Source organism: Myodes glareolus, chromosome 2, assembly GCF_982192425.1.
Source record: "Myodes glareolus chromosome 2, mMyoGla1.1, whole genome shotgun sequence".
NCBI classification, from domain to species: Eukaryota; Metazoa; Chordata; class Mammalia; order Rodentia; family Cricetidae; genus Myodes; species Myodes glareolus.
The window spans coordinates 15,904,055-16,022,033 of NC_142027.1; the positions used below are offsets into that span (position 1 = coordinate 15,904,055).

Consider the following 117,979-nt stretch of genomic DNA (forward strand, 5'->3'; position numbering starts at 1 on the left):
GCTGCTTCATAAATATACAGTACAAAAAGAAAGAAGTATTGTAGGATCATTTAGAAACTGTTGGACATTTTGTCCTAATCCTAAAGTACAATTCACTGAATGACTTAAACTCGAACAGCAATTTCCAAAACCAAACATTTGAATGTGACATATCCTAAGAAATGATGGTAAAGAAAAATTAAAAGTTTTCCTGAAGTTAATCTGTTATGTCATAGGAATCTAAAGCTTTCTATGCAAAGCAAAACATTGCAATTCATAACATCTAACAGCCTTTCCTCCGAGCCCACGTGATCCAGTCTGTGAATGCTGAGGGTTCATGGACTGTACTAATAGACTCAGAGTGCTAAGATTAAAGGTATGTTGTACATTTTGAATGTCTTTAGGGTCACAGCTACTGGAGGTGAATGTTAGGGAGCTACAAAGAAATTAGTAGTCTCAGAGTACATTGAGAACAAGTCCCCCTCCCCCGCAAGTAGCTGGCTTTGGATCTCTCCCCTTGTTTTCTCTCTGGTAACACTAACTGTGGAAATAGCTTTGCCACTCTTCAGGATTTAAATGCCATATAACAAGCTACAGACATCAGGACTTTGTTGAGGAACACTTTTTAAAAAGCTATTTTCTTATAGTTAAAAAAAAAAAAAGGAAAGAAAGAAAATATACCTTTGGTCCTGGGTGAAGATGTGAAGCTCTGATCTACTTCAAGGACTTAAACATTATATACTCCTGGCTCCTTTCTTGAGAGCCAATCAAACTGGGCCCATCAATTGTCGGGCTATGTGTAGCCCACAGTAAATCAGAATCACACAAAGACACACTGTAGAAGGGCTGAACCACTTGTTACTATTGCAGAGGACCGCAGTTCCCAGCCCCTGTGTCTGGGACTCACAGCCATCCGTAATTCCTGTTCCAGAGCCTCTAACATCCTCTTCTGGCCAGGTACACAGGCACACACGCACACCCAAACACACACACACACACACACACACACATGCACACGAAATAACAAATCTTTAAAAAGCCATGCTAATGAAAAAAAATGCATCCCTATGAGGCAATCTATTTAGCCTTCCAGAGACCCCTCCTCCCCATACAGTGCTCCCAGCAGGTAATACTGTAGAGCCCATCTGCTCCTACTTCCCCCAGACACCTGTAACTTATCATTCCTTCTTCCAGATACTGACCAGAAGTGTCAGTGCTCCTTTCCAGACATTCTAGGCTTTCTCACTCATCTAAAGTTACATCCTTGTCACTCCCTGGCCATGTGACTGAGGCTTTACAGCTGCTTGCTAATCTCCGTTGCTGAGAATCTACCTGGTTTCTCAAAAGACACACTTTCTCTCCTTCCGATGGCTGCCAAGATTGACACCTGCCCTATTGTTTTTTTCTCAAACTTTGTCTCACTTTTCCTTCTGAGTCAGGCTTTGTTTGTTAGGTTTTGATTTTTGAGACAGAGTTTCCCTATGTAGCTCTGGCTATTCTGAAACTCACTGTGAAGATCAGTCTGGGCTTGAACTCACAAAGGTCCACCTTCCTCTGCCTTCAGAGTGCTGGGATTAAAGGTGTTGGGCCCCCACTCCCAGCCTGATTCTGTTCTTTAAATGATGCACAATTAATAAAAACTCAGAGAGTGAAATTGGGATCAACCTGAAGACCCAAAAAACAAAGCAGCCAGCCATTGGCTTTTACCTCGACCTCAGTCCAAAATGGTGATCCTCCCTCCAGGAATCTCAGAATGAGACTATGTCTGAGAGCTGTCTCCTCCCATTTTATAATTCTCTCTAGAGCTAGGATTAAAGGTATGTACCACCCAGGTTCTATGGCAACTAGTGTGGCTACTGGAATTAAAAGTGTGTGTTATTGCTGCCTGGTCTGTAAGGCTGGCCAGTGTGGCTGTTTTACTCTCTGAACGTCAGACAAGATGTATTTATTAAAATAAAAATGAAATGCCACCACATTAAGTTCTTTTATTAGTAAGACTAAAATGTCCCTCCCCACATGTCAAAACCGACTATTTGATTGTTCCACTTGGGACCTCCAGTTTGTTCATGCTTGATCCAGAAAGCCCCATTCCTCTCTCTCCAAGCCCTACCTTCTCAGAGAATCTCCAACAAAGCAAAGGCACCAAAAAGCTCAGTTCGGCATTCTTGGCAGCTATGGTAGTTCCTTCCCTGAAGTTGCCAACAGCCTAAGTCTCGCACACATCCAGTTTGTGGCAAACACATCATCACCCCTCACTACAGGCTATATAAGCTCCCTGCTTTAGTTCGGTGTGTGACCTCCAGCGCTGATCTCTGGTGCTGAAGACCTCACCCGGGAGTTGCTTTGCTCAAATAAACCTGTTCTTTTATTTTTTAAATTCAGCTTGATCTAGCTTACTACATAGCTGGAGAAACCTATCATTACATTACAGAAAATTTTTACTCATGACACAAAGTCAGGGTCCATTCATGTTTTTCAGTTTCTACGAGCTGAGAATTTTTAATTTGTTCCCTGGAATTTGAAGCTTTTAAGTATAATCTTTCTTCACTGATATCTAAGAACTATGAATGTAAACAGTACATGAAATACTACTAACAATTATATTTATAACAATTACAAGTGTTCAGAAATACATCTGATATGTGTAGTACTTTCCATTTGGTGATGAGAAATTAGTATTTCCATGGCAAGGGTGTTGCTCAGTGATAGAGTACTTACCTAGCACACTTGGGATCCTCCTTGGCTTTGATCCTTTCATACAAAAGACACAAAAAGAGTATTAATAACACTTTTCATGTAGTGACACAGTTTTTAATTTTTTTTAGATGTAAAATCTGTAATACCCTTGATTATTGTTCCAGGTAAATTTCTTTAGAATACTGTGCACAAAAAATTCTTTATGGAAAATTTTATATATGCAATAAAAATACTATGATTTCCTTTATTCACCCATTATGCAAGTTTTAAACCCAAGGGACTTGCCATTTTTAAAGAATAATTTATTTTCATTTTTATGAGTAGTAAAAGATGTGTTTTTTGCACATCTGTGTGAGGGTGTCAGATCCTCTGGAAATGAAGGAATTGTAAGTGGCTGGCCATGCAGGTGCTGCAAATTGAACCTGGGTCCTCTGGGAGAGCAGCCAATGTTCTTAACCATTAAGATATCTCTCCAGCCCAGGGAACTGCCATTTTTCTTTGTATCCCACTTCTTGAAGAACTGAAAACCAAACAGATAACATTTCATCTTTATCCAGTGTACATTTCTAAATGACATTTTCCTTCTCTTCCTTATAACCACAGCACTTATCACCACCCAAAATAAGTACAGACACTTCAGGACTTTCAAATATTCAGTGTTAAATTTTCCCAATTATTCAGCTTTCTATTAAACTTTATTTATAGTAATTGGTGTCCAACGGTCACATGTTATTTGTATAATTTGAAAAACTTAGACAAGTCCCACTCCACCCATAAACCCTTCTATCCCCTGTAACCTCAGAGGAATTCTAAAACACAGGCTGCAACTACACAGAGAAGACCAAGAGAGAGGACCAAGAAAGGAACTCTGTAGCACAAGCTGTGGAATCACAGAGTAGACCAAGAGAGCAAACCAAGAGAATGGACCAAGATAGCAGAACAAGAGAGATCTCAGCAGCTCCCTGAGAAACAGACAGTGATAGTACAGAGCAGACCAAAAACAGTTCCCAAAGATGCAGACAGCAACTGCAAGGATTGGACCAAGTGACAAAGACACTGCTGGCACATTTTGGAGGAAGAGATGGGTAGGTGCCAATGCAAGAGTTCATTCAACAACCTAAAAAGCAACATGGTAATGCCAGAACTCAGTGGTCATACAACAGGAAGGTCATAAAACTTGATCATCCTAACCCAGAAGAAGCATAAGAAAATGATTTTAAATGTAACTTTGTGAAGATAATGGAGACGTTTAAAGAGGAAATGAAAATTTTCCTTAAAGTAATAGAGGAAGAGACAAAAAAAATTGGAAGAAATCAATAAATCTCTTAAAGAACCCCAAGAAAACCAAGAAAAAGCAATCAAACAGGTGAAGCAAAAAGTTCAAACAGTTCAAGACTTGAAGAAGGACATAGAGGCAATAAAGATAACACAAACTGAGGGAATTTTGGAAATGAAAAATCTGGGTAAACAAATGAAAACTGATGTTGGACAATTCTGTATCCTGTCAATTATGTTTTAAATAAATGCCGATTGGCAAGTAGCCAAGGGAGGAAGTAGAGGTGGGACAACCAGACAGGAAGTAGAGGTGGGGCAATGAGAACAGGAGAATTTGGAGAAGAGGAAAGCCCATTCCTCTGTAGTTCTGCCAAGAAGGAAGATGTGACCCACCCCGCTGAAAAAGGTACCAAGCCATGTAACTAACATAGATAAGAATAATGGGTTAATATAAGTTATAAGAGTTAATAAGAAGCCTGAGCTAATGAGCCAATCAGTTTATCATTAATATAGACCTCTGTGTGATTTTTTTGGGGCCAAATGGCTGTGGGACCTGGTGGGAGAACAGAAACCCCAACAAGCAGGCCCTCATGTTACAGAGAACTACAGAGGCAAGCATAAACAACAGAATGCAAGAGATGGAAGAGGGAATCTCAGATGTTGAAGATACTATAGAGGAAATAGATTCATCAGTCAAAGAAAACATTAAATACAACAAATTCTTAACATACAACATCCAGGAAATCTTGGGACACCATAAAACGACCAAACCTAAGAATAATAGGAATTAAAAAAGGAGAAGAACACCAGTTCAGAAAGGCACAGAAAATATATTTATAGAAGAAAACTTTCCCAGCCTAAAAAAAAAAAGGATATCCCTATGACTGTACAAAAAAAGCTTTAAGGAGAAGTCCCCAGATTGTTCCCTGGACAGCAGAGGAGAGGGTGCCTGAACTGGCCTTGGCCCATAACCATACTGATAAATATTTTGCATGTCACCTTAGAACCTTCATCTGGCGATGGATGGAGATAGAGACAGAGACCCACATTGGAACGCTGGACTTAACTCCCTAGGTCCAAACGAGAAACAGAAGGAGGGAAAACGTGAGCAAGGAAGGCAGGATCAGAGGGAACCTTCACCCGACGATGGATGGAGATTGAGACAGAGACCCACATTGGAGCACTGGACTGAGCCCCCAAGGTCCAAATGAGGAGCAAAAGGAGGGAGAACATGAACAAGGAAGGCAGGACCGTGAGGAGTGCGTTCACCCACTGATACAAGGAGACTGATCTAATGAGAGCTCACCAAGGCCAGCTGGACTGGGACTGAACGAGCACGTGATCAAACCGGATTCTCTGAATGTGGCTGGCAAGGGGACTGTCTGAGAAGCCATTGATAATGGCACTGGGACTTGCTTGTTTCCTCTGCATGCACTGGATTTTGGGGATCCTAGTCTGTTTGGATGCTCACCTTCCTAGATCTGGAGGGAGGGGGGAGGAACTTGAATTTCTCACAGGGCAGGAAACCCTGACTGCTCTTAGGGCTGGAGAGGGAGTGGGGGAAGTGGGAGGGTATTGGGAGTTAAAGACCTCAATATAAATCTGACCACACTGAACCTTATAACAGAGAAAGTGGGAAGTACACTTGATCACACTGGCACAGGAGACCACTTCCTAAATATAACCCCAGTAGCACAGACACTGAGAGCAACAATAAATAAATGGGACCTCTTGAAACTGAGAAGCTTCTGTAAAAGCAAAGAACACAGTCAATATGACAAAAAGGCAGCCAACTGAATAGGAAAAAATCTTCATCAAGATTAGAATTTTCACCACATTAGACAGAGGATCTACAAAATATCTAAAGAACTCAAGAAATTAGACATCAAAATTCTAAATAATTCAACTAAAATAATGGGATACAGATCTAAATAGAGAATTTTCAACAGAAGAATCTCAAATGGTGGAAGACTCTTAAGGAAATATTTAACATCCTTAGCCATCAGAAAAATGCAAATCAAAATGACTTTGAGATACCATCTTAAACCAGTCAGAAAAGTTAAGATCAAAAACACCAATGATAGCATACGCTGGAGGGGATGTGGAGTAAGGGGAACACTCCTCCATTGCTGGTGGAATGCAAACTTGTATGACCACTCTGGAAATCAGTAGGGCAGTTTCTCAGAAAACTGGGAATCAACCTACCTTAGAAACCAGCAACATTACTCTTGGGCATATACCCAAAGGATGCTCAATCATACTACAAGGACATTTGTTCAACTATGTTCATAGCAGCATTATTTCCAGAACCTGGAAACAACCTAAATGCCCCTCAACTGACAAATGGATAAAATAATGTGGTACATCTATACAATGGAGTACTACTCAGGGGTTTAAAAAAAAAAAAAGACATCTTGAAATTTGCAGCCAAATGGATGGAACTAGAAAAAAATAACCCTGAGTGAGGTAACTCAGACCCAGAAAGATGAACATGGTATGTACTCACTCATAAGTGTCTGAATTGGTCTTGCCTTGTAGTCAAATTGATAAATATCTTAAATCTCACCATAGAACCTTCATCCAGCAACTGATGGAAACAGAGGCAGAGACCCACAGGGGAGCACTGGGCTGAACTCACAAAATCCAGTTGAAGAATGGGAGGAGTGAGAATATGAGCAAAGATGTCAAGACTATAATGGGGACTGGTGCGGGAGAATTATCTGTATTCTGTCAATCATATTTTAATAAAACGCTGATTGGCCAGGCAGTCAGTATAGTCGGGAAAGCCAGACAGGAAGTAGGGGTGGAGCAAAGAGACTGGGAGTATTCTGGAAGCAGAAGCTCTCTCTCAGCCACTCCTGCGCAGATCACTGAAGAAGCAACATGTAAGCTGCCCCCACTGGAAAAGGTACTGAGCCCATGTGGCTAACATAGATAAGGATAATGGGGTAATATATGTTATAAGAGTTAACAAGAAGCCTGACCTAATGGGCCAATCAGTTTATAACCTTATGGAGTCCTGTGTGTAATTTCTCTTTGGGATTTGCCGGCTGTTGGGGTACTGGGCGGGTCGGAAACCCCAACAAGCCGGCCCTCATGTTACATATGGCGCCCAGACGTGGATAACTGAATCCACAGAAAACCTGAGAAAGTTTGGGAAAGAATAAAGTATGTTTTCTTGGTAGCAGCAATTTTTCGGTTCTGCTCTGCTTGCTAGAGGCAAGCAAATGCTCTCATCTAAGAGAGGCTTCTTGACTCAGCCTTAGCTGCAAAACCTTGCAGCTCATTAAGAGGTCCTGCCACGAAACACTTAAATGCTGTTGGTGAAAAGCTGAACGCATGCTTTTCGGTTTTCAGTCGTAGCAGGAAAAAAGCTGTGCTGTTTTAAAATGCCGGCTTTCTGGGCTGTCCTGCCAGGACAAACTCTGACTCTTGCAGGCAGGCAGTCCGACTGAGTGTGGTCTGTGAGCAGAATGATGCAGCTTGCTTGCTAGCAAGGACCTTGAAACACGACAGAGTTGTGGCAGTGAACACAGCTGTGGCTGGTATCTCAGCTATGAGTCTGGAAAGCTAAGGAATGAGCTGGATCTAGCTGTCACAGCCACGGCTTTCCATATTGCTTTGTAAATTAAAGGCTCATGTGGTCAGAAAAAGAGAGATAAACAGTAAAGAGAGATTCAAAGATGAAGAAAACCTCTAAATGGTTTACAGTGTGTTAAAAATATATGCAGGCTAAAAGGTTAAAGTCATTAAAAATAAAGAAGAAAGAAAGGGAGATATAGGGTGTGGTGGTACACAGTTTTAATCCCAATGCCTGGGAGGCAGAGGCACATTGACCTCTGAGACTTTAAGGGGCAGAGGTAGTTGACCTCTGTGACTTCAAGGTGTGGTAGCACACACCTTTAATCCTAGCACTGGGGAAGCAGAGACACGTGGATCTCTGTGAGTTCAAGGTGTGGTAGCAAACACCTTTGAGCCCAGTACTGGGGAGGCAGAGACAGAAGGATCTCTGTGAGTTCAAGGACAGCCTGGTCTACAGTTATTCCAGGACAAAGATATATACAGAGAACCTGTCTCAAAAAGCCAAAAGATAAAAGTAATAATAAAGAAATAGACGTTAAAATAAAGATGGAAAATACAAAGAGAATCTTGATACTGTATGCCATTATGCTCTCTTTGAATTATTTGAATGCTGAGGAAGGAGCAACAGCTGCTAAAGGACTGTTGTTTATAAATGCTGCTGAACTAACCCAAGAAAGGTATTTTGAAAATACCTTGGCTTCAAAATTGAAGTCAAAATGTATGCTACTTTGGAGAAGAGATTCTGCTTTTGTTTCCACAGAAAACGAGAGGCTTTGGATTTATTCAGAGTTAAGAAAAATCACCTTTGACCAAGGGAGGCCACCTGAAAAATCTCCGACAGGAATAGATGGCCCAGATGTCTGAGTTCTTCATCCAGAACAGGTTCAAGACTGCTGCCTGAGATGATCAAGACTCACAGGATACTTCAGTCAGGACTTGATTATAACTCTAAATTTTCTTTAGGTCCCCATAAGATCATCAGCGCCCCCAACCAGCAGGAAGTAGCCTGAAATACTACGCCCACATTCCTAACAAATGGACTATGGGTATTTTCCTTTGTTTAAAAAAAAAAAAAGAGGGAAATGGTGCGGGAGAATTATCTGTATTCTGTCAATCATATTTTAATAAAACGCTGATTGGCCAGGCAGTCAGTATAGTCGGGAAAGCCAGACAGGAAGTAGGGGTGGAGCAAAGAGACTGGGAGTATTCTGGAAGCAGAAGCTCTCTCTCAGCCACTCCTGCGCAGATCACTGAAGAAGCAACATGTAAGCTGCCCCCACTGGAAAAGGTACTGAGCCCATGTGGCTAACATAGATAAGGATAATGGGGTAATATATGTTATAAGAGTTAACAAGAAGCCTGACCTAATGGGCCAATCAGTTTATAACCTTATGGAGTCCTGTGTGTAATTTCTCTTTGGGATTTGCCGGCTGTTGGGGTACCGGGCGGGTCGGAAACCCCAACAAGCCGGCCCTCATGTTACAGGGGACAGCCACTGAAATAGTTTACTTGAGCTAAAGGGAGCTCACCAACTCTGGCCAGACAGGGAAGGAACCACCATATGACCAAACTAGACCCTCTGAATGTGAATGACAGTTGCGTGGCTGGAGCAGACTGTGGGGCCACTAGCAGTACCACCAGGATTTATCCCTACTCCTTGTACTGGCTTTTTGGAATGCATTCGCTTTGGATGAATGCCTTGCTCAGCCTATTGTATGGAGGGCCTTGGATCTAACTCAAAGCAATGAGTCTTACCCTCTTTGAGGAATGGATGGGGGTATGGTCCGGGAGAGAGGTACAGGGAATAGGAGGGGAGGGAGTGGGAACTGGAATTGATATGTAAAATGAAAAAGGGTTTGTTTTCTTTTATAAAAAATAGAAAAAACCACAAAAACTTATATCTCTTATCCTACAGATTCCTTTTAATCTTTGTCATTGTCATTTTAAAGAGGTGTGTGTGTGTACCTGCAAAGTCCAGAAGAGGGCATTGGATCATCTGGAGCTAGAGTTACAGTTACAAACTGCCTGATGGATGCTGGGAACAAAACTCCAGTTCTCTCAAAAAGCAGCCCATGCTCTTAAGCACCAAGCCATCTCTGCAAATTCTATACTTGATATTTTAAAATTATCTTTCTTGTGTTATTTTTCACTTGTAATTTGCTGATTCTATCCATGTAAATGACTAATGCTCTTTGCCTTATATTTCCTATAAACTGGTCCTAAATTTGGGGATTTATCAGATCCTGGTTCTATTTTTTTTATTTTTATATTTTTTCAAGATGGTCCAGATGCATGATATCATGGGTCTTAAGATATCCTCTGGCCTGTATTTGCAATGTTGTTATGCAACAATTGATTGAAATCTTCCATCCTGTAGGAAGCTACTTAACCAGAAAGATAAACAGCCAAAAATGGCTTCAGAAAGTACCTAAAACTGGCCAGATTCACAAGGCTCCTCCCTGCCAGAGAAAGGAATAAAAGATGAGCATTCCTCTTCTATGGAAGAAAGCTGAGCTGCAAGAAAGACTATCAAGACAAGACCAGGTGCCTCGAAGGGGTTTAGGGCAACTGAGTCACTACTGTTTTATTTTCCAGCCAGGGTTTCTCTGAAGCTCTGGCTTTTCTGGGGCTCACTTTGTAGATCAGACTTGATGTGGGATAATGTTCTTGTAAACTGTAAAAATTTGTCATTTATATTACTTTAATAAAACACTGATTGGCCGGTAGCAAGGCAGGAAGTCAAAGCAGAGCAACCAGACTAAGAGAATTCTGAGAAGAGGAAAGACAAGAGACTCAGTCATCACCCAGACACAGAGGAAGCAAGATGAAAATGCCATACTGAACAAAGGTACCAAGTCACGTGGCTAAATATAGACAAGAGTTATGGGTTATTGTATGTTGTAAGAACTAGTTAATAATAATCCTGAGTTAATAGGACAGTTTATAATTACAATTCACAGAAACTGTTCTCCCCAAATTCCTGTTCTGTTTTGTGTATGTGTGTGTGTGTGGGGGTGTCCTGGAAAATCACTACTTTGATAGGTTCTAAGTAGTGAAAAGAAATACAGAGGAACACATGTATACTTGTCAGAAGTTGACTGTCAAGATTTTTAACCAACTAAAAAAATTCCAGGAATATGAATTTTTTTCAAAAGAAAACAAAAAGCAAAAAACTTTCAACATAAGAATTTATTGTATAAGTTTTATTTTTCTCATTTACTATTTTTACATTTTATGCACAAATATTTTTATCTGAGTAAAAATAGAAAATAACTGTTTTATGTAAAATTACAAAAAAACCAAAGAAATACATAATTGCTATTATGATAGTATAAGTGTCTTTATTTAAAGAGTAAAAATGTATGCAAAAATTCTCCTCCCTTCTACAAAAGACAGAATATTATTTTCTTGGGAATAAGTGAAGTATGGAAATATCAACATTTTTAGAGCCTTTAGATCGAGGACATTAAGTCAGACACAGGTTTGTTTTGTAGTTATAAATTTTAAAACATTTTGTGCTGTCTCAAGGATACACTAGGTTCTTTATAAAAGGCAGTGGCATAAATGGCAAACACAGAAAACAACAGAACTTGCCAAAAATATTTGGAGGTACACTCCTTAAAAGAAACAACCACACTCAAGTATCACCTTTTATCTGGAAGAAAATTAAATAATTTTTCCTAATTTATTTACATGGATTGACACCAAAATGAATGTAATCAATTAATTAATTGTGTGGAGATTAACCACACACAGCAATTCTGCCTAACTAGCTGGACTTTTCCAATGCCAACACAAATGTTCAGAATTCAGGCTAGCACATGTATAAAATGATCTCAATGTAAACATAACATTGAAAAATTGTTTTAAAACAAAAACAAATATTTCATTATTCTTGAACAAGGTACAAAAGATGGTCAAACCATCTTTAAAAGATGGTTCTTTTAGTTTGACTATCTTAAATCCTATGAAAAATATGTAACAAAACTGAGCAAAGAATACCACAAATTAGTATTTTCTTTCACAAGATGAATTGTTTTTAATAAAGACTAGCAAACTGTGACCTCATAAGGACAACAAATATTCTGTCTACGTGAAGCTTGAGTAAAGGAGAGATCCTCTCATTTTCAGAGTGCAAGTGCACAGAAGGAGAGAGGGGAAATGAGCATCTTACTACTGAGAACTCTGCTCAAATTATCACCAAAACAAAATCTACCAGACAAAAAAACCCGACAGAATGTAGCTTTTTTTTGTTTTGTTTTGAAAAGCATTTGAAAATGCTTAATTAGATTTTAGGGACCTAGAAATACAGATGTTCCTTTACTTAAAAACATACATTTATACAAATGAAACATTAAAGCTCGTCCTTAACATCCTGTCTCTGAAACATTTTAACTGTAAGATTCTCAGACTCTCAGTGTACTATGTAAAAAGCCTGTTTTGAAACAGTGACTTCTGGCTCCCCGGGCTTTAAAAAGATGGGAAAAGCCTTCTTTACAGCTGCTAATTTTTTATCTGAAGTAAGGGTCTTGAGAAAATTTTATACTCAAGATATTCTTAAAATGGTGGAGATCAAGTTGTGCTGATATTTGTCAGCTTACTGCTTATTAAAAACAAAAAACACAATTTAATTGTTTTAACGTACTTACTGTAGAATTAAAGGACTTAATATAAGCAAACAATACTTGCTGAAGCCTGATAGCACAGCAGTGGAAATTAAGATGTAGGAGGTAAACGATCTTTCTTTCTTGTTCCTTATACTCCAAGCCACTGCTTAGTCTCAGCAACACCATCAGGCTGCAATCACAGATGCTCTCCCTACTAGTCAACATCAAATAGGTTCTTCTAAAGTCATTTCTGGGCATGAATTGAAAGAATAAAATTTGAGAGGTGAATAAGGCAGCCTTTATACTGTTCTGAGGAACACCTTTCTGCTATGAACACCTATTTGCTAGTCTCTCATATCATGATTTATGTACAATACTTTAAAACAAAAGAAGATTTTTCTAGCATTTTCTTCTTAGTGTTAGCAAGCAGTAAGGCATCTCATATAAGATTTATTTAAAGATTTTAGAAATAATAGTATCCCTTTTGAATATCTTTATGTCTTCATACATGCAGAAAGTGATTAGCTGGCCATATAGATATATAATATTTTAGAGACACATCTGAAATACTCAAAAGGAAAACAAATGAAACAAGTGGGGAAGTTTATTTAAAGATCTCCTACAGCGCCAAGCCAAATCCATTTATAACTATTCACAAGTAATTTACTAACATTTTCAAAGTTGAGTACTTTTGTCTGATCTAAAGTCTTCATTTTTTCAGAAACACAGAAATGAATACATAAATGGTGTTGTACAATAATCTGATACTATAGATTAGTTTTAAAAAAGGAAGTCTAAACCAAATTTTTATTTTCTTACTGAGGTATACTTTTTAAAATTCAAAGAATGATATCATTTTGAAATTTTTTTTCCGCAACAGCTGGTTTATTAGAATTAAACGCCTTTCTCGAAATAATTTAAGTCCTTGGCCTGACATAATGAATAAACTATACAGAGAACCATTAGTAAAGGCTTGAGTTAAGCCGGCTTTAAACCGGTCTCATCCAACACGCGCTTCTGCCAGTTAACTTATTCTTTACTTGTAAATATATAAATTAATAACCTGATAGTTTAGTAATTATCAATATAATTTTATTTGATATGAACATTTAGCTCTGCTTGATTAGATGAAACAGGCACACATGCTTTAGCTGAGAACTTCCTTTTGGCGGCTCTATGTAAAGCAGCAGAGGGGAAACAGCTTCACTCCAGCAACGGCTACACCAGGCTGTTTCCTAGAGACACTTTCTTACTGTCATCTTTAGATGCTACTGGCTGTTTTTGGTAGGGCTAGACATTAATACTGACCAGTTTAGCTTTCCTGACTGTTAGCAAACTACCCCACGATGAACCTGCTCTCAGACTTCAGGCATCGTGGAGATCCTTTAACACACATTTTCTAAAATATATGCTCAAAGTAAAAAGATCCAAATTCACAAGAGTATGAAATATTTATAAAAAAAATCATGCATCAGATTGTATAGTCTAGAAATAAGATTCAAATTCAGTAATAAATGTTAGAGCAAAGCTTGCTCTAAATATTTAAGAAAATTCTTAGATTCCTAGGAAGTCCTAGGTCTCAATTGTCCTTTTCTGTTTGTAGAGAGGCAGCAGCCAGCGCTACGGCTGTGACTGGTTGGGCGATTCCATGGAGCTGCATCTTTGCAAGTTTCTTCTGTTCACATTCTGTGACTAAGCGGTTCAGTTCTGCCGCACTGTATCCAATAAGAGTCTTCAAGTCACAAACAAATTTGTATACAAATCTCTTGCCTTGAACTTTACAAATCATGTCCCCATCATAATAATACCTTTAAAAGGAGAAACCACATTAGGACCTTGTGAAAATGAAGAGTTTGTATGTCTCATATAGACTTTTCTACAAATAGAAGCCTACAAAGTTCTGTGCCCACCACAATAGTTAACAAAATGAAACTTTAAAACACAATTTTAACCACTGTGCTACACATTGATTTAGAAATCAAATAATTACTAAAGAGAAGAAAACAAACAAACAAACAAAAAACAAGTTTTGGAAATGGCAAAAGAATCTAACCAAGAGCTTTTAAGCCTGAAACCATGTTGCAAAGCCTCGCACCTGGACCTGCTGCCTCTGTGACCACAGGAACAACCTATTTCCTCTAACCTTTCATTCCTCATCTATAAAATGAAGTTAAAACAGTACTTACCCTCACCGCATTATTGAGTACAGGAATGATCTTTATAAAGTGTTTAGCACACAATGACTACCACAGTAAACTCTTAATAAAAGTTATGCTAGTAAGAATCCAGATAACAAATTTACAGGTTGAAAAATCCACTTTTGTTTTATGGCGTAGGAGGTCCTTCTGTCTTTGTGTTGCTTTTATTGGTTAATAAACTGCTTTGGGCCTGTTGATAGGGCAGAACTTAGGTAGGCGGGGAAAATTAAGTGGAATGTTGGGAGGAAGGCAGAATCAGGGAGACGCCATGGACCCGCTGCCGGAGAAAGACGTGTTGAGACTTTGCTGGTAGGCCATGACCTCATAGTGATATATAGATTAATAGAAATGGGTTAAATTAATATGTAAGAATTAGCCAGTAAGAAGTTAGAGCTAATGGTCCAAGCAGTGATTCAATTAATACAGTTTCTGTGTGGTTATTTCAGGGCTAAGCTAGTCAGGTGGCGGGGATGAATAAGCAGTCCCTCCTTGCAACAGTTTTATATAAAATCCAATATATATAATATAATACAGACATGAATTTTGAATTTTCATTCATTCATACATAAAGGTTCCCCAAAGATAGTGGCACTATTAGGAGATGTGGCCTTGTTGGAGTAGGTGTGGTCTTATTGAATGAAAAGTGTTACTGTGGATGTGGGCTTTGAGATCTCATATATGCTCGAGATGTCACTCAGTATTTGAGACTTTCTGTTGCCTGCAAGATGTAGGAATCTCAGCTCCCTCTCCAGCACAATGTCTGTCTGCACGATGTCATTTCTCACCATGATGATAATGGGCTGAACCCTGAACTGTAAGTTAGCCACCCCCAATTAAATGCTTTCCTTTATAAAAATTGCCATGGTTCTTTTGGGAACCTGTTCCTCATACTAGACTACCTCACCCAGCATTGATGCAGAGGGAGGACCAAGATCAACTCGATATGCCATGCTTTTGTTCAAGCCCATGAGTGAAAGAATGGATGGGGTGGGGTGGGGTGGGTGGGGTATTGGGAATAGGAAGGGGAAGGGAGGGGGGACTGGGAGTAGGGAGGGAGAGGAAACTGGTCAGCACGTAAAATTAAAAAAAAATGTTAATTAGCTAAAATAGAGTTTAAAAAATTGCTATGGTCTCCTTGTCCCTTCACAGTAAGAGAAACCCCAACTAAGACAGGCCCCAAAATAAATACATGGGTCAGAACAAACAGGTTACAAAGAAGGAGGCAAAGGGCATCATAAAGAACCATAGCTGCCCAGGCTACAATTGTAGAGCAGACCCGAGTCCACTCTAGTAGGCTGGTTTACTATACTTTCTATGGAGACAGAAGCAGCTGAGTTTATAGCTATGTTGTACAGCAGAGTTTACATCAACAAAGAATTTGAGTCTCAGCTTATAAACTACCAAAGTGCTTGTCATGCAGCTTAAAAATACAGGTTTATGACAGACACTTGGGGAAAAGGAAAACAATAAAGTGGTTCCCTCCTTCTAGAATGTAATTAGAACGGGTACAATCACCGTTCCAAAAAGGAAGTGCACAGTGCACACGTGAGCCTATACTCTAATAACCTAGTGCATCATCAGCAGGCGCCGCACGACAGCAGGCACTGCATCTGCGCTCTCCCTAACCGTGGCTTCATAGCCATCCCCTGACCTTCCTGAAACCAGTTTTTAAATCTCTTTAAATTTTGAATTTTATCACATGAAAGAAACAACACAAAAGTGGTTAGAAAAGTATCACTCAGGTCTAATAATAGAGTCTGTCAATACCTAGAGCTTCCTCTGTTCCTTCCCAACCATCCATACTCTAAAGATTAACCCCAAGCTTGCTCCAAGACACTAGTTCCATTGCTCTGCTTTGTATTTTGTTCCTGAAAAGCAGATTCATAAATGCTGTGTTTACTTTTCCTAGTTTATCAAACGGTATTAAGTGAATGCACGCACACTTGCGCGCGCAAGCACACACACGCGTGCACACACACACACACAAACACATGTATATTTTCTATATGGTCCTTGGACCCAGACCCTTCCTGAACATCAGGGTATCATCATTTGTGGCAGCCATTCATCTTTACTACTCAATGTATCACAACTAGCTTACTCATTTTTCTACTGGTAAATACATGGGTGAATTCTGACTTAGAATATTAGAGTATGTGTGTGAACATTCAGACATTTCTGTTTGTCATCTACTAAGAAAAGTTACTTAGTAACTTAACAGGGCACATCTCTTGCCAAGGGTGGAAGCACTCTCATAGTCTCACAAGGTAGTTGAGGTCTTTCCATTTAGTATTCATAGTATTTAAGGAAAATCATTCCAATTTTCATTTTTAGATATTCAGATTTATGCAGATGTAAAAGGATAAAACTATCAGTATAACAGAAGATAGTAGTCACATATTTGATACAATACACACTCAATTTAGAATGTAAATAGCATCTCTGTAGTACAAAGTATAAAAATATTAAAGATTAATAAGGTTAGTTTTGAACAGGAAACTATATGCTTTTAAATTACATAAAACAAATTATCTTATAATTTTTTAAAAACATCTTTACGTGCCTCAAAATTTTCAGTAAACTCTTTAAAAAGTAATTTTTAACATAATGCATGAAAGTTTTTAAAAAACTGAGATATCTCCCAGATGCTGCAGATGCAGAGATGCCTCTGTGAAAGATGAGGCACAGGAGACCTTAGACTCAAACAACTAATCCTCCCACCTAGGAACAGCTTAAGAATTTGTGTGACAAAAGAGAGGTGATACTTAGCATGACTCACAAGCCTCTAAATTCTACAAACTTATTTCTTGCCATGCTTTCCACGGTAACAGTGCAGGTAAATGGGATGGATCATAATTACTGGGCCTTTATCCCCAATCCTCCAATTAACCTAGCAGTGAGTTGGGGAGATAATGGATATTCCTCTAGTGGTTAATGAATCTTCTTGGCAACCTGGTCCTTACGACAACTGAGGTCCTGCTCAGCCAATGGAAAAGAGAAGAGTGATTAACAATTACACTGCGGTAGTACAAGGAATTCTACTTGCATGGGAAACAGAATTCAGTGCCTATTAAATAAAATCTCTCAAGTATGGCTATTCATAGTCAATAAGACCCAAAATTACTGTAACAAGTTGTATATGCTTCAAGGATCTGGTTTTATAGGACAGGATATTAATACTACTGTTCTGTGATATGTGGGTTACCAACAAGGAATCCGACTAGGTACATTGGCAACAATGTCTGAGTGAAACCTCGACTGCTAATTAGTATCTTCCAAGGAGACATCTGTGACAGTTCAATATGTGCATGTATATGTGTGTCAGAAGCTGGTTCTTTTCTCCTACTGTGTAGATCCAGAGGAAACTGGGCAGGCTTGTGATGAACACCTTTATCCACAGAGCCATCCATTAACCAACCAAGCATGTATGCACACACACACACACACCCCTTTTTTCTTTCTTTTTGATATTTCAACAAGTGTTTCCATGTGTAGTCCTGGCTGTCCTGGAACTCTGTAGACTGAGCTGGCCTTGAATTCACAGATATGCCTACTTCTGCCTCCCAAGGGTTCGGACTAAAGGTGTGCACCACCACCGCTTGGTTCAAGCCCACTATCTTAAGAAAAAGGATTTTATTTTTTATTACTTAACAGGTTTTATATCAAGAACAAGAAGCTCCATTTTAGGTAAGTTTGGTACTGGGGTAAAACAAATAACATAAATGCTTACCGTAATGCACGGCTGAGTTTTTCATAGTTCATCGTAGGCTTGTTTTTACGCTGTCCCCATTTTTGTGCAACCAATTCAGGTTGATTTAGCTTAAATTCTCCTTCATCACCAACCCAAGAAATACAGTCTCGAGCATCCTTGTCAGTGAGAAGTTCTAACAAAAACTGCCACAGTTGGATCTGACCATTGTTTCCTAAATCCATAAGCATAAGTACAGGTCGTCACGTTAGAATCTAACACAGGTCAAAGGAAGTGCACAAGTCCTCCGGTTCAATCTGCGCCAGGGCAAAAACAAACTTCTCATTTTAGAAATATTAACTATATACACACTTGCCAGAGAGATAGTCCATATTTACACTTTCATATGTCTACCTTGACAAGTTTTATAATTTCAATCCATGCAAAAATACCTGTTCTATTTCCAGGTGAGCTTCTATCTTCTCCCGAAATCCTCGGGGACCTCTGCACTTTGGCTGCCTTTGCACTACTGTTTATAACTTTGATCGTAGTTGGTGTAGCAGACTGCACTGATGCTGGGATAATTTGCACAGCTAAAAGAAAAAGCAAAAAAGGAAAACATATTTTCATTCTATTATAGGAAATAAAAGTAAATGCAATCAATAAAACTAATGTCCCTCTAATAATTATGTCAGGAAAAGACTTCAGACTCAGGCAGAAAATAAAGTCATACGGTCTCCACTGCAGGAATCCTAGGAACAGCTAGTCTTCCTGGATTCAAAGTAACAACTTAAAATGGCAGAGTCATTCTCAAAGTCATAATACATTTGTTTATAAAAATGGTTTCAGGTCTAGAGAGATGGCTCAGAGGTTAAGAGCACCAGCTATTCTTCCAGAGGTCATGAGTTCAATTCCCAACAACCACATGGTGCCTCCCAGGTACCTATAATGAGATCTGGTGCCCTTTTCTGGCATACAGGCATGCAGAACGCCGTATACATAATAGATAGATAGATAGATAGATAGATAGATAGATAGATAGATAGATAGATAGATAGATCTTTTTAAACAATGGTTTCAAAGATGGTACAAATGTAGACTACCGAAAATTCACATTAACCTATGAGAAGACTATAAATTAACAAGCAGTGTGAGAAAAGTTGGCACTCATTGGGACTGAAAACGTAGAAACAGAAGCTGCTGATTTTTCTTAAACTTACTAATCTGGTAACATTTGTGGCATTTTAGATATGCTATTCAGCACTGAAAAATCAATGAAACAAGTATCAACAAAGCCATGTCTCACAATGTCAAACAGTAACTCAGCTTATCAAAGATCCACAAGCCCCCAAAATGCACAGAATAATGACTACCAAAGATTTAGGGTAGCACAGCTGGTATAAAGAAAAAACTCTGAAAGTATAACTGTGGATAATCAGTTCTCATTTAGAGAGGGGAAAACAGGATCTCCAGTGAGCAAACCCAATTCCTGGTCTACTTGAACTCATGGCTGTAACCAAAGTCTTACATTGAAAGCAGTATTTTAAACATGGTAAATTCGTAGCACTTGGGAACTAAGGTTTTACTGAAAATTTAACTTCAGGAATATTATAAATTTAAGGCAGGTTTATTCAGAAGTGAATTTATAACTGAAAGGTTAGCTATGATGCTTCATTCCTCTGTGAACCTAAAGGTTGGTCAGAAAGCTGTGTTGATATCTTTATTGATGTTAGCTAATAAAGAAGCATTCTTATTGATAAGTGGGGAAATTGTATGGGAATGAGTACTCACGCTGGTCAATTGTAACTATCTCATTCATCTGTTGTTCTTGGCTTGCTAAAACATCTGAAGAACACACAAAAAAATTCATTATCATTTAAAACCAAAAATATAATTCCCAATCCAGTAAAACTGAGTTTAGCAAACACAATGGTTTTTTTAAAAATCCCCATAATAAAACCAAAACCAGGAAGACAAACAATCAAGATATATATTAAACAACTGAAACTTAGCAGGATAACAAACACCAAACCCTCGAGATGTTTTAATTATAACATTCCTGAAGTTAAATTTTCAGTAAAACCTTAGTTGTCCCAAATGCTACAAATTAACTATGAGTTCAGTTTATCAGTTCAGTTCCTTAGAGAATTTGAACTAACAGACCTGAACATAATGCTCTACAAAACCATTCATTAATCTGTCACTCTTCCCAGATCAAATGCCATTCTTACCCTGTGACATAAGCACACATCCCAGTTCCCAGCACTTCAGACAACTATGTCGATCATAATTATACCTGTCTGTTGAGAGTGAACCTGTCAGTGATCATTCTGAGACTGAGCGAGTTATAAGATTGGATCCCCAAGAAGATTCTAAAGGATGTACTGCCTGGGTAGAATTTGAGATACAAGAGAAGAGAAGGGCTGGGAGATTAAGACAAGGTCTGGAGCCTACTCACCAGGTGGGATTTTCTTTGGGACTCATAAGTTTCAGGGATTAATTATTTAGGACTAGCTTCAGAGAGATAGGGGTTTAGATCTTAGTGATCACCACTTCTTAGGTAACATTTTGACCCCGATAATCTTCCCAGCTAAGTAAGATCTCACACAGCACACAAGGCTGTAGTTAAAGAAAACTTTTTAAGAAGCACACTACCTACAAAGCTAACTTTTTAGAAAACTGAGTATTATATTTTTTTCAGACCTCTAGTTCTGAACATTCTACCTCTGAACTATTCTCTCTTAAAAGCTTTGTTTGTGGTAGATTTTTCCTCAGTACTTTAAAAGTGCTATTAAAACTGAAATTGTTCCATTTGTTACTAAATGAACAGAAGTGACTTAGCCTTAAAGGAGACATTAGAGAGGAGCCATTAGACAGCCTGGAAACTTGCTTCCAAAACCTTCCTTCTCAGACTTGAGTTTTATATTGTTTTTAAGAGACTCTCAAGACAGAAACAGAATACAAAGTGACAGGTTTTTGAATGCTTAATCTAATAAAATAAAGAAGTGTGAATACAATACTTCCTCTAAAGTTCCCCAAATGAATGAAGGAAATAGAATGTTTAGGCAAAGTCCTGGGGGACATGGCGGGGCTAATGAGGAAACATCAGACCCTAAGGGTATAAGCTGAAGCAGTTCCTTTCCCTTAAGACCATGGTCTTTGGCGACAAGACATGTTCACATCAAAAGCATGCTGAAGAATTTGTAGCCTGAAACATTTTTCTATCTTCACCAAATATAACAGAATCTGAAAGAAATTTTAACTTAGGAACTGCATTCAAGAGGGCCAAGTGGTGACCAAGGTACAAAAGGAATCCTCTCTCTTTAGACAGCGTCACAAGAGACCTCTAAAGCTGACGAGGCAGCAGGCAGCTCAGCAGCAATTCTGTCCCAGGAAACAGCACCTTTCCTTTCTTCTTTCTGCTCACTTGGGAAGTAATCCAAGAACATTTAAAAACTACAGATAATCTGTCAGAAACAGCCTTATAGGTGCCCATTCTGTAAATGAGCCTCAGATTAAAAAACTAAATGCCATTTCCTTACTAGAGCAGAGCAAAGATCCATGCTGGACAAGCAAGCAATTCTATGAGATATTTACAGAAGCTGTACAACTCTAGCGCAGAGCTTCTCTGAGAAAACTCATTCTAGTGCACAGAAAAAGAAGGATAAAAAGACTCTTGCCTCCTGACTAGAAAAAGCAAATGAGTAGTAACTTTACAGTTTGAGAAACAGCAGGTGAATCAAAAATGTGACAAGTACAAGAATGCTATCTGGGAAAGACTATGAAAGCCACGACTTCAGAAGAGACTACTTTAAGAATCCAACAAGAAAATGTTTGAATGAACATGATTCTGGTGAGACTATGAAAGCGCAACCAAGACATTCAACTTACTCATGTATAAGAACTGAAGCTGGTAATAACCCTATACACTCAATGGACATACAATATCTTAATAGCACTTAAAAACCATCTACGAGAATCCACTTAAGAGGCAACAAGCAGAGGTTCTTTCCAGAGCTCATCTCTTACTCAATATCAGAGTGACCCTTGGGTGAAAATGCAAACCATCAAACTGCTGTGTAAGACTTTTTCCCTATCAGTATAGCAGAACAAAGTAGGAGTCATGGCATTTCCATCCTAATGTCAACAAAAAGAACAGCATCTATCCACTTATAAACTGAAAACTACAGCAGTATGGCTGATATTACTGATAGAAAAAACAGTGAGGGAGGTGGGTTGCTAAGATTGTTTAAGAGATACCATAAAAGTCATTAACATACGGGATGGATTAAACAGAAAGTTTCCATTCACTCTTTAGTGTCAGCCAGGCAGTTTCCAAGTTTTCCTCATAGTCCCTTAATCATAACCTCCATAGCTCTCTTAAAAAATCCTATTTATTCAACTAGAGAAGGAATTTAAAAAGCCTACTTTCACAAATAAGAGTCTAGGAGGGAAATCTGTGATCAAATGCAGGCAATGACCAGGTAACGGGGAGGCGATGATTAGAGTTTATGAAAAGGACTAGGGGTGGAGCAACAGGTGAGATGAAGAACTTGCATTCTATTCTAGCCAGGCTTGCACCTGTAATCCCAGCCTCTTGGGAAACTGCAACAAGAGGTTTCTGCATTAGGGCTAGCAGACAGTAACACCTGTCTCAAAAAGAGAAGCAAAAAGAGAGACCTTGGAATGAGGTATAAGCCTGAGTTAGAATCTTAGTGTGGATATTCCCTAGGTTCAACACTCTGTAGGGATCTTACAGCCTCAGTCTCTCACAGAAAAACTAAAAAAAATTAGGAAAGTAATACTTTATGGCGTTACTATAGGAATTGAAATAAACTCTTCACACTACTTGCAACAATAATTGTCAATTACTATAGCACATGTTTGCTTATTAACAATAAATAAAGTAAAAACAAGTTACAAAAAATTAAATTAAGCTTTAGTTACAATGCAAATAGATAATAAGTCTAATTTTATACATTTTCGAAGAAGCTCCAGATGACTCCAGAGAATTTCTCCCCGAGGAACCCGCTGAAAAAAATCTTCTTGGTTGAGACTACATAATTCTCTTCCCGAAATGTTGAGTGTGGTGAGGTCTATATCAGTCATGCTGAACTCCTTCATTACCCAAACTACCCAATGCAGGACTTGGTCTGTGGACCACTGTATAGGATCTAGAAAGAAAAATATTACCTTTAGCCTAGTTCCATCTTAGATAAATTTACAGTTCATTTCTCAATACACATATATACACATATGAAATCCAGACAGATGTTTTTCCCAAGTGAAGCAAACTGATTCTATGAAGAACAACTTTTATGCTGATGCTGCATTTTCTCCTTAACTTTTTCTCAAGTTCTCAATCTGTTTCCAAAGGAGTCACTTGGTTCTGTATCAGTTGTCTGGAATTTTATCACAAAAACCAAACTATAAAATTGTTCTCTGGTGGGCCAGATGACAACTGAAGTATATTATCTTAGAGATAATCGAGGGTATGGACCAAGTTCAAAATATTACTTTGTAGCACTGTATAGTTTGATGCCTTTAAAAAAAACTAAATGGGATCCTAAGAAGCTGGCGTCACTCTTCAAATTGCGCACAATGCACCTTTTCTCCAGCCCTTCCAATAAAAGATTAGCTACCTTGGTGGCACTTATGACATGATATTCTAACTATCTGTTCACTCAGTTGTTTCCCAATTGGCAACAAGGCTGTAACTCCTAAGACTGTGTCTGGAAAATCTGACTTCAGTGTCTATACAGTGCCTTGAATAGATATTTGTTGACTTTACACAAAGAATACCGAAATTATTTCATCTTTTCTGCTACTTTTGTATTTATAAGCTAACTGAATTTACAAATAGAAGAAAAAGATTGCCAGTGTATGCAAAGATTATGTCACTATATCTCTGGCACCCAACAGAAAATGTTATCTATGGGAACTTGATGCTGAATTTATTTTGGCACTGGTATTCATGTTTGAAGATGACTATCTACTCAAATAATAGTGATCACCCAATAAATGGGTGTTATTCAGTAAGAAAATATGTGAAGAAGTAACAATCAGACTTTTTTTTCAAGGAACAATCTATAGTAAATATAAACACAGGATTGAAAGCAAGAAGAGAAGGGGAAAGTACAGAAAGATGGGAATAAAGTTTGATTTCTCTGAATATACAAAGAGAGACAGAAGGCAACTCAGGGTAAAACCAGAAGCCTATAAATAAATCCTCACAAAAACCAAACAGCAACACCCAGGAGACAAAACATCTACCACAAAGTCCATAATATACACGGATGAAGACAAATCCATTTTTATAAGATACTGGTGTGGTGGAACACTCTTGTAAACCCAACTGTTACGAAGACTTGAGGGCAGCTGAGCCAACAGTCAGCTCTCATCTCAGGTTAAAAAAAAAAAGCAGAAGAATGCAGAAAAAAATCATGGAAAAGAATGCAGAGGGAAACAAAATGGCAAGACTCATTCTGAGCACAAGAAGTCTGAATTCAGACAAGAAGCAGTCACTGGAAGCACAGCAGGCCAAAAAACAAAAAAACAAAAACAAAGGCAGCACCAGCTGAATGCAGGGTCCAGGGAAGAATGAGAACAAAAGTGAGACGCACAGGCAACAACAACAAGGAAATGCACAGAGAAGGCCCAGGTGAAAGGAGATTAGGAAGAAAGCAATAAAAAAAAAAAAAATAAAGAAATAAAGAACAAACCAGACAATGAGTGTGGTAGTGCAGACCTATAAACCTGGTTACCTGGGAGCTTGAGGCAGGAGGATCATTCACAGTTCAAGGCCAACATGGGCAATTTAAGGAGGACTGAGGATACAGCTCAATGGTAGAGTGCTTGTCAAGCATCCAGGAATCTATGAGTTCAAGCTCCATTATTGTCAAAAAAGAGAAGGAAAGAAAGGGAGGGAGCTGGGATGAGGAATATAAGAGAATAAGGCAACAAACGAGCTGAGAGAGTGAATGTTCAGCCCTGGAATGTTACCTCAGAACAACATAAGATGGCTGAGTTAGCCAAGTTACCTTAATCACACTTCCCTTTAAAATATTTAAAAAAGCAAGCTCATTTTATATAAAATTTTACAGGAAACTATCAAGATAAGTAAGGCAAAGTAAACAGTCTCTCTTGTTTTCCTCAAACACTATCAGGACACCCGGTTTCATCTACTGAACTGGCTGTCTATTTGTCTTTTCTCTCAACGGTAACAGTGACGTGAGAGAGAAGCCATTTCTAAAGATGCACGAGCACAGCAACCCAGACACAGAACCAGAGAGCGGGAGGGAGGTTAGGTCTTAGAAACAGTAAGCTGGGCAATAACCAACCAACTCAGTAAAGACAAACTGTGATCAAACATGGCTGCCCAGGTGGCCGCCAGGATAAAGTGAGAATTCCTCCCTTCAAAACTTGCACTGCTCAGGTTGTGCTAATTCCAGGCAGCAAGAAAGGCAGAAGGATAGAGGAGGGAACTCATTTAATGTATATGGTGGGATTATTCTTTTAAGAATACACATTACAGCCTGGCGGGGGAGGTGCACGCCTTTAATCCCAGCAGAGGCAGGCGGATCTTTGTGAGCTCAAGGCCAGTCTGGTCTACAAGAGCTAGTTCCAGGACAGGCACCAAAGCTACAGAGAAACCCTGTCTCGAAAATAATAATAAAAGAATACACATTACAACGAATACACACTAATGCATACCACAATGAAGGAAAAGACTCTCATCATAATCAAACCAAGATAAACAGCAGACACAAAGAACAGATAAAAAAGATACAATGATAGAAAACTTGAATTAAGGTGCCTCTGAATGCTTTATATGGCAACAATGACACAAAAGAAAAGTGAAATCAGCAATTTTAATGTACTATGCACTACCATAAGTAGATCTGAGTAAAATAAGAATTGTTTGAAAGTGTAAAGCCAAAAATCTTAAGGAACCCTTTCTAGAGAATCTATAAACAGAATGAAAGATGGGAGTAAAAATAGCTGAAGTTACAAAAACTGGAAGTGGAGGACTCAGCACTACAGTGGAATACAGACTAAGACAACAGCTCTGAAGATATGGAGACTGCTTCCAGACACACATGAGAAAGAACCAATGACTAATCACTCAAAGTAGGAGAAAGACTGTCTTGATATGCATACAAGCTTATGTAACTAAAACTACTTAACTTAGGAGGCTGAGCAGGAAGGCCGCTTCAAGGACAAGGACAAGCTGGGCTAGATGGTGAATTCTAGGATAGCCTGGGCTAGAGTGAGACTGTCTTATAAACAAACAATCAATCCTGAATTTAGGAACCCCAAAAGCTGTCTAACATGGATCTACAACAAATGAGCAGTACTAAGATAACTAGACTAACTTAGACGAAAGTTACAAACAGTTTGTAAAAACAGAAAGTGAAGCCAAGTGCTTGAAATTCCAGTAAATGGATAGGTTTAGGCTGGATGACCACAGGCAAAAGTGCCTATGGGCAACATAGGAAGACTTTATCTCAAAGAACACAATAAAGCAAACCAGAGGCACACCACACACACCAGCCAAGTCACCAAAATGAAAGAGAGCAAACTCTGCTGTACACAGAAGTCAGATAATTCTCATTCACTACAAGGTGCATTAGTGATAAAGAAAATAAAGTACAGAGCAGGATCGCCGGCAGGAAAGCTGGACAGAACTGGCTTCTGAGAAGTTTTTCTTTCTATCTATCAGACCTGTGAGAGAAGTTAAACAAAGGAGTTTACCAGTGTGGAGAAGACAGAGCTATGGAACTGGACAGACAGACAGACACAATCTTTAATACTTTTCTTGTGTGAATATTATTTATATTCAAGAATTTACATATGTTCTTGAATGTTAGTATCTGACAAAAACATGACTTTTTAAAAATTACTTTAAAAAAAGAATACAAACCTAGCTATCATTTCAATATCCATATTTCATATAGGAAAAATACATATTTGACTGAATTTGTTTATTGTTTTAACATTTTGTATAGTCCATCTCTTTGACAGATTTCTAACTTGTATACAATTATTAATGTCATCTTCAGATTAGCTTAATGGGCAATTCTAAGAAATATTCACATATACAACCACCTAAATGAAGAAGTGTCCAACCTGCTGTCAATATAGAAAACTGCTTTATATTAATGTGAACTTTAAGGGATTTCCCAATGTGGGTCAGTAATTCAAAGAGACTTAAAATAGTTATAAATAGTTAATTATATTTCAGTGATGATTAGAATTAATAAATTTGTTAGAGAACTGAATGTAGACAAAGAAAGAGAAGTTTGAAATGATAGTTTTCTGAGAAAATGCTACTCATTTGTAAGATTGCTGTGGTATTTTGAATGTAACTGAATGTGTGTGTGTCAGCGGTATCCCTGAATGGAATAGAGAAGCCAGTACTTGAAGCTGTGAAGTTGAAGCCTGGGTTGCCATGGACTGAACCTCTGAACTGTAATCTGCCACCTCAACTGTTTTCCTTTGTAAGAGTTGCCGTGGTCAGGTGTCTCTTCACTGCAAAAGAAACCCTAAGACAGTTGCCTAGTAGGTAAAAATTTCACGACGAAGAATCTCATCAAAGATGATCAAGTATTTTAAATGTACTTTTAAGTAAATGATATTCTTGGTAGGACTGCGCCACAGAGAATCAATCACCATGCTACCTATGGTCATCTGCATGTATTACTTCCTGTAATACTTCAGTTACTTCCATGTAACTGAAGATGTCTTGTGGAAAATACAGCAAATGCCACAGAAAAACACTATTTAGAGTTTTCATGTCTCATTCTTCCCTTCTCAGCATTTCCTCTCAGATGATTCCTAACTTGCTATCAAAAAAGGTCAAAAAAAAAAAAATTCACACTAGCTTCCACATGCCAAAAGTAAATTTCTACATGTCACAGTAAGGAACTGCCTCCACTCCTCAGGGATACCAAATTCCCCAGACTCTAAGTCCCCTACAAAACTGTGCAGCATTTACTTATAAAGGATGTACATGAACACATGTAACTTCAATCATGTCTAAATAAAATACCTAATGCAATGTGAATACTGTTAAGTTGTTATACTATTGAGGGAACAGTGATAAACGCACACTACCAACTCTCCAATTCTACTAACTGTATAATTTGCCTCCCCAATGTTTTTCTTCTATATTGCCTCAAAAAATTCTAATGAATGTTCTCTATTTCTCAGTTGTTGCCTATCTAACTTAAACCCATCTGAACAATAATTCTATGATTATCAAACTGATGCTACTCCATAATTTTGATTTTCTCAAAGGAAATCTCAAGGGTCTTAACACCTAATAACTGCCTAAATAGCAGTGATATTATATAGTTATTTCCCTGTCTTCAGCTGTACCATTGATAAGGGTTTATTTTGGAGACAGGATCTTGCTAGGCAGGCCTGTCTGGCCCAGAACTCTCTGCTACTGGAGTGCTAAGATTAAAGATGTGTGCCATTGTACCTGGCATCATTAATGTTTTCTTGTTTCCCTTCTCCTTCCGTTGCCCTAGAGGTTGTCTTGGAACCAACAATAATGTGTTCTTGTCCATACTGTTTCTCTCAAAAGACTTTCATTTTTATGTTCTTAAAAACAAACCGATCCGAGAGTTTGTGCTCTTAAAAGTATGTCAAGGCTACCCTAAACTAATTACATACTTTACTTCAAAATCAAGTGCTATCAACACCCTCCACCCAAGACATCATTGTATCAGACATCTCTATTTCTTCCAAAAGACTTTCAAGGTATGCCTAGCTGTTAGGAATCTAGTTTAAATGTCAAGTGCTTGCCTAGCTAGCATAGGGCACTGAGGCCAGTCCTATACAGGATTCGGGGTGTCAAAGGCACGCTCTGTTCTTGCATATCATCATTAGCCCAGAATTTACCACCGTGCCTGGTAAACAGTATCATTCCATTGTAATGAAGATGTAAGCAATTTGTATAAAAACTATTGTCCTAGTCACTCAAGCTCTCAAAGTTAGGTCAGTGCTTGAATATCCTCTCTCCATGTTTACAATCTGCCAACCTTATCACTGTTTTCACCCATCTCTTCCTTTTTACTACAAAAGAAACCACATAGTCTATGTTAATCTGAACATTACTACTATACAAATGACAAAAATATGTTCTTGTTTTCTCTGTCACAATGTACCTTATGGGACATCTGGGCAACATTTGTTTTTTTTTTTAGTTCTCCCTTTCACTGACCAAAACCAGTTCTACGATGTCAAAAATAACTCTTGATACGATATGGCCTAAGTACCTTTCTCATCCAGGTCTAAGCTTTGTTTTGAATGTTTCCTGTTTGGAATGACCTTCACGGCAGTATAGTTTCTCAGAATACACTCCCTCCCATTTTCTTCAGAGCACTCTGATCCCTGGGACATTCTTGTTTGCTTTCTGAGAACGGGCCTGCTACATAAGCCTAAGCTCACCCTGAATTCATGAACTACTGCTTCAACTCCATTTGTCATTCCTGCACACGGCCAGATTATTCCTTTGAGGCTCTAAACACATGCTGCGTGTCTATTAGTCACTGACAGGTCAAACTTTCTATGGCAGTCACCTCTTTTTATTTATCTTCTTTCTCTTCACCACACTGTGAACATGCTATAGGCAGAATTTCTTCTAATAATTCTTTGTATCCAGGCAATCAGCATAGCATTTGTTCACCATGTGTTCAGTATGTTACAGTTCAAAACTAAACAGATACATAAAAATCAATAATCTTTCTAAAACATCTACATTACAGAATATTCTATCTTACCCAAGTGGTATTTTCTACACCTAACTGAACTGTTACCGCAGCCAACCAACAGCTGTCTCATTACCATAGGGGATGCCGAGGCGTTCCTGCTCTTTTCTGTAGCCTTCCAGTGCAGCAGCCCATCTTGTCACTTGCTCCGAAGTTTCATCAGAAATAGTTGTGATATGCTTGGTGCCATCTAGAGTTATCACTTGAGCTTCTTCAACAAGATGTGCCTCTGCTTCTGCATGGTGGGCATCTGGATCAATGACCACTTCAACCGTTTCCGCAGTTTTAACAATTTCAAGAATGTTTAGCTTTGGTTCAATTCCTAACAGTGGATAGAAACAAAAATACAAATTTAAATAAAACCACAAGACACAAAGAGCTAAAAGTAAAGTTTATTTTTTCAAATTAGAATAAAAATGATGTTCTTGAAATAATGAGAAACTGAAAAGATCCTTATTTCTAAATACAATTCAACAGAAACAGTACCATGTCAATAATAACTTTCTGATTTTAGAAATTATAATGTGATTACACAGAAGAATGCTTGAGCACTGTTTTACTGCTGTGCTGGGGATCAAACACAGGGTCTCACACATAAGAGGGAAGTACTCTGTCACTGAGTTATATCTCCAGTCTAGGATCCTTGTTTTTTTAAGGAAACCCAGAAGCTAATAATATATTTAGAGACTGAAAATAATCATGTCCAAAATTTATCCTGAAATGTTGAAAAATAAAAAAGTGTGTTTGAAGAAAAAAAAAAGAAGCAAATGTAATAAAATTTAACATCTAGTGTTCTAAGGCTTAGCAATAATTCACACCTAAGCACACACACTTGACCAATGTTACCAACATACACCACACGGTGCCACTTCTTACAAGAGTAATAAAGAAAAAAGACAAAGGTACTGACAAGAATTAAAAAAAAAATAGAAACTAGAGAGTGCAAACGAGGAGCTACATATTCGTTAAGATTTTACAAACTTTCTAAGAGAGTTAAAAATCAGAGACTCTGTCCTCTTTCTCTCTAAAACAAACGACCTCATAAAGCCCAGCCTAGCAACAAATTCACTACAAAGTTTAGGAGAAGTTTAAATTCCTATCCCCTGCTTCCGCCTTCCAAGTGTGTGGAAAACAAATTGACTATGCTTGGTCAATCCACCTTCTTTTGACTTTATTGCTGGTGGGGTTGTGTGTGTGTGTGTGTGTGTGTGTGTGTGTGTGTGTGTGTGTGTGTGTGTGGTGTGTACAGGTGTGTAAGTACAGGTATGTGTATGCACATGAAAGGCAGAGTTGATGTGGGGTGTCTTCTATCTTTCTCCACCTTATTTTTTGAGTCAGAATATTTCAGTGAGCCTGACCCTCACCAATTCCTTTTGATTGGAAAGTCAGCCAGCCACAAAGGTTTTCCTTTTTCTGTTCCCCAACGTTGCCATCACAGGTAAGAACCACTGTGTCCACTTTTTACACAGTGCTGGGATCTTGACTCAGTTCTTCACACTCACTCACAAGCACTTTACAGACTGAGCCATCTCCTCAGCCCTTGTCTTCCATCCTAAACACTTGTTGACTTTGTTCAATTAAATTCACATCAATTAACCCAAATCCTAAAGACATTCAAACCCTATTAAGAACTGTAGTTCCTGTGGAAAGGACAGAAACAAAGTTGAAGTGATTATGACTATGGAGACTCCTCCTGTGGAGATTTAGTCAGGCAAAAACTTAAAGCTATTTCAGAAATCAGAATTATGTTTAGAAAGTATATCCTAAGAACAATGGTATACAACTAACTGTACATGAGATAAAAAGTATTTATTAAAAATAAAATGAAATGTTAAGGGCAGGAGTGGGGTGAATATAATAAAAATAAAATGAAATTCTCGAAGAGTAAAAATGTTAGAAGAAGTCAGGAGGTGGTGGTGCACGCCTTTTAAGCCCAGCACTCGGGAGGCAGAGGCAGACGGATCTTTTACTAAGCCTTCAGAGAAACATGAGCTCAATTTGTAAACACCTGTCAAGGAAATAACTCACCTTGGTAAGAAATTACCTGTACACTAAGCTGTACAGTTCCATCTGTTTTAACGCCTTGGTCAAATAAACTTCGCTCTGGATCCAGCTAAACACAGATAAAAGAGTAAGCAAGATTATTTTAGCTTAATCATTAGATAAGTTACTATCTATGGTTTAGTATAAAGCAGTGTACCAAACAGAATAATTTCTGAGCATACTAATCAAATTATAAGAATGCATTTACTTATCAAAGATGTCATACCATTTATTTTCTAAAACTAAAAATGTTTTCACCTCTGAAGAAGTGGAAACCAGCAAAAACCCACCAAATTAATTTTTCTATTTTGGTGGTGTTGAGGATTAACTATAGTCAGGGAGGGCCTCATGTGCCAAGCAGACATTCTGCAGCCATTCCCTACTGCTGCAAAATTATTTTAAGTGGCAGTTTTCTATGGGAGCCGCAATCTCAGCTGGGATTTAAATAACATCAACAGGCAATTCTTCATTCTGCAAATGCATTTAAAATACAAGATAACGCAATGTTTATCAGAAAAGGAAGGATGTTAATTAGCGGCTGACAATTCATCTAAGTTTACTAACATATTCATGCCGTTATCTACCTTGTAACCAATGCCACATTTTGAAACTTAGGATTCACTCTGAAGTCTCTGACAACAAAGTTAACAAAATTAAAGGATTCACGACCGAACTGGATCTACTCTGGTCATAGTTCCATATCCTCGGAACACTGGCACTCTTTTCCCTTCATATCTCCTCCTAATGAACGTATTTCCTACCATGGCTTATAAAGGAAATAAAAATAATCTTGACCTCTGATATTGTATCACTATCTTGGAACAGACTTCCATCGTAAGTACCTTATGTATCTAGATGTGTCTGCACATACATTGCTGAACACACAAATTGTCCTTTCACTCTTAATATCAAGAATTCAGTCATGTTACAATCACAATTTCAATTATTTACAATATCTTATCCATAAAACCCACAGTATTAAGTGGACTTTATATCCAATTTTAACAGGAACAAAACAAACATATAACACATTGGATTGGCTACATATGGCAGTTTCTACTCCTTAATGTAAATCTTTGCTAGACATTGAAGTCTTGTCTGGACATTGAGATTTCCCTCCAGGTCTAGAGGACACTAGCATTATCCCCTAGAAGCTATGGTCTATGTATCTTGAAGTTAGCCCTCAGGTCCTAAATACGGCAGCACACTAAGATAAGGACAAATAGGGACACAGCTCCAGCATGATTGCTTGTGGAACATATTCCTCAAAGAAGTACATCTCAGAGACTGCTCCTGTAGCTTTTAAGTCGGCATTTATCTGACGATGCCAAGGCTTTCCCAGAAGCAGCAGGTACTAATGCCAAATGCATGTTTGCACTGAAGGAGAACAGAAGCTGCCATGCTCACATTCTTTGTTCAGCTGAAGAAACGTGCTAGTGAAGGACCCCTCGTTTTAACCACAGTTATACCGTTTTGCAAAGGTTCACAGATAACTAGCTCAGGACCTCCGGAATGCTGAGCAAATAACAGGCTTAATTAAGGGCCTCCGGAATGCTGAGCAAAGATACCTGAGGTTAGAGCAAGGACAGCCTTATCTGGCTGCAAGACAGGAGATTTATGGATTGGTCATAGAAACAAAGAAAGAGAGGATTGCGAGGCCTGAGTCACGTATAAAGCGGGGCTCGTCACGAGTCAGGGGCTGTGCAATCAGACATCTGGTCGCCAGCCAGGAAAGGGGGGGGCAGGATAAGAGGAACAGTAAACCGCTGAGTAGTCCCCTCATTGTTATTTAGGTTAAGAATTTACCACCCTGCATCTTGCTTCTGTAAACATCGCTTTTTGCTCTCCTATAAGAACCCCTCACCCCCAACCTGCGGCGCACAAGTCCTCCGAGAGACTCTGTCGCCCCAGGTACCTGCGTATCCAATAAACCTCTTGCTGCTTGCATCCGGCTGCGTGTTTTCGACTGATCTCTGGGCACGGGGTCTTTCCCGAAGGAAGACGCCCACGGGAGTCTTTCACTAGGAGGGTGTGAAAAGCCTACAGACCCAAGCAGCTCAAGTTAATGATAAAATAGGTACTTTGTAGGCCATATTTCATTATGATGCCAGGTATTCTATCTATCACTGCAGATATAATTAATAAAATGGTGATTTTTAATGATAGATGGGATCATTTGGAAGTGTTCTGCAAGTGTTTAACTCAATGTGTTCTATCCTTGCTCAGACTTTTAGTGACTACTTTGAATTGGTTACTTTGAATTTATGTACTGAAAACTCTATTTTAAAACATTTACTTTTAGGATACTTATAAACATACACTCATGTAGGTGAGCATTATGTAGGAACAATTCCTTTAAGTAGAACTGTTGGGCATTTCATACTTCTAATAAGATGACTAAACGTCAGTTGCTTTCAAAATACCATATTCATTTATCTTCTCATTACTAAGAAAATTTAATATGTTCTTTTAAGTGCATACAACCATTGTCCCTACTTTTAGAAGAGCAATATCCAATTACCATTAACATTTACTATACACATATTAAAAGAAAAAGGTTAAAATATGGTTAATAGCAACTAATGCATAAATTCTATTAACACATTTCAATTTACTTTATAACAGAATCTTGTTTAATAGTAATTGCAGAGGACCTGAATTTTTAAAATATCAAGTCAAAGTTCTGTGATATATGGAAAAATGGTATTACAAGACAGGCATGATGATTACAGACAGTAAAGATTAAAGTGAAGCAAACAATTCGAAAGATTGACAAAATATACATTCATGTTAATGTGAGAAGGGTACAGATGCTAGCAGTGAGTTTAAGAAAAGTCTTGGAAAAATATTTCCGTAATCGTACTCAGGTTACTACTTCTTATACATTAAAGTAGTATCACCTGGGAAAAGGTGAAACAAGTCTGTGAGGATGATTGAAACATACTATAACTCTACAAGAGGAACATTTCAAAATTAGTACCAGAAATGATGCAAAGGCAGCTGATGTGGGATTCCCCTCTGTATGCTGTGAATACCATTGGTTAGTAAAGGAACTGGCTTGGCCTCTTAATAGGGTAGAACAGAGCTAGGTGAGGAAAACTAAACTGAATGCTGGGAAAAAGAAAGCAGACAAGAGAAGCCATGTAGCCCTGCCAGAGACAGATGCCGGAACTTTACCCCATAAGCCACAGCCTCATAGAGATACACAGATTAACGGAGATAGATTAATTTAAGATATGAGCTAGTCAGAGATACGCTTAAGTTACTGGTCAAACAGTATTGCAAATAACATGGTTTCTGTGTGATTATTTTGGGGCTGAGCAGTCAGGAAACAAACAAGCGGCCTTCCTACTACAGGCAATACAAACATTTTAGTCAATGGACCTCCTCCTACAGGTAAGAAAACTCACATAGAAGTCAAGTCAGCCAGCAGACTGCAGTGTGCTTCCCACTACTCCATTTTTATATTGATTTTATTTCACTCATTAAAGTAAAAAGGAACAAGTGACTTATTATTCAATTCAATTTTATTACTCAATCCTTTAAATTTTAGATACAGGAAATTTTATGAAAGAATTTTCATTTCTAAATGCTCAAAAATATAAAATCATAGATTTAGTCTACTTATCAATATCCACAGAGATGAACCTTACCTGAATATCTTGCAGGCAAATTTCATGAGCGTCCAAAGAACACTGCAGTCTCGGTTCAAGTAGTTTCTTTAAATTGCCTATTGGTTCATTGATGTCTATGGCCTGGCTTATACATTCAGCTGGTGTGTAGGTCTGTTCCACAATGCTAAATATTAAAGGAGATGAAGGTTAATAATTACATTATCCTGATGTAAAGGTAACACTATGCTCAAAACAAAATTAATAGCAAAACACACATGGTCTTTGAAATTCTTGACTTTCTATGTTCTGTACTAGTTTCTTCTTTGATGCTGTGTTAGACTAATGTTGATGTGAACACTAAATCTCATAGCTAATTTGAAACTTAAAGTACTCTGGAAAACACGCTTAGCCATGCATACAAGTATGTGCCAGCACATAAGTATTAGATGTAATTATCTATAGAGAAGTGTGTACCTTTATATTACATCTCAAGTTATTTTCAAGATTTCAGGCCTAAAACCACGGTAATACACTATGTCTTTAAAATCTGTAAAACTTATTGGGAAGGTGGCACAAGCCTGTAATCACAGCACTTAGGAAGTAGAGACAGGAGAATCAGTTCAAGGCCATTCCCCAGCCTTAGTTCTACAGCGAAATACAAACCAGCCTGGGCTATATGAGACCCTATGTCAAAACCCAAAACAAAATGAAACAACAATAAAATCAAAACTTTGTACATCATTTCTACTAATCAATTTCCTTCCTGATATAATCAGGTAAATATAAATTGTTAAGGCGTGGCAATATAAATACTTCCAATTTGATTTGAATACCAACCAGTTATTGGGTTTTTGAGACACAGTTTCTCTTCATAGCCCTAGCTGTCCTGAACTCATTATATAGACCAAGGTGGCCTAGAATTCATGGAGACCTACCTGCCTCTCTGCCTCCTGAGTGCTTGGATTAAAGGCTTGCACCGCCACTGCCCAGATGGTCTTAGGAAACTATTGCCCCTTAAACCTTACTTAGAGCTTTGTTGCCCTGTTATTTCACAATCCAAATAGGTTTAAAGCCTTGACAAGCAATTGCACACATCTCTTGTAAATGCTTAGAGGGAAAAGAGAAGACTGAAAACTAGTATTTACTGAATTAAATTTCACAACATATTTACTTTAAATATAACAGATAAATATCTCTTTAGAGTTATTAAAATACATATCAAAAGTAAGTATGAAGCAGCAGCTGGACATGAATTGGTTCTGAGCACCCACTTCAGGTGGCTCTCACCTAAACACTAGTTGCATGGTGAGCTTTTGCCTCTGCTGGTACCTGAATTCACCTACATATACTCACTAAGACACATAACTAAAACATACCAATTAAAAATAAAAATAAAGCCAGGTGGTGGTGGCATATGCCTTTAATTCAAGCACTCAGGAGGCAGAGACAGATCGATCTCTATAAGTTCGAGGCCAGCCTGGTCTACAGAGTGAGTTCCAGGACAGGCTCTAAAGCCACAGAGAAACCCTGTCTCGAAAAATCAAAAAATAAAATAAAAAGATAAAAAATTTTATTAAAATGCAGCACAAGAGAATGGCTAGGGATGACTCAGTAAGCTAGCACTTGCTATACAGGTAGAGGATCAGCGTTTGGATCCTCTGAACCCATGTAAAGCCAGGTATGGTAGCTCCTACAGTAAGATGGGAGACAAGGTAGCAAAGTCTTAGGCTCACAGGCCAGTTGGGTGAGACTAGGCAGCAGCAAACACAAGAGCTCTGTTTAAACAAGCTGGATACTGAGGACCCACACCTGAGGCTGACCTCTGACTTCTACATGCATGCTGTGGCATGCAGGCATCCACATTCAAACACAAACATACATAGATGCGTGAGTGTACACAATATACACACACAATTTATTATTTTATCTTTACTTATTTTTCAAATATAAGGATATAATAAAGTGAATATATACATTTGTTCTTAAAATATTTAACATTTATAAAACAGAACCATTCATGATTAAAAACAATATTATTTCAAAATAACAGCATATTATTACTATTGGTTAATATAAAAAATGTTCTGTTAACACTTTGGGCATATTTTTTGGCTATAAGCACAGAAACCTGTCCTTTTTAGTAACAATGATTTTTAAAAGATCCAAATGTTACTTTAAAGCAGATTATAAAATTTCACTTTTATGAATACTGAGTATTAAGTTCTCCAAAGTTTCCTGTTGCAAAGTTACAAACCTTGGGAATCTAAAAATCTTCATAGGCAGTTCCTTTTGAAGGAATGTGGTTGATCATATATTACTGTTTCTCAATTCCAGCAATGGCCTCCATGTTAGCCACATGGTAACAGCTAGTCTCCCACTCAGACACATGCAAAGGGTCTGTGATAAATACTTCAGGCTCTATGAAGCATTTGGGGGTCTGAGTGCATAGAAATAGACATACTAGACTCCAATTTTGTAGCTCCTTCCCAACCTGAACAAGGGTTGAGCTGGGAAACCAAACGCTACAAGCTTTCTTAGGCTGAGTTATGTAAAAGACACCATGGCTTCTACCTTGGTTCCCTCAGTCTAGCTGAAAAGCCATAGAGAAAGCCTCACTGGACGCACTGACATTTCCTGCCCACAATAGCAAGAGTGATCTTTGGGCATATACTATAGCTTCAGCTCACTCTCAGGTGACTGCAGACCATACTGACAACTTAACTACGTGCTCTTCAACTACTCGAGTCAAAGCTACCCAGCTAGGCTGATCCCCAGTTCCTGACTCTCTGAAACACTCATCAGTAATAAGAGAATCACTCATTCGGTTCTTCTGCTGCAGAAAGGACAAATAAACGGAATGCTCTTTTCAGCACTGATGTTAAATTTTATCTTCTCAGCTCAGCACCCTCTAGATCTGAGTTATTCCGCCGGCCTTTTGCTACTCTACAGAAGGCCACTATGGCCTTTCAGTTCCACTGTCTTGTCTCCAGCTTTAGAGTAAAAGAGTACCTCAGCTACCACCTCCCACAACCTTCTTACTGACTCTTTCCAGTCTGTCTCTATCAGTCTCTTCCTTGACTCTGAATTCATCACAACCTCCTCTGTCATTCCAAGAAGTAGTACGCTTAGTGTGCTGGACCAGTATGTCTCCTCAAATACTATGAGACTTTCATAAGGTCACTTCAATATGTCTTACTTTACTTATTTTATTTCCGACAGTTGCCAACATACAGCAGTTATTCATAAATAAGTATTGTTAAATTCAGGTTGAATTAAACTGCCTTTGAAATAAAAGTGACCAGCACTTAGTAAAAGAATTTAAAAAAAAAAATCAAAGAAATGCCTTTTAGATGGGGTGGGGCTGGCTTATTGTAACTGTGTGATCATTATCAACTAAGTTTACTACTGCTTCTGTTTCAGAAACGCCTATTATCAACTAAGTTTACTACTGCTTCTGTTTCAGAAACGCCTTTCTCTCTGAGCTACAAACCTATTAGGTCAGAGGGAAAACAAAATAAACATTGGTCTGCTCCTTGATGGTAAACCCGCATACCAGTAGTAGTAAACCTAATCAGTTCAGAAATGCCAACCTTTCTTCTGTGCACTCAGGTTTCTCAGTTCCATCAATCTCAATTTCTATCAGTTCTTCTGCTTCTCTCTTAGTCATGGCTGAAATATTTCAAATGTTCAGTCCTGGAAGAGTTAAATTTTAAGAGACTTTTAAACATCTTCGGCATAAACAAAAATGCTTTGCAAGAAAACGACCAAATTTGAATTAAAGAGGGAGAAAACAGACATGCTCTTTATATACATGAAAGCTCACACACAGCATTTATAAACTGGCTTTTGTTTGAATTGCCACTTATTAGCCTGCTATGGCTATTCCATTATTTATTGGAACTTGTTGGCCCAGTCTAAGTCAGTAAGTTAATTCAAGACACTACAAAAGCAAATGAAAGTTATAGCAACTATATTAAAACAACTTGGTTTCCAACCTGAAGCTTAACTTGAAGATGGATTACAAATGTCTAGCTAAAAATCTGATCGCTTAAGATTAAAATAGTTCAATGAGCAAGTTACAGAACAGAAAAGATACCTACAACACATGAAAATAGCTATTACATAGGACAGACCAAACCTTCAGTTAATTAATAACCAAAAAGAGAAAAAGTTGGGACAAACTAACAAAACTGGCAAAGCAGAGCACAGAAACAGGAAATCCACACCAAAGCAAACTAAAATAACTCAGGGTATGAAGAAATGCACAAGTACAGATCATTCCAAAATGAAATTTACATTATATTGTGCTTTTCCTAGAAAATGCAGTCAGCATTAGGAAAAAGTACAGCATGTACATCTGTGATGTGTGTGTAAAGAGCAAAAATCAAATCTGGCCGGGCGGTGGTGGCTAATCCCAGCACGCAGGAGGCAGAGGCAGGCAGATCTCTGTAAGTTAGAGGCCAGCCTGGTCTACAAGAGCTGGTTCCAGGACAGGCTCCAAAGCCACAGAGAAACCCTGTCTCCAAACCCCCCCCCCCCAAAAAAAACAAATCTGAAGATCTTCCTTCTGGTGAAGGGTACATGCGTTTTCAAAACTACCCTTTTTCTTTCCAGTCCTGTAGATTCAAGGTTTTTTTAGTTGCCAGAAGTATCTGGTGAACCATGCCAATTCAGTACTTGGCTTCTGTCTGCTCTCCTGACTTTTCCAACTTAACATCTCAGTACTTAATTCACTACTTCACCCAAGATCCACTTTTGTACTTGTAGTACAGGTAAAATGGACTTAGGCCCACCTGGGTATGCATGCAAATAAGAAAAAAAGGTGCTAAAGAGGTGGCCAGTATCTTGTGGAGTTAAAGACTGTGTGGTACCTAAGAAGAGAACGATGGTGAATCTGTTCAAATCCTTTGCTCTTGCCAGCACTCAGGCCTATCGTTAGTCCAAAATCCCTATGGGTTTTTAAAACTTGCATTTACTTACTGCTAGGCGTGATGGTGCACACTCCTTTAATGCCTGTGCTCACAAAGCAGAGAGGCACACAGACCTCTGCATTCTAGGCTGACCTAGACTAAATAGCAAGTCTCCGGTCAGCCAGGGCTAGACAGTGAGATATGCTCGTGTGTCCGCGTGTGCGCACGTGTGGAGGCCAGAGGGCTGCTTGTGGTTGTCAGGTCTCTCCTGGCACTTCAGTTCCAGGGGCTGAGCCCAGGCAGTCGGGCTTGGCAGCAGGTGGTTTTACCTATCGAGCCATCTCTCTGGCCCACCTATGGATTTTCAAATGACTACTAGTCCTCGTGAAGCGAGGTAGTGGCACCATCCTCTGTGCTGTTAACCCTAGGGTGGAATTCCTATACTCCATCGTGTTCGCTGCACTACAGCAACGGGGGTAAGGGGAGCTGGCAAGCTACTTAATTAACATTGACTGATCTCTTCGAAAACAGAAAGTCAGCAAAAAGATCACTGCGGTGGCACTGGTGTGACTTTGAGACAGTTCTAGAAGGAAAACTAGGTGGAGTGCGGGAATCGCTGAGTCGGGCGACAGAGACCCGGGAGCGCCCCGACTACATGGACAGTCAGCGCGCGGGGCCCGGATCGCGCCTGGCGACGAGCGCGTCCTCAGCGTCCCGCCGCGCGGCCCCGGACCTGGCCGCTCCCCGCGCCCCTCCCCTCGGCTCCCCGCACAGTCTCTCCCGCCCCTCCCCACCCGGCTCCCTCAAGTCTCCACGAACGGAAATGGGAGTCACAACGCCGGGGACCAGCGGAAACAAAACACAGAGGCGGCCGCGGGGGGGCCGCGGCGGGGGGAAAAGCCCCGGAACCAGGCCGGCCGCGCGGGCCCGCGCTCCCCCGCCAGCTCGCGGCCGCACTCACCAGCTCCGGAAACCGCCCCGTGGCCCTCGGCCGCGCTCCAGAGCCGGCTGGGAACGGCGGCGGCGCGGGCTCCACGTGCAGCGCCTCTCCGGGTAAGCCGCGCCGCGCCCGCGATTCGCAGAGTGAGGCCCCGGGGCCCTTCCCGCGGAATCGGCGCTAAGGAACCCCAGCCCCTCTCCCGCCTCCCAGGCACCCCTGGGCCCGAAACTACAACTCCCAGCAGGGTGCGCGACACGAACGCCCGCGGCAACGGAGGCTCACGAGGCACAAACGCCCCAAGCCGCTTGGTTTGACGCGCTCGCTTTACCCCCACACTGCATCCGCCTCCCCAATCCCAAGGAACAAGACGCTGACTCCGAAGGGAGCTTGAACTAGGAGAGAGAACAAAGTACGCATGCGTACATGACACTGTTTCCAAGAGGGAAAGAGGGGTGAAGTTAAGGGAAGGAAAGATGGCGGAGGCTTAGCTAAAGGACCCGGAAGCACTTACCCTCCACTTCCTCCTCCTGTTTGGCTTTTGTCTCACCTAGAGGCGTCCGGTCGCGGACTGTCTTGGAGGCGCTTCCTGTCCGGTGAGCGTCGAACGACTGAGGCGGTGGCCCATAATGCATTGCGATGGCGGGTAGGCGTGTGTAGGCGGAGCCAGGGCCGGAAGTAGAACGGTGGCGGCGGCGGTGACTCTGGCAGCTCGGAACTGAGTGCAAGGTGACTGGGAGGGTAAACTAGGCTAGCGTGGCCTCTGGGGACAGCGATTCTGGGTTTCTTCACGACTTCACGAGTCCAGGGCAGCCCATCACCTCTGCTCCAGTAGGAGAGCGTAGCCCTGTGCCCTTGGCACCTTCACGGCCTGGCCTGGGGTCACAGGTGACCTCGGCCCTGCTGGGTATTTGAGTTTGCCTTAGACACAATAAATAAGACCGTTAGTACCCTTTTGGGAGCAGGACAGGCCAGTGCGAAAGGCAGAAAGGCGGGATGATGGGTCTGCAGCCTGCCTGGGGCAACCCAAGGTCAGAAGAAACTTGTAAATTAGACGCGAGCAGGTCGTGTCCCTTAAGGTGAAAAAGGGCACCAGTCATATCCCAGAAGTTTGCCTCTGGTCTAGAAACGTTGGTGCTAAAACAGCTTTGTGGATTGACTTCATGAGTAGATATTAACAGGCAGGAAACGGGCTAGCCTTTGCTGGGCTGGTCAGTCATCGCTATAAATAGAAGAGCCATGCTCCTTCCCAACGCTATGCCTCTGGGTTTGAACTTTCTTTGATTTCCCCCCTCCCCCCCATTCCTTCCCCAGTATTTTAATATTAGAGCCCTAACAGGCAGCTAGCTACTGATAGTATATCAGTACAGAATTTGTCACAAATGATGCTTTACACTTACGGTGGCATTTGCCTTGTATGGAATAGTGAATAGTCCATAGACACTGTTGAATCTGACACAGTGGAAGGCAACAGCTTTGGTAAGAGAGTTTGTGCTCATGTTGTGGATGATTGTGTAGGATTTAGGAGGTGAATATACACATACATGTACGATTGGGGCTCAGGAAGTAGGTAGATATATTAGAAGTGTGAATTGAGAATCAGTACTTTGATGATGCATTATTGAGAAGGGAAGCTGTATTTTGCCTATTTTGTAGAAGAAGTGACAGTCTTTGTAGTCAGCTTGGGAATAGGTTGACTGTAGGATGTTTGGTAAACAGTAACCTTATGTAGACATAATTTTTATCATCTGTAAGCAAGACTAGGAACACCTTGCCCTAACTCTTTAAAGGGTGTTTTCCTTCACTGAGCAATATAGTTTCCAAATTTCCTAGGGCTAAACAAGTATTGTTGCCTTACTGATGTATGTTGTGTCTTCCTAAATTTCCAGAAAAGAAAACAGACATTGAGTTGGGTGATATTTTCTTGTTATAAGGTCTTTTTGGTTATTTGTTGGCTTGTAGTCCTTTCACCTGTGTAATTCTCTGGTAGATTATGAGTGACACAATACTCAGGACTTTAATTCCTTCAAATGTTTTCATGCAGGCCAATGAGTGATATTTCTCTTAACTGCTTATTTGATTTCTTTGAGGAGTACTAAATGTTATTCCAGGCTTTGTTGAAGTTGGTATTATTGACACTTTGGACTGGATAACTTTTTGAAGTGAGGAGTGTGGGAGGGTTGTTATTTTTCATGTTGTAGGGAGCATAGAGTTGTGCCTAATCTCTACCCACTAGAGGCCACTTGCATCCACCTTATTCAGGACAACTAAAATTGTCTTCACGCAACAAATATGCCCTGGGAGAAAAAAATTTTTGCTCTCAACTGTGCTAAGTAACCACTGTGCCAGGCTGCTGTTTTACAGTTAATGTTTCTCAAATTTTCCGCAATAAAGGGGTACTTCAATCCCTCCATGTATTTCTGTCTATGTGTGCCTGTCTATGCATCCGTGTGTGTTTATGTAGGTGTATGTGGGCACTTCTGCCATGTTTCTCTACCAGCCAGAGGCCAACCTCAGATGTTACTCTTCAGATACTATGCGTCGTGTTTTTTGAGACAGGGTCAGTCAGTATCTAAGATCTAGCCAAGAAGACTAGGTTATCAACTGAGCCCCAAACATCTGCCTGTCTCTGCCTTCCCAGTGCTGGCAGTATAAGCTTACTGCCAATCCCAACTTTAAAAACAAAACAAAGCAAAACTCACAGGTTCTGGGGACCAAATGCTGTCTCTCTACCACCACTTTTGGAATTGTTGTCATTACTAAATTCAAGAGTCAAATTAGTCAAATTGCTGTAAAGATTTTTAAATCCTTGTTCCTAGCTGCTCCATTAACATAAACCAGTAGCAGTAGGCCCACTGCTAGTGATCCTCTCACAATTCAGTACGAGTCACATTTCATCAGGCAGGTACAGAAGAAAATAAATCTAGGGGAGAACATGAGAAGCATGTTGGCATAGCAGGCTTTCCTCGGGGTTTAAAGGGCCCTTTATCACTGACAGTTTGAGAGGCATTAACTGTATGACAGCAGAATATGGCACAATCATTGTTAAACAGATGTGAAGGGGCAGAGGGCTGGTTTTATTTCCCAGAGCACATTTATTGTCTAAAGAAATGTTATGAAGATGTCCATTGAAATGTGGATACCTTCTATTGCCATTTCACTAGCATTTGGTGAGCTCTTTCACTTTATAAGCTAAGTCTAGATCGGGAGAAATTTTTCTTCTACTAAGTTTCAGCCTCTCTGTCTTTTCCTTTTGGGCTTACTGCTTGAGTGTATTTGTTGTCATTTGGAATATTTTTGCAGTTGATCCTTAGATCGTTAAGTCAGGTCTTAAGAATTATCCTGTCCTTTAATGTATCTATCAGCATTTTTACCTAGAAAATTAATTTGTTTTAGCTTTAGGAGGTCTAAGGACTTGAAAGGTTTTAAGCTCTGATTTTTAAACTTTTGACTTTGACCTTCTGCAGACTCTCTGATGAGCTTATATCATCTAATCTCTGTTACTACAGGGCTTACTTGGGGTGGATGCTGTTTTTCTTTGCTGTTTCTTTTGGAAGTTGATTTGGTTGTTACGGTGTTAAGTGGCTAGGATCCTGCCCTTGTTAGCAGGCAAAACTGTTTCCCTTCCTGTGGGCCTGTGAAGTGGAAATTTTTAGCCTCTCATTCCTGGCTAAGACAACTGTGTTTGCTCTCTTTGTGGGGTCATGGAAACAGGCACATTATAAGCACATCGTTGTTTCCCGCTGGAGACAAGCAGTGTTCTTGAACAGCCTCACCTCACTGTTTGCTCAGGTCCAAGATTAAGTTCATGGGTGACAAAGCACCACGCCAGATTTTGTGTTTTCTTTCTGCTTTAACCCTAGTAGACCTGTCAACTGTCCCCGTGTCTTTGAGCTTTTCAGTCAAAAGCAAAGGTCTTGTAATGGAAGGGTCATTCCATATAACTGTGACTGGCCAATCACAGCCTGGGTCCAGTATACAGTAGTTCTGTAACTTCATCTGTAGAATTAGGTCTCGCCATGTGATGTAGTCAGGTGTTTTATGAAAAGTACATAACCTTCTGATGCTTGTCTAGTACCAGAGACTCACCATGATTCTTCAGAGGCTCTTCAGGCTGTCCTCTCTCCTTCGGTCGGCAGTCTCTGTGAACCTGAGGAGGAACATTGGTGTTACAGCGGTGGCGTTTAATAAGGAACTTGATCCGGTACAGAAACTCTTCGTGGACAAGATAAGAGAGTACAAATCAAAGCGACAGTAAGTGGGCAGATTATGAAGCACATTGTGAACATAAATATTCAAAGTATGTAAATTTCAGGATGTAAGTCCTAACTATATCGTCTTTATAAAGGCTCCAAGGACAGTTCCAGTAAGTCTGTTACCATTAGAAGTGTAGGCACAATAATGTCATTACAGTAGAATAAGTCAGGTCATAGAGGTATACAGTATCCTGAAGTCATTTGGTAGCTATTTAAGAAGATTGGGTCCTGTAGACATTGATTACCTTAACTTCATAAAACTAAGAATGATTAGGCAAAACATAAAATCAGAGCATTCCAACTGTCATGTTTGACCTTTTCTATGATGAGATTTGGGGATGTACGTAAACAGCATTTTCTCTTTAAGGATGTTGTCATGGTGATGTATCTCTGGAAATATCAAAGGACAAAAGACTCAAAATGACGTGAGGACATGGAAGAATAGGATTTTAAACCGCACATTTGAGATGAATATCCAATTTATTCATCATTTGGTTCAACCCCTAAATTTTAGGAAAATGGTAAACATTGCGTGTATTTCTTTGGTCATCTGTCATTTACAAAGAACATGAGGGATAACTGATATGAGTTGTGTTGTTTTTACAAAATGCAGAGTCTCAAAACCTGATGGAAATAGAAAGCTTAAAGAAGTAAATAGAATTAAATGGCTAGTTGCTAGCTGACATCTAATGTTTGGAGATTAGAAAGGAAAAACCACTCTTCCTAACTGGAAACGTTTTGAAAGGCATCTTTGAGAAGTTCACATTTGACTTTAAATGCAGGACTTGGGGTCCTTTCACCCTTTTGATGTCTGTCTCCTGGCCAACTGTAATCATCTTCCCATTGCAAAAAGGGAAAAAAAGAAAGAATTTCCTCATGATTTTGCTTAGAGCTTGTTCTCAATCAACTAGAAGGAATACCCTGTCCTATACCAGGTTAAGAATAATAATTTTAAAGATTAGATAGGTAGGCTGGGTGGTGGTGGCACACACCTTTAATCCCAGCACTCAGGAGGCAGAGGCCAGCAAACCCCTGTGAGTTCGAGGCCAGCCTGGTCTACAAGAGCTAGTTCCAGGACAGCTAAGACTGTTACACAGGGAAACCCTGTCTTGAAAAACCAAAAAAAAAAAAAAAAAAAAGACTAGATAGATAATTGGGAATAGGAAGATTATATCTTTTAAGAGATGGAGAAATGATGTCAGATTAAGGTGTGGAAATTAGAAAGCGTGAAATTTGTTTGGAGAGTTATACACTTTTGATCCCAGAGGTGTAGGACGTGGGAGTGTGCAGTGTCACGCATGAGCTTTGTAAATGATTGTCGAATTAGTGTTGTGCTCATTGGTTTTATGTCAGCCTTACATAAGCTAGAATCATCAGAGAGGAGACTGAGAAAATGTTTCCCTGAGATAGGACCATAGGCAAGCTTATAGGACATTTTCTTAATTGGCAATTGATGTGGAAGGGCCCACACCATTGTGGGTGGGACCACCATGGGCTGGAAGTCCTGTGTTCTATAAGAAAGCAGTCTGAGCAAACCATGGGGAGTAAGGCAGTAAGCAGCTTGCCTTCATGCATAGCCTCTGTACCAGCTCCTGCCTCTAAGTTTCTGCCTACTTGAGTTCCTGTTTTCACTTCCTTTGAAGATGATCATGATAAGGAAGCAAAGTCAAATAAACCCTTACCTCCCCAAGCTGTTTTGGTAATGGTGTTTCATGATAACAGTAGTCACCCTGACTAAGGTAGTTGTCAATGGTTGGACCCACTTGATTAAAACTAAAGTGCCAGATAACTGTTTTGGAATTCTAATGGTAACTAACTGTGGAGTCAATAAAAGTCTTAAGGACTGGGAAGATGGTTCAGTTGGTAAAGTTCTAGCATAATAAAGAGGGACCAGAGTTTGCATCCTCAGCACTAGTGTAACAAGCCTGATGCTGTAGTCACAGCAGCATTTGCCTTTAATCTGAGCATTAGTAGACAGAGGCAGGACATCCTTGGGGTCTTGCTGACCAGCCAGTTTAGCCAAATTGTGTACTCAAGTTGAGTGGGAGACCTTGTCTTCAAAAGAGAGATAGAGGAAGTCACTGGATGTTGACATTGGTCTCTAGCTTCCATTCATGCATGCAACATAAGACCTTGGATATTTAAATAACTATTTATAATAACTACTCTTTCGTTGCGGTTGTTATTTCTTAGTGTGTATGAGTGTTTTGCATGTATGTATGTATATGTGCACCACATGTGAGCCTAGTACCCATGTAGGTCAGAAGAGAGTGTTAGGTCCTCTGGAACTGGTGTCAATGGTGAACTGGTTAACTGGTGAACTACTGTTTGGGTGCTGGAAATTGAATCCAAGTCCTCTCCAAGAGCAGCAAGTGTTCTAAGCTGCTCAGCCATCTCTCCAGCCCCTTTATCATTTTATTATTCAGCAGCGCACGGGCTTAACATTTCAGACCTCCGGTGTCTAGGTTTTGCTGGGAATTTGTTTTGTTTTATTGGTTTGCGTTTCTTCTTTTTTTATCTGGATTACATCATATTCCATATACTGCAACTCAGATCCTAAGAGGGTCTGATTAGTAAGTATCTTTGAAGCTAACAGACCTTGAATGTTAGAGATGTGTTTGAAGTTACCGCATCTCTGAAAACAATTCTAAAACAAATTTGAATTAAAATTCAAATACTAAAAAGGTTTCCTTTCCCCACCATATGTGTACCTTTAAAAATCTCTTCAAACTTGACAGAAAAGGGTAATTTCTGTTTTGTTTTGTTTTTTTTAATTAGTGCATAAAATGAGTTTTCTTTGTGCACTGTACAATAGGACATCTGGAGGACCTGTTGATGCTGGCCCAGAGTATCAGCAAGAGCTGGACAGAGAGCTTTTTAAGCTTAAACAGATGTTTGGTAAAGGAGACATGAATACGTTTCCTACCTTCAAATTTGAAGGTAAGACTGATCCCAAATTCAATCTGGGGGATTATTGTAGGTGGAGAATATTCATGTACGTTTTTTGGGAGGGATGTTCATGTGAGTGTCCAGCCTAGGACCTTACCTCTGTTGTGCAAATGCTATCACTGAAGTATACTTCATTCTTGAGAGGTTTTTGGATTGTTTGGAAGTTAAATGACAATTACCTGGGAATTTCATACAGCCATGATGTGTTCACAAGGAGCATTCAGGAAACTGTTTTACTTCGATATAGGGCAGCACCTGTGTAGATGAAAGTTTCTGTCCCACCTGTTCCAGTGGCCATTCAGTCCCAAAGAAGCACACAGAGACTTACATTAATTATAAACTGTTTTTTTATTAGCTCAGGCTTATTATTAACTACCTCTTACAACTTAAATTAACCCATAATTCTTGTCTACGGTTAGCCACATGGCTTGATATCTTTTCTCTCCTAGATTCCTCTGAGTCTGCCTGGTTCCTTTGTTCTTCCCAGAATCTCTTACTCTGGTTGCCCCACCTATAATTCCTACCTGGCTGCTGGCCAATCATTGTTTCATTAAACCAGTACAAGTGACAGATCTCTACAGTGTACAAGAGCATTATCCCAGAGCACACGTGAATTATGATACTTTTATCATCTGATTGGTCTAGATACACAACACTGTTTTATTAGTGTAGCATACACTAACAGCGAGCCCTGCTCACAGACGCTGTTGAAAGTTTGGCGGTTGTTATGTTTCTCCATACATGTTTAAAAACAGATGTTTTCTTAAAACTGGTAAACTTCAAGCACTGTAGCTACTCTTGTTATTGTAGTGTGTCTAAGCCTGAAACTTTTCCCTCTTTTTAGATCCCAAATTTGAAGTCTTCGACAAACCCCAGTCCTGAAGAATACTATCAAACCCATCTGGTAATTTAGTTGTACAACTAATTAAAAAAATTCAAATAAACTTTCATTTCACAGTTATCAAATGTCCTTTAAATTCTTTGACAATATGGAGGATGTGCCTGGCGTTGATTTGTCTCTGTGTTGTTTCATTTTGTTAGAATGAAGCAGATGGAGATTTTGGATAAATCGGGTAAAATTGCCTTGTCCCTCCTTGACTCTTCCCATTGTACGGTGCTGTCTTCCTTAATAGTGGAGACCATCACCTAAGGGAATGTTTGCTCTGATGGGAAGGATGTTATATTTACCTGTAGCACGATTAATGAAAACCCAGAGACAGAAATGGGGTTCAACCTGAAAACCTGAAAAGCAAAGCAGCCAGCCACTGGCTCTTACCTCTGCCTCAGTTTGAAATGACTGTCCTACCTAAAGGAATCTCAGAATGAGACTGTGTGTGAGAATTGTCTCCTCCTGTTTTATATTCCTCTTTAGTGCTGGGATTAAAGGCATGCACCACTACCACCCAGTTTCAATAGCAACTAGTGTGACTATTAGAATTAAAGGTGTGTGCCACCACTGCCTGGTCTGTAAGGCTGACCGGTACAGCTGTTTTACTCTCTGGACTTAAGGCAAGCTTTATTTATTAAAATAATAAATGAGATATCACTACATTTACCGTTGTGTGTATGTGGGGGTGGGAGGGTTCAAGACATGATTTCTCTGTATAGACTTGGCTGCCCTGGGTCTCACTCTGTAGACCAGCTGGCCTCAAACTCACAATAGCTTCACCTGCCTCTGCCTCCCAAGTACTGAGATTAAAGGCATGTGCCACCACCACTCAGTTTATATTTATGTTTTTGAAGGAGTGGTCCTATATCCTTTGTCATGGCTTTCTTAGAAAACTTTGTGTAACTTACTGTGCACAGAAATGTCTGTTGTGTCTTAACCACTGTCAGCTCAAACTGATGTCCTCCTTTTTGCCTGCGGGTTATAGTATGTATGGATTCAGGAGGGACGGTAGCATCAAGCAAAAGGCTCTACAAGGTGTAACTGTATGTGATGTTCATTGGCTCAGCCAGAAAAGAACCAGCAGTTATTTCCTGGGGATGTTGCAGGTCAGGAACTTTATTTTCATCAAAGTTTCAGAAACTGTAGGTGGCCCTAAAGGAAGCTAGCCTTTTAAAGGGAAATAGCCTCGTCATTTTAAATTGACCGTATCTCTGACATGCCATTATATGGGTTCATTAAACCTTTAGCTACCTTGGGGACAATTGGAGAATAAGATTGCTCTTAACTTTGGTGGACTCTGACCAAGTCATTCTCTGTCAGTTTTCTATGCCTATCTGTCCTCATTCATGCTCCTCACTAATACATCCATACACACTTAGGCATACATAGACCATCTCAAGAAAGCACTGTCTTCAAGTCAGTGCAGTCATTTTCTGTAGGAAGTGCAGCACGAGTCTGAGCAGCAGAACAGCCCTGTTAGTACTGTTAGATAAGTATATCTCTGTGAGAACCTTTATTCTCTCTGCTCTCTATCGTCAGCAGAGCAGCCCTGTAGTACTGTTACATAAGTATATCTCTGTGAGAACCTTTATTCTCTCTGCTCTCTATCGTCAGCAGAGCAGCCCTGTAGTACTGTTACATAAGTATATCTCTGTGAGAACCTTTATTCTCTCTGCTCTCTATCGTCCTCTGCATCTTCAGTTACTTCAGCGAATTCAGTGATAGTGGAATGTAACATGTGAGCCAACTTGTTGAGGTTTCCATCCTGTCCAGTTCCCACAGCCAGTAAGCCCCCAAAAAAATCACACTGAGAGTCTACATTAATTATAAACTGATTGGCCCATTAGCTCTGGCTTCTTGCTAACTCTTATATCAATCCATTATTCTTATCTGTGTTAGCCACATGGCTCAGTACCTTTTTCAGCAGGGCTGGTCACATCTTGCTTCTTCCGTGGTCTGGGCAGGACTGGGAGAGAGCTTCCTTCTTCCCTGAATTCTGTTCTCATTGCGCCACTCTAATTCCTGTACTTCTTGCCTGGCTACCGACCAATCAACGTTTATTTAAAACAGAATTGACAGATAAAGAATTGTTCACCCGCACCACTTCCCCCTCCTTTTTTTCTTTTCTTTTCTTTTTTTTTTTTTAAACAAAGGAAAATAGCCGTAGTCCATTTTTTTGGGAATGTGGGCGTAGTATTCCAGACTACTTCCGGCTGGTTGGGGGTGCTGATAATCTTATGATCAAGTCCTGACTGGAGTATCCTGTGAGGCTTGATCATCTCAGGCAGCATCTTGAATCCATTCTGGATGTAAAACTCTGTTCCGGCCATCTGTTCCTGCAGGAGATTTTTCAGGTGGTCTTCCTTGTTCAAACATGATATTTCTTAACTCAGAATGAATCCACAGCCTCTCATTTCCTGTGGAAATAAAAGCAAAATCTCTTCTCCAAAGTAACATGCCTTTTGACTTCAATTTTGAAGTCAAGGTGTTTTCAAAACAAAAATTGAGAGCAGTAGTTACTTTAAAAATCCAACTATGGATCATAGAAACATGCTCAGTTTTTGTGTATCTTTTAGAATGTTTAGAGGTAGCATATTAAAAGCAGAAAATCAATCATAAAATGAATATTAGAAAGTATCTGTCTTAGTCTTAAACTAAATGGGTTCTTTGTTGACAAACTATTCATTATTTTGAGAGCATTTTCTTCATAGAAAGTAAAAAGACATAGTGGGTCCTTGTACTTGAATTTGGTAAAGTAAAAATGCAACACATTAAAAATTGGCATAATTTGGTACCAGCAAATCAAACATGATAGTTCACTTAGATTTCTATACCAGTTATTACTGCTTAAATATTCCCAATCTTACTGAATAAGAAATAAGAGATGGAAAAAGATTTAAGAATTGTGTGTATAGGGCTGTAGGGATGCCACAATGGTTAAGAGAGTTGTCTGCTTTTCCAGAGGATTTGAGTTTTGATATCCAGCACTCACATGGCAGCTCACAACCATCTCTAACTCCAGTTCGGGGTGTTCTGATTCCTTCTGATGTCCAATGCCACTCGTGGTGCACAGACATACATGGAGGCAACTACTCACCTACATAAAAAGAGAATTGTGTGGAAACAAACTCCTAATTGCTAAAAGGGAAACATAATGTTTGTCCATCTGTATTTCATGTAATAACAATTCATAGAAGACAAACTGAGTTGTATCAGAATATAATATTTTATTAATACTCTAAGTAGATGCTTACATTTAATCATTCTTTGTGCTTCACAGGTATTCAGCAGTTTTAGGAATTGTTTTCATGTTAGATACTATTAAATACCTTGGGGTTTATGAAGACCTGGGTGTCAGACATGTCCATACCTACCTGTACTATAACAAAGAAACAAGTGGATATCACAAAAGAATCAAACACCTTGGGAATTCATTCAGAGAAGAAACTTGCTAGAGTAGTTGAATTTGACTTGTCTGTTAGGAGTAGATAGTATTTCCATAGCTTGTGGAGGACTAGCATTCCAAAAGAAGTGTTGTAAATGAATGTATTCACAAGGGCAGAATAAATTGTAAAGACAAACAGTTCAGTTGATTGGTGAATAATGGTGCAGCCACTGAAGACAGGGATGTGGCCGATCAGGTGGGTTATTGTATGAGCAAATGTGTAAGAGAACAGGAGGAGCCTTCCTCACCCCCAGCTGTGACTGACTAAAGGAAAAGAGAAACGAGTTGTTATTGTTGACAGTGAGCAAGCTGTCAGAGGGCATGAGGAGGGGGATGCCTTAGAGCAGGAGCCGTTAGGTGACTGGAAGAGGGTCTTGAGAGAGGGCCCCAGAAAGAAAAGTTGAGGTTACCGAAAGCCTGAGATTCCAGTTTTAATGGCACCATGGGGTGGCTAAAGATGGAGAAAATTAGGGATGGGTTGGTTTTGTAGCCAGAATTTACATGCAGCATTGTTTATAACTAACTTTAGCAATTAAAAACAAAAAATTACAACAATTTTATTCAGCCATGAAATCAAGTATAATTGCCAGAAAATGGATGACACTGGAAAGGATTGGACTCAAACAAATGTCATAGTTCTGACTGGGTTCTAGCTTCTTGCTGCTGAGTATGTTTATCTAGGTGGGAGGTAGAAGTAACCCATGGGTAGAGGCTTAAGGGGAAGACAATAGGATGGAATGGAAGAATACCCACAGTCATAAGGGCCCTACATCAATCAGGAAAGGGGAAAGGAGGTGGGGGTTGATAATCAACCAAAAGGAAATATGCTGAAAATGTTATTCTGTAAGACATTTAAAGATACCAGGTCAGAGATTTGGAAGGCAGAGTGGATAAACATGCTCATGGTTACAGAATGCATAGTGGGATAAAGATGTGCCAACCATGACACAATGTGTAGAAGACAGGTAGGTCTGAGGGTCAGGGAGGGTTGGACAAGCCAGAGAGGTTACTGAGGATGAAGACAAAGTATGGGGAACTGGAGGATTTACAATGAAGAAAAAGTGAGCTGTGAATTAGGTGGACGGGTGTTCACTAAGAACCCAGCTCCTCCAGCAACAGCCCTGAAACCTGAAATCACCAGCTCTGTAAAACGACAGACTCCTCTTGATTCCTCTTAGAAGAGGAATGAGACTGTGCACTTCCTCATCCCCGACCTCTGACATACATAAAGCATCAGTTTTCCCTGTTTATTTTCTGACTTTAGGAGTTGGCAGGTGTCTAAGCTGAGCACTGAGATTCTCATCTTAACTCTGCAGAGCTGCCTCACAGCTGCAGGTGGTAAGAGGGAGGGGTTTCCTGGGCTTTACTGAACAATAGGTGAGTGACTTCCCCTGCTTTATTGAATGGGGCTAAAAAGTTTAGCTGCCTGTAGCTATTTTTGTAATGTGGACTTTAATCAAAAAGTGAGCTGTAGAATAAAGGAAGTTCTTTGTAAAGTTGTATTGAAAAATAAATACTCAGACTTAGTTAAGCTAACTCCCACCCTAACTAAAAATAAATTGGCTCTAGTTACAACAGCAACAATACTAAAACAAAAGTTGTTACTATAGTTTCTAGAGCCCCATCACAGGTTCACTGTAGAAAAACAATCAAAACGCTTGATAAACTACAATTTTGATTCTGAGTCTCAGAAAAGAGCAAATGGACATGGCGGTGACCGCTGATAGGTACTAGGTTAGTGTTCGCAGTCACAACCTTCGTGTAGAAGAAAGTGTTCTTTAGGCAGTGTTCTGCTTAGCGCTACAGTATTTTAGTTAATGATGTATAATAGATATTTGGCACAGACTTTGTTAGTTTTTATCATTGCATAAAAAGAATCTTCAGGCTTCAGTGTCTTAAAAGGAAGCTTTGCATATCTAAGTGAAGTTAAGGCACTACATAATTGTCCTCTCACACTGGATTTGTGTCGTTTGAGCTGAAGCAGTTGATCTTGTGATGGTGGTATATGGCCTGAAGAGGCATCCTTGAGAGTTCTGTGTCTACTTGGCACTGCAGAGGACAGCATTGCTTCTACTAAAGCAAGTCTCATAGTCATGGCATAGGCAGCATTTACCCTGATCTCTCATACAGCACACATTTTTGGTGTTTGTGATTTGCTACCAGGAATGAGGAGATTGTACCTGTGGGCAAATCCCACCTATGACATTGATTTTGTCAGTTATGTTTTCTTGGAACAGAGCCACACATACTTGTTCTCTACATCGTGTGACAGAGCTGAGTGACCACAGCAGGAACCATGGGGGTTAAAATATCTACTGTCTTGTTCTTTGTAGAGTTTGCTGGCTCAACTAAGTGTGAATCTGACCTTGAGAGCAGAGCCACATTATAGAAGTTAGACCTTTAGGAAGGAGTCTACCGAGAGGGACTGAAGGCCACAAAGTTAAAGGGTAGCAGCATGGCAGTGGATAACTCCTCAGTGACCTCACCGCTATTAAGTACTCAGTGACCACCTACTCCATTGGTCAGTGAATCCTGAGAACCTGCTTTGCCTTTCGGGTAGAAAGAACAAATTCTTTGGAAGCCAACTTGACCGTGTTCAAAGCTGACACAAGGAGTAAAGGACCTTTTCACGCTATTACCCAGAGCTAGATATCTCTAATTACAGTTTGCTTTCAACATGGACTGGTTTTACTTTTGAGCCCTGGGAATTTTATATTCGGACATCGGCTGCTGGCCTTTGTGGTTAAACATCTCAGAAAACATGAGACCCATGTCTCTTTTCAGCCATGGTTTCTCATGTGCCCTTGCTGTATCAAGCAAGCTGGGAGTCAAAATGAGCTCATTTGTTTACATTTTACAGATACGCAAACACTTCTCTCCCCCATGTATGTCCCTTTTTCATTATAAGCAGATTCAGCAGTGGAGGACCTGAGGACCTGCCCAGCTCAGAATTGCTTTTAGAGAAAGGTGTAAGATCACCTCAGGCAGAGCAAGGTGTCTGCGAAGTTGTGTAGGTTCTAATACTGCGCTCTGAAGTCCAGCCTCTAAAGGAGGCTCAGGAAATGGAAATAGCAGCAAGCAGCTCCATTCGTGTTGATTTTGGTTCTGAGAAGTGAAAGTAAACACGAAGTGCAAATCCTTGGGCGTAGGACCGAGCCCTGGGCTTCCCTTACGGATATCTTAGAGCAAAGGACCACATGAATAAGGGGTATTTTGTGGTAAGAAGGTTCTGGTGGGAATTTTGAGATCAGAGTTTCCATTCTTTAGAGTATTTCCTGAACACACAAGCCACTCTTGCAGAGAGCACATGCATTGTATACTTGCCTCTTAGGTTAGCTTCACAGTCAAATATATATTAAATTTTCTAAAACTTTGAACATTCATTTGCATTTCACAAAACTCTGAATATTACCAGGTAATTCACTTCTCTTAAGTTCAGACACAGGATGCCAGAATGTATTTTAAGTGGTGACAAGAACTCTTTGCTTAAAATAACAATTTCAGGTAAACTAGAGGTCATAAAAATTATGATGTCATTTCCTAATTCATCTCTTTGCAAATGTAAGACAAAGCATATTTTTATAATATTTTAATAACTTGTGTGACAACTGGTTTTGGCGCATCTTGAAAGTGGAATTCTTTTAAATTATAAAGGATTTTGTGTGCTTGAAATCCTAGAAAAGAAAGAAAAAAATCCTAAATGTAATGTACTACTTCATATATAAATGCATTCATATAAATCTTAAGAGTATCAAACTATAAGATTTTTAGAGTTACAGTCAGTATATATGTAACTAAATCTAATTTTATGGACAATTAAGTAAAAGCTAGAAGCCAAAAAGCTTGAAATTTGCTGAGAATAAAGAACTCGGGCAGGAGTTAGCGCAAGAGGACCGTGGCTCGTTAGGCATGTGCTAGGGCAATGGCCGCTGCTCTTCCAATAGTGATGAGCAACACAAGGCAACACGGCAATGTGGCCCAGCACTGTGAGGTTGGAAACCCTGCCGCAGGGCGAAACTCAACTGGAGACTAGGGGAGCTGATGAGGATAGCTGAGAGGAGGACAACACACACACACACACACACACACACACACAGATCCTTTCCCTTTAATTTGGAGACAAAGTCCTTTTTCTTGTTTGACAGGATGAAATTACTTTATTCCAATCTTAAAGACTTTCACTGTAAATTATAGATGATAATAGGACATGGTATTTGTTCCCTAATTAAAGATTAGTGCAGTAAACTACAAAATGTAACTTTTGTTGTAGATCCTAAAGTAAGTAGATTTTAAAGAATTTTACAGGAAAAAAAAAACCTACAGAACAATAAATGGGTGTTGTACGCATCTTCTACTAGAACCTAAATATTTAAGGTACTGATGCCTGAATTCTGCTGGAAGAAGCCTAGACTCCGTTCCCTAGAGTTTTAAAGGGGTTCTAGGAATCCTCTTTTCTCAGGAAAGGGTTTAAGCTTCTGAGAATGTTGGGTTTCCCTCTATTGTTAAATTACCAAGTAGTCTAACAGGTTCAAATGATATTCTCTAATTGACTTCAGCTAGATGATAATTTCCTTTTACTGCAGTAGCAGATGCTGTTTTATATCCCTAACATTTCCAAATGCTTGGAATAACCAAGTTCTAGAGCCGTAGCATGGTAATAGCCATGGTAGACTTCAAAGACACAGGGTACCTGGACTCCACCTCCACCAGTGTTAGCCTGTGAGAACTTGTACTCGGTTTCCTCATCTATCAGAAATGCCGACTGATAATGCTGGACTCAGTCACCGTAAGAAGGGAGACTGAGAGCTGAATACCCCCAACAGACATAGGATGAAAATCACTTCCTGGAGCTGCTCTGTAAATATCAAACATCTTTATCATGCTGACCCAGATGGAAAGGAAGTGAACATTTACTTAGATCCTTTAGTGTAGCAGTGATAGACACAAATCTAAAGTCTTAAGAATGTCATCACAGTATCCATATATTTGCTTCATTTCCCTGCCATAGTCCCTAAATACACATATTCTATAAACATGCTTTATTAGTACTTACGTTTTCGCTCGTTGCCGTGGCTTTAGATGCAGGACTGCCCTTCCTGTTTGTAGAACACAAAGACAGTATTTATTATTACTTCCAATCCTGGAACCCATCCTTATTCAGCAGAAGTATCTTAGCCAGGCAGGAAGAAAAGCCAGCAGCCCAGACTGGTTCCTGACATTTATAGACAGTACCCAGAGAATCCATGCAACAAAGTACAGATTTGCGTGAAATCCCGAACAACAAAATGTAGCCTAAGGCTAACATGTTAAATTGTTTTTTTGGAATATGCAAACAAGGGTCTTACTTTCAACCTGATATAATAACATAAATATTTTAAAAGTTTGATTATTATAATCTGAAATTTCATTCACCCATGGGAAGGTTTACATGTTGATTGGGGTTCTACTAGAAGCTCAATTTGAAGACTACAGGTTTCATGAGTGGACATAAGGTGTAAGGAAATAAAATGTTCCTTCCTGGATTATGAAGATTCCTGCCTGATTTGGCAGACACTCAAAGAAAGAAAGTATAACCCCCCCTCTTTATTTATGATCACTTTTCACTCTGTTCAAAAAATGCTCCAATCATTTTGCATCTTAATAAAAAATTTAAGTGCTCATAGTTGCCTGGGGCGGGTTTGGGATTGGGTAGTGACTATACACTCAGGTTGTTCTGTTCTTCTGAAATTCCCCTTTGCTAATCCTGATATTTAGACTTTGACCTGTATTTATACTGGAATGCCATGAGATTGAGACACCAGGGTTGAGGGGCAGGCATGACAGGTGAGTCCTCAAAGGATTTAAGAGAAGCCATGCCAGCTGCGAAGAGGGAAGAGTGTATAGGGATCTGCAATGCCCATATATAAAAAGCCATGCCAGCTGGGAAGAGGGAAGAATGCATAGGGGATCTGCAATGCCCATCTATAAAGGGTGGGCAGTCGCAGAGCAAGTACAACGAACCTACGACTTTGATGATCTTATCCATGTCTTTGGCATGACTTCATTTTTTTCTCCCAGAGGTTAGAGAGATGTTTTGGTACTTAAGAGCACTTGCTAAGGCCATGTGGTAGTGGTGCACGCTTTTAATCCCAGCACTCGGGAGGCAGAGGCAGGTGGATCTCTGTGAGCTTGAGGCCAGCCTGGTCTACAAGAGCTAGTTCCAGGACAGGCCCAAAAACTACAGAGAAACCCTATCTCAAAACAAAACAAAACAAAACAAACAAAAAAAAACAAACAAAAAGAACACTTGCTAATCTTGCAGAGAACTGAGCTCCCAGCACCTTTACAGTGACTCACAACCATCTGCAATTCCAACTCCTGGAGATCTGACACCCTCTTCTAGCCTCCATGGATAATGAATGTACTTGGTACACAGTCATACATTCAGGCAAAACACTCAGACACATAAAAATAAACTAAAAAAGAAAAAGATTTTCCCTCAAACTCCACATTCATATATATTCTGTTACTGATTATTTCTACTTACGAGTTTAGTAAGCAAGAGTACTGAAAGTTCAAGCACTCTGGACTCCCCTCCCTGAGACCTTTCTCCCAAGGCCACACCTGCTGCTCTCTTCCAGGTTCAGTAAGTAGAGGATTTATCCTTGTGAACCTGAAGCCACCTCCCACTTTCTGTTTTTCCTAACAGCCTGATTCTAGATCAAGTAATTGCTGAGAATATATCCACTATGCTATAAACTGTCCAGTACTCCAACACTACCAGGTTGCTCCCATAAGCTGTGTTGTCTTGTCTTGGTTCATACCCATTTTCTAATTGATCTACCTGCTTTCACCTTTTTTTCCTTAAAGTTTATTCTTAACAGAAAAACCAAGATGAACATCAAAGAATTAAAATTTTTAAAGTTGCTTACAGCCCTTCATGGACTTCCTACGTTCCTTAGAACCAAAGCCAAATGCCTCAAAATCCTCAAACCTGCTTAGCAACCTCCAGTACTCTCATGTGCTCGCTCCTCTCCTCTCGTACTGGAGAGCACAGTGCTCATCTTCATATCTTGTGATACGGGCATCCTGACCTTGAGCACTTTTGGGTTTTTTTCCTCTTCCTTCCGCAAGAACACCAACTGTGGTAACTGCTTGACTCGCTTTCATCCTCCATCTTCTCCAAACACCACCCGTGTCCCTGCTAGGCCCTCCGTTTAAATGACTGTCTCCACTCCCAGTCTCTGTAGTCTCTACGTTCTTACTCGGTTTATTTCCCTCCATAGCTCTTGTCGCGCTCTGAAGTGCTCGAGAGTGTACAGGTTTACTTATTTTCTGCTACTGGAACATGAGCTCCATAATGATCCTTATTTTGATATGTGATTTCCAGTAGTGATTTTGTGGGTGTTTTGGCCTTTAAAAACCTGATAATGGCAGTGCCTACAACAGTGTTGATTAAATTTTAACTAAGTCTGATTAAATTTTAACTAAGTATAAAAATTACTAAGTGAAAGCTTATTTAAAAATGTTTAGTGAAACATAGAAACGTGTTTTAGAAGTTGTACTATGGAAATGTCGACAAAATTAGAGACTATGTTCTTCTGCTGTTTATAGGCAGGCACAGAGGTAGTATGTATTTCCTGATGAAGGCAATTAACTTCCAACAGGATTACTCTATACAAATAAACTACTTCTGACATTAAACAGATGATTAAAGAATAAAAGATATGAAGAAAAACGTGTTACAAAAGGATACTTACTGGAAGGAAGATTCTTCTGCAAAAGAACAAGTATAGATCATTAGTGCAAGAATTGATATGCAGATCTATCTATAGTGACTTTGGCTTGACTCCTTTTAAGTCTCTGTAACATCTGTACCTTCTAAATTAAAATTTTTTTTATAAAATGTGATGTACAACAGATGTTTGGGCTTTGAGGGCTCAGGGGTAAAATCAAGAATACTTTGGAATTATATAATCAAGAAGAAAATAAAGTTTCAAAAATGTTATTAAAATTTAAGAAATAATAATTGTCTCATTAGCTTATTAATATTAATAATATTAAAATAATAGGATTCTTTTGGGAGAGAACTAACATTTCTTTGAAATGTGGTTCCAAGGTAGTGTTACAATTCTTAAATAATTTGAAATTTGCATCTATAAAAATTTACAGGCAGGGAGCTGGGCCTGATGGTGCAAACCTATAATCCCAGATACTTGGGAAACTAAGGCAGCGTGATCATAAGTTCAAAGTCAGCAGGGCAGTTTAGAGTGACTTGTGTCAAAAAAAGAAGCAAAAGGAAAGCTGGCCATGTCGCTCAGTAGCAGATCAGTTGTCTAGTGTATACAAAGTCTTGGATTCATTTTCCGGTTCCAGAAGACAAAAAGTAGAAAGAAAAGAAAAACAGATATGAACCGGGCTTGGCCAGAGGTTATAGTTTGCTGATGCGGATCCCAGACACAAGTTTAAAAATACAGTTGCAGGCTGTGTGGTGGTGGTGCATACTTTTAATCCCAGCAGTCAGGAGGCAGAGGCAGGTGGATCTTTGTGAGTTCGAGGCCAGCCTGGTCTACAAGAGCTAGTTCCAGGACAGACTCCAAAGCTACAGAGAAACCCTGTCTCAAAAAACCAAAAAATATGGTTGCCTTGGACAGGTTTTCTGCCATAGCAAAATGGAAGTAATAATCTTAGCTAATGAACTATTAAGTCCCAGGTCAGTTCTCAGTATTTTAAGAAAAGTATCTTTACTGATTCCTCATTTAAACGTCATCAGGGGCTTTTTCTAAGTAGGTAAAGATGTCAGGAATTTTGAATGATAGTTTTGTTCATACTTTCACTGTTGCCAAGCAGGGGGACACAGCTATATTCTATTCATAAAATAGGCTAGGCTAGGCTCAACTCTGATTCACATAACAGTACACGCTGTTTTTTTTCTTGACACAGGGTCTTATTTTGTAGACCAAGTTGGCCTTGAACTTACGATCTTACTGCTTCAACCTTAGGAGTGTTGTAATTACATGTGTGAACTCTGTGCCCTGCAGTAGCTAAGTATAAGGAATTACCTTGAATCAGTTTTCATGAAAATATATCTGATGCATAACGTTTATTTATGTTATCAGGAACTCCATTTAATTTTGTTTTATTTTGATATGAATAATTTTCAACCTAAGTTCTAAAACTAATAACCATTATTAAGCAATGGTTCTAAAATTCATGCATGTTAGAATTTATTATTTTATTTAAAAATTCAACTTCATACCCTTTTGTCAATGCAGCAAGTAAAAGCTCTGTCACTTTCATAAATTTAAACACAAGGAGAAGGTGAATACATTAAGAAAATTAAAGATGTTTAAATCTTAAAAATGTATAGAAAACTAATTGCATAGTCAAATGTATTTTGAAGTTACAAGAGTTTAACCAGGAGGAACTAAAAACCTTGTCTGGAAGCATCTCTAATTCAGTAGGGTCTATGTGTGCTCGTTGGTTTTGTTTGTAGTTTATTTGAAACAGGATCTTTCTGTAGAGCCTAGGCTGGTCTCAAACTGACTCTTCTCATGACACCGCCCTGCCCTCCAGATCTGGGATCCCAGACATGTGTCACCATGCCCAACTAGGTTTCTAGTTTTGGTTGACAATTTTCTTTATAGTTGTACTAAATTAGACATTCAGCATTCCGCAGTTCTATACGGAAACATTTCACTGATGGTTGTAAAATTAAAAACCAGTTGTCTATCCTGAAAAAGATAATTCCAACTTAAAATATAAGGATCTCACAATATATTAATACACCATAAACATTTTTCTACATTGAATGTCTGTGTTGTTACAGTCCAAGGATAATTCTCACACAGTCCATGGAATTGCCTAGAAGTTTTCAAAAAAGAAGCATTCTCCACCTCACCCCACCCTGCTCTGGTTGCCAACGTGCATCACCACCCTTATACATGTTATTGTGGGTGTTATCTATAGCACAGTGGGTAGAACTTCATAGGAGAAGCGGTGTACCTTAAAAAGAAGTCTCTCTACTCCCAGGAAATCACGTACCTGAGAGAGGAATTCAACTTACTTGAAAAGTAGCCTTTTCTCTGAGCATAGCACACACTAAGGCCACATAGAGAAACCACGAAGGCCACAACCACCACAGCTGCTATGATGCCACTTATGTTGAGAACATCTGGAATGTGAAATAATGCATGTATGAATTCATGGACACATACCATCATTAAATCCAACAGAGTCATAAAAGCTCCCCTTGGTAGCAATGTTAAGGATACATTTAACTAAGTTAATTTAAGTAAGTTAATTTCAAGACATGGCTCAAAGCTGATTGAAAATATTCAGAGAACCAGGTTTTGCCAAAATCTTAAGCGTTAGAACTGGCAAGATGGCACAGTGTGTAAAGGCACTTGCCGTCTCTCCAGAACACAATCCCTGAAACCCTTCTCTGACATCCACTCATGTACTGGGTTTGATCCTATGGGTGGGGGCGGGGTGGCGGTTATGCTCTCTGAAACTCATATTTCCTAGGAAAGATTTGTACGCTGTCATTCTCTTGGATTCTAAAAGTCACTTTGTGAAATATAACATATTGTAACTACCGTTTGAACAATCTAGATCCATAACTATTTCGTGTGACTCTTGGAAAACCTACTTTGAAGTTAGTATTAGTGTTCCAGGGCACTGACACAACCATCGCCAGTGCCTTAATAACAATAACCCATATGGCTAACATAGATATAGCACATGAGCACGGCTGTATTATTTTCCTGCAACCCTATGAAGAAAGACATTGTGACATTGAGCACAACCCCTGCCCAGTGTTGTGACTGCAGGGACTGAAATGTGTAGCAAGCTGGAGCAGACGTTTATGTGGGCTCCCAGGAACACATACTGTAGCACACTTGGCCGTGATTTTTTAACACAGATTTTTCTAGAAGCACATTTTAAAACATTTATTTGAAAAATTCAAAACATGCTTATGCATAAGCCAAATTGTCTTGCCTCGATTAGAAGAGAGACTGAAAACAATACTTTTTTTTATAGTAAGCTCATTTTACATTTTTTCCAACCGTCCTTCAAATCACTCAGCCCCTCCATCCATCCCCTGGGTCCTTCAATCACCACTAAGCCACACCCCACTCGCACACCTGCGCTTCTCAGTTTCCCCCTGCTTACCTACTTGCATTCGTTTCCCGGGGCACCTGCGGTGTCCGACAGAATTACGGGCTTCGCAGTAATACTCTCCACTGTCCATCTTGGAAATCATGTTAAATTGCTATTTGGACAAAGAAAAATTTTTTTTTAACCTTTAAACTGTAAATCTGTGAGTAGACTCCTGAAAAACTAAGGAATTTTGTCATCAGCTGGGTATGTCCCTTGTAATGACTCAGAACTTGCGAATTGAGGTATGTCTCTACTAGAATCTGCCAGGACTTCGAGAAGTAAATAGCTAGGCCTATTTAATTTGACAGAAAAAGACAAGACTCTCTGAGGAAATCTGTCTGTCTCTCTTCCTCCATTCTCCGCTACCTTCAACAGTATATCGCCATGTTTCCCAGGCTGGCTGCAAACTCCTCATCCTCCCTGGTAGCCTTCAAACAGCTGGCGTTACAGCTACATGCCTCCTCCATACCTCTAGTTTCGGGAGGGCCATTCATAAAGGACCGCTCCCTAGTGAAAAGGTTGGTGCACTTTCTCAGTCCCAGTGGGTTCCCTGCAGGAGCAATCACCAGCACCTTCTCCAAAGAGTCAGAGCTATGGCCAGGAAGTGGCTCTGGACCCAGGAAACCTCAACGGCTGTTTATAGGATTGTAAATTATAGCAATTTCAGAGTATTTGGAAATTCTGACAAAATGAAAGTTCAACCCTTACTACTCCCTGCCAAGTGACGAGAGGTAAGAATTTGGTATAAAAGGCTTTCTAATTTGTAGTAGTACTTTGATAGCCTTGGCGAGTTCTGGAAGGGGGTGGGGGGGTGGGGGGGTCGAAGAGCTCACTCCAGTATAAGCTGTGCATGGGCATGAGATGGCCTTCCAGATACCCCGAGGGCTGAGGCTCCCTGAGGAGAGTGGATCCTAGTGTTTCAGACTTGCCTCGGGGCTTTTATCACCCACTCAGAAAAAAATAAATCCGAAGAGTAAATATAGCAGAGTGTGACAGCAGGTGTTGTGCCCAATGTCACAGTGTAAAATCGCTCGGGCCTGCTGACTGCTGCTGAGGCCTGGAAAAGGCTAGGGCATGGCCTTATTCTGCGCGCAGCAGCCCCCCCCCCCCATTTAGTTACAGAACTAGTGTGCTTTCCTAGGCATCAGAAGATCTGGTTTCTATGTGGCACTGCACTAGCAGAGAGAATAAAAGGAAAGACTGTACCTTTGTTTCAAAATTCCTAAGATGAATTTTAATGTTACCTGTAAGAGTGTTTTTCATAATAGTTGTGGTAGTGATTTGGGGTTGCTGGAAACAAAACATTTAAAACCCAATGTGATATTATTTGGATTGGAAACAAATGGCTTCAAATTAAATGACCTGATTTTTTTTTTTTTTTGGCCCACCTCTGCTCTGAAAAGTCATAGATGAAAAAGTAAACATGCTTTATAAAAAATGTCATTAAGCGTGAACAGCGTATTTATGGAGCCCTCTCAGTTCCCTCTAGGAAAGGAGCAAACAATCAAAACAATCCAAGTTAAGGTTCTAGATAAGTAAGCCACAGAAACTGTAGCAAAAGAAAGATCTGGAGCCTTGGGAAAGTTTAATGACCCCAACATCCTAACGTGGTTTTCTTGTGGTCGCTGTTTCCATGTTATCACTGAGGTCCGTGTATCCCCAGCTGAGTTTTTTGTGCATTTCCTCAGCGGCGTAAGTTGAGGCTGAGGTCAGTGACTTTGCAGGCCCGAGAGGTAGCTAGAGTACTGCCTGATCCATCATGAACGCGGTTTGGTCTGCCCCAAGTTCCTGGTCACACCTTAGCTCCCTGGTTGCCTGTTCCATTTCCCACTTCCCATGATGTCTGTCCCATCACTTAGTACATGCGCTATCCTCTCTCCTGCTCCCATCTCCTCTCCCCACTTAGTAAGTGTGATTGATCTGTCATCCTATATAATTTTAGGTTCTAATAACCATTTGTTTCATCACAATGACGGTTAGTGTTTAATACCTGAAACGGCCTTACCAGAATTCCAGATTTTGTATTCATTGTGTATGAGCTGTTGTGTTTGCCAAGCTTTTGGTTCCCTAGTAAACTGGTGCCGTCTTTAAACCATGTGTATTCGGGAGCGGGGTTTCCTTCTTTATCTTGACACCGCAGCTCTACAACACTCCCACTCATGACAGAAGTGGGCACTTCACAGGAAGGAACTGCAGGAGCCACTAGACAATGGAAGCCAGAGGAGAGGTTGTTCATTGGCTGAACATGAGTTTTAATAGCCTGGGTTGAGGGGACACCTGAGCTACCGAGGGGCCACTAGTCACTAGATGTATTTCCTTTTTTTCCTGGGCATACAATATACCATACTTCTTACCCTTCTTGCTGCCAGGGGAGTTACATGCATTAGTTTTGGCCAGAGGAATGTAAGTAAAAGTGATACAGCCATTTCTATATCTAACCTATTAAAACTTCATGTGTGCTTCATTTGCTCACCTTATCCTCACCTATTACCAAGTAGTCGTCATTGCACTTGAGCTTAGAAAGTCATGCATTGAAGATGCCAGACCAGTATTTTTCTGAGTCTCATAATTTCATAAAGTAGGGTGTTAGGGTTCGGATATGAACTATCCTCTCCATGGGCTGGTTCATGGGTTTGAACACTGGGCCCACAGCTGCTGCTGGTATTGGGAAGGTTGTGAATGACTTGTGAGCAAGTGTGCTGCTGAGGACTGGCCTTGAGGTGCACACCCTAGTTCTGCTCCTGGTTCCTCTGCTCTCTGATCTGCCAAGATGTGAACAAGCAGCCTCATGCTCCCAAGGCTGCAGATGAGCTGATCCCATCTCCATGACTTCTCTACCATGCTGGGCTTACATGCACTCAAAACATGAGCATTCTTTAAGTTGCTCCTTGTCATGTAGGTGGTCACAGAAATGTGAAAAGTTGGTAATAGCAAAAATTAGCACCAAGAAGTGGAAGCATTGCTGAGATTCTCTGACCACACAATTCATAAGCCTTAGGAACTAATTTGCAGGACTGTAATAGAGTTTGGAGCTGTAGGCTAGAGAGGCCCTATACTGCTATACACAGAAGTTAATGGTTTATTCTGGTGGGGAAGATAAGAACGCCAGTATATGGGTAAACAACAAAGACTGTGCTTCCTTACAAGGCTATTGAGGGGATGAAGGACTTGCCTTGTATCAGAAATTGGATCAGAGACCAATTACTATGACATTCAGACAAAGAATCTGGCTTCATTCTGCCAGTGTCCTGAGAACTGGGGTGAGGCTAACTCTAAAGGCAGTGGACTGGGTTGATTGACTGAGGAAATCTCAAAACAGCATAGTGTGCAGGCTGTGCTTTTTGTCAGATTTACAAGGAGGAAGTGGAAAGATGTGCAAGTGAAGTTTGTAACCAGCACAGAAGTGTTTAAATTGCGGGCTGAGGGCAAGGTGAGTTCAGACAAAGCAGCTGTAGCTGTAAAACACACTGGCACTGTGAAGGAAGAAAGGGTGCTGTGAGCGGAAAACTCTCATCAAGAAGAGCTCCATATGGTGTGAATATTCAAATTCCTATAGAGGAAGCCTTCCTGAAAACACAGCCTTGTAGGTGTCTTTCTTTAAAGCAGACATCAAAGAAAGACTTCTGCCCAAGTTCAGTAGCAAAGGCACATAGAGCTGAGGTCCAAGAGGGTCAGGACCCGTCTTAGCCAGCTACAGTACTGGCATTAGCTCAGTGCTGCTTGTCCGTCTGTCTATTTTCAGGCATTCTGGTTCAAGAGAAAGACAGTTATACCAGGAGCCCAGAAAGATGTTCCCACAGCTGTGTAACAGTTTCAGATTCTTTGCATGGAGCTCTTGTGTGGCCTGGATGTGAAACTGTGAGGTAAAGCCCAAGTTAAGTGAGAGCCCAGGGTATTAGAATTGTCAGACGCACAGGACCTTCACTGAGAAATCATTCAGACACCAAATGGAGCTATCCAAAAAGAGAAGCCACCTTTGTCTCAGGTAACAGTGAACAGTGGGGCTACCCAAGGTCATTGAGTCCAGGTGACACCACCAAGGGCCCAGATAGTGTACATGGAGCTGTGGAGTTTGGTACTTTTCATTCTGTCTTGGGCTGATTGGCCCAGTCTTTCCTTTCCATGACCCCATTATTCCCTTTTGGAATAGGAATGTTTATTGTGAAACACTGTATATTTTATTTTATAGGGGTTCATGGCTAAGAGATTCCTTTGAGTGATTTAAGACTTCAGACTTTAGAAGAGTGTTTGGGCCATGAGCCTAGTGGTTTCTGAAGTTAAACCGGAAGTACTTCCCCTTAGAAAATATCCACAAGTGTATGGGACTCATGGGCAGAATAATAAGATCTGAAATGCCATGACTCTCATGGACTCCTGTGTTTGAACACTTATTCTCCAGCTGGTGGTACTTTTGGAAAGGTTGTAGGACACTATAAGAAGTGGATTTTTATATTATATTTTATTTTATTATAAAATATTTTTAAAACTTAAATAAGAAGTGGGGTCTGATGGGGAAAAGTGGGTTTTAGGGATTTGAAGTAAAATAATTTAGTAAGTAAATATTAATAATCTGGAAAACTTGGGACTGACAATGGTGGGCCGAATTCCAAGACAGTCCTATAATATCCCCATCTTCAGTATGAACACATTGTCTCTCAGATATTCAAAATATAAAAGTACTGTGAAGAAATCCAGCAAATAAAATTAAGATTTGAAGTCACTAGGGGATTAGGGTGGTGCACACCTTTAACTCTAGTACTTGGGAGGCAGAGGCAGGTGGATCTCTGTGAGTCTGAGACCAACCTCATCTACAAAGTAAGATTCACGACAACTAGAGCTACACAAAGAAACCCTGTTTTAAAAAAAAAAGACATGATTCCAAATCTATTATCTGTAATATTAAAAAGAAGGATGTGGCCACACAACATGGACCTTTTGAAGATTTATTTGTTTATATTTAATGCATATGAATGTTTTGCCCTTATGTATGTATATGCACAAAGTGCATGCAATACCCATGGAGGCCTGAAGAGGGTAGCAGATCATCAGGACCTGCAGTAACAGGTTTGTCATTTTCCCATGTGGATGTGGGAAATGGACCTGGGCCAGCTAGGATCATCTGTAGGAACAACAGGTTCTCTTAACCACTCATGGCTCATCTCTCAGTCCCCAGCATGGGTCTTTTAGTTGCAGGGTGACTTCTTCTGGTTAATTACTGAAGGAAATGGCGACAATTCAAAGTATAAGAAGGACCAGGCATGCCTTTGTTGTACTGAAGATGAAAAGGGTGAGGTCACAGGAACATGACAGCCTCAGAGAAATGAGTGAGACTCTAGATGATAGGTAGCTTGATATGAGATCTCAGTCCTACAGTCCTAAGGATAAAACTCTGCCAACACCTAGAAGGAGCTTGGGAATTCAGTCCATGTAAAACTTTCATCTCAGCCTTGTGGAACACTGCGTAGAACCCAGCCTGGCTACTGGACTCTCCATCCATAGAACAAGAAGTTCAGAAAGGACTGATCTCTTAAGATAGCGTGTGATTACTTACTGTGCAGCAATAGAAAATGATTATACCAACTAAAATGGCTGCAAAGTTTCCGAGTTACATTTTCTCTTTACCAGCATGTCACTATACTTTATACTTGACCTTAGTCACGAAGCTGAGAACCAGTACTACGTCAGAAAGATTCTGAGTGATATTTTTGTTTAAAAGAGAAAAGGTTATTTTTCTGGTTTTGTATGCTAACATCATAGAAAAGATGGTCCTACCTACTGCCGTATAGGAACTGTTGCGGCTACTAATCATTCTTATGCTGATTAATCATATTACCCTTGGAGTTAACTTTATCTGGATCTGAATGACAACTGGATAACATGGTTGGGACTTGTTCTATTTGTGTGGCACCGGGCAAATAGTTTAACTTCTGTTTCCTCATTTGTTAAATTTAGTTTTGTAGTGAAGATTAAGTAAAATACTATGTGAAAGCACTTAACGTCTGCTAGCTACCAAATAAATGCTAACTCTTTTGAACCAAGTACTTTCTGATTTTTCTGCTCGTCTACAATTGCTGTTTCTTCTGTTGGTTTTCCATCAACTTATGAAATACCATATAGAATACTGAAAAACAAACAACAACAAAACCCTAGAATCTTGGGCAAATAAATGTTCATGATCCAGAGTGGAACCATTAGGAGCTACTTCAGTCTTAAATAGAGAGATTGTGGAAATGAATTAGTGATTTCAGCAGCCTGTGAGCTGAGGGGAACAGCCTGGTCTTGCTGAGAAGGCACTTGTAGAGTGTGACACTCCTGGTTGGGACTGGGTTAGTGTCTCACCCCCAGGGCTGGAGGTGTCGACGGGGCGGCTGACAGGAGTTACATATGTACGTGCGCATTACCCAAGACTTCTAGGGTGACTGTATCTTCCTGCAGGTTTTGGCCTTGATCAGATGGAGCACTGACTTCACAGCGGTACTTTCCAGCGTCATTTCTTGTAACATTTTTGATTCGTATATTGAAATCTATCATCTCAGCACGATCTTTAAAGTCACCTTTTGGGGGTGGGGGAGACAATAATGTTAGAAACAATGCAAGCAACTTTTCATGCAATGTCTTCCTCAAGTTATTTCATTCCAAATTAAAGCATTTGTTTTTCTGTAAAACCTTAAATTTAAACTTTGAATTTACACATGCATATTATGTATTTGAAAGACATTTTAGACTATTAAATACTATTTAGTTTCACGTCCCTCCCAGGGTCTCACTATGTAGCCTTGACTGGCCTGAAACTCTCTAACTAGACTAGGTTGGTCTTGAACTCACAGAGATCTACCCACCTCTGCTTCCTGAGTGCAGGGATTAAAGGTGTGTACCATTACATCTGGCACCATGTTTGATTTTAAAGAACTCAACTGAATCCCTGCTTTGCCACCTGTCTAGTATCTATTTCTGCTTTCAAAACTGAACAGTTTGATTTAATAGGTCAGAACAGAATTTTATATGTGGCCATTCAAGTAATACTAGAGAAGATTATGTAGATGGAAAGGACCTTAAAAATATTATCTTGATTAGATTTTGATGATTATAAGTAGTGAATTAAAGTGGGCTTTTTGTGAGTTGGTGAGATGGCCTAGTGGGTAAAGGTGCTTGCTGTAGAGTCAAATAATTTGTTTCATCCCAGAGTTCCACATGGTGGAAGGAGAGGAAACTCCTGCTAATTGTTCTCTGACTTCCAGATGACATGTGTTCCCCCACTCCCCCAAGTAAGTATATGGAATAAAATGAAAAATAAATAAAATAAAATGGGATTATATAATATGCAAGTGCCTAAATTGGCAGCTGTAGTAAATGGATGTGAAAATACCTGTCCTATTAGCCATTTGAAATTTGAGTCCTGTCTTATTGGAGTAGAATCTGATGGAATATTTTATTAATTTGTTTTTTATATAGGGTTTTTATCACATAGCTTTGCATGACTTGTTATATAGATCAGACTGGCCTTGAACCCACAGAGCTTTGTCTGCCTCTACCTCCTGAGTGCCTGGAATTAAAGACATGTGCCCTTCAATGAGTGTGGAGGTTTAATGAGAAATGTCTCTCATGGGCTTATGACTTTGAACATTTGGCCCCCCAGTTGGTGGCCCTGTTTTGGGAGGTTATCAAGCACTTAGGAGGTGGAGCATAGCTGGAGGCGATCCATCCCTGGACTTCCTGTGTGTGGATGAAAACGTGATTAGCAAGCTTCCTGATCCAGCTGCCCAGCCTTCCCTGCTGTGATAGACTCTCTCCCTCTGGAGCAAAAAGTCAAATAAGCCCTCTCTTCCTTAAGTTGCTTTTGTTGTAGTATTTTCTCACAGCGACAGAAAAGTTACCAGCACACAAACTAATGCCATAGTTCAGCCACCATCATCACATTTTAATTAGTAATAAATTATAGACTCTGAAAGAAGAGTAGAGAGTGAATGAAAGACATACAACAAATGAAAAGTACTTGCTAACTGCCATTGTAACTGGCAGTCTATGTGTTCCCACTCTCCAGATTCCGTTTATATCTAACAGTCCACACGTCTCTGTAGTGCGTAGACTAAAAACCCAGAGACAAAAACTGGGGTCCAACCCCACAACCAGAAAAGCAAAGCAGCCTAGCCCACTAGAGGAGTCTTACCTCTGCCAAGGCTGGGCAGCTGCCAACTAAGCAGCCTAAGCCTCTCTCTCCTCTCATTTTATATTCCCTCTAGTGCTGGGATTAAAGATGTGAGGCACCACCACCTGGACTTGTTTCTGCATTTATCTTGTATAGTCCAAGGTGGCCTTGAACTCACAGAGATCCATCTGCCTCTGTCTCCCAAATCCTGGGATTAAATGTGTGTGTCACCATTACCCGACTTCTAGTGGCTTTAGCTTTGCCTCTGGTCTTCAGGCAAGATTTATTTATTAAAATACAAATAATATCCCACTTTACATCCCAACTTTCCAGGCTTCTCAGTGGTAGGCTTGTTTTCTAGAGGGAATCAGGGAAGATGGTAAGGCTGCTATTCCTGGGCAGCAACCCTAATCCCAATCTCATCTTCTGTTTGTTTTGTTTTGTTTTGTTTGAGATAGGGTCTCTCTTTGTAGTCCTGACTGTCCTGCTGTGCAAATCACACTGGCTTTAAACACACAGAGATCTGCTTGCCTCTCCCTCTAGAGTGCTAAGATTAAAGGAATGCAGCGCCATATGGGTCCAAAGTCAGATTAGTGTTTTTCTCCTTACTAACAGCTTAGTTTACCAGGCCAGCAAAATAATTGTGTTTTGTGTTAAGCAACCAAGGATCCCAGGACTCAGTGGAACTCACCTACTTTTGCCCTGTTTGGTTTTTGTAACTGTTGTATTTTAGGTCTCAGACACTATTCATTTCATCTCACACTTACAGAAACACATTTTTAGTAATCAGTCATGTCTTGTTCCCATTGTAAATGAAGGAATATGGCTGCACTTGACATCCTCTCGTGCTGACCTCTTCAAGTCTAAGTGTCTCACCTTGGAGAGCCTGTTGGTAGTAAACCAAGGAGACACCCTGTCCCAGTTTCTTCCACTCCAATCTGGAGGACGTCGTCTTCTTTGGGGTTTTACAAGCTAAAATAGCCTCTAGAAACAATAGGGAAAATGTGCCTTTTAATTCTTCCTATGATCTTACATGTTACTTAATTTAAAAAGCTTTAAAAACATCTTAAAATGACTTTTTATAATTTTCTTTGCATTTCCTTTTATCCATTCATCTCCATCCAGTCACACGCAGAGACATAAATACATCACATCAGTAGGTGCCATGCTGGCTTCACCCAAAGATGAATTTGGAACATGACAACTGTTCTCTGTAATGATTATGTGACATAATTCAAGTTCTGGAATCTGAGTTTCCATCAATAAATGGGATAGTGACTCACACAATTGTGAGTCTTCAAAAGCAGCAATTTATGTGAAACATGCAAGCCTAAAAATTGTTAGTACTTAATAAACAGCTGCTGTGGCTAATTATTTACTGTTGGTCTAAGTATTGGCATCTGAGGAGTCTGAAGTTTGATGGCAGATGCAGGCAAGACAGTGTCATTTCAGGCAATGATGATGGGCATCAAGAAGGAGGCCAAGGGGAGTACTTAACATTTTCACCTAAGAAAGACCCTTAGTCCATCCCAGGCATGCTAGGAAAATGCACAGAAGTTCCTCACAGGCTACATTCCCCCTGGTGACTCACTCTATATACACCTAATACAGCCTTATACTAATTGTAGGTTCCTACTGCAAAAGGACTGCCTATAACTTTGCCTGAATCTGGAGATTCAAAGACGAGTCTCCGCACCAATCTCATTTCAGTGTCGCAAAAGATGCTCAGTTTTGTAACAGCAAATTGACCACAGTTGGATCATTAAGGAATTCCTTGAGCCTCCGAGGGAGTCACCTCTTTTGACTGTCCAGACAAAATGACTAGGGGAGAGTCACTCAGCCCTGGTCTCAGTAGTTCTCCAAGCTGCCAAGCAGAAGCTCCGGCTAGAAGTAGTTTAAAAGTATGTTTCGCCGGGCGGTGGTGGTGCACACCTTTAATCCCAGCATTCAGGAGGCAGAGGCAGGTGGATCTCTGTGAGTTCGAGGCCAGCCTGGTCTACAGGAGCTAGTTCCAGGACAGGCTCCAAAGCCACAGAGAAACCTGTATTGAAAAAAAAAAAACAAAAAAACCCCATCCTCCCCCCACAAAAAAAAAAAACAAGTATGTTTCAATTAGGCTCCTTTATATTTTGGAAATGCTTCATATTTCTGAGTATCTTTAACCATAAGGCATGTGGTTTGACCTAAAAAAAAAAAAGCACAGGAACTTTCACTGAATAAAATGTTCAAATCTTTTCCATATGTCTGATTTTGATGTTTAAGAATATTTAATGTCATTTTTAAAGAGTCCCATATCTCATCTGCATAATCATGAACAAAAAGTCTATAGGCATATGTTTGAATGATAAAAGCTTTAAGCTTTCACGCTACATGGAGTGATCATTTTAGAGGTGTTTACAGCTCTGCTCCAAAGACAAATATGTGCTAAGGGACCTGTCTGAGGAAACAGTTCTGTGCTGTTGATTAAGGAGAAAGGGTGGTAACTTCCGGAGTCTTGAGTTTTAGATAGGTTTCCTTCCTGTATTTTGTTGAGTTTTCCAACAGTTATGCACACACCCACACTCCTTTTCAGTGTTTCTCTGTCTTACGCCTACATCTTGAGAGATAATTTGATACTGCACCACACAATTTCATACATTTAGCTAAACATGTACACTATCCTGTGGGAAAAACAGGAGGAAATTCTATTAGAAAATGTGACCAATGACTTTTCCTACACTAGTGACTTCACGTTCGTCTCCTTCTTACTGAACATATGTAATGTGAAGAAGTGATCTATCCAATTGTCCAAAATATGTCCAATAATACTGTGGGGCCAGCATTGCTCTTGTACTTGGGCAGAGCAAGGATCCTTTGGATTTTGGGATCTGCAATCTAGCAAGAAAAGTCAGTCCAACAAGCAACCCAGAAGGTCAGAGATAAGGAAGAGAGAAGCAACAGGGGAGGTGGAGGACTGCTGGGACAAGGGCACAGTGTACATAGCATAGTTGATCTCTTTTAGAAGGTAACATCTGATCAAAGATTTAGAAGCTAGGAAACTTAGTTCTAAGAGTCTTTGAGAATGTGTCCTGCACAGGGAAGTCAAGGCCAAGAAACCCAACAAAGTGGTTCTCAACCTTCCTCATGCTGTGACCCCTTAATACAGTTCCTCATGTTGTGGTGACCCCAACCATAAAGTTCTTTTTGTTGCTACTTCACAAAAAGTATATTGTGTTACTATTTTTTGCTACTGTTATGCATTCTAATGTAAATATTGTGTTTTCCGATGGTCTTAGGTGACCCCTGTTTGAGTGTTGTTCCACCCGGCCAGGAGGCACAGGTTGACAACCACTGTTCTAAGACATCAACACCTTGATCTTGAGCTACCATCCTTTAGAACTGTCAGAGAACAGGCTGTTGCTTTAGAGTCTGTAGTATTTTGTTAAGACAGTCCTAGGATATTAATACAGATAGTAAAAGTGCCAGTAAGGCTAACATATAGGATAAAGAACCTAGATGTTAAGTCTCCCTTTTCTCCAGCCAAAATTTAAAACTCCCAGAAGGCATAATTTTCCATATGTGGCTTGTGGGTTATGGTGACATGGGTCAGCATTGGCCAGCACAGCACAGGCGACAGGTTAGACCTTGGTCATATATTAGGCCTGAGATAATAGGGGCATCATGCTCATATTAGTGGAATGATAAAATAATAATTCTTGTCAAAATTATGTATATAAAAATATGTATGTGTGTGTTTGATATATTTTATCCCTTGCAAGTAACATGTGCTCCGTAAATGGCCTGGTATTTTCATCCATGGGGAAAAACAGTGAGGTCACCTCCACATGACATCATCACAAGGCTACGCTTACATTGCCCAAATCTGAACTAAAATGTTACCTCTGTTTTCAATAGTAAAAGAAGTAGTATTGACATAAATCATATGTCTTCACACAAGACACATTAATACTCAAAAGGTACCAACCTTTTCTATTAAGGTGGAATATGTTGTCAAAACATCTGTTTTACCTTGATTGAAAAAAAGACATTGTTCAGGAAAATGGTTGCTATAAGCTCTGATTAATAATTTCTGGTTTGGACACAAGAGAGCTGCTCTTGTGATGTACAAGCTGGCAGCGCTGCCCTGATTTCAGGCTTAATCTGCTTTTGGCAGCGCCATGGGAAATGGGGCAGACCAGCAGCCCTGAGAACCAGGGATTAATTCATAACATCATAATTCTCTGACATCAGAGAAATACGAGGGAAAAAACCTGAATGAAATGTGTTTCGTGTAAACAAATCACAGAATGTCACAGACTCAAAGTTACTGCAAAAACAAAAAGCAAAAAAACCACCACCAACAAAAGAAAACTATGGGAGAAACTACGAATTGATTTTTGCTTAATGGAGGGCCACATTAGAAGCAGATAAAACAGAACTAAAGCGTAACACAATTAAAAAAAGTGAATGAAGAAAATGGTAAACATTTACTCTGGAGTCAGATTGGCGCTCTCTCTCTCTCTCTCTCTCTCTCTCTCGCTCGCTCGCTCGCTCTTGCTCCCCCCCCCCCGTGTGTGTGTGTGTGTGTGTGTGTTCACATGTGTTCTCCCTGTATTAATCCAGCACCTTGTACACGGGTAAGCACTGGCCTTGCATGAAGTACTTTCTCACTGAGCACAGTAACTTCATCTTTGAGATTAACATTTGATTGCGATAAATTATAGGATTTTCCATGTTAAAAATAAAGCACGCCTTTAAAGAGAAAAACCGAGTGAAGACAGGATTTCACTTTGGGGGTAGAGAAAATGTTCTGGGTCTAGGGAAGGTTGTGATTTAAGAACATCTTCGATATACTCAATACCACTGAAGTATTTACATTATAAGACATCAGATTTTAAAGTCATATGAATTTTTCCACAATGTTTTACAAGTAATGTAAGACTAAAGCACATAATGGTGACATTTAACAGAGATATAAGAGCTGAGGCATGCATGCACACCCACCGCATGTGCCTGGACCTAGGTAGGCGCCTCTGGAAATGTGAGCAGAAGGTTGAATTTCATGGACTCTTGAGGTCAGGTCACCCTCTCCTGCTGTGCACACTCTGAGCCTTCCCAGCCTCCCTTCTTGCATGCTGCCAGCTCTGTTTGGCCTCCTGTAATACTCCAGAGTCCAACTCACTTTCAGGCAATTATATCCTCTTGGCCACCTTCCCTCATTTGAAATTGTCCCGCAATACAGTGTGCCTTATTAGCTTCATTACATAGTGTATCACAACCTCAAGGCCTTAGTAGAATTATCTGAGTGCTTTTTGTTTTACCACCCTAATTGTGTACTGCCCAGGTGACCTAATGGAGTTTCTACCCCACCTTTATCTTGCTCATCTTTGAAGATAGGGTGCCTGAAGGCCAAAAGTTCCTCTTCAGGTGAACAGACCAAAACCTGATGGCTATAAGATGGCTACCAGCGTGGCCACTGCAGAAACTTCAAGTACATGATCAATAGCATCCACTACCAGCATCATGACTGATAATAAATGCCATCACAAGAACCAAACAAACCATACAAGCAGAAAATAAGATGTAAGCAGGCAGCAAGTTAAATGGCTCAGCAGTTAAAGAGCTGAGTTTGATCCCTGGAATCCAGGGGAAAAAGTAGAAGGAGAAAACTGACTCCACAAAGTTGTCCTCTCACTGTGGATGACACACCCACACACGTGCACACGTGCACGGGGGAAGGGGACAGTATGTAAACAAACCAATCCAATCAAACCTTTAAGATGCCATACCTTGGTACTCTATTACTGTAACTTCTTGGTGGTCTTTTGATGCCGAAAGTCCATTTGCCTTATGATCTGAAAGAGTAAAACAGATGGATAGTTAATATGGAAGTCTGTTTTCAAATGTTTGAGTGGGACACAGCATTCAATAAGCCAGCATAACCTGAGTAACAATTGTTGCATAATTCAGAACACATAAAGCATAAATTATCAAATTAGGGAAACCATACCACACATATCACTTTCATTTTCTGTATGGTGAGTTGGGCTTTTAGCATTTCTCAATCAGAATCTATAGCTGGAAGTACATTCTCCTCAGCACCCCTGAAAACGAGCATGCCCTTAATTTAACCATCTAACCAACCATCCATCCCCAACCATCCACATATTTGTCCATCTATCCACTTGCTGCCCACATATCTATGCACTTATCCACCCACCCACATATTCATTCACCTATTCACCCATCCATCCACCTACCTACCCACCCACCCACAAATCCATTCATTCAAAGATAGCCTCTCAGAGAAGACTCAACTATCTTCTTTTTATATAGTCTTTTACTCTCTCGTTGACTCAATTACCATTTTTTTTTGCAAAACAAAAACCAAAACCAATCAAAAAAACCTTCACAAATACTTATTATTAGTTTTGATATGTCTTTTGAGATGAAACTTAGAAGCCTCCCTTTCTTCTAGACACCTGTACCTCTTTTCTCTACTTCTACCACACATTCATGGGCAAAAGTAACAACTAGCTTGGTTGCAAACTTTCTTTTAATTCTACAGATTTCATCTCAGTGAAATACATCACAATGCACAGGGTTACTCTTGCCAAAAGCTCACACTTTGCCCAGGATACACCTATACAGGCAGAGAATTCTGCCATCCACTAAAGTGCTTTGAATATTTGTCCTTTTTGCTCTCACATACATCCGTGTTCCTTGTCTCAAGAAGGTATGGAAATACCCAAAATCAAGCAAAAGAAAAATAGGGGACACCTTGCCTCATCACCTTAAAATAAACACTGGTCAGGACAGACATGGAAAAAATAGATAGCTTAGACAGCATTTGAGAGAAACCACCATTACTAAAATACACCTGCTTCCCAGACTTGTAAAAGAAGAAGTGAGTTGGCCAACATGGATCTTGGTATAGAAAACACCAATAATAATAATGGTCAATGATGTGGGATTTCCCTCTGTATTCTGTATTCCCCTCTGTATGCTAAGCTAAATCACCATATATATTTTAAAGGTATCATGATTTCATAATTTGGGTCTAAGGATATGTTACTTTGGAAAAGAGGTTCTTCTTTTGTTTCCACAGAGGATGAGAACCCGTAAAATCCTTCCAGACTAATGTGGTTTGATGGACTAAGGCCCCCCAAAATGTTTAGAAGAACTTTGGGTGACAGTCCAGCAGTGAGATGTCTCTGTCAATTCTAAAGTTTTGGAAGTTGCTTACAATGCACTTCTGTTTAGTTAGGTAATATTACTTCCTTCTGGAGTGTTTGATGGAGTTAAAGAATTTATAGTTATAGTTATAGTTTTCCTTAGTTGTAATAAATGATAAAGTATATATAAATATTGTAACCATAATTCTTGATACCTGTTTTGTTGTATGTAATTTTTCTATGTTAAAGTTTAAACTTTCCTTTTATTTAAACAGAAAAAGGGAGGTGATGTGGGATTCCCCTCTGTATGCTGTGAATACCTTTGGTCAATAAAGAAGCTGTTTGGGGCCTGTAATAGGGCTGAGCAGAGCTAGGTGGGGAAAACAAAACTGAATGCTGGGAGAAAGGAGGTAGAATCAGGGAGAAGCCGTGGAAGTGCCCCCAGAGGATGCACTGAAACTTTGCTGGTAGGCCACGACCTCGTGGTGATGTACAGAATAATGAAGATGGATTAAATTAAGACATGAAAGTTAGCCAATAAAAAAGTTAGATTTAATGGGCAAGCAGTAATTTAATTGATACAGTTTCTGTGTGGTTATTTCCGGTCTGAGCTGCTGGGCGATTGGAAAACAAGTGGCCTTCTATGTATTAAGTTCTTAGATGTCAGGCAACATTGCTAGTGCTTCTTTAGTATGTACTCATTTAACCATTATAAGAATTATCTGTGGTTATGGCTTGAATATAAAATGTTCCCCCAAGTTATGGCTTGAATATGAAGTGTTTCTCCAGCTCCTGGTTTTATTTTGGGATGTTTTGGAAACTTTACAGGGTGTGGTCTTGCTGCAGGAAATAAGTCACTGGGGTGGGGTATTGGAGCTAACTTGACCTTGACCCTTTCCTGTCTCCTGCTTTCTGCTTCCTGTCCACCACGGGGTGAAGAAGGTCATTCACCCCATTATCATACTGCCATGATGTTCTTCCCAGGCTCTTGAGGCCAACCAACCATGAAACAGGAGCCAAACTAAAATGTTCCCATCTTAAGGTTTTTCTCAGGTGTCTTGGTTACAGCTGTGCATACATAACTGATACAGTACCCAAGTCCCACTTGGTTGCTTACACTCTACTATTTATTCTAGTCTGTATTATGCTATGCCAGGCACAGTGCCCCATTTCCCTTAAGTTGAGCTATGAACAAGAATTGCCAGTTAATACAGATGTCATGTGGAAAGGTCCTAGGTTTATTTGAAGGTAGGACTGGAGAGACGAGAAGTTGGTATTGATGAAGGCAAAGGACTGCCTCTGAGTACAACAGGAGGGTAGAAGTGAAGAGACCAGTGATAAGGGACACCATGGGAATCTCAAAGGTTTTCTCAATACTGATATTATGACCTTTGGGGATCAGGTACTTTCTTGTAGGAGGCTGTCCCATACACAATCATGTTGTTACACCATCTCTGGCTTCTATCCACTAGATGCAGGTAGTACCTTGCCCATACCTTAACGTCTAAAACTGTAGAGATGGACAAATAAATGTGCCTTGAGAATGTGGTGTGGAAAAAACAGGAAGTGTAGAATGGTTGAAATCCCTGCTCCACTCGGGCTAGCTTAAGAACTAGGCATAGAAATACAGCAGTACGCCTAAGGAGAACAGATAACTGGAAGCTCCAGGATTTTAAAGTTCTTGGGAAATAGACACTTTATAATAATGGAAGAGAATTTATCATGTTTCTGGAAGGGGAAGAAAATCTTTCATGTGAGATGGCATCTTCTCTTTGGCTTATTTATCTGTAGCCATGAAGGCGAAGTTTTTATTTCCCTTTTCACCTCTTTGAAGCATGGTAGCACGCCGCATGGTAAGTTAAAACTCCCCAGGCTCTCTGAGACTTAAGCATCCGGCTGGTCAATTTGGGTTTTGGTTCTAAATTGCACCATGGATACTGGCAACCTGGTGTGGGTGAAGAATGTAGACCTCCACTGACCCTGGTCACCGAGAATCACAAATGCAAATGGCTGTCCAAGGCATGAGGCCACTGGGCTCAGTGATAGACAGGAGTTAGGGCCACCAAAGAGTCACTTCAAAAACACTTTTGGCTCCTGTGTTTCAAGAACCATGAAAACGGTCCAGGGAGTCACTTCAAATCTGCTTTCTGCTTTTCCCATAGACTTCCTTCACCTGCCAGTTGTTTCTCTCCTTCCCACATTGCTCTGAGACTGCTCCCCTCTCCCTTCTCCAGAGCTACTCCTTTCACCGCCTTCTACCCTTCTCCAATCTTATTCTCTAGCATTCGAAGACAGAGCCTGTGCCTTCAGCGAACAGAAGAGGGGTCAAGACTACAGCTACACCAGATTCTCACAGGTGGGCTCAGGAAAACGTAGGCCTTCGTTTCTCATCCTACATCAAATGATAAAATCTCTGGATTATGTTCCAAACGTGAAAGGTTTTTAGCCTTTCCAAGGACACTTGGAAACCTCTGCATTAGTGTCCACAGCAGCTCTTGGTTATGACCAACAAGTCCTGTGATTTTTTTTTGAAGTGCTTTAGTGGACTTTTCAGACAAAACAATGAAGACTAACATTCTTTGGAAACCAGCTAAGGGGAAACCTGAGCAAAAGAGGAAGAGATAATCTTTGCTTCCTTCACATTGCCCTGCCTTTGAACTCTCCAGACACCACACGCCCACCGAGTGTTTGTTTTCTTCATCTGACTCGTAGGCTCCCATTTATCCCGGAACACAGCAATACAGTCTGAGACTGGAGGGTGAATATTTTTCCCCGTTTTGTCAATTCCAATTTTCTACTTACTAAAACTTCTTTTGAAAAAAAAAATATATTTTTAAATTCAAAGATCACTAAAAGTTCTACAGAAAACAACAGCTTCTTCACGAGTTGTACTCACTTGTTCAGACATTTCACGTGTGCATATTTCAAAGGTTAAAACTTTGATTTATTCATTAACACTTTCATTTTTAATTATGACTTTTATTTACTCTTAAGAATTGCATGCGTTAAAAAGGATTGCATACACATATAAAATGAAATATGATCATCCATCTTTATTCCATCTTCATTCACCACCCTCTAACTCTCCTTGTATCCCCCAAACACATCCCTCCCCTCCCAACTTCATGTTCTGTGTATGTATGTATGTATATATGTATGAATGTATGTATATACTGGTGACCTGAGTTTAACCCCTGAAACCGCACAGTAGAAGGAATGAATACACACACACACACACACACACACACACACACACACACACACTACAAAAGCTTCATCTTGGTCTATACTTGGGTTGTATTTTATATTCAGTACTCATCCCACTGATCTGGACTTCCTTTGTGTTATAATCCTGACGAGGTAATAATGAATAAAATAGACAAATAATAACAATGATGATGGTGGAAACCTACTCAAGTTCTCTGTCGTAATAGATATAAAATGAGTTCATGGCCTCATTGTGAAGCAGAGTGCTGAGGCCAGCATCCTCCGGATTTTAAACTGTCGCTTCGATTCTACCACAGATCCAGTCGTGCGCATTTTACGCAGCCATTTCACCTGAACTACGACAAGTAGACTTTCACACTCCACATTTGGCCAAAAAACCTTTGCTACTGTCTTTTAATATTTGATTTGAGTGAATTTCAACAATTGGACCTCCTTCTAGTTTCACACACTATCCTGATGGCCTACGACTGTTTCAGGACAGACGGCTCCCTGGGCCCCAGAGATTAAACGTGAACAGAAATTCATCCAGCCATTTTTTAAAATGTTTGGTGGCTGAGTCAAACTACTGTGTGTTTGTGTGAGCTCACAGCTAGTGGTGCAGGATCAGCTTTGGAGTAAGAGTGAGTTAGAGAACCGCTTTTACCAAAAGAGAAAGGAAATTATAATCCTTGGTTTCACAAGAAATGAGCGTAGCTAAATGTAAGCAATCTTCGCCTGCCAATCACAAACATGACAGTCAGACAACGCTGCCAGACCATTGTTCCCATGTTCTGCACTTTAAAATAAATGGTTCTTATTCTTTTGGCTTCCTGAACACTAATCAAAGGAAACCTGAAGCAACAATAAGCAGGGAGGTTTCCCTTGGCTCTCGAAGTCCTTCTGTTAGCGTTTATGTCAGTAAAATATAATTGGTAATGCGTGTTTGAAATGGAAAGGCTCAGATGCCATGAGTCATCATCTCACCAGAGACCTGGAAAATAATATCCACAAACCCTCCATTTTAAGGATTGGGGTTTGACAGAGCACATGAATGTGTCCATAAAGCCATTGGTTCTGTAAGATCGTCGGTGTTTCAAAGGTGGAATTAGAGGACCACAGTCCTTGGAGACTACTTCCTGTATCCAAGTGGTACGGAGTCAAAATGAGGAGCTAAATACATTCATGAACAAGAACTCCATACTTGTATGTTGTGAAAGACAGTAGAAGAAAGTGTCCTTCAGCTGGACAGTGGTGGCGCATGCCTTTGATCCCAGCACTCAGGAGGCAGAAGCAGGTGGATCTTTGTGATTTCGAGGCCTTAAAAGCCACATAGAGAAACCCTATCTCAAAAAACAATAAGTAAATAAATAAATAAAGTGTCCTTTTAAGCTATGAATGTAGGTTAATGAGAGAGTACCTGCCTTGCATATATAAGACCCTTGGTTCAATAGCTCAGATGAAAACTATTGAAAACAGAAAAGAAAAAAACTATTCTTGAAAATTTTACAAAAATGCTTATTGACAGGGCCTCCTTACCCAATGTCCAGGGCCTTGAGTATTACCCAGGCCAAGGCTGGCCAAAAGGGGTCCATTTATTCTACCTTATAAGTCTTCTGCTTCAGAAAAACATTTAAAACATTAGCAAAGTTAATGCAAGATATATGCTCACTCAAAGATTATAGATCTGACAGTGTTGTGACATAAGAGAATTCTTTTGATACATCTTTATGCTACACAATTGGTATTCTTAACTGCTTTAAACAAATTGAAAATATTGGAACACTGAGCTGTTATTAGTGACCCTGAAATTGCTCTTAAAAAAAAAGCACAGAAGTAGAACGCAAAGATCACAGGAAGTTTAAAACAACACTAAGCACGGGGGTGGGCAGAGAGAGCTCAGAAGGAGGTAGAGGTGCTATCTTGCATCTGATGCTTAAGTGATTGTTTATTTAGGATTTTTTTGTATCAGTGTTTTGCCTGTATGTAAGTATGTGTACTGTGTATGCATCTGGTCCAGGGGAGGTCAGAAGACATCAGACTCCTTGGAACTGTACTACCAGATGATTGTGTCCTGGGAACTGAACCCTGGTCCTCGGCCAGAGCAGCGATTGCTCTTACTGCTAACCCATCCCTCTAGCTCCTGCTTAAGTGATTTTATAAATATTAAAAAAAAATCATGGACTAACTATTTCTCTGTCTCCTGACCAAAACCATCACTGAACAACTTTTGAATTTGTGTGTTTAAGGCATTTCATACTGGTTTTCAGATTTTCAGAGACAGCGTTGGTGACTCAGAACCAAAGTTCTGTTCTTGGACTCAAGCTCAAGAACTAGGCTTTAGGCATTTGCCCAGAGCTAGTCAAACTGGAGAAGTGATGTGCAATAGTCGACTCAAACACGATTTGTTTGGTAATTCTGTTTTCTATTTTGTTTTATTTAAAATTTTTGTAGATATATTTTCTTATAATATATATTCTTTCTTCTCCCCCTGACAATTCTATTGTTAAGTTAATTTCTACGGAGAAAATAACTACCAAATTTTGAAATGGGTTTTGGACTTTTGGATTTTAAAAGCTATATCAATGTATAGTAATTCGATAATTAAAATTGCAGTCAAAGCCAGATGGACCATTTCTCCTATTGAGGTACACACTCCAGAACACCAGTCATCGCTGAAAAGGACACTCAGGCTTGTCCCTCTTCCACGCCATCATGAAGAATGGTGTATTCTTGATATCTGATATTTACATAATTCCATTGTTTGCTATTGATTTCATCTTAGGAGGAGTCAGGCAGAACATATAAAGGCAGAATGTCAGCCCTCAGCAATTACAAAATCAAATGCATGCTTTCTTTTTTTTTGTTTTTTTTTGAGCTATATATTTTTTTCTGCTCCCCTTCCTTTCTCGTTTCTCCCCTTCTACCATCTCCCATAATCCCAACATTCCCAATTTACTTAGGAGATCTTGCCTTTTTCTACTTCCCATGTAGATTGGACAAGTGTATGTTTTCTATCTTCTCACATTTTAATGTGGCTTCTTGCTCTCAAAAAGAAGAATATCAGTCTTCTTTGAGGCAAGGGTCAGAATGTAAAAGTTTGAGAGCATAAGAACTTCTGGACAGATGTCTCTTTGTTCTCTTTCTCCCCCCACTCTGTCTTTCTCTCTCTCTTCTTCCTTCTCCTTCATGTCTTCTCTCCTCTCTTTTTTTCTTAAGAATATTTATTTATTTATTATATATACAGCATTCTGCCTGCATGTATCCTTGCAGGCCAAAAGAGAGCACCAGATCTCATTACAGATGGTTAGGAGTCACTATGTGTTTGGTGGGAATTGAACTCAGGACCTCTGGAAGAGCAATCAGTGCTCTTAACCGCTGAGCTACTTGACCCTTCAGCCCCCTCTTCTCTTTTCTATCCTTCTCTCTACTTCTAGTATGGGTGAATGAGAGAGATGACCATGTTGTCTAATTCTAATCCTTAACTCACTGATCTGTTTTCTAGCCATATAAAGTGGCTAGAAATAATAAATTCTACAGTTTCACATTCCTCTTGATAATTCTGTGCAATTTGGCCTATCAGTTAGTGCCATCATTATCAGTTATTCTAAAAATACATAATGATTTAAATATTTATTTTAAAACGTAAGATAATTTATGCCAAATTTGATAATAAGGTTATGCAAATTATTACCTTACTTTACTTTTGAAATAAAAACCCTTACCATACTTCATATTTTGAATCATGTTTTCAGTGAAGCCCATAATTTAGCTAATATCTTATAGAAGTTGGAAAACGATTGTAGTGCAAAGTAAATATTTATTCTTAGCCCCAGCGGATTATCTTAAATGAGTAACAGAAAACAGGAGAACTTTGATTTTTCAGTTAGCAGGGTGAGGGGTGGAGAGAAAGAAGGGTTTCATTTGGGAGGAAGGACTTCAGCAGAAGCTGTTTGCCATTATGGAAATAATCATCTCTGCCTCATTTTGTGAACTTCTGCCAGTGGTTTTGGAGTACATCCACAAGAGTTAAAGATGTTTGTAGCTAACTTTAAAATAGCCATTGACCTCAACCACATAGTAATTTATTTTCCTACTTACTTAATTCTGAAAAAGTAAAGTGAAACTTGGTCCAGTAAAGAAGTCAACAGAGACTGCTCCTGACATCTGTTAGTGGAATGCTGAGGTGAATCCAACATTTTGTCTTGGTATTAAGAGTTATTAGACACAAGTTCTAAAACGTGAGGTCTAGGGAGAAGAAGTAAGGCAGATGTATTAGGGTATTTAAACATTTACCGTAATTTATAAGTTTTCAGATTAGATTAAGAACTTACTGTTTAAACAAGTTCAGTCTCAGTGACCATGAATTTAAATTTTTTTATTTCATTTGCAAGCAAATGTTTTAAGTAAATGGAATTAAGAGACATTCAGTAACTAAAGATGATCCTTAAAACCAAAGAAATAGATATTTAGCTATCAAGAGCAACTACCTGTATATTAATATATTCAAACTGATCTTAAGTATTGGATACATAGCCAACAGAACTGAAACAGCCATGTCAAAGAGACACCCACTGTCCATTCCAGTACTGTTCCCTATGGACAAGAAATGAAAAGAACCTAGCTGTCTTAGGAAATGGAGGCAGAGGGATCAGATGTTAGTAATTCTTAGCTTCACAGCCACTTCAACGTCATCCTGGGCTACATAGAACCCTGTCTCTTGTGTGTGTGTGTGTGTGTGAAAGGTTTGTTTTATCACAGAAGTTTGAGACCAGCCTGAGTAAAATAGTGAGAACACATTTCAAAAGTGAATGACTCTACACCCATGCACATAATGGAAGCACAAATTAGATTTGGTGTGATTTTTACTTGCTGAGCCATCTTGTTATGGAATCCTTAAACAAAACTCGTTTATTTAGTTTTTGAAGTAGAATCTTTATGTTTTCTGGACTCTGAATCCTGCTGCTTCAGCCTCTTGAACTAGGGCTGGAGGTATGCCATTGGCTTATTAGAGCCATCTTTGGTCTTTAGGAGGAGAAACAAGATCAAGTGTCACCCCTGTCACTTTATGTAAGATACAGTGTTGGTTCCCTTCCAGATAAAATGAAGCTAATGTCTTCCTTCACTAGTTGTAAAGATTCAATTAAAGGCCATAATTGCTTAGCCTAGTTATTAGAACATAATAAATTCTCTATAAATGTTTCTTGCTTCTTCCCTGCTCATTGCTTGATGTTCCTTGTACAAAGTGGTCATGCAAATTTAGTGTTCCAAAGTGACTCAACAATTTCACACACACTGGGGTGGACTACCAAAGCATCGAATCGTTAGGCTTATGTTTTCTTCTTCTAAGAATGATTGGAACAACTTCCTTCCAGTGGCTACTCAGAGCGGGGGAGGGCCATGTTTAAATTCTGCGTCTTCTTTCATTCTTATTATGACATGTTTTCAACAGCTACTGGCTCTTTGGACTGTTCCAGCATCTGTGAAGCAGAATTTGTGACAATGACAGCTTCCACACTACCGTTATCGAGCCAGCTCGTTACGCTTCTCTTAACACACTTTCTGCACTTAGCACCCAGGACAACCCTCTCCTGGTCTTCCCTCCCTCTGATCATATGGTTCCCTCTACCCATCTTTCTTTTCACGATGTTGTGATCCAGACTTCTGGCATTAAGCACCAATAAATGCCAACAGCTCGTAAATATTTATCTCTGGTCTAGACATCTTTGCTGAACTCTGGGCTTAGATACAAATGTCTGTTCAGCCTTGCCACTTGAAGATTTAAGAGACGTTCCAAACCCTGTAACTAAATATTATCATTTTAAGCCTACTCTACCTTTCTCATTTCAGACGGTGACAACCCAACTGCTGCAGTTGCTCTAAGAGTTCACTTTCATGATGCATCTAAACTCTGAATGCTTCCTACTGCTCCCGCCCCTACCACTAAGATCTGGGCACAGACACCCCGCATAGACTGCTACAGGGCCTGGGCCTGGCATTCTGCTTCTCCTCTCATCTCAGTACCCTGACTGGAGTGATCCTTTCTGATGCTAAGTCACACCATGGAAGGCTTTGCTGGTAAAAGTCCTTCCACCGACCCATTTTAACAACATATGTATCCAGAGACTGCACAGCATGTTCCACAGGCATCATTTCAGGCACCTCTCACGCTGAGTTTATTTTCCACATCAGCTAAGAAGGAAACTTAGAAAGAGAGTTTCTGTAAAATACAGTATATAATAAACCTTCTGCCTTCGATCACCACAAACCTAAAGCTATGATGCAGTGATGAAATACATATACTTTACATATATTCATTTTAATTCATTGGTTCTTAACTCTATCAGAACTTTTGGGTGTTAAGGGAGGGGGTACTGGTATGTGCACATGTGTGCGCATGACTGTAGAGGGCAGAGGTTAACCTCAGGTGCTATTCTTGGAGAGCTGTTGACCTTGTCTTTAGACAAAGGGGCTCTCCCTGGAACCTGGTGCTCACCCATTCAGCTAGAATGACCAACCAGTGAGTCCAAGAGATCTTCTTTTCTCTGTTTTACCAGGACTAAGATTACAGTGTATATCACCAACCCTGACTTGTGTGGCCACTGGGAATCAAACTCAAGTCCTCACACTTGCATTGAGCCATCTCTTCAGCCCAGAATCTCTATTAAAAAATGCTGACTGCCTCCTTCCAAATGAAGTATGTTAATAACTATATATACATTCAGAAAACTAAATGTGAACTTTCTTAATGTTAAGTAGAAATAGAACGAAAACAAAACGGTACATATTTTAATAAATATGTGCATAAGTGATCACTTCTGAGTACACTGGAAGACACCTGAAAGTTGTACCTAGGTTTGACCAAGAGGATCAACCCTTCCAAATAAAACAGAAACAAAGAACCTCATTACTGCAGATATTAGAATAGAAATTTGTATATTTATTTAGATGAGACTGCAGAAAATTGTTTATAGGTTAAATAGTGTAAATATATGCTTAGATAATTGCACACTTTTCACTTATATGGACAAGCGGTAAGATTTTGGGAAATCATGAAGACTGAAGGGCATGTGCGGAGAAGTCTTCAATTTGATAGATTGATCCAGTAAACGCTAATTAACAACCCTGGCCCCTGGCCAGTAAATTCACAGCATCTACTTATCATGGTGACAATCAAATAGTTCTCTTAAAAAGCACAACACCCTCTTTTTTAAAAAAAATTTTGATTTTTTAAGATTGTTGAATATTCTAATGGCATATTTATTTTCATTTTATGGGTATGAGTTTGCCTACGTGTGTGTAAGTGCATGAAGTTCTACCTACTGTCCAAGGACACTGGATCCCCTGGAACTGGAATTACACTTGGCTGTAAGCCCCTATGTGGATGCTAGGAACTAAACCTCCATCCTCCGCAAGGACAGAGCAGTTAACTGCTGAGCCCTATCTCTAGCCCCTAAATTTATTTTATTTAAGAACCTCATACATGAGCACTGAATCCACACCACTCCTGTCTCCCCCATCCAGCTGCTCCTATGCCTCCCCCAAATTAACAATCTCCTCTTCAACTGTCATCCTTAGATGTATACACACATTTATATGCACATATGTGTATACTATACCAATATGTGTGCGTATGTGTGCACACACACATATACAACCTATTGAGTCCATTTAATGTTGCCTGTACATACGTATGTCCAGGGGTGACCCCTTGGGTTTGGTCAGTCTGTATGGGAGCTTGTCCCTGGAGGAGCCTGACTCTCCCTCTTCTGCAGTCACTGACACCTATGTAGCTCCTCATCTAGGAGTGAGACGGTGTGGGATTTCCCTGTCACCATTGACATCTCTCTCACTGATAGCTCCTGATTTACTTCCCGAACATACTTTCACCTAGAACATCTGGAAAGTTTTGTTTTGTGAACATTTTTTCACTTATGTGGTAATATAACATGACTTTAAAGTTATTTTTTTAAAAAAGATTTATTTATTATGTATGCAATATTCTGCTTGCATGTATGCCTGCTGGTCACAAGAGGGCGCCAGATCTCGTTATAGATGGTTGTGAGTCACCATGTGGTTGCTGGGAATTGAATTCAGGACCTCTGGAAGAATTGCCAGTGCTCTTAACCTCTCAGCCATCTCTAAAGCCCTAAAATGATTTTTTTTTAAATTAAAACCTATTCTCTTTATTATGCTCCATGGACCCTACTTGTTTTCACAACTATAAAAGATGTACTGTCAAGGACACATGATTTATTCATGGTCACTTTTTGTACAGTTTGAGGCCTTGGACACTTATTTTATCTGACCTTTCTAGACTTTTAGCTACTCACTGCTCCAAATCTAAGTCCAATATAATTTTTCCTGCTAACAACGTGTGATAAGTGTTCATACTTTTATTTAAGAAAATATTAAAGCCAGGCAGTGGTGGTGCACGTCTTTAATCCCAGCACTTGGGAGGCAGAGGCAGGTGGATCTCTGTGAGCTTGAGGCCAGTCTGGTCTATAAGAGTTAGTTCCAGGACAGGCTTGATAGCTACAGTAAAACCCTGTCTCAAAAAAAAAAAGTTCATCTATTTATTTAGAATAATTACTGTACCTTTCAATATTTAATTTTCAAGTTATGCTATCACATTTTAAAATTACCTTAAAACTCCTTGATACAAATCTTTACGGAAATATTTGAAAATGTAAATATATTATAAAATCATAGCCTGAGTTCCTCTACTTTAAAAGATGCTAACAGAGACTCATGTTAATTAAACTACAATTGTCTGGATCCAAGTTACAAATCCTAGACACAACACTTTAAAATAGTTCCAAATACTTTCTGATTTGCCTTGTTGCCATAGAAACTAAAGTTGGGACGTGGTGAAAGACAAAAGACATTGTCAAATAGGACCGAGGGGATTAGTGAAAAGAGTTCTCCTTTGTTTCACAACACAGCTTGTGTCCGTCTGTACAGCACATTGCTACTGTACAAATTTGCACATGTATAGACTTAAAAACATGTTGGAGGGTCTTGGGTAGGGGCACTTGCTGCACCTGAGTTTAATCCTAAGAACCCACACAGTGCAAGAAGAGAAGAGAAGAAAGAAAGTCATATATGTTCGTTCACACACACACATACACACACACAAGCACACATACATGTACATACGCATGCACACGTGCACATACACAAACACACACACACACACACACACACGGAAAAAGAAAATCCAGGAAATCTATATCATAAAAAACATTTAATTTTGCTTAAGAAAACATTAACATTTTTAACTGTATAAGCTAAGATAGCTTTATCTTTAGAAAAGAACATAATGGGATCTTTTTCTACTTCCTTTTTAAAAGAATCTGTGACCCTGTTAGATTGCATAATTGAATAATAGATCTCTCAGAGTACTGGATGGGCTTATATCTGGATATCTCATTTAGTTTAGTATTTTCTATAATAAAATACTTATTATAGGTTTATGGCTTATGCTTGGTTTTAATACTGCTTTGAGATTGGTTTGAGATGTGAATGGGGAAGGCATTTATATATGTTAAGAGATAGCTACAGTCCAAATATACTTAGTGTTGAAAAGTATTTTAAGGATGCGTTCGGATACTTAAGCTGTTCACTACATGAGTAAGCCGAGTCCTCTATTACCAGGACAGACAAGAGTCGTGCTCACAGCGCCCCTGCGGGATGCTCATGCTGACTCCTGTGTCTGTGCAGAAAGACAATCACTCCTGAGCCTGGCCCACCGCTTTTACACTGAGAAAGGAACAGAACACCGGAGACGAACACTTTCACTTCCTCTGCAATCACCTCAGCTTCCTCCCTTTCCGTAGCTTTCCAGAACATTCTTCATAGCTGGTTTAAAGGAGAGTGTGCAGTTTCTCAGTCGGGAAGCAGTGATACAAATAGTTCCATGTGCCCCACAACATGCTGATGGGACGGACGGAGGATGAAGACCCCGGAAGAGTGTTCTGAACAGAAGGACAGAGGGTAAGTTTGTTTCTCCTTTGCTTTTAGTTCTCTGCGTGCCCCTCACCTCCTTCAGCCAGACCTTTTCCTTCACTCCTCCTGGCCTGCAGACAGATGGCTTCACAGAATTCCTCCCCAGGGCCCAGGACACTGCTGGTATCTTATTTCTCTGTGCCTTTTCCCGCTTGCCTAACACGTTCCCCAGCGCTCCCGATTTGTCCCTGCTAATCATCCATGCCCCACCCACCACTCTTTGCACATTTCTAGATCGATGGTGCACATGGATGACCACTCCGTCCTCTTGCATCCCATGCAGTGGGGCTGGAGACCCAGAGACACTGTTCCATACTGCTATTTGCGGAAGCTTGAGGAATTCATTTTAGAGCTCTTAGGTAAAGTTAGGGTTCTGGGCTTCCCTGTGGAAAAGAATGTCTGGGCAAGCCAATACTAAGAAAAGCTGGAGTTTATGAGGAGATTTTGACCTAGATTTAAGCTCAAGCTTCCTGAAAGAGAGGTACCCGAGTACAAAATAGACACAGCCACAGATAGGTGTGGTCTTCTCGAAAAGCATGGTGCTTAGAGTGTCTCAGCCACAGCTATACATACTATTTTGGTGTTTCTCATGTTACATCTTAAAGGATTGCTAAGACTCCCGACTCTCCCTTAGCCACAAATAAGATCCAGAAGTGGGCTGGCTAGGGCTGCAGCCGGAAAAGGTAACACCGCGAGTCCCAAGAATTTCACAATGAGAAATGTGCCGTGACTATAGATGTTTCTCGTGAGATTTCTGGAAAATCACAGGTTTACATCTGGGAAGGGAGAAGGGGTCGTTTACACTTAGACCTTCAGTGTTCATTGCTGCTCTGACATTATATTGGAAATATCTCCGTATAAGAGAAATCCTGTCGTCAACCTTCGCAGCAAACCTTCTGCTGGCCTCCTGACTTTCAGCTTCTAAGGCTTCAGACCCCTGGGGCCAGGAGCGCCTTTCCTTCCCCGTGCCTTCTTAATTTTCTCTCTTTCTATCCTGTCTCATTTCCAATGACTCCCCAGTTCCTGAAACAGAAAAACGCTCCTTCCTCGTCCATTCAATGCTCGCCCTGTGTTCTCTGGTTCTACACATTCACTACGAGCTTCATTTCATCAGTGTCCCCCTACTGAGTCTGACCAATCACTAAACCCACATTTCTATTTTCAATAGCTTCTGGAATTTATTACTATTGATATTGATATGGGGACCTCACCACACAGCTCTAGGCTGACATCAAATTTGTGATTCTTCCAACAGCTGGGACTGCAATCATGCAACACAATACCTGGCCATTTTAACTTGTGCTAAACCGATTTGGATAGTTGTCACTTTAATCCTGGATCCCATTACCTAATACTTCATTTAGCTTTGCTACTAATTTTCTTTTCCCCAAAGTGAAAAAGATTATTTACCCTAAAGACTACTTATCACACATTGCTTCATTCTTCTGGACACCCAGCCACTTCCTGTTGCCTGTTGTACCAAAGACTTTCCAACATACTATGCACCCAACTCCACAAAAACCAAATAAGTTTTAGAGATCCCCTCCCGACTTTTTTTGCTTCCTTCCAAAAGCATGTGTTCTAATCCATAAGAATTCTGAAGGAGACAGTTCGGAATTTAAAAATAAAATGTGTTCTCAACTATACATGAAATAAACTTACCACAGATGAATTATGGTTCGTTTTCCCACTCAGAAATGCTAAATTAAGTGTTAGAAGCCATTAATCACCATTAAATCAACCTCTCTTATTGAACAAATAAGGAAAACAAAACCGAAATGAAATAGGGTAACTTTTCTAAGGCCATATATGGAATCACTAGGAGCAGAGCTAATTCAATTTTAGAACGCTAGTTCCATTTTATTGATGTTATGCTTTTTGTTTCTTTTTGAACAAATTCCACATTTATGGTTAAGTTATAAAGAGGTCCTTTGGATATACAGTGGAGATATTCCACAAGCCATTTAGGTTTTTTATTAATTTTTAGCAAGATATAAATGGGCATGTATAGATTGCAAATATAATTCATGAAATTAATGAGCTTAAAAAGGGAAGGTGATTCTGCCTGCCACCCATGACTCTCAGAGAGTCATGTCAGAGATGGTAGGACCAGTGTTCCTCCTGCAGAGACAAGCGGATGTCAACACATCCGTGAAATGGTTTTGTTCTTTATAGGCACTGCTTCTCTGTTCACTTTTAAAATTGTTGTTGGGTTTCTAATATTTAGAAACATTTCCTCAGGCATGCAGGTTCATAGAATAAAAAAGTCTGCTCACATGTGCTCTTGATGTTACTTAGAAGATTTTTTAGCATTTTCCAAGCAAAGATGAGTACTTGAACAAGAAATGGTGAACATAACCGGGTGGTGGTGGTGCATACCTTCAATCCTAGCACTTGGGAGGCTGAGGCAGGAGGGTCTCTGTGAGTTTGCCATCAGTCTGGTCTACAGAGTGAGTTCCAGGACAGCCAGGGCTATTCAGGGTGGCCCTGTCTCAACCCCCACCCCAACAAAAAAAAGGGGGGAAGGAGAAGAAGAAGAAACAGTAAAAGCAGGAGAATTAAGACTGTTAATTCAAATCACGAAGACTCCGAATCTATGAAAATGTTGGTGCAATCTTTTTTTGACTCTAAAAGTGACAGGTGATGGAGGAGACAGTGGAGAGAAACATCCTCCTCTGTCCACATCCCTTGCTCATGAATTCACAGTGTTTGAGGAAAGTGGTCCCTAGCGTGGAAATAGCTTGTGACATAAATAACTGGGGAATGTGTACATGTTGCTGACATAGGGTCGAGGCTGCTTTTCCTTTGGCAGCTAAATGCCTCTACTTCTTCCATCAACCTCTCCCGCCTGCCCCAAGAGCTTTCCTACAAGCTTGTGTGTCTTCAAGGTTAAAGGAAGTGTTCACGTTACATAAAGAGCCCACACGGAGCTAGCACAGAGTGTGTGTGTGTGTGTGTGTGTGTGTGTGTTATTCTCAGTTAAGTGTTTACTGTGAAAGCATGAGGACTTGAGGTCATTCCCCAGGCCTGTGTGAAAAACCAGGCCTGTAATGTCAAGACTGAGGATATGGGGACAGGAGGATGCTAGGGGCGTGTAGTCAGTAGCCAGACTGTCCTACTAGGTGAGCTCAGTAAGGTCCTTTCTCAGAGATGAGGGTGAAAGCTCTTGATGACCAATGCTTGAAGCTGACCTCAGGCTTCTGCATGTGCTTTATACATACATGCATTCGTGGGAACACACATACACACACACAGACAGACAGAGAGACAGAGAGACAAAGAGAGAGAGAGAGAGAGAGCAAAGAAAGTGGCCATATGAAACTCAACATTAAGACTTTGAGTATTAATAAATTTAAATGTTAAATGGATTATTTTAGGAAGTATGAGGAATTTTGAAAGGTGCTTGAGTTCATGTCAAGTATTAGGTGTATTCTGGCTCTGTAGACCACTATGAGTATTTTCTTTTGTGGATCAGACCAACTAGAGGCTTTGTTAAACTGTCTCCCTTTTGCCAATTGAGGGAACATTTTTCGTTTTAGATTTTTTTTGGGGGGGGGAATAAACCAGCTCCTCATATTCAACTTTGTTCACCATCAGCCTGTGCCTGCCAGGCGCACAGTTGGATACATCCTTTTCTGTTCTTCTGTTCTGCAGATGAGATGTGGAAGCCCCTTTGGAAAGGGATGCGGTGAGAACCCTGATGACATCATCATCATCAACAGAAAGCTGGTCTGCCGTGAGCATTAATGGTCTTGTTCTAAACTCAGGATCTTTAAGTTCTCACTGACGGTAATATTATCCTGGGTATTTTTAACGAGGTTTATTTTCCTGCTAGCCTGAAATAGACAGAATACATTAAAAGAAGTGCTACTTAAAGATAATTCATGTGTGGTTTTTGTTTGTTTGCTTGCTTGCTTGTTTTGTTTTGTTTTAATGTAGACCACCCTGGTGAAGCTAGAATTTAAGAGTACAGAAAGTTCATATATTTCCAGCAGGCTCAATGTTAGTTCATTCCTGCTAGTATGATAAATAATCTTAGGCTGGGGAGTTATACACAATAGAAATTTATTGCTCAGTCTGGAAGCTGGGCCGTCCAAGACAGAGGAGACAGGCAGAGTTGGCTGAGAGGGCCAGCTCCTTATAGACTGGCTTAGAAGGCACATCTCTAAGTTGTCACTCAACAGAAAGAGGAAGAGTGGATGACTTCTCCAGTACCCTTTTCTTTCTTCACTTTCTTTCTCTTTTTGTTCTTTCTTCCCTCCCCCTCCTCTCCTGTTCTTCCCAGGCCTTTTATATGAGGGCACTAATCTCCTTCCCAAAGGCTGTGCCCTCACACACAACCTAATTATGTCCCAAAGGCCCGCCTCTCTTAACACTCTGGGATTAACAATTAATTTAAGTGTGGGGGAGGGGCATGGGAAGGTGGATGGGGCCTTAGACCACAGCGCTCACTCTGGCAGTTTCTTTGGTCTTTTAAACCAGTCAATGCAGAAGTAGACTGTGTAAGACAAGGGAAATGGATGTAGACAAAAAGTGTTAAAAGTATGTGTGTGCAGCTCTCTCTCTCTCTCTCTCTCTCTCTCTCACACACACACACACACACACAAACACACACACACACTCACTCATACAACACAATATCATTTGTTCTGGAACTAAACCGTTATATAAGTCCAACTGCAATAATCTCCCAGTTCCGATACATTTATCCAATATGTTACTCATTTTTTTGTGATATAAAGGGCTGCAGGTTTAGGTTTACTGAAAAAAAATAGACACTTGAGTCATAGTTCAGTCCATTAAGTCACTTCTGCTGCCACTCAGCTCCCATCCCTATTTTTAAATACCTCTAGAGCAGTTTCGAAAACATAAACACCACTCTTCCTTTCGAAATTAGCACTTTCCCAGCAGCTCCCCATGTTCCCGTTTTATCTGTGGTCATTACTTCTTCTCTGGCCTCTTTAAATAGCAGACATTTGCCCTTGTCTGTGAATCTTAGCTGTAGCTGGTGTTCTCTGTGGGTCTGGCACACACCTTCTCCGGACTTGCTAATTAGATCTAGGTTGGCATTTTTCCCTTCTTAGCCTTGGTCAGTGTTTGGAAGTCTATTTTCCTCAATTTTGTTAATTACTCTGTTCCATTATTTGCCTTTGTTAAAAGATTGCTTCTTGGTTTGTTAGGAGATTGTTACATTTTGGCTTAGAATCTCTCAAGGCTTCTCTATGATGTTGTCCTGAGTTGCAAGTGTAAGACCTGACTGTGTATACAGACACCTTTACTAGCAAATGAACTCTCAGTAGAGAGAGTGCTTCATGTATTCTAGCACACCACGCACTAGAATTTTACTTGTTGGAGGATGCAAAGCAGCAAACTTTGATTTTTAACTTTTTGTTTTGAGAGATGGTCTCAATAGAGAGCCCAGTTGGCGTGGAACTCCTTATGTGACCCAGAGTGACCTAACACTGAGGGCAATCTGTCTGTCTGTGTATAGCACCATGCTTGTCTCCCTCATTTGTAAAGAAACTACGCAGATATAGTCATATTCCACAGGAATGGTTGTTTTCTATTTTCTGGAACTGTATGCCATTAAGCACGCAAGAGTAATTACCTGTAGGTCACACAACAGGAGTCAAGGGCTGCAAAGGGGGCCTGGCTTTCTTTTGTACCCTTTCCACACTACGTGGCTTTACCAGGTGTCTGTCATTTCACATATTTATTATCTAAGTCTTTGAGTCTTACTTACTTTTTTATGTTTGGTTCTGTCTGTGGTAAAATATTCCACAGGTTCTCGTGATGTGAAAAGGTTCTGAGAACAGAGAAAACATTTTGGCAGACTTGAGAGCGAGCGCACTGGACACGCCAAGCCAAAAGAGCACGAGAAGTGGTGTCTTCTCTCTCTACAGGCTGAATACAGCTTTGTCTGAATGGCTCGGCCCCACGACTGCTTTGGATTCTAACATATGTGTACAGACATAATACGATATTCTAGGGAAAGGGTCCAAGTCTCAATATAAAATCTGTTTCTATATGGCTCTTGTAACCTGAAGGTAATTTATACAATATTTTCCTTGTACTGATGTCCACAGAACAATCTTCTACTTCTGGGGCTATGTCAGTACTCAGAAAGTTTCTGAGTTTTGAACAGTGAAAGTTTTCATATAAAGAAGTTCAGTTTCTAAAAGATAAGTTGTCCCTCTGGAGAAGGGAAGTGTTGATAACTAAAGCTGAACAAAACCTTATACAACTAACTCAAAACTGGGTGCTAATGATGGAAGAATGAGGAGAGGGAGGTAGGGGAGAGATTCCAACAAAGAGCCAGATTTCCTGTCAGTTGAGGTCACAAGGATTCTTGCTCAGGACTTTTGGAGCCAAGACAGTGAACAGCTAAGAGTGTACTCTTGAACACTTCACAGGGCTGGGTCAAGGCTGTCCTTTGTTTAGCTTCTCATAAACTGTAGGACAATTCAGAGCAGAGAACACTTCCAGCCCACTCACTGGCCCATCCAACGGCTGGAGTATGGTAGGCTTGCTAGCTGAGCGGAGGAGACATGTATTTATGTCTTTAAATGCGTGGACATTCATATTCTCTCTCCCTCTCTCTCTCTGTCTGTCTCTCTTACTCTCCTGTGTGTGTGTGTGTGTGTGTGTGTGTGTGTGTGTGTGTGTGTGAGAGAGAGAGAGAGAGAGAGAGAGAGAGAGAGAGAGAGAGAAAGGCAGACTATTCAATGTATAATATAAACTAAAATAACCTTCCTGAGGGTGACAACTCAGGGAAATTCAGAAACAGTTCAACAAATGCTGAAGAAAGATAAATCCAGGGGTAAGAAAAAGAACAAAACTGAGGAGGGCAAATAGTAACCAAAAAGTGAATGCTTTGTATCTGAACAAGAAGTTGGATATATCGATTGCAGACATTTTCTTTCTAAATTACTTAGAGTCTTGAGAAATAGCTCTGTGGTGGAGTGAAAGGTTAGCTTGCGCCAGGTGCTGGGTTTAATCCCAAGACAGGAAGAGGGAGGGAGAGGAAGAGAGATGGAGAAGGAGGGAGAAGAATCATAGAGATCCAAGTATAATTTATCAAGTCCCTCATTAAATTTAACTGCTTTTCAAATATAAGACAATTCTCTGTGGGAATATAACTTTGTGTAATCAACTATGTGTATATTTTAAAAAGCCATTAAGAAATGATTAGAGAAGCAATTGCTGACATGACAGTCCCCCTCACTTGTGCATTCTCCATACACTACCCAGAAGGTCCTCTTCCAAATGTAACCTTAACTGATCACAGGCGTATAATAGAATAGGTCTGCTGGCAGCTCACGTAATTCTGCATCAACACACTTAATTCTCCCCCAACTGCTACAAGGTCAGCATCATTAAAGGGATTATCACCACCACAAATGAGTAAACTGGGACAGAAATTAAATAATTGTTGCCCAGCGGGGGACTAAGCACAGAGTTTAACATCATAGAACATTTTGTGGTGTAATTTTTAAACATCGATTTATTATTGTGTGGGGTGCACATGCATGTGGCGGTCAGAAGCCACCTTTGGGGGCTAGTTTTCCCTACAACTTTAGGTCCTAGAGATCAAACCCAAGAAGTCAGACTTGGCAGCAGGTGCCTTTATGGTCTGAGTCATCACACCGATCTACAGTACATGTTCTTTACTACTGAACCATACAGCCAAATGCAAAACAAGAACATAGTTTTATATCACCGTGAATGACAGCCCATAGCTGAAGGTTATGCTGCCATTGTAAGATGTTCTTGACCGTGACACAGACCACATCCCCAGCAGGCCACAGATATCCGTATCCTATTCTCCCAACCTACATATTCATTACTTTATATGTCAATAGGAATCAAGGCTATTCATATTGCTAATCAATTGACCTACTGATTACATTAGCTTGTATCACTCTGGTGAAAGAGGCAGAAGACTGAGAGTCACAGAGGCAGCAGCATCTTGGCGTTGCTGCTGGCTTTGAAGGTAGAGGGATGGGCCCTGTCTTGTGTTACTAGCTGGACAAGGCTGAGAAACAGGTTTTCCACTGGGACCCCCTAGAAGGATTCTTGCTGGTTGATACCTTGGTCTTATGTTGGTTGACACCTTGGTTTTATTCCAGTGCTGTCTATTTCAGACTTCCAGAGCATTAACATAATGAATTGGTGTGGCCATTTGTTTTCACAGCAATAGACTACACATCATTTGGGTGACTCTTCTGAGTCCTCTACGACACAGCAAGGCCTTCCGAGAAAGCAGTGCTCAGTTTTAAGATTTTCTTTCCTAGCTTTCCCAAAGGAAACACTTGACCCAGCCATAATTCCTCTTCTCTGAATCCACCCTCACCTTCCTCTACAAGTTCTGAAGAATGGGCTCAGAAATTTACCACTGACACCATGTGATGAGTCAGACAGACAGATATATACACAGACATACACACAAACACAGGTATCTGATATGACAACCTGCACAGAACCCTGGTGGTCTTTGATTTGCGGGGGGAGGGGAAAGATGTCAGTTCTTGCTTATTGCCCACTGACAAGTCCCTAGGGGAAAATCCAGTGCAAAGGAAGTCGTGGGTGGTCCACATCCACAGTCTCCCGTGGGCTCCATTCCTTATGCACAGATGAAAGGATAAATAGCATTCTTGGCCAAGGAAAACTCAATGTTCTCTGTAAGGCTGAAGCATTTGTTTGAGACTTTTTGAAATGTATTATCTGACAAAGGTTTAAATGGTTGTCAGATCCACCAGCAAACTCCCATTCTGGCTTTTATGCTTTTTAGGTAATTGAAACTGTACCAGTTTCAAACCATTCTCTTCATCCAGTCGATCATGATGTTTTGTTCTTGACAATGTTTACAGCTGGCAGAAGTTTCCTGTCACTGGTCCCCTGGAGTCTAGGTCATATCCAGACCTCTCTTACCATAGCCCTGATCACTTTAGGATAGACTGCAGGCTCAGGCTATGGCTGGCTAGGGTTCCAGGGCACAGCTGAAGACTCAGCTGCAATCAGACTGTTAAGTGGCAGGAAGTGCTCTCCAGGAGATCCCAATACTCACGAGAGGCCCATTCCCAACGCCGAACACCCATTCCATTCCTCCTGTGTTTAGAACTAACAGCCTATCGCTTTACAGAAGCATATGCCACTCTGCTCACTCAGCACGAAGTTGGTGCTTCATGATTATAGTATGATCATTAATTTACTCTATTCACTTTGTATATATATATATATACATATATATATATATATTATGTGCATACACACACATATATTATGTCTATCTTCCAAACCTCATCTCCATCCCAATCTATGGTCTTCACACTGGTGTCTACCAGAATCATTTTTGGAAACCTGATTGCCAACATGATAGATGGCATTAGGACAAGAAACTGTTGGAAGGGCATTAGGTCAGAGAGGGAGCCTTTGCAGAGGAGATTATAAAACAGCTCCCCAGAGAGCTTCCCTGCCCTTCCTACGACATGAGGATGCCACGAGGAACACATATGAACCAAACACTGGGCCCTCATCAGACACTGGAAATACTCTTGCCTTATTTGTAGACATCTCAGCTCTGTACTTGTGTGTGAGAGAAAAACATTTCTTTATAAACTAACCAGTATATGGTATTTTGTCATAGCAGTCTGAATGGACTAAGGCATCATCTAGTCAACAGATGCATGCTCACATGAACGATGAACCAGGTACTTTGTTCAGTAATGGGCATAAGAATGGCAGCCAAAGGTCAAAGGCATTCTGTCCCACTGGAGAAGGAAAGATAGTCTAACAGTTTAGAGTTTGGATACACATTCTCTAAAGACTTGGTCTTGGCCTGTGGCAATACTGGGAAGTGGTAAACCTTCAGGAGAGGAGGCTTCCTGAATGTTCGATCATGGGTGGTGTGGCCTTGGGAAACAGGAACCTTCCTCTTTCCTCTCCTTTGATTCTTTCTTGGGCAGAACTCTGTTTCTCTTGTTCCCCATGTATTATGTCAACACTGCAGCGAAAGCAGAAGCCAGGCATAGATCGAAACCTCTGAAACTGGTAGGCAAAACAAACCTTTGATTTTTCTTCTATGATTATCCTAGATGCTTTGTTATGGTAGCTGATAGGGGACTAATACATCAGCTAAATAAAAACATGAATGTCCATACATTAATAAATGATGTTGATTTCATGCTTTAAAAAGTCATAACAAAAGTTCCCTAGATTACTGTGAAGTATAGTAGCAATTGACTGATAGTAGAAAGAATTGATAAGCATGATATTATAATTATACATGGTTGATTGGGACAAAGGAGAGAAATATTAAACAATTACAGATAAGAAATGCTCTAGTTATTTAAAAAATGCTATTGTATTATCAACTAAATCTATCTTATTTACATACTTGTTAATAAGCTCATGGAGATATTAAAATAAGTGATGAAATAAGCGTGCAAATAAATTCAAGAAGACATATCTGTGATGGATACAAATCCCAAGTAATGTGTGAAGAAATATCACCCTGAAGGAAGTAAAATCCACTCTCCTTCCTGTGTGTGTACATGTGCGTGTACGGATATGTTCATATGTGTGTATATGTTCATGTTCTACAAGTGCTTATTTCCAATCCCTTTTTTCTACCTCTGAGCTCCACCCCAACCTTATTTCTGGATTGTTTTTGGAGATAGTCACGTTGTAATCACAGGCTGGCCTTGAAGCTTTTATGGCCTTGAATGAGCCTCCTGCCTCCCGTCTGGGTGTCTGGGTGCTGAGACTGTAGTCTGGTATCACCACCCTAGCCTGCTTTCTTGAGCGTGAGTTACAAATACTGGCCTCCCTCTAAAAAGAATAGTATGGGGCTGAGGACAGCAGGTAGAGAACACACACTGCCTCCACCAGGCAATGAAGGTTAGTCTTAGTGGTGACAGACCCGTCAACATGCTCCCTGGGTTATGATTGGATGGAAAAGACACTTGCCTCTGTGCTCTTCCTCCAAAAGTCCTATAACCTCATCTAACCACGAAGGAAGCATTTGAGATATACCTGTTGAAGGAAATTTAACAGAATACTTGGCCAGCACCCCAATACACCAATACCTGTCAAGGTAACAAAACAAAACAAACAAACAAACAAACAAACAAACAAAACAAGAGGTGTCTGAAATACTGCCCCAGCCAAGAGGAATGTAAAGAGACATGATTATTAAGCACAACGAGGAATACCAGAACAGAAGAGGACACTTGCGGAAATGAGAAAAACCTGAGCAGAGTGTTCCAGACGGTATTATAATAGGACAACAATGGTAGCAACTGGGTACAGAATAGGTGGGAACTTTCTATACTAATGTAGTTCTTTTAAATTTGAATTTTTCAAAGTTTTAAACCTATTAAAAGGAAAGAAACACCCATGAAATACCAGACTTTCTGTATGGAAATAGTGTGGAAAAGGTTCCCAAACATTCCTTACAAGTATTCAGATTAGTAGAGTCCACAAAGAACTGAGAAGTCAAAGAGAAGACTCTGCCCATTGAGTAAGCCTTTGCTTGCTTCTGAGTTCTTGACAACTTCAAACAGCACCTATTGTTTCTACTTTGGTGACTGAACGGGAATAACAGAGGAAAAACTATTTCTGTTTTTTTAACGAACAATTTTACGCCATCGTTCACACTCCTGTTAAAGTGAGACTTAAGAGCTCAGAGGAACACACAACTTTGCCAGCGGGGTTTTGTTAACTTCCTCCAGATTCCAGCTTCCTTGTTCGTTTTCATTGTGAGTACGTTAACTCTCAACCCCCGTGTGTTCCCTTGGATACCAGCTGATGCTTCAAAATGCATAAGGTCTCACTGTGAATCTTCAGCTTCCTGGTTTGCCATGTCTCTTCCCTGAGACAGCAGGCACCCTACCCTGACTGACACACCGCTTTGTGAGCTCCCACCACTTTGGGCTGGGGTTAAGGGAGTTTGAGAAAAAGCGTTTGGCAGCGTTAAGACATTCATCAGGCAAAATAATTTATTGTAAGTACTGTGATTAGAACTTGAAGGTCAACAAGAACACATGTCTTCCCCCCTCAAAGGAAACAAAACAAAACAAAAGGAAACATGTGGGGTATTAAAAAAAACTAACAAAAAGTAGAAAAAAATGAATAAATAACACCAAGACTTCGTCGCTTAAAATGTATCCTTATTTTCTCCATTTTCCTAAAAAGTTAACGCGAAGAAAACAAAATCAAATTTCAAATCACATGAGCCCGCTATTCGTGCAAATCCATTTCAAAAGCATCCAGAGAAACTGGCTTTGGGACATCTCCCGGCTACACCAGCTGCCAGCTCGCTCATTCATCCCCTGCGCCTTTCTAACAATCGTCCTGCTGGCCGGATGTCCCCTGAGGACACGGCAGCTGGCTAGAGTGGCCAGACAAGACTTCTCTAACTAGATTTTGCAGGCGGAGAGGCTAAAAGCTATTGGGGCTCAGCAGCCTCGAACTTTGCGGACCCCGCCCCTAAAGTGTTTCACAAGCACCTTTCCCTGCACAATCGGGACTCCGCCACTGACCCCTTGGCCGCTGGTACTTAAGAGTGCCCTGCGCCAATCCCGGATGCCATCTTTCTTGAGCTTTTTGCATCTTGAATACTTTATGAGTTTTGCATTCTGATCACGTCCTTGTGTCTTTGAAAACTTCCCCCAACTTTACAAGATGAGAATCTTCTAGTAGGGACCCTTAATTTTCTTCTTCATCTTGAACTGGCAAAACCTGACACTATTTACAAGACACTCAAGACTTCAGTCTCCCCGCCCAGAGCCTTTCTGTATCCGGATTACCCTTTGTGCTCCCAGAGCGCAAAACCTGGTGCCCCGTGGCAGATCCCCAGCCCTGAGCGTCCCTTGCCGGCAAAGATCCAGAAGGCTGGTATAGCGGGACTCGAGAGTGGGTAGGAGGGTGGCGGGGTTGAGGTAACCCAGAGACTTACAATCCAGGGCGACCATTAAGTAGTGCAGCAGCAGCAGCATCAGGAGGCCTTGGGGGCTCCTCGCCATCTACGCGGTCACCAGCTGACTGCGTAGCCGAGGGTCCCCCTGCTGGAGCGTGACAGGCGGGCCGGCCCCCAGCACTTGGCGGGGTGGCGGAGCAGCAGAGGTCTGGGAGAGGTGGAGGCAGAGGGGCGGGTCCTGTCGCGATGTCAGTCTCTGTGGTCGGGTAGTCTCCACTGGCTGCCCTGTGGCAGGTCTTCTGGCCCTGGGACGCCGGGTCTGGGACGTTTCCTTCTTTTTAGGGGTTGGGGTGCTTGAGGAGAGGGCGTGGACGCGGGGCGTGGTGTCCACAGGGTCCTAAGCGAGGGGTGGCTGAAGGCCGGTGCTGGAGGGAGAGTCCTGCAGGTCGGCCCCCGCCCCCAGGCTGATCCTCTTTGTGTCTGGTCCCGCGCTGGGCTGCCAGCTGTCCCCAGGGCGAGGAGATGGGGGCGGGAGAGCGCAGCCGGGTGGGATGGGCACCGTTGTGTGTGTGTGTGTGTGTGTGTTGTTGGGGGTGGGGGGTGGCTCGATCTATCTCGCCACGTTTCTTCTCTTGTGTAGAAAACTTCGTTTTCAGTGTTTTGCCTAGGGTGGGAGATATTTGGAAATTTTCTACCTAGCAGACAAAACCGTTGGGAAAGCGCTCCGAAGTATTGGTTCGTGAGTTTTGCCTCGGACTCTAGATAGGAGGAGAAAAACCAGCTTTTATTCGTGCTGCAAGTCAGGGCCCAGATTTTATCGGCTCAGTTCAGGTGCCCCTCCCGCCCCCCTGAAGAGTTAAGGTGTGTCTTGGGTTCTTGACTTTTTCCGTCGTCATTTGGAAGTTCATCTGGCCGTGTGAAATATTTATCTTGTTTCTTTCCCGTTATGTAAGTGCCGCCTGTGGAGTTTTCCACATGTTAAAACTCTACAGCTGCCCTTTTGTCAGGTTTATTTTTGGTCTCCTGTGCTTTTAAAAGGGAAATCCATTATGAATGCTGTAGTGCGTGCTGTAAAATTGACCCGCACTTCGGAAGCGCGCACTTGCAGAGGAGATTTTTCACATTTGCTCTCCAGAACTGATGTCTGGGGCTTTCAAGAAAATTGACACGTCAGTGTAAATGCCATTTCCAGGCGAAGACATTTAGATATATACGTGTGTGTGTGTGTGTGTGTGTGTGTGTGTGTGTGTGTAGATAGGTTTAAATAAGGTAAAATAACGAATAAAGTTTTGTGTAGAAGATCCCTTACAAAGAACTGAGCCAGCTCAGTGGACAAAGGCTAAGATATACTTATACATGCAGAGCTCTGAAGAATGAGGCATCCCCCTCTGTTGCCTTGGTAACAGTGATGAAAGCTTTGCCCCCATAGGGAAGGAGAGGGGACAGAGGACCCCTGGGGACAAGAAAAGGAAAGGAAAAAAAGTGGCAAAAATGTTGGCGCTGGTAGTCCAAGCACACAAACAGTAGGAGTGTCATCCTCGCTTAAGGGTCACGACCTTAGCTCCAAGGCAGGTTAGGTCACTCATCCTCAACAAACCAACTAAAAGAGTCAAATTAGCAGTGGAAATTGAGAGAGAGAGAGAGAGAGAGAGAGAGAGAGAGAGAGAGAGAGAGAGAGAGAGAGAGAGAATATGAATAGAGGTCCGCTGAATCCCCTAATCTGTCTTTGGGTCCAGAGCCAAAGATATGAAAAACTAAGCACTCCACCTCATTGTCTGGGCTTCAGTCTCACCCTATAGTATAGTATAGTATAGTATAGTATAGTATAGTATAGTATAGTATATATGGTATGACACATTGTTGCAACTGTATGTAGTCTCTTTCCCGGAGACAAATGGCCCCTCTGGATGGTGTCTTTTCCTTTTCCCAGCACGGGATTCCTGGGGAAATTCCAATTCCTTTGGCATTTAAAGGATGCAGAAGTCAAAAAAGCTGCTTAGACTGCTTAACTTTTCTGGAAAGTGCCAGGTTTTTGTTGTGTCAGGAGTCACTCAGAGATTCACCTTGACCATGAATACGTTTTAATACGTAGAGGTTTTTTATTTAGGTACTAGCATCCAGTGTGGGGCTAGGACTGCACCTGAGAACTCTCCCGAGAGGCAGCCCCTAGTCATGTCAGCCCAAGGCTTATGAAGGCAAAACCCACAAGATCATATGAGTTCTGTCTATGTTTAGTCAGCGGCTAGTTTTAACATGGGTGTCTTGTCGTTCTCTTCGTCATCTTTTTGAGCGGAGCGAGCAAGTTTGATTACAAAAACAGAAACAACAGTAAGTCTTGTGACCACTACTGTCTCTCGAAAACAGTGAATTTTGCACCATCAGTCTTTTTGTTTGGTTTTGTTTTTGTTTGTTTTTCGAGACAAGGTTTCACTGTAGCTTTGGAGCCTGTCCTGGAACTAGCTCTTGTAGACCAGGCTGGCCTCAAACTCACAGAGATCCGCGTGCCTCTGCCTCCCGAGTGCGGGGGATTAAAGGTGTGCGCACCACCACCCGGCTGCATCACCAATCATTTTAAAGATGGCCTTCAACATCTGGGACAAAAGGGAAGTGGGCTGGTAGGGTCCACCTGGACTAGTTAGAGGTTACATGTTAGGGGCATAGTTTGCTTTTTGCAAAGTAAGACTAAACTGTAAATGTAATGTTTCATTTTTTTGTTTTTTGTTTTTTTTTTTTTTATGGTTTCTTTGAGATGAGTTTTCTCTGTATAGCAGCCCTGGTTGGCATGGAACTTGATTTGTAAATGAGGTTGGCCTTGAACTCACAGAGATTTGCCTGCCTCGGCCTCCTGCGCTGGGATTTAAGGTGTGTGCCACCATTACTAACCATCACAGTTGTTGGTTTTTCAGACAGGGGCTCTCTACATAGCCCTGGCTGTTCTGGAACTTACCATGTAGACCAGACTGCCCTACCATGCACCACCACACCTGGCCCCAATGTTTAATACATTTTTACAAGACAAAGTTGTTAGAGGGCAGGGGGGATGCAAGGCTTTAGTCCCAGAACTCTGGTGGCAGAGGCAGGCAGATCTCTGTAAGAGGCCAGCCTGGTCCACAGAGCTAGCTCTAGGACAGCCAAGGCTACACAAAGAAACCTTGTCTCAAAAGGGGGGGGGGGCGTACTCAGAGCTTATTCTATTTAGTCATTGGCTCATTTATTAGAGGCATCTGTCCAGTGGCTACATTGTATCTCCAGGGAGAGCGCTGCATAAAACCAATCCTTGCTGTTAAGAAATTCAGTCTCTAGGAGAGAGACAGTTCCCTTTGGACACATTTCTAACATCCCATTGATAGCTGTTGGGGTGGGGGCAATAGCAGCTGGTTTTATCTCATTTTTCTCTATGGTAGAGTCTAAAAGTTACAATACTTAATCCTCCCCCAAGAAGAAATGCTATCATTCCCATTTTATAGATGAGGAAAACTAGGCTGAGAGATGCCACAAGGCTCATCTAAGATCAAGGAGAAGACGATGGTTTCCCCGATAGGGATGAGGTTAGCATTTTATTATTAGGCCTTGAAATACAGAACATTTGAAAGGAAAGAAACAAAAGGTGGGCATTTTCATCAGAGCAAAGAGCAGAGTTGATACCTGGGAGATCTAAAACTGGGTTTTGCTTAGGAGAAGCAGGGAAGGCTCCGCGGCATTGGCCTGTAAATGTAGTTGGACAGAGGACATTAGTGGTGAAAGCAAAAGATTGGGCTACAAATGCCATTCAACACCATACTCCTGGCTCTGGACATTACGATACAAGAAATGAGTGCTTTGAAAGCAATGTGGTATCGGAGAAAAAGATTTGCATTAGCTAATTAAAGCAATGTCTTACCATATAGTTCATGCTAATTCCTTTCTTACAGTTTAGGATTATCTTTCTGTGTTCTTTCTCTGCATTTTCATCAAACTTCTTTGTTGCTGTTTTTTGAGACAAGCAAATTTTTTTTTTCTTGTGTAGCCCTGGCTGTCATGGAACCCTGTAGACTAGACTGGCCTCGAAATCGGAGATTCAGAGCTATGCCTGCCTCTACCTCCAAGTGTTGGAGTTAAAGATGTGGGCTGCCACCACACCTGGCTCTCACCTCCTTCTCACCGTAGCTATTTGTGCTACGTTCCCCCTCCTATTGACACCAGTTACTCTCATGGCTTCTCTTGCCTTCCAGAACCAACTTCTGCCGCAGACTTTCCATCCCCTACCTCTGTTACTGTAATCAGCTTAAGATCCATATTTTAGAACTGCATTGTCCAGTGTGGTAGCTGCTGTACTCAGATGATTGCACAGGTTTGAATTCAATTCTATTTAAAATTCAGTTTCTCGGTCCCACTCGCCATTTCTGTAGCTCTCAACAGGCGCCTCGAGGAAGGAGGTGCAATACAGAATAGCATAATTTCTGTCATCACAGAACGTAGAGGGTGGGTCGGAGATAAGAGAAACGAAAGTGTTAGCCAAGTCTAAAGCCATTATTAGGGTCTGTGAAAGGGACGAGGGTGCGAAGGGAGTGGTCAGGGCACAGTGAGTGAGAAGTTTGAACACTCAGTAGGTATGTCGCAAACCAGGACCAGGTATGAGCAGGACCAGCTGGAGGTAAGTAAGAGCGAGAGAGGAGAGAGAGAGAGACAGAGAGAGAGAGAGAGGGGGGGGGGACGGCAGGGGAGTGGGAGAGCTGCAATGCTCCTGAATAATAAACACCCGCAGCCGCCCCAGCCCCTCCCCTCTAATCTCCACATGCAACCCACCTGCCAGACTCACTTTTGCTTAGCATTAAGAACAGGGTTTTTCAGGTAACCACACGGAGGTTTGGTATTTTGGGACTCGTCACCACTTTTTTTTTTTTTTATCCTTCCCACCCACTCTAATTCTGAATTCAAATAACGATGAGGAGGTGTGGAGGCACATTTCCTAAAACCACCAATGAAGAAAAGGGCTGGGTTTAAACTGAGTGACTTCTCGCCATGTCTCAGATGTGGTGTTTCTGTGTTGCATGGGTTATTTTTCCTCTGGGTGTGGAGAAGGTGCTGGGAAGTGTGCCCACGCTGTAATTTAGAGACAGGAGCACAAAACAAGTCTCCATTTCCAGTACCACATGAATTCTCAGTTATCTCACAGATAAAATTTAACTTTGTATTGAAAAAAAAGTCAAGGTCTTCGATAAGTTCCCCCATTGCCCAGCTGTCCTATCTCAGTCATCTCTTCAGACCATTTTCCGAAGTGTGCCTGGTTTCAACATCCCACCCTGCGGTGCAGGCAGGTACACACTCCTGCTCCTGTTGCCCTGCTATGGTCTGGTGTTTCCTCCACAGGTCCTCATCTAAATGTTTGGTCCTGAAGGGGTGGGGGTGGGGTGATCCTGGAAGGTGCTGTGGATGTTTAGGAGGTGGAGTACAGTAAAAGGGATGTAGCCTTGTTGGAGTAGGTGTGTCTTTATTGTAGGAAGTGTCACTGGGGGTAGGCTTTGAGGTTTCAAAGGCCTAAGTCAGGCCCAGTCTCTCTCTGTCTCTGTCTCTGTCTCTGTGTCTCTCTCTTCCTGCTGCCTGGGGATCCAGATGTAGAACTCAGCTTCTACACCAGCACCATGTCTGTCTGTGTGCCACCGTGCTACTCACCATGATGATAATTGACTAAACTTGTGAAGCTGTAAACCAGCTCCAGTTAAATGTTTTCCTTTATAAGGGCAGTCGTGGCCATGGTGCCTCTTTGGAGCAGTAGACCCTTGACTAAGACAAGGTTTATCTTCAGAGGGTTTGTCAGCCCCCAGCCTGACTTGATATTATTCTCTCCTCCACCGCTTTTCTTCCCGATTCAATATGTAATTATTAGCTTACTGCAGGTATACCCGCCACGCTCCTGCCCTCTGAAACATGATTCAGCCAATCACGGGCCACCAAAACAGCGCCATACTGTATGGACTTTTAGCCTCCAAAACTGTAAGCCAAAAGAACCTTTTTCTCTTTATGGTTTATCTGCCTTCATATTTTATTACAGTAACATGAAACTAATTCATGCACATATCCAGGCAAATATGCTTCTTTAGAGGACCCCATGTTATCTGAGGCCTAAGTTGTTTTCCTAGCATGATGCCTTTCTCCAGTTTCTTGTAACAACATGCTGTTCAAAACTTAGTCCCAAGAGGCAAGTGGGAACTATTTAATTGCATTGCTTGGTTCTAATTACTGCAATCAGGAATGTTCCTTCCTCTGCATGTTTTATTCCTAAATTAGCGATTATCACTGAGTGAGTTCTGCCTTCCAATTTAAGTGAAGTTCGTTAGCAATTTATCTATAAAGGTATTACATTTTTTCTTTGTTGGAGTCTTCAGTAGTAACATGGTGGAGAAGCAGCTCAGAACCTTAGCGTGTTTGTGGGTGCAGCACAGGGGGAGGGACTGGCCAGTGTTGGCTAGAAGTTCTCTGTAGGTAAGCATCTCCGGCTGTAAACATCCTGGAGGAGGAAGCTGCAGTTGCTAGTTTTTGTGTGCCCTGGTAAATTGTCATAAACACTCACAGTCGGACCTCTGAGGGAAGCTTTGCCATTCCCCTTGAACTTCACCTGGGCAGGACCTTGTCACTCTGGTGGGATGGTGGCATCAGAGTCCTCAACATTGCCATATGCTTGGCAACAACACACATTCACTCAGGACTTCATTCAGCAATTTCTCCACTTCCTACAAAGTATGAACATTGAGCTGAGAAAATTGGCTCAGTCTGTAAAAGCGCTGGCCATGCAAGCCCAAAGACCTGAGTTCAACCCCTGAAACCCATGTAAAAGGTTAGATGTGGTGGCATGCATTTGTAATTCCTACACTCCTGCTGGGATGTGGGAAGCAAAGACAGAAGAACATGGGCCAGATAACCTGGAGTTTGCGCTGAAGTGACAGAAATGAAAATTACTCTGCTTCAAAATAGGTGAAAGGAGAGAAAAGACTTCAGAAATCCTGCCCTTTGACCTTTACATGTATACCATAGCTCATGTGACGGACTCCTCCCAATACACAAATCAAAATGTAAATGGTGGGAAAGGTGAGCAGGGCACAGCACTGCACACCCGTAATTGTAATCCCCATTCTCAGTGCACATCTGTGACTGTAATCCCCGCACGCTGAAGTGGAAGGATCGTGACTTCCAGGATAGTGCAGGCCATCTAGTGAAACTATCTCAGTGGACAGGAGGCAGAGGGCTGCTCCGAGAGGTTGGGGAGGCCTCTTTGTGTAGAGGATGGGCAGACAGAAAATGATGAACAAGAATGGCTGCGTACACAGACTGACACATACTGGGGAAGGAAAGGAGTCCCGTGAGGCTGCAGCATTAAGTCAAGAGGAGGACGGAACCTACGAAACACCTCCCCTGGAATCCTCAGGAGCTCCCAGTGGCTTTTAGAACAAAAGCAGAAATGAAACCAAACTCTTAGCCTTTTTCATTTTCATCAGGTTCCCACAGCACCTTTGCACATGCTGGTCCTCCTCTCGATTCTTTACTCTTACTGAAGATCATTAATTCTTGGCAGCTATTAAACATACACTATGAGAGATATGATGTTCAAGTCTCGTCATGCTCTTGAACTTTATCTTCATAACAGCCCATATTACATCAGTGAAAATAACTTGATTTTTGTTTTATAGGTGAGCTGTGTGGAACAGAAAGGTTGAACAACGTGCCAGAGTCATCATGGCTTCCAAGTGCCTGTGGGTGAATGCTTGCACCTCTCTCAAATTCGTCTGTGGAAGTCCTGACGGCCAAAGCAGTGGGGTTAGAAGCTGTAGTCTTTGGACTGTTGTTACACAGTGATGAGACAGCCCACACAGACAGGATTAGTCCCTTTAGAGCAGGAGACACAGGGTCTTGTAAAATGTCACTCAGCAAGCCAGGAAGTGAACCGTTACTAAACGATGCTGGGCTTCTCAGTTCCCAAACCTGTGAGAGATGAGGCCTTCCTTGTTCCTTATGCCTCCATCTGTGGCGTTCTGCTAAAGTGGCCGGAATGGACTAAAGTCACACAGAGGGAGGTTGAACCACTTTTGACTGACTGTAGATCCCTGTGTACAACCTCTCAGTGGAACTGCTTCGAGATCCTGCCCCTTTGTGATTGCTTGGATCTGGAGTCAAATAAGAGATACTCCTCTTCGTGGATCTGTGAGGACATCTCAGAAGGACGTCAGACTCTCCTACAGCAAGCGGCATCTTCCAGGGTCGGCCCAGATATAAAGATACCTGAGGGAAATGCTGGGCTGCGTGCTTCCCCGACTACACTTCTTGTGGGTCAGTGTTACTCCATTACTGCTGACATCATCCTTTGTTGGCGACAGACTTCAGGCTCCCGGGTCTCCTAACATGAGCTAGGAATCCTTCCGGCCTTCACTGGCCCGTTGTGATTACTAAGGCACTCAGCTTTTCGGACTGGGCAGCTATTGGCTTCTCGGCCTAAGAGAGTACAGAGAGCCATTGTTGAACCTCTCAGCCCCTACTGTGTGAGCTGATCTAATAAATATCCCTTTAAAAACACATAGTTCCTCTGCCAGTTCTTTTTCCCTAGGGACCCCTCACAGCATTACCTCTGATCAGTGTCTACCATCCTCCTGCCTCTGCTCAATAGCTACTTTCTTAGGAGAATCCCTCCCCTCCCCGTGGAATCAAATGCTAGTATTCAAAATTCTTGTTCCACTGCCTCCCTTGTATCAGAGCTGGGCTTTTCACTGAACTCATCATGGTTTATCAAAAGCTAATAGACTGGTTTCATGAAGGCAGTCTATGTAGTTTTGGACCATTTTTATACTCTTGTTGTCTAATAACTTGCTTATCAGCTAATGATCATGAAGTGAATATTTGGCTACTGGATGACTACATAGATGTAACAAGAATGTAGTATTTTTAACACATCAAGGTCATTTTAGGTCAACAAAACTTTGAGCTTTAGTATCTTTCTTCGGGCGACTGGATACATGTCTCAGCCCCCTTTCTGTTGCTTTAACTGATGACTGCAGGCAAACTTATAAAGGAGTTTTTGATTATGGTTCTATGGCTGGTGATATGGGTCTGGGATCACTCTGAGATGCACCATGACCATAAATAAAATTTAATAAGAAGAGGCTTTATTAAATACTGGAGCTGGATTCTCACAGCACCAGGACTGTAAACAAGATAGGCGGTCAGCATCTTGTCAGCAGTTTTGTGTAGCTTCAGTTTTCTCCTTTAGCTAATACTTCCCCCTAAAAGGGGTTAGCGACCCCCGGCTTTCCTCAGGGGTGGGGGTGAAGTTCGAAGTCCCATAAGGTTCCAGCGCAAAAATGGAATCTTTTCTGGCCTCACTCCATCAATCAACAAATGGAAATGGATTGATCTATTACTAGGGTAGATCTTCCATGGTCCAATCACTTCCTATAGGTTATTACTTCACAATAAAGATTACATTTCAACCCCCACCCCGTGTGTGTGTGTGTGTGTGTGTGTGTGTGCATGTGCACACACAGCTGTAAGCATAGACCAAGGGTCATGCTAGTATCTTTGCTCACTCTCCATCTTATTTTTGTGACTCAGCTAGACTGATTCTCTGTATGGGGAATGATCTTTACAGCTGGACTTCTGAGTTTGGAATGTGTGAGTTTATTAAGTACATAGCAACCAAAAGTTAAAGGAAACAAATAGCAAGTAGCAGATAGAAACAATATATAGATAGCAAAATATCATCATATCAGATGCTTCCAGCATCTAGTGAGAACGACTGGGGAGGCCCTGCTGAAATGGCCGTGCTGCAGTTCTTAAAAAAAGTTTTTTCATTTTATTTTATGTGGATGGTGTTTGGACTGCATGTATGTCTGCATATACGTATGTTTGGCATGCAGTGCCAACAGAGGCCAGAAGAGGAACTGGACTTACAGACAGCTGAGAGTTATCTGTCATGTGGATGCTGGAAATGTAAGTGGGTCCTCTGGGAGGTCAACCAGTGCTCTTAACCACTGAACCACCCCTCCTGCTCCTACACTGAAGTTATCAGCAGTGATGTCCAGGCAGGGCAGAACCATCTCTCCACGGAGGACCTTCCACCTTCTCGTTCCCACTAAGTTTTTCTACCATTCCACGAACAACAGTAATCTCTGTTGGAGAAGATTTCTCCTCGAGCTGGTCTAAAGGACACACTGGTTTCTTTGTTTCCTTTTTTCTCAAATGATTTACTCTCTTTCTGTTTTCAAGGGCACCTTGTGTTAACTCCTGGGATATTTTGTTGTTTTCTGTTCTCTCTGTTGCAGGGGCAGGTCCCATGAAGGGAAGTTTGTGAGGACATTCGCATTTACCGTGCCTGAGGTTTAGGCGACTGGCCAGCAAGCCCAAGGGGTCTTATCTCGGCCTCCCCTTTTCTGGCGTTAGAGGTACACTCCATAGCATGCCAGGCTTTTCATGTGAATTCTGGGGATCAGGTCCCCACGCTCGTACAGCAAGTGTTTTACCAACTGAGACAACCCCCAGCTCCCAACCCGAATTTTGGGAAGACCCTTTAATTCTATTTAAACCACAGCAAGAAGTTGAAAAGCTAGTCAGCTTTAAAAGGTATTGTTGTTGTTGTTTTGATGCAGGTGGCTAAACAAGCAACATAAATACCTGGATTTTAGCAACGGATTCTATTACCTTGCCTATTTGCTGAGAGGATATTTCTGTCACTGTACTCCCCGCCAAAAAAAAAAAAAACTGTTAAAGAAAAAAGAGAAGAAATGATAGATTCCTTTGGATTCCTTTCCTTGTGTAACTACTTTTCAAGGAATTGAATTTTGGAGGATTGAATTTAATTTGCTCACCTTAAATAAGTAGATAAATAAGGGTAAATGTAACAAATATAGGTGGTTTATGGTTTATTTGTGTCTCTAATTTATCTCCACAAAGGAATACACATACATGTGAAACAACGTTGCTTACCAGCATCCCAGGTTCACATTTTCACCTTAAGAGTGATCCTCTCCAGGGCAACAGAGAGCATGAACAAAAAGGATCTATGTGTGAATTGAGTGTCACAGACATGAAAAAGACCGATGTCTTCTCCTTCACAAAGATTCAGGAATTCTGTGTTCTTGGATCTGTCCACTCTAACAGGTGGATGATTTTAGTCTTTCTGGAATGCTCTTTTTGACTGATGAAAACATTTTAGACTAGAATAGCAGCAGAAGATTAACACTTAGTTTCATGATGGATAACAGTGTGACAATGTTCTCCTCCCCATGGGCCAAAATGTTTTCTCCTTGGGGGAATAAAAGGGAGGGTGGTATTAGGACTTATTTGAATACTGTTTAGCAAAGAAATAGGGATGTGTTCTCCCCTAGGGCCCATGACCTATCTAGCTACAGGGCCTTGGCCTGTGTAGATTCCATTTCATAGAGTGGGGCCCTCAATCCAATCTGGAAGTGGTCAGATACTTTCGTAGCATTTCTCCCACGATTCCCCAATGAGCCTATCTTGTTGGGTCACTCGCTGTTGTAACTTCCAGGGTTCACAGCTGGATGCGATTGAGATTTACTTTTCTCCTTCTGGCACCTTCCAGTGTGATGAATGCTAGCCAGCAGGTAAGTGTCAGCTTGATGGTTTCATGTTCTGTGGTTCAAGTGTGTGGTGTCTTCAGCAATAAGGTCTTACTGACAAGTTCTGGAGGGTGACCAGGAGTATTGGCAATTTCCTGCAATGTTTGGGGAATCTCTGTGACACCATTGGCCAACAACTCAAAGAGAAGTAACTCATTCCCAGGATGTGACCTCTGGCAAGCTGACCACATGCCAGAGCAGGCCATAATCCCAAAACTAGATGGGAAACACAAACTGGACTTGATGGGGAGAGAAGAAAAATAAAAGAACTGATCTCAAAGATGAATGGGAAGGGATCAGAAGCTTGAGAAGGGTGGGAAGGGCAGAGAACATGTTCAAAATACATGGTGCAAAATTCTCAAAGAATAAAAAGTATTTTCACGGGGGGGGGGGTGTTTTCTCACGGAGCACTTCCTTATTCACGTCTTTGATTTGAAAGCTTGCCCTGAACTTTCCAGATGTGAATGCTCGGAATTAGGACCGTCTTCTGCTGTGCTCTTTCCTGGCGTGATAACATGAAGAAAGCCTGTCTGCTGGTTCTTAAGGTGCTAAGATCAGAGACAGAAAACCAAATGCTTGTCTGCACATAAGAAGACTGAGCTGTACTGTGGGGTAGATGACATAGGGTTAGAGTCTGGGCAGAAGTTGTGGTCCCTGTCACCCCTTTATAGAATAAGTACTAACCATTCTAGAGTACTGAAAATCAAAGATTTTCAAGAGTCACAGACCACTCCAAAATCAGTGTTAATTTTTTTCTTGACATCCTATAAGTTGACACCTTATACACTCATATATATGTCTGCAAAACTGTTTCTTTTTATGTCAGAAACAGGACCAAGAGATGGAATTTTAAAGACCTTTCCAAGAATAAAACTAAACTGCCACTATATTAGAGTCTTCGAATTTTGAATTAAATTTTCATAACAAAGCTGCATTTTTATTAATTGATTTGTTCTT

At 40.7% G+C, this 117,979-nt stretch overlaps 3 protein-coding genes and 1 long non-coding RNA gene across 7 annotated transcripts; 2 read left to right on the forward strand and 2 right to left on the reverse strand.

Annotated features, from left to right (window-relative positions):
- Nucleotides 1–10,704: 10,704 nt before the first annotated feature.
- Nucleotides 10,705–41,946, reverse strand: Gabpa (GA binding protein transcription factor subunit alpha). Of its 3 annotated transcripts, none has more exons than XM_048422926.3 (10): nucleotides 41,822–41,946; nucleotides 39,051–39,153; nucleotides 35,500–35,644; nucleotides 31,832–31,916; nucleotides 29,880–30,125; nucleotides 23,006–23,200; nucleotides 19,818–19,871; nucleotides 18,479–18,619; nucleotides 18,069–18,261; nucleotides 10,705–13,948 (listed from the first exon to the last, which is right to left on the reverse strand). In XM_048422926.3, the coding sequence occupies exons 2-10, from the start codon at nucleotides 39,125–39,127 to the stop codon at nucleotides 13,720–13,722; spliced, it is 1,365 nt and encodes a 454-aa protein (XP_048278883.1). In that variant the 5' UTR covers nucleotides 39,128–39,153; nucleotides 41,822–41,946; the 3' UTR covers nucleotides 10,705–13,719. The 3 variants fall into 3 exon arrangements, with proteins under 3 accessions (XP_048278883.1, XP_085541844.1, XP_085541845.1); XM_085685718.2 differs by lacking the exon at nucleotides 41,822–41,946 and adding an exon at nucleotides 41,332–41,469; XM_085685719.2 differs by lacking the exon at nucleotides 41,822–41,946 and adding an exon at nucleotides 40,441–40,584.
- On the forward strand, nucleotides 41,011–49,478 carry Atp5pf (ATP synthase peripheral stalk subunit F6). Of its 2 annotated transcripts, XM_048422927.3 has the most exons (4): nucleotides 41,898–42,036; nucleotides 45,383–45,561; nucleotides 48,379–48,503; nucleotides 49,357–49,478. In XM_048422927.3, the coding sequence occupies exons 2-4, from the start codon at nucleotides 45,398–45,400 to the stop codon at nucleotides 49,392–49,394; spliced, it is 327 nt and encodes a 108-aa protein (XP_048278884.2). In that variant the 5' UTR covers nucleotides 41,898–42,036; nucleotides 45,383–45,397; the 3' UTR covers nucleotides 49,395–49,478. The 2 variants fall into 2 exon arrangements, with proteins under 2 accessions (XP_085541846.2, XP_048278884.2); XM_085685720.2 differs by lacking the exons at nucleotides 48,379–48,503; nucleotides 49,357–49,478 and adding an exon at nucleotides 41,011–41,423 and having other exon boundaries at nucleotides 41,862–41,903; nucleotides 45,383–45,538.
- A 3,130-nt stretch (nucleotides 49,479–52,608) lies between these two features.
- Nucleotides 52,609–105,899, reverse strand: Jam2 (junctional adhesion molecule 2). The gene is made up of 10 exons (XM_048422552.3): nucleotides 105,459–105,899; nucleotides 77,903–77,968; nucleotides 73,011–73,118; nucleotides 70,390–70,542; nucleotides 65,994–66,190; nucleotides 64,001–64,100; nucleotides 62,892–62,999; nucleotides 60,586–60,601; nucleotides 57,900–57,942; nucleotides 52,609–56,520 (listed from the first exon to the last, which is right to left on the reverse strand). The coding sequence occupies exons 1-10, from the start codon at nucleotides 105,523–105,525 to the stop codon at nucleotides 56,488–56,490; spliced, it is 891 nt and encodes a 296-aa protein (XP_048278509.2). The 5' UTR covers nucleotides 105,526–105,899; the 3' UTR covers nucleotides 52,609–56,487.
- On the forward strand, nucleotides 105,047–113,963 carry LOC146895697 (uncharacterized). Its single transcript, XR_015000635.2, has 2 exons — nucleotides 105,047–105,419; nucleotides 113,084–113,963. It is a non-coding gene; the product is annotated as an uncharacterized LOC146895697 (long non-coding RNA).
- The last annotated feature ends 4,016 nt before the right edge of the window (nucleotides 113,964–117,979 follow it).

Bases quoted from the DNA above. Each gene is read 5' to 3' on its own strand.
- Jam2 (XM_048422552.3), bottom strand. From the start codon at position 105,525: ATGGCGAGGAGCCCCCAAGGCCTCCTGATGCTGCTGCTGCTGCACTAC. The intron at 64,101-65,993 runs GTAAGGCCGTTT...TTGTCCAAATAG, and splicing joins ATACAAAATCTGGAATTCTG to CAATTTAACATGATTTCCAA. The intron at 56,521-57,899 runs GTAAGTACTAAT...TTTCTTTTCTAG, and splicing joins CCACGGCAACGAGCGAAAAC to GATTTCAAGCACACAAAATC.
- Atp5pf (XM_085685720.2), top strand. From the start codon at position 41,026: ATGGACAGTCAGCGCGCGGGGCCCGGATCGCGCCTGGCGACGAGCGCG. The intron at 41,424-41,861 runs GTAAGCCGCGCC...TGTCTCACCTAG, and splicing joins CACGTGCAGCGCCTCTCCGG to AGGCGTCCGGTCGCGGACTG.
- Gabpa (XM_048422926.3), bottom strand. From the start codon at position 39,127: ATGACTAAGAGAGAAGCAGAAGAACTGATAGAAATTGAGATTGATGGA. The intron at 31,917-35,499 runs GTAAGGTTCATC...ATCTGTGTTTAG, and splicing joins TTTGCCTGCAAGATATTCAG to CTGGATCCAGAGCGAAGTTT. The intron at 18,620-19,817 runs GTGAGTACTCAT...TTTTTCTTTTAG, and splicing joins GATAGTTACAATTGACCAGC to CTGTGCAAATTATCCCAGCA.